Source organism: Oncorhynchus mykiss, chromosome 15 (genome assembly GCF_013265735.2).
Source record: "Oncorhynchus mykiss isolate Arlee chromosome 15, USDA_OmykA_1.1, whole genome shotgun sequence".
NCBI lineage: Eukaryota > Metazoa > Chordata > Actinopteri > Salmoniformes > Salmonidae > Oncorhynchus > Oncorhynchus mykiss.
In genome coordinates, this window is record NC_048579.1 from 56,990,994 (window position 1) to 57,112,889 (window position 121,896).

The window sequence follows — 121,896 nt, forward strand, 5'->3', positions numbered from 1 at the left end:
ATTTTCATCATAGGTACACTTCAACTATGACAGACAAGAAAATCCCATTGTATGATTTTTTATAAATTTATTTGCAAATTATGGTGGAAAATAAGTATTTGGTCACCTACAAACAAGCAAGATTTCTGGCTCTCACAGACCTGTAACTTCTTCTTTAAGAGGCTCCTCTGTCCTCCACTCGTTACCTGTATTAATGGCACATGTTTGAACTTGTTATCAGTATAAAAGACACCTGTCCACAACCTCAAACAGTCACACTCCAAACTCCACTATGGCCAAGACCAAAGAGCTGTCAAAGGACACCAGAAACAAAATTGTAGACCTGCACCAGGCTGGGAAGACTGAATCTGCAATAGGTAAGCAGCCTGGTTTGAAGAAATCAAAATAAACTGTGGGAGCAATTATTAGGAAATGGAAGACATACAAGACCACTGATAATCTCCCTTGATCTGGGGCTCCATGCAAGACCTCACCCCGTTGGGTCAAAATGATCACAAGAACGGTGAGCAAAAATCCCAGAACCACACGGGGGGACCTAGTGAATGACCTGAAGAGAGCTGGGACCAAAGTAACAAAGCCTACCATCAGTAACACACTACGCCGCCAGGGACTCAAATCCTGCAGTGCCAGACGTGTCCCCCTGCTTAAGCCAGTACATGTCCAGGCCCGTCTGAAGTTTGCTAGAGAGCATTTGGATGATCCAGAAGAAGATTGGGAGAATGTCATATGGTCAGATGAAACCAAAATATAACTCGTCGTGTTTGGAGGACAAAGAATGCTGAGTTGTATCCAAAGAACACCATACCTACTGTGAAGCATGGGGGTGGAACCATCATGCTTTGGGGCTGTTTTTCTGCAAAGGGACAAGGATGACTGATCCGTGTAGAGGAAAGAATGAATGGGGCCATGTATCGTGAGATTTTGAGTGAAAACCTCCTTCCATCAGCAAGGGCATTGAAGATGAAACGTGGCTGGGTCTTTTAGCATGACAATGATCCCAAACACACCGCCCGGGCAGCGAAGGAGTGGCTTCGTAAGAAGCATTTCAAGGTCCTGGAGTGGCCTAGCCAGTCTCCAGATCTCAACCCCATAGAAAATCTTTGGAGGGAGTTGAATGTCCGTGTTGCCCAGCAACAGCCCCAAAACATCACTGCTCTAGAGGAGATCTGCATGGAGGAATGGGCCAAAATACCAGCAACAGTGTGTGAAAACCTTGTGAAGACTTACAGAAAACTTTGACCTCTGTTATTGCCAACAAAGGGTATATAACAAAGTATTGCGATAAACTTTTGTTATTGACCAAATACTTATTTTCCACCATAATTTGCAAATAAATTCATTAAAAATCCTACAATGTGATTTTCTGGATTTTTTTTCTCATTTTGTCTGTCAGTTGAAGTGTACCTATGATGCAAATTACAGGCCTCTCTCATCTTTTAAGTGGAAGAACTTGCACAATTGGTGGCTGACTAAATACTTTTTTGCCCCACTGTACACTATGACCGACGTGAGAAAGGCAAAGGGAAAACTCCCCTTCTCATTATGGTTTATCAGACACAATAACTTGAGGGCAGGTTGGTTTACCCCTCAAGCAGTGACACGTCAAGCGTCAAGCTTTTGTTGAATTGATTAGAGATTGATCGCTTGTGTGTCGGTGGCAAGGTGGGGAAAGGCTGGGTTAAACTCCCAAAGCAGGTCAGAACATGCTTCAGACCTGGTAGGGCAGAAGCAAAACTGGACTGGTAGGGACACAGTGTGAAATGTGTGATAATCTTGAAATTGTAATTACAGATTAAATTGTTGAAAGGTTGGGACACTTTTTAAATTGGAAATGGAATTACAGATGAAGCTAATCAGCGCTCTATAAGCTAAGGAGGAATTTGGCTACAACACGGAGACCGGGAGAAATTCCTTTTGTGGATCTAGTTGCTCTCGTTCAGACTCATCACAATCCAAAGCCGTCAGTGATTGTCCAGAGGTTCAAATTGAACTGCCATTTTCGGGAAAACAGGTCAGTCTGTTGCTTACTGTGTTGCTAAATTACTTGAGCTCTCTGAACATTGTGAGTTTGGGGCTATGTTAGAGGACATGCTCCGTGACAGATTAGTGTGTGGCATTAATGAGGACAGCATACAGCGGCATTTGCTGGGAGAAGCCACACTGACTTTCAAGAGAGCATTGGAACTATCTGGCTCACCAAAATACAACTGAACTGGGGTGAGATAAAACACACACGAGTGACTGAGGATGCCATTGAAAAGTACCCTGAGATATTCAAAGATGAACTGGGCACACTGCATGGCACTGCAGTTACGCTGTTCGTGGATCCTCAGGCCAACTGCAGGGCACTGCAGTTACGCTGTTTGTGGATCCTGAGGCCGAGCCTCGCTTTTTCAAGCCCAGGACAGTGCCATATGCCATGAAAACTAAAGTTGAGGATGAGTTGGAGCAGCTGCAGGAAACAAACATCATTACTCCCATTCAGTTCTCCCGCTGGACAGCTCCAATCGTTCCCGTTCTGAAAAGTGATGGCACGGTGCATATACCTGTATGTGGGGACTACAAGCTCACCATCAACAGGGCCTCTAAGCTGGATGCTTACCCGCTGCCACGGGTGTAGGACCTGTTTGCGACTCTTGCTGGAGGCAAGACGTCCTCAAAGCTTGATATGAGACACCTACCAACAGCTCCTCCTGGACGAGGACTCGAAAAAGTATGTCACAGTCAACACACACAAAGGCTTGTTCAGGTACAACCGCTTGGTATGTGACATACCTAGGTCACAAGATCACAGCACAGGGTCTGTGTCCTGTGAAGGTCGTTCCTGGCCATGGTGAACTACTATGGTAAGTTCCTCCCGGACCTGTCAACAGTGTTGGCTCCACTTTATCAGCTGCTCCACAAAGACTGTGAATGGAAGTGGAGGCCAGCTCATGAGAAACCTTTCAAGGAAGTGAAAGCACTACTACAATCAACACAAAAACAGACGCGTTCAGCCGTCTCCTGCTACCAGAGATACCCGCCACAACTGTGGTGCCTCGCGAGACAATTTTCCTAATGGAGAGATTGTCAAACTCACCTGTGAATGCCAAACAGATCAAACAATAGACAGACCGGAATCCTATCCTGGCCTTGGTGAAAAGATTCCTCATGCAGGGCTGGCCTCCTGTAATAAAGGATGATGACTGAGATCTTATGCCAAGTGCAAAATTGAGCTGAGTGTGCAGGATGCTGCATACTCTGGTGATCCAGAGTGGTTCTTCCACACCCTGGAAATTCACAAGTCATGGATGAGGTCCATGAGGCTCACCCGGGTGCCTCCCGAATTAAACGTTTAGCCAGATCTTTCATCTGATGGCCTAAAAGATAGGGAAATAGAAAACAAAGTGAAATCATGTTCTGAGTGCCAGATCAACCAGAAGATGGTGCCACCCATGCCACTACATCTGTGGGAGTGGCCTGATTGCCCATGGTCCAGGCTGCACATAGACTTTGCAGGCCCTTTCGTAGGCCACATGTTCCTTATCATGGTGGACGCGCACTCCAAGTGGCTGGAGGCTCACATCATGAACAACATCACAGTGACCACAACCATCGAAAAGTTTCATCAGGTGTTTGAACCCATGGCCTGCATGACTCTCGTGTCTGACAATGCAACAACTTTACCTGTGATTTGTTCCAAGAATTCATGCGGAAGATATCATGCAGTAGATATCAAATACCACCAGTTACAGTAGATATCAAATACCACCAGTTACAGTAGATATCAAATACCACCAGTTACAGTAGATATCAAATACCACCAGTTACAGTAGATATCAAATACCACCAGTTACAGTAGATATCACCAGTTACAGTAGATATCAAATACCCCCAGTTACAGTAGATATCACCAGTCACAGTAGATATCAAATATCACCAGTTACAGTAGATATCAAATACCACACGTTACAGTAGATATCAAATACCACCAGTTACAGTAGATATCACCAGTTACAGTAGATATCAAATACCACCAGTTACAGTAGATATCACCAGTCACAGTAGATATCAAATATCACCAGTTACAGTAGATATCAAATACCACCAGTTACAGTAGATATCAAATACCACCAGTTACAGTAGATATCAAATACCACCAGTTACAGTAAATATCAAATACCACCAGTTACAGTAGATATCACCAGTTACAGTAGATATCACCAGTTACAGTAGATATCACCAGTTACAGTAGATATCAAATACCACCAGTTACAGTAGATATCACCAGTTACAGTAGATATCACCAGTTACAGTAGATATCAAACACCACCAGTTACAGTAGATATCAAATACCACCAGTTACAGTAGATATCAAATACCACCAGTTACAGTAGATATCACCAGTTACAGTAGATATCAAATACCACCAGTTACAGTAGATATTCAAATACCCCCAGTTACAGTAGATATCAAATACCACCAGTTACAGTAGATATCAAATACCACCAGTTACAGTAGATATCACCAGTTACAGTAGATATCACCAGTTACAGTAGATATTCAAATACCCCCAGTTACAGTAGATATCAAATACCACCAGTTACAGTAGATATCAAATACCACCAGTTACAGTAGATATCACCAGTTACAGTAGATATCACCAGTTACAGTAGATATTCAAATACCCCCAGTTACAGTAGATATCAAATACCACCAGTTACAGTAGATATCAAATACCACCAGTTACAGTAGATATCACCAGTTACAGTAGATATCAAATACCACCAGTTACAGTAGATATCAAATACCACCAGTTACAGTATATATCACCAGTTACAGTAGATATCACCAGTTACAGTAGATATCAAATACCACCAGTTACAGTAGATATCAAATACCACCAGTTACAGTAGATATCAAATACCCCCAGTTACAGTAGATATCACCAGTTACAGTAGATATCACCAGTTACAGTAGATATCAAATACCACCAGTTACAGTAGATATCAAATACCACCAGTTACAGTAGATATCAAATACCCCCAGTTACAGTAGATATCACCAGTTACAGTAGATATCACCAGTTACAGTAGATATCACCAGTTACAGTAGATATCACCAGTTACAGTAAATATCACCAGTTACAGTAGACATCAAATACCACCAGTTACAGTAGATATCACCAGTTACAGTAGATATCAAATACCCCCAGTTACAGTAGATATCACCAGTTACAGTAGATATCACCAGTTACAGTAGATATCACCAGTTACAGTAGATATCAAATACCACCAGTTACAGTATATATCACCAGTTACAGTAGATATCAAATACCCCCAGTTACAGTAGATATCACCAGTTACAGTAGATATCACCAGTTACAGTAGATATCAAATACCACCAGTTACAGTAGATATCACCAGTTACAGTAGATATCAAATACCCCCAGTTACAGTAGATATCACCAGTTACAGTAGATATCAAATACCACCAGTTACAGTAGATATCAAACACCACCAGTTACAGTAGATATCACCAGTTACAGTAGATATCACCAGTTACAGTAGATATCAAATACCACCAGTTACAGTAGATATCACCAGTCACAGTAGATATCACCAGTTACAGTAGATATCACCAGTTACAGTAGATATGACCAGTCACAGTAGATATCACCAGTCACAGTAGATATCACCAGTTACAGTAGATATCACCAGTTACAGTAGATATCACCAGTCACAGTAGATATCACCAGTTACAGTAGATATCACCAGTTACAGTAGATATCAAATACCCCCAGTTACAGTAGATATCACCAGTTACAGTAGATATCAAATACCACCAGTTACAGTAGATATCACCAGTTACAGTAGATATCAAATACCCCCAGTTACAGTAGATATCAAATACCACCAGTTACAGTAGATATCAAATACCACCAGTTACAGTAGATATCAAATACCCCCAGTTACAGTAGATATCAAATACCCCCAGTTACAGTAGATATCAAATACCACCAGTTACAGTAAATATCAAATACCCCCAGTTACAGTAGATATCAAATACCACCAGTTACAGTAGATATCAAATACCACCAGTTACAGTAGATATCACCAGTTACAGTAGATATCACCAGTTACAGTAGATATCAAATACCCCCAGTTACAGTAGATATCAAATACCACCAGTTACAGTAGATATCAAATACCACCAGTTACAGTAGATATCACCAGTTACAGTAGACATCAAATACCACCAGTTTTAATAGGTATCAAATATCACCAGTTACAGTAGATATCAAATACCACCAGTTACAGTAGATATCAAATACCACCAGTTACAGTAGATATCAAATACCACCAGTTACAGTAAATATCAAATACCACCAGTTACAGTAGATATCAAACACCACCAGTTACAGTAGATATCACCAGTTACAGTAGATATCAAATACCACCAGTTACAGTAGATATCAAACACCACCAGTTACAGTAGATATCAAATACCACCAGTTACAGTAGATATCAAATACCACCAGTTACAGTAGATATCAAATACCACCAGTTACAGTAGATATCAAATACCACCAGTTACAGTAAATATCAAATACCACCAGTTACAGTAAATATCAAATACCACCAGTTACAGTAAATATCAAATACCACCAGTTACAGTAAATATCAAATACCACCAGTTACAGTAAATATCAAATACCACCAGTTACAGTAGATATCAAATACCACCAGTTACAGTAAATATCAAATACCACCAGTTTTAGTAGGTATCAAATATCACCAGTTACAGTAGATATCAAATACCCCCAGTTACAGTAGATATCACCAGTTACAGTAGATATCACCAGTTACAGTAGATATCACATATCACCAGTTACAGTAGACATCAAATACCACCAGTTTTAGTAGGTATCAAATATCACCAGTTACAGTAGATATCACCAATCACAGTAGGTATCAAATACCCCCAGTTACAGTAGATATCAAATCAAAATAATAGATATCAAATACCCCCAGTTACAGTAGATATCAAATCAAAATAATAGATATCAAATACCCCCAGTTACAGTAGATATCAAAGACCTCCAGTTATGATCAAGATGTCAGACACACAGGCATTCTCTGTCTTTGTTGACAGTACTCCACCATTAGGTATGTACAATCACAAAAAAAAATCCCTTGCGGCGGGACAATTTCTGGACAACCTTCAACAGTGGCTCAGGATGCAGAGAAAGGGAGAGAGATTGAGCGAGAGAGGGAGCAAGAAATGACAAGGACATGGCCACCTCATCAGATGATAAGATAAAGACCCCTAAAGGCGTGAGGTTTGGTATCAACACACAGAGAGAGAGAACAAACAGTGGCCTTCCTGTGGTGAGTTCATACCCTGTCTGAGTATCACTTGGTTCACGCTGAAACAATGCTGAACTGTCTAATCTGTCCTTTCGGCTGTCCTTAAACGGTTTGTTTTGTGTTACCGAAAAAAACAGCTCCTGACGGTTGCTATTGATATTCATGCCTGATGGACATTGAAGACAAGGTGACGCATCACATTCCAGAATGGTTCCTTTATTGTTCCAGGGACATTTACAGAACCTTTTGTGCCTGAAAACCGGTTTGTATACATAGATGTGACTGTTAGTGAGCTCGTGTTTCGTCCTCAATGCATCTTTTGTCCGGCTGGGAATGCCAAGTTACTCATACATGACTTTCTTGTTATGTTGTTGTTGTGTGAGTGTTAAGGGTTGCAGTATGGCCAACCAGCACACTGAATGAGGCTACAGAAAGAGGATGGGAGAATCAAAATGAGGCCACACGCAAACATGACAAACTGTGTAGTGTTAACCCATGTCAACATAACGCTGAAGATTGACTAGGCCCACTACTTGGAAATGATATATGACGGGATTTTGGCTCATAAAAAGTAGTATATCGCTTCTGATGCTCCCCTTATTCGCCAGTGCTGAACATCTCACTCAGTGTTTCTCCCGGGCCCTAAGCCCTAAGCCTCCAGCTGCAGCCATGGGCCCTAGCAACACCTGGTGGATGCATTACTCTCCCTTTCTCAGACAAAACAAGGCCCTCTCACAGCGAGCTGCGCAGGAAGCCCTGATTAAAGCACTTCCTGTCTGACTGCTTGCCAGGAGCGAGGTGGCGGTGGCAATATTATTTTACTCCCTGCTGCACCGAGCGAGTTCGCCTGATTACCCCTTGATGAAGTTTATTACCGAAATATGAGAAGCCGCTGTCGACGGCAGAGCTCTGTTAATCAAGGAATACAGGGAAGGTTGTGTACAAGGAGGGACAGGGGGACGAGGGAAGGAGTGCAGGGAAACGGGTGGGAGGTGGAACTGGTTCTCTATGTTACTTAACTCCCTACAGCTGAGGGTTTTTGGGTGTACATTGAGATAAACTGGACCCATATAGAAAAATCTGACTTTTACTTGACTTGGATATCGTGCTTTATTCATCTCTTGTTTAACTTGATATGAGGGTGAGGTCTTCGTATGTTAGTTGGTGAATGCACTTTATCATTTGAATACAATTGTCTAATGTTCGTCCCCTTCTCTTTTCCACATTAGTCACAATTAGGTTTTAATGGGACGGTCGTGTCTCCAGTTAGCTCATTAGTTATAGCAGCTTATGGAACTGTTGTGTAACAGCTGTGTCAATCTTTATTGAACTGCTGTTTTCATTCAAGTATGCGGAGGGGTGGTAGGATGATGTTGAGACTGTTTGTCACTGTCTGGGTGACTGGCGGGGATAGGATGAGACTGCAAAAGCCTGGGTTTGTATTCCTCTGGCTCTCTCTCTCTCTAAACACTGTGATTCATCGGAGGGGGACATCAGTATACTCCCTCTGAGAGTCTACTAAACAGGAAGCTGTGTCTCTATCTGTGTCTATCAGCAGCCTGTGCTGCGTATCAGTTTCTGTGTGATCCTATCATCCTATATAATAATAGGTATCATGAGGTAAGTAATACTCCCCAGATGTGATACTCCATGCATACATCATACACATTGTGGATTTGGTTTAGCTACACTGATGGTGAAAAATACTGATGGGGCCATATATTGCTGTAATGCATTAGTTAGATTCAAATTTTGGGGAAAATTGTATTTTGTCATTGGTTTATCACATAATATATGTAAATTTTTCATTTTCTAGTCAAAATTCATTCAGCCAGTTTATTTTATTGAGTATTTGACTTGTTTCCATCCTTGCCTTTTAATCTATGTGGAGGAGGGTCACTGTGAGTGATTAGTATATGTAGTAGTTAGTCTGGGTAGTAGTTAGTCTGGGTAGTAGTTAGTATGTGTAGTAGTTAGTCTGGGTAGTAGTTAGTATGTGTAGTAGTTAGTCTGGGTAGTAGTTAGTATGTGTAGTAGTTAGTATGTATAGTAGTTAGTCTGGGTATAAATGTACTTTCACTCATTAAGTCTGAGTCATATGAGAGGGTCACCAGAACTCCCTTTTCTCACCAGTACTCCCTCTGCTGAGGAGGTCTGCTGTCTACAGACCAGGGAGCTCTGTCTGTGTCTCTGTGTCCACCAACCTCTGTCAGCCTTGCTCAAGGGGCGTGTGTGTGTGTGTGTGTGTGTGTGTGTGCGTGTCTGTGTGCGTGTGTGAGCCGTGGCAACACAAGGGAAAGCATTGGTCCCCTAGAGTGATGCGCTGTACTCTACACCACCTTGTCTCACTCTCTCTCTATGACTTATCCCATAATTAGCCTCTATAGCAGCAGGGAGGAATGGTGAGGCGGGTGACAGAGAAAACACAGCCAACCTAAATATTGACTTTATTTTAGGTTGTGTCTGTTTCATCAGAAAGAACAACACCGCCTGTGTGTCCAAGAGCCCACAGCTTTTCATACATGATTATTATTAGTAATATTTACTGATGGTAGTGCTCCATCTGTGGTTAGACAATGGATTCTCCCCAAGAGCACTGCTGCGTACTGTTCTAACCTCATAGTCAGATTGGCTCAGCAGGTTGCCAGATTGGCCGTCTGTTTAGCACGTTGACGTTTATTGTCCTCGAGGCAGAACTGAGCGATTTCCACTAGATGGGCCAGCAGCAAAGTAAAAATATTCTATATCGTAAAAATTCATGAAAACAAAAATGTGCTTTTTGGTCTTAAGGTTAGGGTTAGGCATTATGGTTAGCGGTGTGGTTTAAAATTCATATTTTATGACTTTGTGGCTGTGCCAGCTAGTGACCATTCTGCAGATCTGCCTCAGGGAAAGATTGATAATAAATGCCAACCTGCATCTGTTTATGCCATTTCAATATGCCCTGCGGAGAGAGAGACAGAGAGAGAGAGAGAGAGAGAGAGAGAGAGAGCCCAGTGATGTATTGAACACTGCTGGAGCAGATATTAAAGTATATATTGATATTTTTATTCCTCTGTTACGGAGTGAAGCTTTTGATACTGTACCTTGTGTGACTATTTGTAGTCGAGCCCAGCAGCTCTTTTCAGTTTTTGTATTACGGGTGCCCTGAAACAAAAGTTACAGCATTATTCTGGAATCATTCCCTCAGCTCAGCGTGACACGGGATGAATCCAAAATATGTCTCTTCAAAATAGAGCATATGCCTCATAAACCTGTTTTAGCGATGTCAGCAAGGGGGGGCACATTGACAAAAGTAGATATATCACAATGAAAAGTACTTCCATTCTATCTTCAGAACCCCTCCAATTATATTAGAATTGTGTTTCGAGTCCCAAAGGAGAGTCCAAAATAGCATTCTAGTGCACTACCTTTGACCAGAGGCCTATGGCACCCTATTCTCTATATAGTGCACTACTTTTGACCAGAGCCGTATGGGCCCTGGTCAAAAGTAGTGTACTTTATAGACTAGAATAGGATGCCATTTCAGACACAAACAGCCCTAACATGACATCAGTGTTGACTCTGTCTGTCGACTCGTATCGTTTCCTCTCATCTCTCTGCTGTCTGGCAGACTACAATTAACCCTCTTCTGTTTGTGTACTTCTAAACATACCATACTGACATGGTTGAAACTGTCACTGCCTTCCCTCCCTCATAGCTTTGACTTTCAGCCTCCAGGCAGTGGTAGATTATGAAAAATAGTCCCAGTCTGAGTGGAGATAATGAAGAACTGTTGTTTGTCACCTGCAATAAGCTTGACCTCAGACCCACTGAGAAAGGCTCCTTTGATGCAGCGCTGTGCAGTTGACTGTAATCTGATTTCTGCTGCATTGGCTTTCTGCCAATAGTAGTTCAAATACAATCTCGGCTGGTGGCATCACTCTTACAAAAAAAACAAAATTACATTTGCAGTTTCACGTTTTTACATGTTGAGCTAAAATGTCACATATTCGAGTTAGAGTTCACATGTTAACGCCACTTTTTCTCATGTGAGGAGAAAACCATGTTTTCACCTCCCATGTGAATTGCAAATTCACATGTAAAAAATAATCATGTGAGAACCACATTAAATTCATCTCCCAGTGTCTGGTGGAAAGCAGACTGAACCAGGTTTTCCTCTAAGATTTTGCTGGTTCTTAGCTCCATTCCGTTTATTTTTTACCCTGAAAAACTCTTCAGTCCTAACGATTACAAGCATACCCATAACATGATGCAGCCTACACTATGCTTGAAAATATGGAGAGTGGTTTTTAGTAATGTGTTGTGTTGGATTTGCCCCAAACATAACACTTTGTATTCAGGACAAAAAGTGAATTGCTTTGTCACATGTTTTGCAGTATTACTTTAGAGGCTTGTTGAAAACAGGATGCATGTTTTGTAATATTTGTATTCTCTACAGGCTTTCTATATTTTCACTCTGTCAATTAGGTTAGTATTGTGGAGAAACTACAATGTTGTTGATCCATCCTCAGTGTTCTCCTATCACAGCCATTCAACTGTAACTGTTACAAAGTCACAATTGGCCTCAGCGGTTTCCTTTCTCTCTGGCAACTGAGTTAGGAAGGACGCCTGTATCTTTGTAGTGACTGGGTGTAATGATACACCATCCAACGTGTAATTAATAACTTCACCATGCTTAAAGGGACATTCAATGTCTGATTTTTTTTTACCCATCTGCCAATAGGTGCCCTCCTTTGCAAGGTATGGAAACCCCCCTGGTCTTTGTGGTTGAATCTGTGAATCTGACTCTCTCTGTCTTTCCCATATACAGTATAAAGGACTGCAAAAAGCATCCTCACCTGTACATCAACACACTCTACCAACCAATGCATTTACATGATTGAAATCTGTGTCATGCAAAGATATTCTGCTTCCACCTCTCAAATGACTTTTGTGACAAACACAAAAGTCATTTATGTGTGTGTGTATGAACGATATACACATGTCTCTGTGTCACGTGTTGTAGAGAGAAGGGACACAAAGGGACATGCAAACACTGGCTTCTGTTGGCGGGAGTAACCCTATATCCCTCCACCGCTGCCAACAGTCTCTCTCACAGTCCTCTGTCAGTCTTTGAGGGTAGCTAATATGCTAATTTAACCCCAGTTCTTCTGTGTGGTGTGTTTATAATGTGTGTAGCTAACATGCTAACTTAACCCCAGTGCTTCTGTGTGGTGTGTTTATAATGTGTGTAGCTAACATGCTAACTTAACCCCAGTGCTTCCGTGCAGTGTGTTCATCATGTGTGTAGCTTGTGTGTTCAAGAATCCTGGTGACATTGTGAGAACGGTGTGTTGGCTATGGTTGCAGTGTGTAACCCAACCACATGGTGGTAGCTGTATGCATGATGTCATTAATGTATGTGGTATATTCACGTCTCCTCATCTCCATTAGAGGTCTGTGTCTGTGTTTTAACATTAACTGTCCTGTTTTAGCTCTAGGTAAAATATTTGAATGTAGCTGGGCCAATGGTTGGTGGTAGGGAGTCAGTAGCTACCTGGTAATGCGTGGGTTTTCCCTGTTTCTCTCTCTCATGGGAAAACTGATACCAAGACACACAATCACACACACACACTGAGCTATGGCTTCAATCACCAAGGTCACACACACACAGTCACACATACCGGACCGCTTAATTCCAATTTGCCGCAGTCACAGAGAGGGGGATGATGTCTTTCACCTGTGGTTGCTAGGTTGACAACAAAGAACCCTTTTGTGCTTCTGAAAACACACACACATTTTTTTATTTTCTCTGGCTCAAGTGAGGGACAGAGAGAGAGAGCACACATGGTTTCCCATAGCTAAGCGAACCAGGGCATTTATCATTCATTATCTGTCCCATTCGTCATCAACCATTGATCCCATGTGAACCTGTGTGAATCGCTGAAGAAAGAAGAACCGTGTTTTATGTCAAGAAGTCTCCTCTCACTTAGTACAGGTAGCTAACTGGAAGAAGAATGAGGCCTTTGGAATGCTATTTTCTGAATACATTTTTTGATAGCATGTTTCTTTGCCATATTGAATATTGGACTAGTCACCAGTGTCTTGAACCTGCAATGAACTCATGGACCAAAGCCAGAAGTTGTTCTATTAAGTTATTTTTACAGTGTTATTGAATGATATCTTTACAACTACAACACAATAAAATTAAAACACAAAAAAATCTGTATAATATTCCACCAATAAAAAAACGCTGAGCATCCAAAGTAACATATTACATTCCCATAATGTGTCAGTGGTCATTAACTTTAATCTGGAGGGTTGACGTCAGGCCTGCCTGTTAGCTTTTAGCATTGGGGCCCTGCACTGGTCCGTTGAGAGCTGAGGTCCAGAGTTGAGGCAGGGTGGGTGTTTGAGGAGACTGTACTGCCTGATGGTGCAATACGTCTGCCTACAGTGACTCCTCACAAGCCAAGCGTCCCAGAGCTCAGCTATGCTCTCATGTAAACTCCAAATCTGCCACATGCTGTACATTACACATGGGCGGGGGACTGGAGACAGGAGAGGCGGAGTAACAGGCTAGTGGACTAATGCCAACGCTGATAGTCCCAGAGCTCATCTTACCTTTTTTTAGAGAGGTATGATCTGTGTGAATTAAAGCTTTCCCATGAAGGAGAAGGCTAGAGTTTTATAGTGTGACAGTAGTGTTTTGACCAAAGTACGGTCTGTCTGTCACAGAAAGTTTAATGGCCCTTTTTTACACCTTGATGATACCCTGCTGATGTCACTACACTATCCTTGGATATGAGCTCATTCATTGGTTGTTGTTTCTTTTTTGTTGGGCTGTGCATAAATGTTTTCAACTGGTACAGAGGGACCGTCAGACGAGTCTTGTGAGGCCTGTGGGCGTTCCTAGACTTTTCACGGTGGCTGATTTTTAGAAGTTAAGATTCAAGAGATTAGGTTTTTATGTTTTAGATATCTCTCTTACTCTTGTTTTTTTTTAAATAAGGTTGATGTCCACGCCCCCTTGTAAATAAGCTTAAACTGACCCATTTCTTTTGTATTATGCAAATTTTATTTACAAGGGGGCGTGGCCTCACAAGACTCGTCTGACGGTCCCTCTGTACCAGTTGAAAACATTTATGGAAGTACAGTTTATATGGAGACTGTTAAGTGACAAAAATAAGGGGTTAAATACATGTTACATTTTGGGACTATCTGTTGTTCGATGTAGTAAATATGTTACTCAATGCATTTGTATGGGCTAATAGCACTAAGGCCAAATAGAAATGATCATCAAATATTTGTTTTTCATTTTTATACTTCAAGTGGTCTTAAAATCCAAAATCAAACAGCAAATGGATACTTAGTATGACCTTAAAACAACTCCACATAGCTTAGAAGAACCCCCCCCCCAACCCACTTCCCCGGCTTAGACAGGGCTTAGACTCTTATGGGTTAAACCGGAGTGGGAAAGGTGAGGTCAAGAAGAACAGAGTCAACAGCCATTTCTACCTGAAAGTGGATTACAAGTGGTTGTGTGAACATTGCTCTCTTCCTGTGACTCTGATAAAGACCAAAGCATTTTTTGAAACATGAAGTTGCCCTGGTGAAGAATGAGGAAATGGTTAATTCTCTTAGGCAAACTGACTGTGTCCTCGAGAAACTCAGTTCTAGTCTTATCTCATTGGGTTAAAGGGTAATTGGTCTGACAGAGCAGGAGAGTCAACAGAGAGAGGCGATTCTAATTCTCCCTGAGGAAGAAAACACATAGGCTGCCAATGGAGGTTTGATGGATGTGTGCTTCAGGACAACACCTTGGCCCTCTGATGTTGTGATGTAACATTATGGTTTCGACCCTCGTGGGGTAGCTGGAATTGTCAGAAGCGATAACCAACTCTCTAGCAGACAGCTAAAGAATACAGCTGAGACTGACAGAATTGATTGGCTTAATGAAGGGTGTCCTACTGCTGTGAAGTGAGATGGCGGGTGGAATGATAAAATGTTTGAGTGACGACAATTGAGTGACGATCACCCCACTGAATGTCAGTGTAGTGCTGCAATGAGGCCTTAGGCTTCACAGTACCACAAATAAGTATAGCTGCACTGCTTAGTTTGGGAACCTGGATTTAAAAGGAGGCCAAATGATGTCATAATTGCATTAGTCGTGTGATATGTGTGATAAATAGGGTGATAGATCGTATTCTAAGTCTGGCACCACAGAACTATCTGCCTTTGTGGTTCTGTGTGAATATGTACGTGTGGACTTTACTGGCCAACTGGGTTGTAGGTGAGGTTTCTAAATACACTAGCCAGCCACTGCAGTGATAAACCTAGACTGTCAGAGTTTGTTTTCAGACATGGGGTCCATCGCAGCCAGCTATTGATAGAGGTGGAGACACTTTAGAAAAGAACAGTCCAGTTGAAGCCTCCGTGTGAAGCTGCATTCCTGCCTAATCCAGAGGAGATCGACACAGCTAGGACCCCCATTACCTCAGCGTGAAGGGGAGAAAGGACAGAGAGAGAGGACTGGGAGAGAGAGAACGTGACAGAGAGTGGGATAGAGAGAGAGAGGGAGAAAGAGAGGACTGGGAGAGAAAGTGACAGAGTAGGATAGAGAGAGAGGGAGAAAGAGAGGACTGGGAGAGAGAGAGTATGCGACAGAGAGTGGGATAGAGAGAGGGAGAGAGAGAAAGGTAGAGTGGGAGGCAGAGAAGGGTAGAAGGAAAGGCATGAGTGAAAGAGTCATTCATTAACCTTGTTTTCCTTTGCAGTACAGTAGCAGAAATATATAAATTATTATGAATTAATATGATTATTTTGTACAACACATGTACAGCAGTTTGAGGTGCAGTCAGTGTATAGAATATCATACAATGCATGCATTGTATTTTGAGAGTTGGTGAAAAGCATTAAAGCATAGTCACATGCTGGCATACAAGCACCTTTAAAATCAAGGGCCAACCCCTCTGCCAGTTCTCTATGTGATAAGCCCGACCAGTAAGTTATGTGTACTGTTACTAACACATAATCACTCGTACGCAAACGCATTTAGGTCAAGATTCAAGAAAAAACTCCTTTGCCAATTCTATGTGATGAGCTGTAAGTCAGGCTTTGTGAAACAACTCCTGGCCACGCAGTTGTCTGTAATGAGGAGCTCCAGTAAGGTCTGTGATCCGTGAAGCTCTTAATCACCAGACTGACTGTCTTTCTCTTTAAACTGATGGCCGTGATACAGGATCCCTTCTTTTATCACACTCACTCACTCTTTCCATGTCCACTCTCCTCTTAAATGATCCTCCAGCCTCCCTGCTCCTGTTGTTTACCCAGCAAAGCCTGCCTTTGATTCCCCAGTCAAAACGGGTCAAAAGGCAAGATGAAGGGAGAGCGGGAGGGTTAGGAGGGGTTGCACAGTTTTGGTAGAAAACAAACTCCGGGGAATACTGAGTACACGTTTTGGTTCCTGGTAGAACCTTTTTGTTTCCAGCTAGAACTCTTTAGGGTTCTGTGTAGAACCCTCTGTGGGAAGAAGGGTTGTTTCCTATGGGGAAAGCCAAATAACCCTTTTCGGTTCCATATAGCACCTTTTTTTATTATAAGAGAGTAACATAGGGTAAGGAAGGTGGGAGTGATGGAGAGAAGGGAAGAGAGGAGTAGCTAGCTAAAAGCTTGATGCTGAAATCTAATACTCACCAAACAACAGACCTGCGTGCCACAGAGCTCTTAACCCGGGCCAGAAGTTCTCTTCTGAAACTCATCAAACCCGGGTTGTTGTGAAGGCCGTTCAAACACCCGTGTGAGCCAGTCAAACATAGATAGAGCCACCCAGGCAGGCAGCAATCAGATCTGTAAGCCCTGGTTATAGACCTGCTCCAGAGGTCATTCTTTATCCGCCTGCAAACACACATCAGAGAGATATAAACAGAGGGGAGAAGAGAGATGGGCTCTTTAAAGCTTTTAATACGGTGTCTTCTAAAAGGCCCACAGCAAACACGGCGGATTTTAAACACACGCCTTCAGGTTAACAAATGTCCTCAATTAGTGAGAATGGGAATACAAGGGGTTGTATTTTTTCAGTTGTATACCTCTGGTGTACCTCTGTTTGCAGAGGAAAAGAGAGCTGCACGTGCGTCACATTTGAAATGACCAGCACGATGGTGTGAATGGATTTTACAGATCCTGTCTTGAAAGGATTGCTGCTGTATCGTTCACTAAAATAACACTAACTCAAGGGAACTTTGTGTTGCTTTTGCAGTCTTTGGCAACATTATAAAAGCGTTGCAGTGTATCATTAAAATCCAATGGCTTGTCTTGTACCTCACCTTATCCTTATGCAGTAATTAGAGACCTCGGATACTGCTGGCCCGGTGGTATAACAGCTTACACAAGTGAAATAAATTATTATCTTGCTGAATTTGGATTTAGTTCAACCAAGGGATTTAGGAAAATCTCTCCCTCAGCATTTTTCCATCGCTTAGACTTTGTAAAACCTCCCAGGCTCCGTCCCCACCCCGAACCTCGAAAGCTGCTGTACAACCTTTCAACTCAGTACCACCGGCCACTGCTTTGACAACGTGCACGCTCTGCTGACACATAGAACCAGGAAGCCTTTGAAAAGACACTTTGAAACAGTGAGGGACCTCTACTTTTGAAACTCATCTACCATGAACTCAATTAGCACCTCATCTTGGCTAGTTGACCAGGTCCCCCCCCCCCTCTCCTCTGATGTTTCCTGAGGAAATGCTGAAGTGAGAAGAGTGTGCAGACCAATGGTTTGGGTCTTTCCTCTCCTTTCCTGTCTGGTACACTGTCGACCCAGATCTGGCCAGCAGAGCTTGAGGACCTTCTCAGGTTCCCCAGCTCCAGACAGTGGATACTGCTACTGGCCAAACTGCTGTACTTCTCTCCTTTTCTAAATTTTTCTCTCTCTCTAATTGCTCTGGCTCTCCTCTCCTCCAAAGACTGTATTTGGCTGACTCAGGAGTTTAGCCTTTGTCTCTCCCTGCAGCCAAAGAGCTCATGTGTTTATCTGAGACTGAGGCTACAGACTGTACAGTATTCACGTGGCAGAAATTACCCCACTACTCACATCTTTCTCAGCCTCTAACTTCCCCTCTCTGTATCTGTCTGTCCCCTCTATCTATATATCTCTCTGTGTGGTTATTGCTCTGTTTCTCCACAGTCTGATGTTTCTCCAGGCGCCAGAACATCTAACGTTAACACATTGTAGGAACAAGTTGCTGACACACACTCAACACACACACACATACATACAGACATATTTACACACTTTGAGATACCCTCACAGCGCTCCTTTGTTCTTCTGGCAGTGCTCTGCGGTGCTTCCTGGGTTGTACCCTGTCCACTACACTGATGTTCTCCAGACCCTCTCTCTCTCTCTTCTCCTCTCCCACTTTGATCACTCTTTTTTTTTGTCTTATTCATCTCACGCTCATATTTCATCACTTTGTTTTGATCTCCAGATCTGCCTCGCTCTATATTTGATGTGTGTGTGTTCTAACCTGTAGACTGGTGACAGTAAGGTGGCGTGCGTTATCAGACAGAGTGGCGATGGGGACTATAAAGGGACTGTCTGGGATGTGCTCATCATTAAACTTAATGGACACCTCGTGTCACTCAAACCCCCATGCGTGTTTTTCCTTTACTCTACCCAACAGGGTCACAACCTCTCGTGTGTCCATTGTTCTCTCATCAGGGGTCATGACCACTCGTTGTGTGTACTTCAGGCTCCCGTGTCATCCAATGAGCTTCCAGGGGTGTATGTGACAGGTCGTTGGCCCAGATTCAGGTCTCCTGGCACCCTGATTCACCTCTCGGTGACTGGGTGATGAAGTGTGAGATAGTCTAATAACGGCCAATTAGGTTAGATTTACCGCTAGCATGCAACCCTGCTGCTGAGCTGCCCCTTCACCGTGCCCTAATCATACCTGCTAAACAGGACTGCAAAACAGGCAGTAGCTGGGCAGAGTTGAGGTAGAAGTACTGTAGCACGCTGGCTGGGCTACTATCTGTTGAGTAATAGTGCAATTATTATCTGTCATTTGATACCAGGGGATCTCTCTGTCTAACTCTGCCTGTCTTCTCTGGTGGATTAGAGTAAGTAAACAAGGTGTGTCTGAGGTGAAAAAGTCACAACCTAGCAAGAATGTTGACCTCATTGAACTATAAATTAGTAATTCCATTTCTATGGCCGACCTTGACTTGACGTAGGGCATTTTGGATGTTTAAATATAGCTATTACTACAGATATGTTCTCTCTTCTGTTCTCACCGAAAGAATGCAAAAGTTCTGTAAGACGTGCGTGCCTGCATGTGGTGTGTCTGCCAGCCTGTTGTATAAGGGCTTGGCCTGCTCAAGGTGTAGGCTAGATGACTTACCAGATAAGATAGAGCTTCATTTCCCCATAGTCTCTCCTATTCTCTCTCTCTCTCCTTCTCATCGTGGGCAGTAAACCAAGCAATCAACTGAACTTTAAATCCTCTCTTTGTGTATATGAACCAGGGCAGCCAAAGGTACAATTTGTCTGTCCTCCGTTGGAGAGATAGGAACCTGCCAAAAATACCTCTGTGCTTCTCTGCAACAATGGCCTCCTTCAGATTGGGACTGAACTGGAGGAAAAAGTCTAGATTAAACATGGTGGCTCAGTTACAGGGGTATGTACTGTATGAGAGGTGCAGGCCAGGTGGATTGGAGAAAGAAACCCCATGTACTTGCTCTATAGTATCCCAGAGTTCCTAGTTCCTACTGCGGGGATGGCTGAGTGGGTTTCATTCCTGCTGCTCTGGCAGCTTCATTGCTGCAGCTTGAGGTCAACGTGTGTCGTGAATGCGAACAACCTCACAAATGACCTCGCTGGCCTGGAATTTATGGTCTCCCCTGTCCACGGGCTTGTCTAACAGTAGTCGTTAATAACAGCAGAGGAGATTGGAGTCTGGGTGTTTAAGTGTGTTGGAGTGTGTGTGGAGTGGATGCAGAGCGTGCCATTCAAACAAGAAGACGCCAACCATCATCACATTAATAATTTGTACCTTTTGGATATTTTACCCCCTTTTCGTGGTATCCAATTGTTAGTAGTTACGATATTGTCTCATCGCTACAACTCCCGTACGGGCTCGGGAGAGACGAAGGTCGAAAGCCATGCGTCCTCCGATACACAACCCAACCAAGCCGCACTGCTTCTTAATTAACACAGCGCGCATCCAACCCGGAAGCCAGCAGCACCAATGTGTCAGAGGAAACACCGTGCACTTGGCGACCTGGTTAGCGTGTACTGCGCCCAGCCCGCCACAGGAGTAGCTAGTGCGCGATGAGACAAGGATATCCTTACCGGTCAAACCCTCCCTAACCCGGACGACGCTAGGCCAATTGTGCGTCGCCCCACGGACCTCCCGGTCGCGGCCGGCTGCGACAGAGCCTGGGCGCGAACACAGAGTCTCTGGTGGCACAGCTAGCACTGCGATGCAGTGCCCTAGACCACTGCACCACCCAGGAGGCCTGGATAGACAATTTTTATCTCTTTTCTGTCTTTTCTTTCTGCGTAACCCTCTCTCATTACTTACCTTCATCTTTTTTTGCCTCTCTCGCTCTCGCTCTCAAAAAACCCCACACCCATTTTCATACCTTTTTCATTATCTTTCCTGTTTATCAGCGCATCTTGTTAAACCCTGCTCTTAGGATCTTCATTCATTTGTTGCTGAGAATTTTCCTGCAGATGACCTTCGTGATTTACGTAAATTCACTGAAAACACACACAAACACAAATGTATATTAAAAGGATACTTCAGGATTTTGGCAATGAAGCCATTTCTATTCTTCTCCAGAGTCAGATGAACTTGTGGATACCATTTGTATCTCTCTGCGTGCAGTTTGAAGGAAGTTCCTAGATGGGTCATTCCTACGGTCCGGTGCTTTCTGGACCTCATAACAAAACAACAACAACAACAAAAAGGACATCTTTGACTTTCAGAACAACATATTGGTCAAGCTCAGGCACCTAAAAAAGCGCTACAATTCACCACTGTTAGCTGCATAATCCTAACAGGGTGGAACCTGTTAGCTCTGTGGGTGATTGAGAATGAGCTAGCATAATTGTGACACTTGAAGAGGATTTTAACTTCTATATCAAACATATTTTGACATTTTGAAATGCAATTTATTTTCTCTATAATTTAGCCTAACAGGGTGGATACAAACAGACTAACAGCGTGAAACATGGAAAAATAGATACAACCGAGTGTTTATATTTACTCAGTTTTGCACACGCTCGGCCAATTGTGCGTCGGAATGACCCAACTAGCGTTAATGCACTTGCTAATTTGAGTTAATGCAATGACTGGAAGTCTATAGTATCTGCTAGCATGCTAGTAGATACTACAGATGTCCAGTCATTGCGCTAATGCTAGCTAGAATTGGCTCACAAAACTACCTCTTGCTTCCATCATACTGGATGCAGAGACATAAAAATGGTATCCATGAATTCATCTAACTCTGGGGAAGTAGATAAAGGGCTTCACTGCCAAAATCCTAAAGTATCCCTTTAACAGTATTGCACTTTTCATGTAGCCTACTTGTGGCCAGCTCATAGCCTAACCACCGATCCACCAACATTATGGACTAACCGTTAAAATCCTGTTGCTGCAGGATAATTTTTCTGTTACAATATACAGTACCAGTCAAAAGTTTGGACACACCTACTCATTCAAGGGTTTTTCTTTATTTTTTACTATTTTCTACATTGTAGAAAAATTGTGAAGACATCAAAACTATCAAATAACACATATGGAATCATGTAGTAACCAAAAAAGGGTTAAACAAATCAAAATATATTTTATATTCGACATTCTTCAAAGTAGCCACCCTTTGCCTTGATGACAACTTTGCACACTCTTGGCATTCTCTCAACCAGCTTCATGAGGAAGGCTTTTCTAACAGTCTTGAAGGAGTTCCCACATATGATGACCACTTGTTGGCTGCTTTTCCTTCACTCTGTGGTCCAACTCATCCCAAACTATCTCAATTGGGTTGAGGTCGGGTGATTGTGGAGGCCAGGTCATGTTGCAGCACTCCATCCCTATCCCTTAACCAGCCTGGATATGTGTTTTCTCATTGTCCTGTTGAAGAACAAATGATAGTCCCACTAAACACAAACCAGATGGGATGGCGTATGGTTGCAGAATGGCCATGCTGGTTAAGTGTCCCTTGAATTCTAAATAAATCACTGACAGTGTCACCAGCATAGTACCCCCACACCACCTCCTCCAAGCTTCATGGTGGGAACCACACATGCAGAGATCATCCGTTCACCTACTCTACATCTCACAAAGACACGGCAGTTGGAACCAAAAATCTCAAATTTGGACTCATCAGACCAAAGGACAGATTTCCACCGGTCTAATGTCCATTGCTCGTGTTTCTTGGCCCAAGCAAGTCTCATTACTATTGGAGACCTTTAGTAGTGGTTTCTTTACAGCAATTTGACCATGAAGGCCTGATTCACACAGTCTCCTCTGAACAGTTGATGTTGAGATGTGTGTGAAGCGTATATTTGGGCTGCAATCTGAGGTGCAGTTAACGCTAAGGAACTTATCCTCTGCAGCAGAGATAACTCTGGGTCTTTCTTTCCTGTGGCGGGCGTCATGAGAGCCAGTTTCATCATAGCACTTGATGTTTTTTTGCGACTGCACTTAAAGAAGCTTTCAAAGTTTCAAAATGTTCCGAATTGACTGACCGTCATGTCTTAAAGTAATGATGGACTGTCGTTTCTCTTTGCTTATTTGAGCTCTTCTTGCCATAATATGGACTCAGTCTTTTACCAAATAGAGCTATATTCTGTATACCCCCACTACCTTGTCACAACACAACTGATTGGGTCAAACGCATTAAGAGGGAAAGAAATTCCACAAATTAACAAGGCACACCTGTTAATTGAAATGCATTCCAGGTGACTACCTCATGAAGCTGGTTGAGAGAATGCCAAGTGTGTGCAAAGCTGTTGTCGAAGGCAAAGGGTGGGTACTTTGAAGAATCTCAAATATAAAACACTTTTTTGGTTACTACATGATTCCATATGTGTTATTTCATAGTTTTGATGTCTTCAATATTATTCTACAATTTAGAAAATAGTACAAATGAACAAAAACCCTTGAATTAGTAGGTGTGTCCAAACTTTTGACTGATACTGTTGGTCAAATTAAGTTCCTATAGCTGTAGGAGGCTGGGAGTTTCCCTAAATGATTGACTCTGTCATGTCTTTGTGTGGGTGTGTGTGTCTGTGCTGCTGATCAGTGCACTTTTTTCACAGAGCTGACTGTTTTTATTTCTCTCCAGTGCTCCCTGTACAAACACCATTTTTCTAATAAGGCAGACACTGCCCAGTTTAATTGGGCCTCATTTCCTAAAGCGTACTCACATGCACGTATGCTGGTACACACACACAAACAAATGCCTTCTAATAGCAGGTCTAGGAGGAGAGGGGTGGGGTGGCACAGTTATCTGGCCCAGTTCCAAATGCATACAGCAGACATGTTAAAAGGCTCTGGATGTTCCACATGGTAAAGGAGTTATGGCAGACATTAAAAGGTTTTCTGGGGGCTCAGCTTCCCTCCCTCCAAACACTGCATTAGTACAGCTAATGGGCCCAGGGTTCTGGCAGTTCAAACACACCAGCCAGCTCACTCCCTGCCATCCTAGTTGGTGATGACTTTCCTTTCCCTTTCTTCCTCCCCATACCTTTCTGCCCTCTTTCTCTCCCCTCCTCCCTTCTTCCTCCCCCTGTCCTTTCTGCCCTCTTTCTCTCCCCTCCTCCCTTCTTCCTCCCCCTGTCCTTTCTGCCCTCGTTCTCTCCCCTCCTCCCTTCTTCCTCCCCCTGTCCTTTCTGCCCTCGTTCTCTCCCCTCCTCCCTTCTTCCTCCCCCGGTCCTTTCTGCCCTCTTTCTCTCCCTTCCTCCCTTCTTCCTCCCCATACCTTTCTGCCCTCTTTCTCTCCCCTCCTCCCTTCTTCCTCCCCATACCTTTCTGCCCTCTTTCTCTCCCCTCCTCCCTTCTTCCTCCCCTGTCCTTTCTGCCCTCGTTCTCTCCCCTCCTCCTCCCCCGGTCCTTTATGCCATTTTTCTCTCCCATCCTCCCTTCTTCCTCCCCTGTCCTTTCCGCCCTCGTTCTCTCCCCTCCTCCCTTATTCCTCCCCCGGTCCTTTATGCCATTTTTCTCTCCCCTCCTCCCTTTCTTTATCTTCCATCCTTTTCTCTCACCAATTACATTTCTCTCCCTTCGGTTTGGTGGTATGCTCTTAGAAAAAAGGTGCTATCTAGAACCTTAAGGGGTTATTCGGCTGTCCCCATAGGAGAACCATTTGCGGTTGCAGGTAGAACCCTTTTAGTTCCAGGTACTGGGGTCTACATGGAACTAAAAAAAGTTTATCCTACAGGGACAGCCAAATACCCTTTTGGGACCCTTTTTTCTAAGAGTGTACTTAATGTACATTCTCTCTCCATCCTTCCTCTGCCCCCCCCCCCCCCCCCCCCCCCTAACCGCTTTCCCCTCCCTAAATCTCTTACCCTTTCCCAGAAGCATTTAGCCCAGGACGTCTGACCCCAGTCTGTCTGTCCCTTTGAGCCCCACAGATGTTCTGGCCCGCTGGGTCTCACGTGCCCCAGCAACAAGGTGTGTCCACTCCATGAAATCAGTTAAACCATGCAGGGTATTTTCCTCACGCGATGCCAATCTGTAATGAAAATGTGTTTTACTCAACTGGAACGCTCATTTCGCACTTGATTTGTTTGACGGTGTACTTACCCAATCTATTTCTCATAAGAATATCTAATAAGAGAAGTCATTGTTTTGGATCCAAAAGTCCTAATAAAAGTGAATGTTTGTCTTTATGGCCATTGTAGAAGTACAACAGAATAGTAGCAGTCAGTACTTGTGATCAGCACAGGTGATGAATCGACGGTCTTGTCACTGGTGAGTCATGGACGGTCACAACTTCTCCAGATCCATTCCTTCAGCAGCAACCTGAACCAGCAGGAACTAAGGAAGGGCTCTCATTCGTTCCTCTGAGAGGGTTTACTGTCATCCTGCTCTGGTGTTCATTTACTTCCTAAGCAGGTGTCAGGTTCCCTTTCAAAGCCAATGTAGTCTAAAGTAGGTGACTCACCTCTTAGAGGGCAGCAACAGCACAGCTGTTTGAGTGAATGAGGACTAGTCCCAATATAATAAGAAATGTCTCATGTAAAAAAATTAAAATACATTTTGATCGTGGATTATGTGTTTCATCTTCTGTCCAGATCTTGTGCTCCAAATTGCATGTGTGCATTTTCCCCTGTTTTCAATAGTCTCCCCATACACCATACACATTAACAAGCAATAAAGTAGAGATGACCTTGCTGGTATTGGGAAGGACTGGAGAGGCTGACGTTTTGTATGAAAAGGCTCTTTGTCTGGTAGTGCCAGGACCCTGTTGAGCATACGGTTCTAATAGCTTTGTCTGTATGTGTGTCCGGAGTGCCTGAGTGTAAGAGTATGACGTAACAGGTGAAATTACACGTCTAGCCAGCAAAGCAGATGTGAGACACAGGTTGGAGGGGGCAGGGAGAGGGAGAGGATGGAGGTGGACGGCTGCCTGGAAGAAGTAAAGGACTGGGAACGTACAATGTCAATGTATGATAGGTGTTGGGAGGCCTGAGAAAGAGTTGGTCCAGGCGTCAGATCAAAAGCTCCAGGAGAACAGTAGTGGGTATGTGTGTGTTGGTGTCACTGTTTCCATCAAGACGGTAAGGTCTATTAAACTAGCAGCAGGTGTAGCCACAGACAAGGGAGTCTTGCAAAGGAGGCCTGGATTGGAAAGACCCATTAGTTGGGCAGATGTTTTCCATTTAAATCCTAAGGATAGGGTGATGAAAAGAGAAAGAGAGAAAGTTACATATGGGTAGACTAATCCCCTACATCTCTATTGTATAACCCTTTTCCAGACACTTAGACAAAGCAATCAGTAAAATAAGACCTTGGAGTGTGTCAGAGGAGGCTGGTGAGAGGAGCTAGGAGGACTGGCTCATTGTAATGGCTGGAATGGAATATATTGAACGGAGTCTGACATGTGGTTTCCATGTGTTTGATCCTGTTCCATTTATTCCATTACATCCATTACAATGAGCCAGTCCTCCTAGCTCCTCCCACCACACACTCTCTCACTCTCCAAGGTCTTGTCTTACTGAAACCATTGGAGAGTTGCTTCATCTGATTGCCTGGAAAGGGGTTATATAACCACAGTAACAAAAGAGATGTTGGAGGGAAAAAGCAAAGTATGTCATTCCAAGATCTGGCATAAACTGATAGCAGCACTTCTAAAAAAACATTATGGACTAACTACAGAGAAAGGGAGCTCTTACTGTGGATCTTATCTGTGGTCGTTTCATATGTAAACCAGTCCAATAACAGCCAGAGGTTTTTCCATCGTTTATCTCAAATTCACAGTGTCAAAAAAGTATATGTTATGTAAAGATAGTTGGAAAGCTCAAGAAATATTGTTGAGAACCAAAAAGCACTTTCAATCAGCACTATATTTTCAGACCCATTACTTTCTGAGGGAGTTTTAAGCAGGTAGTGTTGAACAATCCATGTTATTGATAGTCTTGTTTTAAGTCCTTTGACACAAACCACTCGACTTGCATGATCTATGAAAATGTACCATGTTTGTAGCTCTTGGACAAGCTGTTGAAACTAACTGCTACTGACCTTTTTAAGAATTTAACTTTTGACCTTTTGTTCGTTGGGTTCAAAGCCTGAAGACCCACACCTGCCCTTCTAAGAGCCCTGGCCCCTACACCTCAACATGGCACACACATACATGCTCCAGAACATCTCTCAACAGTTTGAGTGTGTGTTTGTGTGTGTGTCTGTCTGTGTGAATTGGTGAATGTGTGCATGGCCGTCTGTGTGTATGCATGTGTCCGGCATCAAACTCACTCTGCTATGACCATTGTGATCTGTCTAAAGTATTTTAACAGTCTTGTAAAATATTCATTGTGGGTTTTCCTCCCGAAAACTGAGACTGAGCAATATAATCACAATAACATTTAGGACTGCCAGCTGGCCGTGCTGAAAAGTTAAAATGATCACACACACAAACACACTTACAGCAGAGTCTCTTATTTCACTTGCTTGGTGTTGGAGCTTTCAGACACCCGCAGTAGACATTAGGCAAGTTGCCTTTAACGGAAAACTGTGGACGGTTAAGTTATTATTATTTAATATTTTTGGTGGTTGGGATGCCAATATCTCTCATTTCCAAGACTATTGCCTTACCAGACTGAGACAACCTATACTACATGGTTGCATTTTTTCTAGTCAACCACCATGTAAGGAATCCAGACATTACCCAATACCTTGTATGGTTCCTGGGGACTACATGTTGTAGATTAGCAGACATGCTGATACTCTGTGTGAGTCCGACAGGTCTACACTCGGAGACAAAAAGGTTCCAAAAGGGTTCTTCAGCTGTCTCCGTAGGATAACCCTTTGATGTTCTAGATAGCACCTCTTTTTCTTAGAGTGAAGGTCATAGGGGTTTTAAAACCTCCAGGGGAGGTGTGGAGGAGTGCTTATCGATCCTATACGTGTGATGTAGCAGACCAGACTTTAGTCAATATTTATGTGAGGAAGGTAACAGTTTCGCTCTGATCAAATCAAACTTGATTTGTCACATGCGCCGAATACAACAAGTGTAGACTTTACCGTGAAGTGCTTAGTTACAAGCCCTTAACCAACAGTGTAGACTTTACCGTGAAGTGCTTAGTTACAAGCCCTTAACCAACAGTGCATTTCAAGAAGAGAAAATATTTACCAAATAAACTAAAGTAAAAAATAATAAAAAGTAACACAATAACATAACAATAACGAGGCTATATACAGGAGGTACCAGTACAGATTCAGTGTGCGGGTTAAAAGTCATTTGTACATGTAGGTAGGGGTGAAGTGACTATGCATAGATAATAAAAAGCGAGTAGAATACAAAACAAATGTAACAGTCAGGTGGCCATTTGATTAATTGTTCAGCAGTCTTATGGCTTGGGGGTAGAAGCTGTTAAGGAGCCTTTTGGTCCTAGACTTGGCGCTCTGGTACCACTTTCTGTGCGGTAGAAGAGAAAACCGTCTATGACTTGGGTGACTGGAGTCTCTGATAATTTTATGGGCTTTTCTCTGACACCGCCTATTATATAGGTCTTGGATGATCCATGACCACCAAAACACTTCATGGCTAGTGACGTGAGTGCTACGGGGCGGTAATAATTTAGGCAGGTTACCTTCGCTTCCTTGGGCACAGGGACTATGGTGGTCTGCTTGAAACATGTAGGTATTACAGACTCGGTCAGGGAGAGGTTGAAAATGTCAGTGAAGGCACTTGCCAGTTGGTCCGCGCATACTTTGAGTACACGTCCTGGTAATCCGTCTGGCCCAGCGGCTTTGTGAATGTTGACCTGTTTAAAGGTCTTGCTCACATCGGCTACCGAGAGCGTTATCACATAGTCATCCAGAACAGCTGGTGCTCTCGTGCATTCTTCAGTGTTGCTTGCCTCAAAGCGAGCATAAAAGGCATTTAGCTCGTCTGGTAGGCTCCCATCACTGTGCAGCGCGTGTCTGGGTTTCCCTTTGTAGCCCGTAATAGTTTTCAAACCTTGTCACATCCGACGAGCATCAGAGCGGGTGTAGTAGGATTCAATCTTAATCCTGTATTGACACTTTGCTTGTTTGATACATGTGTGTGTGGGGTTGTGGTATACAGGTGATGTTGGCTTCTCATGGTCCGAGGTTGCCTGTAGTGTGTAGGAATGAAGAAACACAAACTAGGGCTGGGAATTGCTAGAGACCTCATGATACGACATTATCACAATACCAATACGATATTTATTGAGATTCTCACAATGTATTGCAGTTCGTGTGTGTGTGTATATATACACTGCTCAAAAAATGTAAGGGAACACTTAAACAATACAATGCAACTCCAAGTCAATCACACTTCTGTGAAATCAAACTGTCCACTTAGGAAGCAACACTGATTGACAATACATTCCACATGCTGTTTTGCAAATGGAATAGAAAACAGGTGGAAATTATAGGCAATTGGCAAGACACCCCCAATAAAGGAGTGGTTCTGCAGGTGAAAACCACAGACCACCTCTCAGTTCCTATGCTTCCTGGCTGATGTTTTGGTCACTTTTGAATGCTGGCGGTGCTTTCACTCTAGTGGTAGCATGAGACGGAGTCTACAACCCACACAAGTGGCTCAGGTAGTGCAGCTCATCCAGGATGGCACATCAATGCGAGCTGTGGCAAGAAGGTTTGCTGTGTCTGTCAGCGTAGTGTCCAGAGCATGGAGGCGCTACTAGGAGACAGGCCAGTAGGAGGGCAAAAACCCAGGAGCAGGACCGCTAACACCGCCTTTGTGCAAGGAGGAGCAGGAGGAGCACTGCCAGAGCCCTGCAAAATGACCTCCAGCAGGCCACAAATGTGCATGTGTCTGCTCAAACGGTCAGAAACAGACTCCATGAGGGTGGTATGAGGGCCCGACATCCACAGGTGGGGGTTGTGCTTACAGCCCAACACCGTGCAGGACATTTGGCATTTGCCAGAGAACACCAAGATTGGCAAATTCGCCACTGGCACCCTGTGCTCTTCACAGATGAAAGCAGGTTCACGCTGAGCACATGTGACAGACTTGACAGTCTGGAGACGCCGTGGAGAACGTTCTGCTGCCTGAAACATCCTCCAGCATGACCGGTTTGGCGGTGGGTCAGTCATGGTGTGGGGTGGCATTTCTTTGGGGGGCCCGCACAGCCCTCCATGTGCTCGCCAGAGGTAGCCTGACTGCCATTAGGTACCAAGATGAGATCCTCAGACCCCTTGTGAGACCATATGCTGGTGCGGTTGGCCCTGGGTTCCTCCTAATGCAAGACAATGCTAGACCTCATGTGGCTGGAGTGTGTCAGCAGTTCCTGCAAGAGAAAGGCATTGATGCTATGGACTGGCCCGCCCGTTCCCCAGACCTGAATCCAATTGAGCACATCTGGGACATCATGTCTCGCTCCATCCACCAACACCACGTTGCACCACAGACTGTCCAGGAGTTGGCGGATGCTTTAGTCAAGGTCTGGGAGGAGATCCCTCAGGAGACCATCCGCCACCTTATCAGGAGCATGCCCAGGCGTTGTAGGGAGGTCATACAGGCACGTGGAGGCCACACACACTACTGAGCCTCATTTTGACTTGTTTTAAGGACATTACATCAAAGTTGGATCAGCCTGTAGTGTGGTTTTCCACTTTAATTTTGAATTTTTGTGTGATTTTGTTGTCAGCACATTCAACTATGTAAAGAAAAAAGTATTTAATAATAATATTTCATTAATTTAGATCTAGGATGTGTTATTTTAGTGTTCCCTTTATTTTTTTTTAGCAGTGTATATACACAGTAGTATAAAAAGTACTCAATTGTAAAAGTAAAGATGCCTTTATAGAAAATAACTCAAGTAAAAGTGAAAGTCACCCAGTAAAACACTACTTGAGCAAAAGTCGAAAAGTATTTGGTTTAAAATATACTTATGAATCAAGAGTAAAAGTATAAATAATTTCAAATTCTTTTAAGCAAACCAGATGGCACCATTTTCTTGTATTTATAGCCACGGGCATACTCTAACACTCAGACATCATTTACAAATGAAGCATGTGTGTTTAGTGGGTCCACCTGATCAGAGGCAGTAGGGATGACCAGGGAGGTTCTCTTGATAAGTGTGTGAATTTTTACCATTTGCCTGTCCTGCTAAGCATTCAAAATGTATCAAGTACTTTTGAGGTCCAGGAAAATGTAAGTGTAAAAAGTACATTATTTTCTTCAGGAATGATGTGAAGTAAAAGTTGTCCAAAATATAAATAGTTAAGTAAAGTACAGATACCCCAAAAAACTATTCAAGTAGTATATCGAAATGTGAGGCATGCGGCAGATGTCCCATAGGGTCATCCTGGACTCAACTGATCAGAGCAGCTGGGTGACCCTCTCACTCAGGCCGCCTCACACGACAGGCAACCCGTACTCACCCCTCACCTCTGGCTCCTAGGACACAGCTCTTCTGGAGGTCATAAAGGGGGGTCACTGTGGCAGAAATGGGGTTACGGTCTGGGGAGGTAGAGTCAGTTCCAGGAATCAGCCCCTCACCTATTCTCATCAGAACCACCTTTTCAGAGAGACGTTATGAGGTAAACTTTCCAAATGGAAAATCAGAAAATGGGGCATCTTCAACTGATTTGTTCAAATGTCTCTAGTACGGTAACAAGTGTGAGTCAGACAGAAATGGGGCGGAGACACACAGATGGAGTAGAGATTAGGTAATGGTTGTCCTGTCTTGGGGGTCATGGTTGAGCAGTACCAGGGTAGAGGATATGAGCTGGTCTCTGTGGTCTCCAGATCAAAGGTCAAGGCTCTGAGGACATAGCACAAGACCCACGCCATAAAACTCAGTTAGGAGGATGTATGGTGCAGTTAGCCCATGGGAGGCATCATGTTAAATCAGACAGACCCACATTTAGCAAGGACACACAAACAAAGCCATTTCCCTCCTATCACTCTTGAAATAAGCCACATGCCACTGAATTAGCTAGGGAAGGTGAGCTGAGAGGAGAGATACGTGCCTGAAGAACGTCAGGAATTCCAATGCCTGAATATCTGAGCACTAACCAACACAATCACCTCAAAATAAACAGACCAGACCCTGAATGAAGTGGTGGCAGCACCAGTCACGGCACTAAGCCCAAAATAGAAGAACTATGTGATACCACTAAACTGAGACACAAACTCAGTCACAGGTGTAAATATTTCCCCTCAGCACTTTTCAGGTGCCACACTGTTATTTAGTGGCTAATCTTATCTCCATAATAACAAGCCTTAAAAAGCAACAGCCGTGAATTAAGGCTACTGAAAAATGCTGTGTTGAATCAAACCTTGAATTCTTCTTTACTGTCGTCGCCACGCAATGGACCAAAACACTCACACACTGGTATGAAAACAAACTAGACACCGAAGCACTAAGGCATGATCGTGTTATAATCTACCTATTCGCACAACAAACTGGTTGTAAATCACAGAGTGGGAAAGATTCAAACTTGATTATTACCCTCCTACCTCTGTTGTTATTCACTAGCTTGGCTCATTGATACATACTACTGTGGAAATGATAGGATCATGTCATTGTACTGTCCTTGATCACTAAGGTCTTTAGTTAGGTCAGTGAAGAAGGACAGGGTAATATAGTACCTGTTCTGTTTGAGCAAGAGATTTTCCCCAAAAACTATTTATCATCTGCATTAAATCAGCAGGTAATAAGCAAGACCTTACAAGATAACATAACGGTCTACACAATGTCTGACTGTGCAGTCTCTTCTACAGCCAAAAAGACACATCTCCCTCCTCCTCGTCCTCCCGTTCCCCCCACTAACATACTTATTACACCTGTACCGAGAACAACCTGTCTAGTTGACACTGCTTTCCTAGTCGAAATAAGGTCAAACTGCCAGAGAGGAACACGCAGTAAGTGTTACATAACGTAAAAAGTAGTAGTAAATCCAGGTTGGGTAGCCTGTCACACCATGTCATTATTGTGGGCGATAAAATGCCAAATTGATGGTTGTGAGAAAGAGAACAGGCCTATTAGCAACAGGGAAACAACCTGGAGTACATTCTGTTCTGGATCACATTGTTTCTCTGGCCAGCTCCACCAACCATCGCAGGAAACAGTAGCTTCAGGACCTTATTCTACAGCCATACAACCAGACCCATCATTTCCTTATAAATGCTGATGTAAAAAGGCCTTTATAAATACATTTGATTGATTGATAGATACAGGGATATGTGGGTTACATACAGTGGCTTGGGAAAGTATTCCCCCCCCCCTTGGCATTTTTTTCTATTTTGTTGCCTTACAACCTGGAATTAAAATTGATTTTTTTTTGTGTGGGGGGGGGGGGGGGGTGTATCATTTGATTTACACAACATGCCTACCACTTTGAAGATGCCAAATCTTTTTTGTGAAACAAACAAGAAATAAGACCAAAAAAACAGAATAATTGAGCGTACATAACTATTCACCCCCGTAAATTCAATACTTTGTAGAGCCACCTTTGGCAGCAATTACAGCTGCAAGTCTCTTGGGGTATGTATCTATAAGCTTGGCACATCTAGCCACTGGGATTTTTGCATTCTTCAAGGCAAAACTGCTCCAGCTCCTTCAAGTTGGATGGGTTCCGCTGGTGTAGAGCAATCTTCAAGTCATACCAAAGATTCTCAATTGGATTGAGGTCTGGGCTTTGACTAGGCCATTCCAAGACATTTAAATGTTTCCTCTTAAACCACTTGAGTGTTGCTTTAGCAGTATGCTTAGGGTTATTGCCCTGCTGGAAGGTGAACCTCCATCCCAGTCTCAAATCTCTGGAAGACTGAAACAGGTTTCCCTCAAGAATTTCCCTGTATTTAGCAACATCCATCATTCCTTCAATTCTGACCAGTTTCCCAGACCCTGCTGATGAAAAACATTGGATGGTGTTCTCGGGGTGATGAGTAGTGTTGGGTTTGAGCGAGACATAGCGTTTGTCTTGATGGCCAAAGAGCTCAATTTTTGTCTCATCTGACCAGAGTACCTTATCCATATGTTTGGGGAGTCTTCCACATGCCTTTTGGCGAACACCAAACGTGTTCGCTTATTTTTTTCTTCAAGCAATGGCTTTTGTTCTGTACACATTTCCATAAAGCCCACCTCTGTGGAGTGTACGGCTTAAAGTGGTCCTATGGACAGATACTCAGATCGCCGCTGTGGAGCTTTGCAGCTTCTTCAGGGTTATCTTTGGTCTCTTTAATGCCCTCCTTGCCTGGTCCGTGAGTTTTGGTGGGCGGCCCTCTCTTGGCAGGTTTGTTGTGGTGCCATATTCTTAGCATTTTTTAATAATGGATTTAATAGCGATCCGTGGGATGTTCAAAGTTTTGGATATTTTTTTATAACCCAACCCTGATCTGTACTTCTCCGCAATTTTGTCCCTGACCTAGTTGGAGAACTCCTTGGTCTTCATGGTGCCCCTTGCTTAGTGGTGTTGCAGACTCTGGGGCCTTTCAGAACAGGTGTATATATACTGAGATCATGTGACAGATCATGTGACAGATCATGCGAAACTTAAATAAAGTCCACCTGTGTGCAATCTAACTAATTGTGACTTTTGAAGGTTATTGGTTGCACCAGATCTTATTTAGGTGCTTCATAGCAAAGGGGTGAATACACATGCATGCACCACTTTTCAATTTTTAATGTTTTATAATAAGTTAATTTTTCATTTCACATCACCAATTTGGAATATTTTGTGTATGTCCATTACATTAAATCCAAATAATAATCCATTTAAATTACAGGTTGTAATGCAACAAAATAGGAAAAACACCAAGGGGGATGAATACTTTTGCAAGGCACTGAACAAAGTGTTAGCATTTTTATCCTTCACCCAAATACAGTGCCTTGCGAAAGTATTCGGCCCCCTTGAACTTTGCGACCTTTTGCCACATTTCAGGCTTCAAACATAAAGATATAAAACTGTATTTTTTTGTGAAGAATCAACAACAAGTGGGACACAATCATGAAGTGGAACGACATTTATTGGATATTTCAAACTTTTTTAACAAATCAAAAACTGAAAAATTGGGCGTGCAAAATTATTCAGCCCCCTTAAGTTAATACTTTGTAGCGCCACCTTTTGCTGCGATTACAGCTGTAAGTCGCTTGGGGTATGTCTCTATCAGTTTTGCACATCGAGAGACTGAAATTGTTTCCCATTCCTCCTTGCAAAACAGCTCGAGCTTAGTGAGGTTGGATGGAGAGCATTTGTGAACAGCAGTTTTCAGTTCTTTCCACAGATTCTCGATTGGATTCAGGTCTGGACTTTGACTTGGCCATTCTAACACCTGGATATGTTTATTTTTGAACCATTCCATTGTAGATTTTGCTTTATGTTTTGGATCATTGTCTTGTTGGAAGACGAATCTCCGTCCCAGTCTCAGGTCTTTTGCAGACTCCATCAGGTTTTCTTCCAGAATGGTCCTGTATTTGGCTCCATCCATCTTCCCATCAATTTTAACCATCTTCCCTGTCCCTGCTGAAGAAAAGCAGGTCCAAACCATGATGCTGCCACCACCATGTTTGACAGTGGGGATGGTGTGTTCAGCTGTGTTGCTTTTACGCCAAACATTACATCTTGCATTGTTGCCAAAAAGTTACATTTTGGTTTCATCTGACCAGAGCACCTTCTTCCACATGTTTGGTGTGTCTCCCAGGTGGCTTGTGGCAAACTTTAAACGACACTTTTTATGGATATCTTTAAGAAATGGCTTTCTTCTTGCCACTCTTCCATAAAGGCCAGATTTGTGCAATATACTATAAGACTGATTGTTGTCCTATGGACAGAGTCTCCCACCTCAGCTGTAGATCTCTGCAGTTCATCCAGAGTGATCATGGGCCTCTTGGCTGCATCTCTGATCAGTCTTCTCCTTGTATGAGCTGAAAGTTTAGAGGGACGGCCAGGTCTTGGTAGATTTGCAGTGGTCTGATACTCCTTCCATTTCAATATTATCGCTTGCACAGTGCTCCTTGGGATGTTTAAAGCTTGGGAAATCTTTTTGTATCCAAATCCGGCTTTAAACTTCTTCACAACAGTATCTCGGACCTGCCTGGTGTGCTCCTTGTTCTTCATGATGCTCTCTGCGCTTTCAACGGACCTCTGAGACTATCACAGTGCAGGTGCATTTATACGGAGACTTGACTACACACAGGTGGATTGTATTTATCATCATTAGTCATTTAGGTCAACATTGGATCATTCAGAGATCCTCACTGAACTTCTGGAGAGAGTTTGCTGCACTGAAAGTAAAGGGGCAGAATAATTTTGCACGCCCAATTTTTCAGTTTTTGATTTGTTAAAAAAGTTTGAAATATCCAATAAATGTCGTTCCACTTCATGATTGTGTCCCACTTGTTGATTCTTCACAAAAAAATACAGTTTTATATCTTTATGTTTGAAGCCTGAAATGTGGCAAAAGGTCGCAAAGTTCAAGGGGGCCGAATACTTTCGCAAGGCACTGTATGTTTGACTGCTCACAAAGAACATTGTTCCTTTTCTTGTGGTGCGCAAAGTTTAAATACTCGACTTCTGAGAATGTGTGGATATTTAATGTGATTTTGTGAGAAGGGGGTAGTTGTGTGTCTGTGTGTGTTCATATATGTCAGGTGCGCATGTGAATTTTGCAACTAAGGTGTCAAATACCCATTGACAAAAGGCACCATGTGAAAGCAAATGCAGATGCAGATGAAGGCCTCTGAGGGAAATAACCGGTTCCAAATGTGCTGCTTTGTCTTCTTGAAAAAGCCAACAGTTCTTTCTTAAATGTCTGTTGTACTGTGGTTGCCAAAGGCCCCCGAGGTCTCAAACCAATCCAATCAGCATTTAGCTTTTCTTCGTTATACTTCAATAGAGTGCAGGCTTGAAGCACGAGAAGCTGAGACTTGCTTACAAAGAACATTTGGATATTGGAGAGATGGGGAGAGAGTGTGCGTAAGAATATGACAGACTCATACACAATCAGTCTGCCAAAGTGTTTGTGAGAAAAGTGGTGTGTGCATACATGTGTGCTTTTTTGCCTGCATTTCTAGTCATAGTGCCAGTCTGGGCTCCCTGGGCTAGCCCAGGACAGTCTGTCTGTCTGGGCCCTCCTATGCTCCCCGGGCTAGCCCAGGACAGTCTGTCCGTCTGAGCCCTCCTGTGCTCCCCGGGCTAGCCCAGGACAGTCTGTCTGTCCGAGGTGTGGGCCAGTTGACTACTGTTGACCAGACGTATGTGTCATTGGTGAGAGAAAGAGAGAGACTTTGTCTGGGAAGAAGAAACTGCTGACTTCACCCCCACTGACTGAACTGGAGTAGTGCTGTGTAAGACTAGGAAGCAGGGTGGGGTAGAACTGGCCTGGGGACTCCCTTTAGGAAATATAAAATGTTGGTTGGGTCATCTGGCCGCTCGCTGTGCTTCTGGGACGTCCACGTGTGTGTGTGTGTGGGTGTGTGGCTGACTAGACAGATGTGCATATGTTCTCAGACTGGAGGAGACCAGGCTGTTTTACAGTAAGTCTGAATGACGACGCCCAGCCAGAGGCCTTTTGGATAAATCCTCTGGAATACTGACTTAGTGACTTTTAATTTATTACGTGTTAGGTGGACTAGCTAGGTGGACTTGCTTGATGGTGCTAAAAAGGTATTAAAGCTAAACAGTTGATCATTCTAACCATGTTTTGAGTACCAATCTGTTGTAGCTACACTGCAGTGAACCGCTGAAGAGGTCCCACGTGATTTCAGACCAAGGCCACAAACAGGTGTGCCTATGTGTTTGATGATGTTTCCAGTCAAACACACGTCCATTCAGTCATACAGATTAGGATCACTTCAAAGAAGAGCTGCTTTCAAGCCAGTATTCTCCTCCCATTCACCATGCTTTATTTACCAGTGCAGTGGAATAACTCAATCCCACCAGTCACCCTTAACTGCCTCTTACTCTAACAAGCAGACAGAGGCTGTGTGTGCTGTGTGTTGTAGTGCCTGACCAGTTCTGAGTTATGGTGTGGTGGAGATTGTCCTTAATATGAACTTCTAACCCATTGCTATAATTATATGGGAGTGGAGAAGCTATAATTACACCAAGCTTTTAATAACTGGTCCGGGGCCAATTTTGTTGTTAGTCCCATTATGGTTAAGGTGAAGACTGAGTGCAGGACAGGCTGGTCCTAAATCAGTTGCTCATAGTTGAAAGTAACTATCAGAGTCCCAGCTTGGCACAAACACTTCCTCACATCTGATCCTCGTTGAGTGGGGGAAGGATTCCTAACTGGAGTTGAAGAGCTCGCCCAGTGAAGCCTAGCAGACCATCACAGCATCAAGTCTATCTCTCCTCTAAAAGACACTGAGCCTCTCAGATTCCTGCCTGATCTATCTACATCTATCCTTAATTCCCCTCCCCGAGGAAGTTTCTACAAAGAGGTGAAGAGTTGTTTCTTATAGCTAACAAAGATGTGAGGATAATACACATTGGCATATATCTACTGAGAGGTTGAAGTTCAAAGGTTGAAAGCTAACGAGTAACTCCATTCCACGTGTAAACCTTGGCATATCTCTGAGATAGTACAAACAGATGTAATCTAGGAAAGCACATCAACGTGACCGGTTGTTTTTGCGTTAGGAGAGCAACAGAGGAAGCACAGGGGAATACCGTAGTCCCATCCATTTCAATCTAACTAACCCCTTAGCCTTTTATTCTGTAATCTAAGAGGGTGGGTGAGTGACAGTATTCTCGCCTCCCTCAAGAATGAGCACGTTTTAAGCCTTTTATTTAGTTGTCTCAAATGCTAGTCTATAGATCAATTTCTTCAAATGGACAGTTCAAGGTTCACTATATCGCCATATCAGCTCAGACAACTCAGGAAAATAGATGTACTCAGAGCCTCTTGTCTACTAGTGCTGGAGCAGTGCAGCTGCTTTGCTTTGACGAGTGAGCGAGATTGATTGTTGTTAAACAAATTCCTAATCTATGGCACATTCTAATGGACACTGGACATAATCATGGCTGGAGATCCATCTTGTTGCTCATTTCAATTTCTGTTCATCATGATATCGGCCTACTCTAACAGTTGACCCAATTTAGATGAATGAATCGAGCCTATCATAATAAAATCCAAAAGGCAGCGAGCATGTCAACAATGCCGTTCATTAACACACAATGCCAGTCTTACAGTATACAGAGCAACATACATTTCTGTGGAGGACATATTATTTACAATAGTATTTGACTGACAGATTTAAACAGTTACACAAACATGTATCATAATAAATAGGTATTTGTAGCATTCTTAGTACCCGATACTGATTCATGAATATACTGTATCAAGTGTGCAAGCAGCATGCTAGATCAGTCTACTTTGATGTTATATTGCTTGATTGATCAAATAACTTCTGTTAGCTGCACAGCACCAAATACCTGATGTTTGAAATCCCTGTGCAGATACCTTTGACTGGTATTGCCTTATCTGAACAGCCAGAGAAAGTGCCTTTGAAACAGGTGTATCATTCCTTTTAATAAAGGCTGATCCAAAATCCCCAAATTGCACCTTTTTTTGTTGTTCAAATATGTTTTATAACTGGACATTCTTCTCATGCCTGTTCTCGTCTCCTCAATCTGAATGTTAAGACTGAGAAAAATGCTATTTAAACCATCATCTACATGGTCAGCCTATTTTAAGACTGAGCAGTAGCAGATCCCTTCTGAACCGGGGTCAGTTATTTTAACAAGCTATTTTAAAGAGGGCATTTATCCTTGTTCCCTCATGTGAACAGGGAGGGCTCCAGCTATTTCTGCTCCTGAGCTTATTTCTGGATGTGTTCTGAACGGTTAAGACGGTAATGGACGAGGCCGCGTTGTATCCACAGAAAACAGTTCCAAATAGGTTCCTGTCCTGGTAAAAAGCAATTGAATGCCGCAAGCGATGATCTAACAACCTTCACACTTGACACAGACATGTCATTTACTCAATAGTCCAGCAGACATGCCGTCTCAGCACAGATTTGGAAGAGGCTAAATGAGGGGGGAGAAAGCTGCTTGAGCTTATTGATGATACAGACTTAAATTGCTTTTTGAGGGCATATTTTGCTTTTCGAGTGCATTCAAAAACTTGACCGTTCCCAAAACGGGTTAAACAGATGGATTATCTGAGAGGATTGTCACTTGCGCTGTACTTGGTACTATAAACGTTGTTTCAACAATTTGTCAACATATTGTGACGTGGAATCTATATGGAAAATACATTTGTTTTCGGTTAGATGGAGTCGTGAATCCAACATAGCAATTATTAATTTGTAGACGATATTGGAATTAAAGCCAGACTGAGCCAGTGGCACAGATGGACCTATCCAAGCAGAAGATAAATCTCCTTAAAATGTTGATATTTGGTTGTGTTGTCAACAAAACACAATATTACTTTGCAATACAGTAAATAGCCTTAACTTTAGACTATCTTAAAAAACTAAAGTAACATTCAAACTTAAAAAGAGTAACACATTCATGACCACATTTTGAGGTTACTGTAATCATATAAAGGGTGCATGTGCAAGATAGCGTGCATAGACCACAGGTCTGTGGAGATCACCACAACTGCTGTAATAATCTGCACAGAATCTCAAAACGGCATTGATTCCTTGCACCCATGTACTTTTAATGTAATCTCAACTGCAATCCAGGTCATTTGTTTCTGCTATTAGATTAAGCACAGGGATTTATCAATAACTGACATTGTATTCCCACTTGAGCTTAGCTGTGCTTTAAAATGGTTGAAAGTGCAGTGATAAACATTTTGGGTGACAACTAAACCAAAAATCAACATTGTTTTCTATTGGAATTTAATTTGAGTGGGTTAATATAGGTTGTAATCTCATTAACGTCTCAACAAAATATTACCCAATTATCCACACTGAAATGAGGTAGTGTGGCCAGTGGGGAGAGATTAAATAGGTCATAATCTTTTAGAAACACATTTTTTGATTAATGCACATTGCCTTACATAGACATGTTGATAATAGACATATTCCTCTGTTCTCATTATTAAGATGGGTTATGTCAAATAACAGTACCAATACAGTGACCAGAGAGACAACTCCGAGGAATCCATACACCCTCATCAAACAGACACCGTATTCAGGCCTGGGCCGTCTCAGCTATAGCGGACGCAACAGATCAGAGAAGCTAACAGTAAAAGCAGGATTGTTTTCCATGGTGTTTCTCTGTTGCCTGGATTCCACGTCCGCCTCAAACACATCCAGTTGTCAGGTGTGGTTTCTGTTCCGATGTCAGGGAGGAATCTGGGATACACAGTGACATCTGGAGCGTGTCAACGGGAACGCCGCTCATCCTCCTGCTGCAACACCGTTTCTCCTTCCTGAGGATGTACCGGAGATCTGGGATGTGTTGCTGCCGCGTTGTCATGGCGACTAAAATGCTGGTGTAGTGTCCACAGACGGTATTGCAGAGTGGACAGGATCAGCTGCCAAAATCACTTCCTCTCCTCCATTTCTTTTCTCCTCTCCCCCTCATTTTCCCTGAGGGCCTCCATTTGTCTTTCATGTAGGTTTACAAGATATGGGAGTTCTAAGAATAAACTGTATGCAAAAAGTCCCCATTAAAACCTCCTATGCTTCTGTTCTTTAAATATGTATCTAATGTGTTAATATGGCACACATTCTGAAGACAAAGAAAAAAGTGCTCTGCTTAAAAATACTGTTTGGAAACCTGTGCTTTGCTGTATGCATATTATGTTTATGCATCTAATCTAGTGGTATCTAAGGTACAGACTGTAGCATTTTGATAATTGTGATGTTTTATAGAAAGGTTTCAATGTCTGAGCTTCCTTCCTTCTCCTTAGTAAGATAATGGTGTCAGTGGTAACAGAGGAAGCTAATGATTTGCTTTGGTATGTCCAGTTGAACTACGACCTCCAGAGCTCTGATACCCAGCATCGTCCTTAGGGTCACTCTGCTCAGCTGCTGCAGACTCAATGGAGTACCTACAGGTAGACAACCGCAAAGGTTTATGGGAGATGTAGTCTCTAGCCACAATATATAGAACACAGGAACAGAGTACTCAAGTGTCAATACACAGTCAGAGATATGGGTCCTAATTTTGTATTTTTAAAGAATGGAGCTTTTGAGCAGGGATATTATGTTGTCGTTTGCTTGCATAACCCAACAATAGGACTCAATGAGTTGAGCAAATGTTTAAAACAGTATGTCACAATGTCCTTGCACTTCATGAAATAAAGTTAATATTTTTCCTTACAAGAGGTCTGTGTCTGATGCCTAGGATACTGTTGCTGTGTGGCTTCTCACACAGACCTGGTCTCACATTCCACGAGTGGCTCTGAGGCAGAGGAATCTGTCTGGGTTTGGGTCTCATCGTCAGTTACTGACAGGTAGCTAAGCTGAATGTTATAGACTGGTACTAATTTAAAATCAGCCTCCTGGAACATGAGTAGGATAGACATTAACTTGAGGGACAGGACAGATGGACTGGAGCCTAAGTTCAAAATATCTTTCTGACGTAAGACTGCGTATTGGCAGGGGTTAAAGTAAGATAGTACGGTCCGGTATTGCGTCCTAAAAAAATAAATAGACGGGATACGCCGTAGAGGTAAATCATGAGCCTATCACAACAATTAAAACAAAATGACAAAAAATGACCACGTCAGCCACATGAAAAATGGACTTGAAAGTAGGTGGCATATTATAGACGCTTCAAAATGCGGTGTGGTTCGAGGAGAACACTGACATTTTTCCAAGGCAGAGATGACTGGCCAAGACTGACGCGCACGGACATCAATTCAGGCTACAAGTTGACGCATCAATTCAGGCTACAAGTGTAGGAGGAATGACAACCGCAGAATGTCCTTACACTTTTTGGTGTTTTAACAGATGTTTCTTTCCATTCATCAAATGGTTGGGGCACAGAGCACTGTTTGGCTGTTGGAATTAATTTGTGAGTGGACAAATGTGCACGTGTAGCCTACATGAGCCTTTTATGGTTTGACATCATGATGAAAACATCATGACTGGTTGTGTTTATGCCACATTGAAAGGTAATACATTTTATTTAAGTTACAAATCTTCACTACTAGAACCACAGAGATCCTTTTCAATTAAGCTAAGGACCCTGGAACTAAACACCTCCTTCTGCAACTGGATCGTGGACTTTCTGAAGGGCCGACCCCAGGTGGTAAGGGTAGGCAACAACACGGCTGCCACGCTGATCCTCAACACTGGGGTCCCTCAGGGGTGCATGCTTAGTCCCCTCCTGTATTCCCTGTTCACCCACGATTGCGTGGCCAAACACGACAGTGGTAGGCCAGATCACCAACAACGATGAGACAACCTATAGGGAGGAGGTCAGAGAACTGGCAGTGTGGTGCCAGGACAACAACCTCTCCCTCAATGTGAGAAAGACAAAGGAGCTGATCATGGACTACAGGAAAAGGTGGGCCGAACATGCCCCCATTAACATCAATGGGAGCGGGTCGAGAGTTTCAAGTTCCTTTGTGTCCACATCACCAACAAACTGTCATGGTCCAAACACACCAAGACCGCCTGGTACGGCAAATGATTCTGACTGTAAGGCACTACACAGGGTAGTGTGTATGGCAAAGGATCTATATAATAGGTGGTGTCAGAGGAAAGCCCATAAAATTATCAGAGACTCCAGTCACCTAAGTCATAGATGGTTTTCTCTTCTAACGCACAGCAAGCAGTACCAGAGTGCCAAGTCTAGGACCAAAAGGCTCCTTAACAGCTTCTACCCCCAATCATAAGACTACTGAACAATTAATCAAATGGCCACCTGACAATTACATTGACGACCCCCCCCCCCCCCCCCGCTCCATTTATTTTGTACACTGCTGCTACTCGCTGTTTATATGCGTAGTCACTTCACTCCCACCTGCATGTACAAATTACCTCAACTAACCTGTACCCCCGCACACTGACTCGGTACCCCCTGTATATAGCCTTGTTATTGTTATGTTATTGTGTTACTTTTTATTTGGTAAATATTTTCTTAACTCTTGTTGAACTGCACTGATGGTTAAGGGCTTCTAAGTAAGCATTTCACGGTAAGGTCTACACTTGTTGTACCAGGCGCATTTAGCAAATAAAGTTTAATTCGATGTGAAATTAATATGGATGCTACTTTATATGTCATTCTATAATTAGGCCCATAAAAAAAAAAGGAGGCCCCGTACCAGGAAGAAATTAAATCTACCTCGACCCGAGTATTGTGTACCAATTAAGAAGTATTCAAACAGCTGTTTTTGATGGGTTCAACATTATCAAGTTATTTTTAAAATTACTTTTCCACTACCTGTAACTTTTTGATCCTGAAAAATTAGCAATGGGCACCACCTACTGGTGGCAATGTGACATTGCTTAGAAATCCACAAAAAACATATGGGTACAGTACAGTCTATTGCTTATAACTGGTAACTGTGGTATAAAAACCTCTCACACCGACTTACTTTCATAAAACTCTAAGCAGAGTGCAGCGGGAGAACCGGGATCGATGTAGTCAATGGGCTTCTTATCGTTTTTGTCTTTGGCGTAGATGTTCGCCCCAAACTCCACCAGCATGTCGATCATGTCTACACTCTTCACTTTAGCAGCATGGTGCAGGGCCGTCTTGTGCAGCCGAGCATAATTCACTTTGGCACCTGAGGAAGCAAATGACACAGAGGTTGTTAATAAAGATTCACCTCAGAGTTGAGAACTCAAATCCAGGGTTTTATTCTCTATTCAGGACTTTCTTCAAAATCAAATCATTTGTTGTTAGTGCTCTTCTCTAATGCTAACCTGCGTTGAGTAGTGCCTTGACACAGTCCGTGTGGTCGTTGGCACACGCCACATGCAGTGGGGTCCCATAGTACAAGTCATATGCCTCCAGACTGGCACCTTTAGCGATCATGATCTTCACAACGTCAGCATTACCTGGGACACAAGAACAGACCGTCACAAGTTCTCAAACCATCGTGATGCACGCTCATCCTACACCTGCCACACACTTACCCCCCATGCAGGCTTCGTGTAGGGGTGAGGTGGTCCGGGAAGAGAGGGTGGGGTTCACCTTGGCCCCATGCTCTAGCAGCATCCGCACACAGTCAAAGCTCCCGACCGAGCAGGCCTCACACAGAGGGGTGCTACCGTCCGTGTTACGGGCATCCACCTACAGGACAACACAGCCATTATGTATGTATGTATATATCCCGATTAACTATAAATAACTTAACTTTCTCTTCTGTTGATCTTTAACCTGTGTTGAATCTGGGACACACTTTTCTCCTGTGATATGACTAGAGTGTTTGTTGACAATCCTGTATTCTTCTATGGCTAACCTACCTCATTTATTGAAGTTATTTCTCTTATCTCTCTCAACCTAGTGACAGTCTCACCTGTGCTCCAGCATCCAGTAGCAGCCTGACACACTGGGTCTGCCCCCTTTCACATGCCTCATGGAGGGGGGTGATAGAGTCCACAGCCACTATGTTGACGGAGGCTCCGCTCTGGATGAGTTGCTGCAGCTGGGCAGCATGTCCCTCGGAGGCCGCTTTGTGCACCTCGGTCCTCTCCGACCAGCAGCCTGGGGCAAGCCACACAGTCACCAGCCAGAGAGCAAATAGCAAGAGAATACCTATTGCTACATAATCAGCCGGCGCTAGGTGAGTGCATGCTAGATCATCTCTGGTGTTGACATCACATTTTGCCATCGTAAACCTTTACTTGACAATCGATATGGACTAAAACACAACATGGCACATATGTAGCTGATTTACGTTGCTGTTATAGCATGAACACATGCTTGCTAGCTATGACATGCAGTAACCAAATGAATGCTAGCTAGCTGGCATACAATTTCAAGGAGCCGAAATGTTTTTATACGCACCTATGTCTCCAAAGAAGTATGGCCTGGCAGTTTCAACCTCCATCATTTGGTCAAATCCCGTTTTATGTTGAAAAACTGTAAATTACGTCCCGCGAGAAGTAAACAAACACATGAGCTGCGGCACTGACACATCACGTGACTGGTTTTGACATGTCCTTTGCTGGATTTAAGGGCATGCTGGGAGTTGTAGTACAAATGTTTTGTCAAAATGTTCATATTACTGCAAGAGTAGAGAACTTGTAGTTGTTTGGCTTTATTTTCCCTAACCATGCTAAAACAAGCTTTCATCTCCAACAAATATTATAACATCATTGTTGCAGGCCTTCTTGAAATGTATTTTACAATGTATTGTTACTGCTTATAGTAAGTAATACATCACATCATATTGTATGTGTGTCCCACAGTAAACAAAACATATACAGAAGAAGATGAGGTGTCCAAACATAGTATTCAAGCTTTTTCCTGTTCCTGATATTCCTTTGGGAATCCATCCATGAGTCAGTTCATAAGGCAGCATCAGCACCCCTCATGTCTCAGAAAATGTAGCTGATGGTACGTTGAGATATGTCCAGTTGACCTACGATCTCCAGATCTAGTACCCAGCAACAACCTCCAGAGCTCTGGCACCCAGCAATGTCCTCAGAGCCACTCTGCTAAGTTGCTGCAGACTCAGAGGAGATAGAAATAACCAGACAGCCACAATGACAAAAGTCACATTAGGGATGGAGAATCACAAATGGAAAATATTATTGCCTCTAGACTTACTTTATAATACTGTAAGCATTGTTCAGTGGGAGCCAGGCTTGGTGTAGTCTATGGGCTTTTTGTTGTCGTTGTCTGTGACATACACGTTGCCGCCAAAGTCCACCAGTAACTCAATCATGTCCACCATCTCTACTCTGGCAGAATTGTGGAGAGCCGTCTCATGGAACTTATCTGCATTCACCTTGGCATCTGAACAGAAAACACATTCTGTTCACAGTCGATACTTACATTTTCTCAGGAAAATGTGGCTTTGTGGCAGATTTGTGAATGAATTTCCAGTGTCCGCCCAGCATAACAAATACTTGTATGTAAAATGTATACATAAACACTGTATGATACAGAGCCATTGATATGATTACAGCAGTCGCCTGAGACAATGTTTTCCTCTTTGTCCCCATCCTCACCTGCTTTGAGCAGCACCCTGGCACAGTCCACATGCTCCTGGCACAGGCAGCATGTAGAGGGGTACCGAACTGGAGGTCAAAGGCCTCTAGCAAGACTCCATGCGCTATCATTAGCCTCACTATATCTGCATTACCTACAGTATATAGATGGATACTAAACAGTTTCATTAGATATGAAGTTCTCACACATATCTATACACATACGGTGCATCCTCCTCACACCCACCCCTTCTCTTGCACTCCTACTTCACTCACCCTAGTGCTGCCCCTTATCTCCTTACCTCTTCCTCCAGTCCTCTTACCTTTCCTTCTACTTAACATCTATTCCACCAGTCTCTTCCCTCCTATCCTGGTCAGTCTTCCCTCTCCTGCCCTGTTTTCTCCCTCCTCCAATCCACCTGACCCTGCCTTATCACTATTTCCCCAGTCTTACCCTTTATGCAGGCCTCGAGCAGGGGAGGCAGTGAGTGCTGTGAGGGAGGGGTTGACTTTGGTTCCATGTTCCAGCAGCATCTTTGCACACTCCAGGCTTCCCGCAGCACAGGCGTTACAGAGAGGAGCGCTACCATGGATGGTCCTCACGTCCACCTGGGGGAGAGGGGGTAAAGACGAAGGGATGAAGAGAGGGGGACCACTACTGCTACACATGCTCCAGGTGTATTGGTGTCTCTTGCCACAGCTCTATATATTTAGCCCTACTGTAGCTGCCTCACCTGAGCCCATGCATCGAGTAGCAGTCGGGCAAAGTTTGGATGTCCCTGGATGCATGCGTCATGGAGAGGAGTGATGTTGTCTACTGTCACCATGTTTACAGATGCTCCACCTTCAATCAGCTGTTTCACCTGAAGGGCCCTGCCTCATGAAAAGCAGTTCGGTCTGCCCAAAACCCTAGTAGGAAGGGGAGAGGCTCTGGCACAAACGCGACCTCCTGCGTATTAACACTTTGGTTGGGTAATTATGAGTTCATCCAATAAACATTGTTGGGCAGTGAATAAAAGCAAACATATTTACATTCACCACCTTTCCGTCAATAATTGGAATTTATGTAGTTCAGATTTAAAAATGGATAGTCTGTTTGCCCAAATCGAAGACTCAACAATATTTCCAAAGCTAGAACGCCGTGGCACTGTCATTTCCATTATTGCAGGATTTTCCATTGAGAAATGTTAGCGTGACAGAAACAAAATCAACATGAGTGGACTGGGTTTATTTATCAGAACAGAGTGACGATTGGGACAGGAAAGCCGCAGAGGCTTCTGGGAGTTGTAGTTCTAAGCTTGAGATTTACTTGGGGCTTTGAAGTACCAAACATGTAACAGCTTTTTGATTCTGTGGACATGCCATGTTAAATGCGTTTAACCATTACACATTAAAACGGTTACAAATAGGCTGCCATATTAATACCAACCAGCCAATACAGAATTTCACCAAATCCAGAGTAATCTTTGCACTTCATTAAAGGATGGTCTTTGTCATAAGAATCAGACTGTTCGTGTCTGTTTTTAGTCCTGCATCAATAAATAACTCAAAGATCCTTTTCAGTGCAAAGTTTATAGATGCTTCAGCAGACAGTTTAGGTTGATGATATCATAAAATAGTAGAGGAAATGTCAAAGGCAAAGCTTCCAATACTCAAATGACCACACAAAAGCCCAGACAGCAATACTCACAGACTCACAACTGAATAAGGACAAATACTTTTGTTTTTTCACAAGTTCATTTTTACTTTGCAGTACAGAAATCATTTGAGCACCGTCTTTTTGTAATCTTTTTTTTATACATTGATGACATTTAAACAGGGCCCTTGTCATATCAATACTGCCATAGTAGACATTTGGTCCTTTTAAAGCAATTAGTCAACATCACCACAAATCCCCAACCTGCTTCAGTCTGCTTGGGTCTGTTCATTTTTAATAGTAAAGGAAAGAATAGTATTCTATTACATTATGGTTACTCAAGCTGCTGCAAACAGGTCCAGGTAGTTGACGACACTTGCTCGTTCAGTGGCTTGGCCTAGGTACAGTAAGATGCCTTGCCCAGGGCTGTCTGCTAGAGGCTGGAGATGAGCCACCAGGACAAGGGAGCTGATAAATGAAAACAAAAAACAAGGTCCCCCCCCCCCAAATCACAATCGATGGGAGCATTTATATTAGCTGGTAACAGGAAACAATTAAAAGCTTCCTCTCTCAATCACAAGGTTTTGGTGGTCAAATGAAGCTTTGCTGGCCAAACCCTTTTTTGGTTACGGCCTGTTAGGAATATTGCTTCATTGTAACTGGAACAAGCCAAGCCACTCACTTACCTCCCTCACAACAACGAAAACACCTGACAAGAAAAATACAACTGATCTGATCACATTTCATGATTCACTTCCCCAAAACACTTATGCTTTTACATGGTTGCATTATTTATTATTAGTATTTGAACAAAATGGATTTGACCCTCCCACACCGTGGTACGGTTTTCTTTTGATTGATCAATTGATTTTACATATTTGGACTAAACGCCCTCATCCAGGAGAGAAAATGATCAGTTACATTATGAAAACGAATGTAGGGCGTATGTATACCAATGTTCAGTGCAACAACTGTCTGAATGTAATTATAAAATGCATAACTCCCACCTGGCCCCCTTTTCCAGTGATGCTATATTGTAACTTCATATATAGGGTGAACTTCCATAACGGACAAAACATGTACTTGGATCGTCAGCCAGCCCATTTATCTATATTTTTGGATAGTTTTCCTTATTTTTTTAAAGATTTCAGTTGTCGGTGGCAAATATTTGATATTCACGAGTGTTGCAGACTCGCTCGTTTCTCTACTGGTCAGCTGCGTCGCCGAAGATGTCGTTCTTCTTGCGCTCCATCTCGGCAAAGTCAAATTCGGTTCCCGTCATCCGCTTGTAGATGTCCTTAATGTCGTCGCAGGTGGTCTCGAAGTGGGTGGTAGCGTCGTAGGTACGGGACATGAAGATCTACGCCAACAATAAGAAAACAATAGATGGTTAAACACAGGCAAACAAGACCAGCAGTAATTGTATTTTTGTTAACACAAGGTCACTGGATTTGACTGGGGTAAGCAGAAACAAACAGAAGTAATGGACCCACCTGGCTTTCAGCACCCATGTCAGTTGGTGCGTACTGGTCACTGATGCTCACAAACCTGCAGAGAGAAATGACAACGTCAACATGACCGTAGCAAAGACTAGTGGGAGAACGCCAACAGTTTAGTGATGAGGCTCGTACTTCTGCTCGACAGGCTCCAGCAGGTCCATGGCTGGTTTGACCTCCATCTCAGGGTTGTCCGTCTCCACTGTGGTGCTGACGATGGCCACATACTTCCCCTGTGCTGCCACATTATGGGTATAGGAGATCATGCACACGTAGATATCTGGGAAGAAAAAAAAAGATTAGTAAATTCAATATTTCGCTCCTTGTCCGAGTTGGGTGTGATTTGGGGCAGTGATATGGTTAAGTCCATGCCATCCTTCAAAGATTCATTTGATTCACCATCATCTCACCCTCAGCGGGGTCAGGGAAGACAGTTTTCAGGGATACAGTGTCTTCAAACTAGCTTCCCTTAAACCCGGATGCGGGGACCCACCTCAGGCATTTATTTTACACCTGTTAGTCTTAAGTAGAGTACTCAATACTTTTGGGTAATTGAGCGTGAAGATGGTCTCTCATGTTTGATTTATAAATCTCATGCGTTGTTTCCATAGGGGCCTTGCGTGGTGACATCACTTCCTGCAGTGTGGCTCACCGTGCTTCCTGTTGACCTGGTTCTGGGGGATGATGATCTGGCAGGAGTTAGCGTCGCTGGTGTTCTTGATGGGGTGGCTCATGATGCAGATGACCCGGATCACCTGACCGACCTTGGTTGTGCGGTCCATTAGATAGCTGGGATCGCAGATCAGCTGCTTACAGCGGGCGATCTGAGGTGGGGGGGTTAAGTATTAGCGCCAAGATTACACATGCCTTCCTCTAGTCCTCAGAGTATGGCCTCTATATAAGCCGGGAAGAAATAAGATTTTTACCTCTCCCTCAGACTTGACTCCCACTACTTTTCCATCCTCCATGACAATCTCCTCAATGGGCTTGTTCAGCATGTAGGTTCCTCCGTAGATAGCACTTAATCTACAGGAAGGAGACAGGGAACGAGAGGGAGAGATTCTGTAAGGCATGTTCAATTCTCTGACAATGTCAATTTTAACTAGAAGCACACGGTTCAGAATACTATTGTACACTTTCAAGAAATAGCACACTTTGAAAAGACCCATCTAAATTCGAACAGTCCAACAGCAAAATAAGAAGAAATCATTGGACATACTGCTGAACTTTGTATTTGGATTCAAATGAGTCAAACTTTTATTTGCATAGTGAAATTCAACAAGCCAAAACACGGATGAAACAAAAAGGCAGCTAGACGGAAAATGATAGAGGTTAGAAGTCAGAGTTGAGCCTTACCTGGCGAACCCTTGGGGCAGCTCCCCCAGGCCGTAGAGCGGGTAGAGGTACGGACTCTTGCCATATCTGGCCAGAGACTCACTGTACAGCTTGATCCTGTTTAGCGAGTCCATGCAAGGCAGGTCCAGGTACCTGAGAGAGGAGAGAGACAATGAATGAATACAGTGCTTTCTTTGAATATATAACCATATAAAAAAATATATAATGTCTACCTTTGACACCCTGTGCTTGTGAGGCTACCATGTCATCTAAATGGTATATCATAATGGTGACATTCCAGGTCACCTTTATCACAGTCTCAGAATATTGCTATATCCTGAAATCTGATAATCAACGTAGTGCAACTGCAAACAAGACTACCTGTAATTCTTCTTGCTTTTTAGTTAACCCCAAAACAGCCGAACACCTTCCATCTCTGGCTCAGCCAATAAGAAGATGCAGGTGACTCACTCGTCTGTCCGGTAGAGGGCGAGGGAGTGTCCTGTGAAGTCGATGACGTCCTGGCCCAGGTCAAACTTCTTGAACACGTCCCTCATCGTCGTCTTGTTGGGGTCCACGCCCTCCATGGTCTTGGGGTCGTTTTCATCAAAGTTAGCCACGAAAACCAGGAACTTCCTGAAGCGCCGTTTCTCAAACAGCCCCATCAGACCTGTAGGGGAGAGAGTTGTGCTATTCAGGGGTAGCTAATTATCTACATGATTGAGAGCTGAAAAGCAAGACAATACAGAACCAGGAAGAGGTTATTTTGTGAGGAGCTGTGGTGACAGTAAGACATTTTGACCTATGACATGTCAACAATTCACCGTTTTAGACTGCTATTAGACTTGATTAAACGTTTACTGTATGCAGAGTTAACCTGAGCTTATCAGACATATAAACTACAAAACCCAACCTCTAATCCATTTCCCATAGTCCCCCTGTACCACTCACTGGATGCCAGGGCCTCGGTCTCGGTGGAGGGCACTTTGTAGATGCTGCCCTTTTTGTAGACGAAGCTGCCTTCGATCACCTTGAAGTCCAGGTAGCGCGTCACCTGTGTGATCAGCAGCATGCGAACCAACTGACCTGCACAGGTGAGACAGACAAATCAGTGTTACCTTTCCCAGACAGGTTAGGAGAATACAGTTCAATCCAATTCAAAATCACTTTTACATATACAGCTTCATTAGTCTTCAAATTGAAAGTTCTCTCTGTTGCCTCATCCTGTCAACCACATCCAATCATTGCTAGGCAACAAGATCAGTCGCACTATCAAATATGGCCACGACCCAACTACTGCATATTCCAGAATCACATTTGGTATTCATCCCTTCTTTTCCCCTGAGACCAAGGATGAAGTGTTATATCTAAGGCCCAGAGTTTTTCCTTGTCTGGTGACATGGTCAGGAAAACTCCTGGCCCTAGTTAATATAACACATAATAAAAAGTGGTGATTAGTGTTTACCGTTGGCCATGAGGAACTTTGGGATGAGGTCCACATTCCAGTCCCGGCCTTTTCCCATGGACTCTGGTGGGGCGCCTGGGAGACTGAAGCGTTTATACAGCTAAAAGAGAGAATCATTTGCCATTTTGTTGAAGCAGCAATTTAGCCAAGAGGAATACAACAGAGTGCATATATAAGCAGCAACTGACTATAACGATCATGTGCTGTCACCCATTTTTAAGGATATTCAGATTAGTATGACTAGTTCCTTGTTCTCTTTCTCATGCCTCCTCATTCAGATTCATACGGTTACAAACATTTCTGGGAAATGGTTGAGTAGGCATCCTGACTGTTATCTTGTGTAAGAGAATGGTGCAGTCTTAGTTTGTGTCTTGTGTGGCCTGTTGAGGTTGGTCTTATGGGTCAGCGCCTCAGAGGACAGAGGTCGACTTACATCCTCCAGGGGAGTGATGGAGGCACTCTCTGCCCCGTAGTAGGAGTTCCGGTCCATGTGCAAGACCTTCTTCCCCTTCACCGACATGATTCCTGACAGGATGCATTCCTATTGGACGAAAGACAGGAAGGAGAGGGGTTTGAGCATCACGCAAATCACTTAAACCTGGATAGTTGCCAATATCACACAGGTCAAACATTTGGAATGATAATTGAATCCTAGATATTGATTTTCATGTTTGAGATTGTATTGTGTATGAATATTGCTGGTATCAGTTCTCTTCTTCTCCAGATAGGATTGTGTTTCATAATGGCAAATGCACAGACAGTCACGGTCTCGTTACGCCAGAAAATGCACTAAAAGCCTCACATTTCACACAGCCCAGATTCAACTAGACAAGGAAACATTTGAGGCTTTGTCGCAGATGTAGTCAAAGTAATGAATGTGGTCCCTGTCTGGTTTCCCCCTGTCTTTTCATGCTCCAATCTGATAACTGACTGTGTGGCTGGCAACAGTGGACCAGTCCAGCTGGCAGGGTCTCTATAATGATAGCTTATGCTAGTGGTCTACCCATGCTTCCCCTCTGCTTGCCGTGTGTGTACTTAAGATGGATTAACACTGATTATATAGTGTAAGCAATCATTTAGCCTAATAAGCAGGTATTTCATAAAAATAGGATTGATATGACACAACAGACAAACATTAAATCTACTGTTGAATCTTCTGGGAGAGTAGACTTATGTAGAGCAACTACCATGACCCGCTAAGGCTTTGACTGAAGATGGCCTCAGTTCTGGTGTGTGTGTTCGCCACTTTTGATAAGAGGGCAGTGGAGGAGAGGGGGGGGGGGGGGCGTGGGGGGGACCAGAGTCACAGAATTAATTCAGTATGAGCTCCAGTTTGGTTAACAGTAGAGAAGGAGATTCCAGAATCTACAACACAGAACTCTATTCAACATTCTCTGTCATTCTAGAGTAGAGGCAGTCTGTAGTGACAGTGTCGCCACAAAATAAAGGGTTTTAGCAATGGCCGCTGAAGAGGGGAGCTATGCAGAGAGGGGAGTAGGTTTGAGCGTCCAATTCAACTCACGCTCCATTTAAAAGACGGAATTTAGGCTAGATAGTACAACCAAGCTGCCGATCAGCAGCTTTCTGTTTCTCTCTTAGCAGTGCTAGGCTGCGATTCGAGTTCCTCTGTCAAGGCAAAAGTTAGTCAAGAATCACAGGCTGCCTGGTACAGTACGGCCGGCCGGCCAGCCAGCCAGAGGAAAACGTGCACGCGTGTGACTGACTCTCGAATTCCCACCGTCTTTCAAAAGGCCTTAAGATTACGGCAGCTGGTTTGTAGAAGAAGCAAAACACTCTGCATCATTTGATTCCGTGGACTTTATTCAGAAAAAAAGTTCAACTGAAATGCGGCCCGATTCAGAACACTGTGCTGACAGAGGGTTACCTCATCCAGTAGCTTCTGCCTGCATATTGAATCCGCAATATTTGATCTTACTGTAACAAATCATCCTAGATAAGGCCGTGGAATGACTCAGATTTAATATAATGGGGGGGAGAAGAGGTGACAGGTTGTGTTTGTGGGAGAGGTATATTTTATAGTCTACACTGTGTTGACAATGACTAATAATACAACAAACAGGACACCACAGCATCATGATTCCAGACTCCTGGTGTACACTGCTGCCAGGTCTTACACAATGCATTATGTCACAGGAAGTGACTCTGGTGTGGCTATTGTTTTAGTTTCCATCTCCCTAGAGTCAGCAGCATTCAGATCAGGGCAACTTAGGACAGGGCTCCGGTGTACAAAAACAGCACCCCACCTCTGCTGTTCCCATCATCGTGGGGATACAGGGTCCCTGACCCACTTGCCTGCCCCGTGCTATAGCCCTAGCCAACCCCTCTGTCTGGAGCTGGGCAAGTTTAAAGTAAGGATAGTATCATTTCCTCACCACTGCATTTTCAGACCATGGGCCTTAACGTTAGACAAACAAGGACTTTTACTGAGCTAAATAAAAAAAACACTGACCGGTCAGGTCTCTCAGGGGGGGAAAAAAATCAATGTCCACTCTCAGAGAGAAGCATTGATGTCACTCAACGTGAGATTAAAGAGATGCAGGACTGCCTGTGCTGCAGATCCGCAGTGGAAGCATGTGCTCATCTCACTGACTGGTAGTCTACCACAAGCACATGAGGAATGTCTTTTTCATAAAAGGCATCTTAGAAAAAGGTGCAGGTAATGCCTTTGATGTTCCATCCATAATGACCAAATTACCATTTTAGTACCAACTATTACAGATGCATTTCTTTCGTGGGAAAAGGGCACCATAAAAGGTGCAACTGAAAGTCCAAACGTGTCTTGGGGATTTCAGGTTAGAGAAAAATACCTCAGCAAACGTCTAAACTCCACCATGTGGTAAGTCAAGCTGTTCATATTTCCCTATTCATTTAGGAAGACAATCAGAGAAAGGCTGGAGATCTATGCTCAATTTGGTTGTGTGGCGTAAAATTGTCCTTGTTTCTCATCACGGTTTTGTAAATCCATTAAATATACATGGAGGGTGGCAGGTAGCCAAGTGGTTAGAGTGTTGGGCCAGTAAGGAAAAAAGGTTGCTGGTTTGATTACCCGAGCCGTCAAGGTGAAAAACCTGTCGACGTGTCAAGGCAGTTAAGCCCAATTTGCTCCAGGGGCACCGTTCTACTATGGTTGACCTTGTTAAACAACACATTTTACTATCTGGTGTTTGACAAAATATATATATATATTTTTTTTGGTGCTGTAACTTCCAGAATATATGGCAGTAAATGGATGCCTTCCAGACACAATTTTGAGTGGCATGTGACTGAGGCAGCCCTGCTGTCTGTAGGCTCTGATATTCTGCTGGGGGTAGCCTAGGCATCACAACCTCGGGCTGAGAGATGGGAAGAAACCAATCCTCAATGCAAGAAGAGTCAAACAACCAATAAAACACATTGAAGTCACAGTTAAATCTTTAACACAGCAGCCCTATAAAAAGCAGGTGGATTTTTATGACGAGTGATTGACTGAGGCCCACTCTGAAGATGGTAAAGTGTTGGGCGGCTCTCTGAAGTTCAAAAGGCCACAGTGTGAGTCACGCTAAGAACAAGAGTGACTGTGTGCTAGTGCCACCCTGGCTGACATTTCCCCACAACTCCTTCATGTGTGGCTCCAAAAGGTTGGGATCCAATATCTGGACTGCATCTGTAATGTCATTGCACACTCTCAGGATCCACACACAGTACAAGAACCATCACATCTTCTTCCCTTGCTCTAATAGAATGACACAAAGTTATTACATAAATCTAGCCTCCATGTTTCATCCGCTACTGCAGGAAAAAGGTGATTAATCTGATTTCATTCTGGCCAATGGCATCACATGACAACCAACAGTATCAAGTGGTGGTGTGAAAGAGGGGCTTATAATATTGATGACCATGCCCTCCTGGGCCTCTTTTTTTATTTAACCTTTATTTAAATAAGCAAGTCAGTTAAGAACAAATTCTTATTTACAATGGCGGACTAGGAACAGTGGGTTAACTGCCTTGTTCAAGGGCAGAACGACAGATTTTTACCTCGTCAGCTCGGGGATTCGATCTAGCAACCTTTTGGTTATTGGCCCAACTCTCTAACCACTAGGCTACCTGCCACCCCCATCCATTAAGTATGGGGACAGACAGACAAGGACACCACAATCCACCCCAGCCAAGTCCCAGATGCTGGGGAGACTAGAGGTAGATGTTTGCTAGGCCCCAGCTGCAGAGGGAGGAGGATACATACAATAAAGGCATATCCCAGAACAGCCAGTTCTCCTTTCCCCACCATGTCTTTCTCAACCACATGTACCACAATCAGTGTGGAGTGTGTGTCGGGCAGGGAGATGCTTGAATAAATGCCAAACAGAACTGGATACTTGCTAGGGTTGACCTGCATCAGTTGGAACTAAGCCGATCTCTCGTTTCGTACCACTGTATCATAGTATATGGCGCCAGTTAGGTCTACGTGATGCCTCAGAGCTCTGACAACATTCTGTCTGGCTTTTGTAGAACTTAAAAACTTGCCCTGTACTCTCAGTTCCTCTGCGACTGAACCACACCCATCTGCAGTCTAAAACAACACAGGAGTCACCAACCCAAAAGCCAACACTCTCAACCAGGCTGCCTACCCCTACGCTGACAAGCCAAAATGCCTTCCTGACTGCCACATCCTGTTGGCGTGGACTACACAAAACGTGGCTGCACAGGATTCTGAACGATTTCACACAATTCCTGGATGGAATATGGAATTCCTAAGTTATGTAATCATGGAATGTGACAGTCAGTGTGACTGACAGCAAAGGAACTAGCTGGACCTATATCAGTGAAAGTATTGGTTTCTAACCTTGGCAATGGATTGTTTCCCAATGTAACAGTATGATTGTCTTCTTGTGTGTGTTCTATTGCTGAACTGTTATTTTTAACAACACACGCCCCCACCTGAGTCAGACATGCGAGACAGACAGGAAACTGTAAATAGATCATCTGAGTGAGGCCTCAGAGTACAGTAAATTCTATCAAGTTTTTCCTGTCATGCCTCAACCGAGTGTTTCACAGCTGAGTAAAGGAGTGGGAACAACATACTATCGGTCATTTTGATTCTCTCAATGATTCCATGTATGTTCTTGTGAGCTAGCTACAAAATGTACGAGAACTAATATCCGTGACAGAATATCCTTTGATAAAAATATAATTTGCTGGCTGGCTAGTGGATACAAAGTAATTAACTAGTACTGCTGAATCAACTTGAGAAACTAGCTAGCGAAATCAGGGTTTCCAAAACTCGGTCCTTGGGCTCCCCCTGGGTGCACATTTTGGTTTTTGCTTTGATTACTTGAGTAAGCCGTGCAGTGCAGGACAGAGTTTGGGAAACCCTGAGATGGCAGTGGGGTTATGGTAAGCTATAGACAATGAACACAATTTAATTTTATTGGATGGCAACTTGAGTGCACAGCGATACAGTGACAAGATCCTGAGGCCCATTTTAGTTCCATTCATCCACCGCCATCACCTCATGTTTAAGCATAATGCACACATTTCGCAGGGATCTGTACACAATTTCTGGAAGCTGAACATGTCCCAGTTCTACCATCGCCTGCATACTCACCAGACATCTCACCCATTGAGCATGTTTGGGATGCTCTGGATCGACGTGTAGGACAACATGTTCCAGTTCCCGCCAATATCCCAAAACTTTGCGCAGCCATTAAAGAGGAGTGGGACAACATTCCACTGGCCACAATCAACTCCATGTGAAGGCGATGTGTCACGTTGCAAATGGTGGTCAAAGACCAACAGATACAATCTGTACTCTGGGTCATGTGAAATCCATAGATTAGGGTCTAATTTATTTCAATTGACTGATTTCCTATACGAACTGTAACTCCAGTAAAATCTTTGAAAATGTAATGTTGCGTTTATATTTCTGTTCGGTGTACTATAGGTACACCAGTTAGATTAGCTAACTAGTTACAATTGAACTACAGTAGCTAAACTAATACTCGCGGGGAGAATCTCCTCCCCAAAACAAACCAAAACTACCGCCTGTTGAAAAATCCAAGCACTCATGAATAAAGCTTCATCGCATGGTGATGGTGACGTTACATAAATTAGTATCCAACTCGAAAATTACACTACCTTTGTATCACACTCAACATGAGAGCATATACACACTTTTCCAAACTAAAAAAGGACAATACACTGTCAAACTGGGACACGTTAGCCTAAACAAAGCTGGCATTAGCTACAATAGCTATCATGCTAACCAATTAGCTACCAATGCCAGCTAGATTTTCACACTTGATTGATAAACAGCATGCATGAATATGAGACCGAGGCACCACCTTAAAATGACGTTAAACGTATTAGTAGTTACCTAGCTAACTACCGAAAGTTAAGTTCATTGAGAAAAATATTTGTGAATGCAAACATTGACAGACGTGACCACTGACAGTCGTTAGTTAGCTAGCTTATTAGGCCCAGCCGATAGTTGAACTACGCTAGCTAGCGCCGTAGCGGGTTAGCAAAGCTCGACAAAGTGGCAATTGAAGGAACATATTCCCTCAGAGCATCGCTTAGATTATTCAAAGAACGAACTGGCATGGTAGAATTGTGCTCACCGTCAGTCCGGTACCCAGCACGATAACGTCGTATTCTTCATTCATTTTCCCAGGTGTTTTCTCCTCTTTTCCTGAATAGTGGCCCGAAGAAAATGGAGATCTGCAAAGCTGGAAACGAAAGGGGCTGCGGTTCAACGTCAAGCGATTCTGCTTCACTGTAGGGGAGGAGCCTATAGTCTGTCAATAACGGTAACATTTCTCAAATTTCTGGGTACTGATAATGAATCGATTATATACTTATCAATGGACATTTCCCTACATATATTTTTCATAAGAATCGTGCTTTTATTCGTCTTGTAATTTGTAAAAGTCTACTGTAGCTACCGTACTCCACCACCTGCCTATGCTGAGTATTTATTTTGTCAGAGGTGTGTCCTCTTTGACATTGTCCTTAGCCCCATTATACGGTGTGTGTATGTTTTCTCCCATGTGTGTGTGTATATGTGTGTGCGTTTGCTATGCATAGATCACCTTGGTTCACTTAGCAAGTCTTTCCCGGATGGACAGGATCCAGTCCACATTGCATCCTCAGTTTGCTTTGGTGAGTCAGTAGGTCAGGTGACAAACTCACACAATCATAACAACATAAGAACTCCCCTAATCCTTTCTTTAATCCTTCATATTCCAGACTGCCACATGCAGTGCCTTCAAAAAGTATTCACACCCCTTTACTTTTCCAACGTTTTGTTGTGTTACAGCATGAATTTAAAGGGGATTAAATGTAGATTTTTTTTGTCACTTGCCTACACACTACCAAACATTTTACTAATGAATAAAAAATGAAAAATTCAAATGTCTTGAGTCAATAAGTATTCAACCCCTTTGTTATGGCAAGCCTAAATAATTTCAGGAGTTAAAATGTGCTTAACAAGTCACATAATAAGTTGCAAGGACTCACTCTGTGTGCAATAATATTGTTTAACAATATTTTTTGAATGACTACTTAATCTCTGTCCCTCAGTCAATCAGTGAATTTCAAACACAGATTCAACCACAAAGACCAGGGATGTTTTCCAATGCCTTGCAAAGAAGGACACCTATTGGTAGGAGAGAGAAAAAATAAAACAGTCATTGAATTTCCCTTTGAGCATATTAATTAAACTGTGGATGGTGTATCAATACACCCAGTCATTACAAAGAGCCAGCAGCATACAACCCTGCATTCTGCTGCTGGCTTGCCTCTGAAGTTAACCAAGCTTAGTTCTGGTCAGTCCCTGGATGGGAGACCAGATGCTGCAAGAAGTGTTGTTGGAGGTGCGGGCAAGAGGCACTAAAGTGAATGTGCAAAACATTTGGCAAAGTGTGATGGAACATTTTATGTTTGTGCTTTTCTAATAACCAAGTTCTGTGTTCTATTCATGTGCTTTTCTAATGACCAAGTTCTGTGTTCATGCAAGTGATTGAATGAATCCTCACTGTTAGTATCTGCAATTTGGCAGTACGCCCAGACCCTTGTTTTGAACAAGGGATATCTCAGTTTCAAGGTCTCAGCATCGAGAGAAGAAGCCTCGTGAGGTATTAGTCTGTCACATGCATGACCCAGTATTGGTTAGTCACGTGAATGAAGCAAACGTTAATGATGAATAAATTATGAATGATGAATAAGCTAAATCATGCAAATATATCTTGTATGTATATAAGATAACTACCGGGACTGCCCCAGGTAGAGCTCCTGATCGGCATGTGTACTTGGTGAATTGAGTTGGTTGGAACCTCTTCAGAATGCTGATAATAAAGAATGATTAATTTAAGAATGAATTTGAGTGTCCCTGTAAAGAATTTCAACAACAAAAGCAATTCACTTTTTGTCCTGAATAAAAAGTGTTATGTTTGGGGCAAATCCAACACAACACATCACTTACTACCACTCTTCATATTTTCAACCATGGTGGTGGTTGCATCATGTTATGGGTATGCTAGTTTTTCTAGGATAAAAAGAAACGGAATAGAGCTAAGCACAGGAAAAATCCTAGAGGAAAACCTGGTTCAGTCTGCTTTCCAACAGACACTTGGAGACAAATTCAACTTTCAGCAGGATAATAACCTAAAATACAAGGCCAAATATACACTGGAGTTGCTTACCAAGACAACATTTAATGTTCCTGAGTGGCCTGGTTACAGTTTTGAATTAAATCGGCTTGGAAATCTATGGCAAGACTTGAAAATGGCTGTCCAGCAATGATCAACAATCAACTTGACAGAGAATTTAAAAAATAATAATGTGCAAATATTGTACAATCCAGGTGTGCAAAGCTCTTAGAAACGTACCCAGAATGACTCACAGCTGTAATTGGTGACAAATGTGATTCTAACATGTATTGACTCAGGGAGTTGATTACTTATCTACTCAAGATATATCCATAGTTTTTTATTTGTATTAATCCCACGTTTTAACACGACAAAATGTGGAAAAAGTAAAATAGTGTGAATACTTTCTGAAGGCACTGTATTGTTTAATCCCCATCAACAAAATCCACACAAAGAAATTATATGAAGTTATTATTCTGCCATCCAGAATACCATTAATGTCCATAATTTATTGATTCTCCATTCAGACAGAAGTTTATGTCAAATCACATTCAAACACTCTGAGCACATCGTTTTTTTTGGCAAGCTGTTGAGCAGTGGAGCCCGAGGCATCCACCACGTCTACTAGCCCCTGCTGTAGGAGTGTCCTGACCGCTTCTGCATGCTGCCCTATACACGCCATATGAAGAGCTGGGGGAAGCACAGAGAGACACAGGCAGTAGATTAATTCATCAATGTCAGATACTTGCTGGCGCAGAGATCTGCACATTGCACACACAGGATAGAGGTCTTCACGGGTCCAACAGACCCAAAATTCAGAGACCCAACTCAGGACCCAAATTTTTGTCTCAGGGACAAGTTTTAATATTGTAGTGGACAAAGATGAGAAGTGAGTTGGCTTGGCCAAATGGACTGAGTGCAACTCGCTATTCAGGTTTTTTATTTATTTTCCTATTTATTATTATTATTGTATATCATTATTTTTGTAGCCTGTTGTCAAATAAATTGCTTTAGCCTATTGCTGTCATTTGATGGGTAGTTGCTACATATATAGATAGGCCTAGTCTGCTCAAAACGTTTGTAAAGGTTTAAACCAGTTCTTTAAATATGACACAAGTGTTTTTTTTGCCAAATTAAGTTCCACCTGACGAGTATAAAGAAATGCATGTCAGTGTTTGGAACATGGCGACAGCATACCTCTATCTTTCTCTCTTGGGCTAGGCCCAAGCTTTTCTTCCTTTATATATATTTTTTATAATATCATATAGTGGACGTCTAGGCCTGTATGCATGCAATGCCCTGATGCATTTAGCACTCAAATCTCCAACAGTTAAATGGTGAGTTGGACAGTTAATGTTTGAGGACAGTAAAAACCAATGAAACAATAGGCTATGAAGTTTTGAATATGCTACCCTTCGAAACACAAAACATATTTTTTTGTAATTTGTTATAGGCAGTTTTTAAGGACACGAGGGCCTAAATGTGGATCATTTTGCCAATATCACTTGTTTATTGATGGAGCTGGCAGCGCCCAGTCTGAGGTTTCTTTCTCTCTTTCTACTCTCTGATCTGAACAGGTTTTTTGAAAATTACTTTATGCATATCAGGTCGGGTGGGAAAGCCCCAGATCCATTTTGGAACGGGTCCAACTTTTTGGACCTGTGATGACCCCTAACACAGGGTGCCCGAGGACAGGATTCAATGACCTGCATTCAAGATCAACTGTACTTGAGGCGGCAGGTACTATATGAGGCGGCAGGTAGCCTAGTGGTTGGAGCGTTTGACCAATAACCGAAAGGTTGCAAGAGCAAATCCCCAAGCTGATAAGGTAAAAATCTGTCGTTCTACTCCTGTACAAGGCAGTTAATCCACTGTTCCTAGGCCGTCATTGAAATAAGAATTTGTTCTTAACTGACTTGCTTATTTAAATAAAGGTAAAACATTTTTTTTAAATAGAGTGGTTTGAGAATTGGGTCTAATGCCAGAACTACTTACATACGCTAGACAGAAGTTATGTCATTAGAACGCATCCTGTTCCCTGTATTAAGTAAACTTACATTTCCAGTTTTTCTTGTTGCACAAATTCAGATTTGGCCTCCAAGCAGTTGTTTTGATGAAAGTGTATTGCTACAAGCAAAGTGCAATTATCATAATGTAGAATTATACAGCATTTAGCCTCTACACAGGGGTTCCCAAACTTTTTCACTCTTCCAGCATTGGGAAACATCCCGCGCCACCCCTGCACAAGCACTGTTCATGATACAAACTGTTCACACCCCTCTTGTTGGTGGAGAGAATTTTGCAGGTTTAAAGCTTATTTCGTGCAATTCTACACATTTTGTCATGGGGTGCATAGGAACTTTACAGTCTTAAAGCAAATTGTCTTGCAATTCTGTACATTTTCCCATGTTTAATGTGTATTCATGTGACAAATACATTTAAAAAACGTTAGCTGACGTGCTAGTTGATTTGGACATTTTGACAAGTTACAAATAGCTCCCTAAGGTATGCGAAGACTAACATGACAAGAGGAACTGATGATGCACTACCCAATTTTGAAATTGCATCTTGTGCATTCTACTATTAAAAGTTTCAGTTTAAAGCCAGATTGAGTTCCTTTAAATAAAAAAAAAGTAAAAATATCCTTTTTGGGGGGGGGGGGGGGGTACCCGTGCCGACCCCTCGCCCCACAGTTTGGGAACCATTTCTCTACAGTACCTGTTCTTCCCTTTTTGTCCCTGACGTGAAGATCTGCTCCTAATGTGAGGAGTGTTTTGATTGTGCCTGTGTGGCCCTCCTGAAAATATAAAATATCAGGCATGATATATTATTATGCACACAATTTGCCTTTATCTACAGGATAGGCCTGATAATAGATGTTTACAGAATAGAGCTAACCTTGGCAGCGTAGTGCAGGGAAGTGAGCTGCATGTCAGTGGCTGTCTGGTTCACGTCCACTCCGAGGTCCCTCACTAGGAACTCTAGCGCCTCCTCCTGGGCTGTGACTGCAACCTGGTGCACCGGCTGGGCCCCGAGGATGTCTGCTGCAGTCGGAGAGGCCTGTGTGACACACGAGAATGCAAGTATATACAGGTCAGTATCTTATTCAATGTCCAGGGGTACTGGAGTGGTTGAGGTGGATTCATTTTCCCAAGGGGACTATGGTGGAATTTAAGTGAGATACAGGCAAGTTGATATTTTGGTGCAAATTTCAGTCATCTCAGATATGTTTTGATAGATGGAAATGTTATTTTCCTCCAGTCTCCAGTGTACCTGGTGCTTCTCCAGCAGTAGCTTGGCCACAGATATGTGTCCGTTCCTCACTGCGTCCATAAAGGGAGTGACCCCACAGCTGTCCCTGCCATCCGGAACATAACCACAACTGCAAACAGAGAAGTGAGGGTCAGTTAGCACTACACCCACACACACTTACACATGATCACATTAACACAGAGTAACAACACTGACACTCTAACATGCCTTCTCACAAGTATGCAAATCCTCTGAGAGACTATCCTAATTCATACCTCCTCTCACACACAGACAAACATAGACAAACACACCTCTGTACCAAGATGCTGACCACTTCTTCACAGCCGTGCATTGCTGTAGGAACAGAGAATAGATAGAGAAGGGGTAATGAACCAGAAAAAAAATATTTTATGCATATTGTTGAAAACACCTGTGAATATGTCCAGACCTGTGACATGTCTGATTTGTTAGCACAGTGATTACCTGCAGTGTGCAGAGGAGTCCTCAGCGTCTTGCTCTCTGTACTCCAGACTTCTGGGTTGGCCAGTAGGAGGTGCTGTATGACTGCTGGGTCTCCCTCCCTGCAGGCGATGTGGAAGGAGTTCCAGCCGTCCTTGTTCTTCAGCGTGGGATCGGCCTTGTGGGACAGCAGTTCCTGGATCACACCCAGGTTCCTCCGGGTGCAGGCCATCATCAGAGGGGTCCTGAAAGTAAAGGTGGGTCACGATGTTGGACCAGAGTTGCACATATCTTGCATTTTGTGAGGTCATTTTTCAGTGAACAAATGGGTTTATTGGGTCACAAAGGCAATTACAATGAATATTTATTTTAACTCACCCTCCCACCCCAATTTTGTGTAGTATTTAATGATTTGTTATGTTCATAGTAGTGTGTTGATAATGGTATGCAATGCAGGCACGGTGATATTACATGGACCTATTAAAATATTTCCTTCGAGCCGGATTTGAACCAGCGACCTAAGGATTTCAGCATTTAGCCTCTACAGTCCTCCGCTCTACCAACTGAGCTATCGAAGGGAGATGTACATATTCAGAAAAAGCAGGATCGTATTCGTTAGTGCACAAGGTAGCAAAACGTTTAGCAACTGAAAAAAAACAAGCCTCTCCAAATTCTGGTAGTCCTTCCCCGTTTCGTCCAGTTGCTTCCATTTGGTCTCTAATGAATTTGACTCTGGTCATTCAATTAATCAGTACCTATATAATCAATTGAAACCAGAACTTTAATTGAATCTTAGAACAACTTATTTGTTATTTGGTATACATGACACACAGGCACACAAGGTCACCACTGCTGTTACTAGTTATTATTACTCTATTTAAACTGCTATACCAAGTTACATCTCACGTTACTACTTATATAACAGTCATCATAATTGGACATATATTATTTTATAAATCATTCTATTGTATACATCTCACAAGTGGTTTTATTACTTTGTATTGTTATTTTTGGACTTGGCATTTGATTCTTAATTGATATTGTAATGCATTGTTGAGGAGAGTTAGCATTTATGCAGATAACGAAAAAAATTCGAATTGATATGACATGGGCCGACGAAAATATTCTCCTTCGAGCCGGATTTGAACCAGCGACCTAAGGATTTCAGCATTTAGCCTCTACAGTCCTCCGCTCTACCAACTGAGCTATCGAAGGGAGATGTACGTATTCAGAAAAAGCAGGATCGTATTCGTTAGTGCACAAGGTAGCAAAACGTTTAGCAACTGAAAAATACAAGCCTCTCCAAATTCTGGTAGTCCTTCCCCGTTTCGTCCAGTTGCTTCCATTTGGTCTCTAATGAATTTGACTCTGGTCATTCAATTAATCAGTACCTATATAATCAATTGAAACCAGAACTTTAATTGAATCTTAGAACAACTTATTTGTTATTTGGTATACATGACACACAGGCACACAAGGTCACCACTGCTGTTACTAGTTATTATTACTCTATTTAAACTGCTATACCAAGTTACATCTCACGTTACTACTTATATAACAGTCATCATAATTGGACATATATTATTTTATAAATCATACTATTTATTCTATTGTATACATCTCACAAGGAGTTGCATTACTTTGTATTGTTATTTTTGGACTTGGCATTTGATTCTTGATTGATATTGTAATGCATTGTTGAGGAGAGTTAGCGAGTAGCATTTATGCAGATAACGAAAAAACTTCGAATTGATATGACATGGGCCGACGAAAACATTTTCCTTCGAGCCGGATTTGAACCAGCGACCTAAGGATTTCAGCATTTAGCCTCTACAGTCCTCCGCTCTACCAACTGAGCTATCGAAGGGGATAAAATGCTTCGAAATAAATGTGTTTTTCAATACATCTTTTTCTAAAAAGAGACATATATAGTATAACGTTGTCTTAATGTTTACACATGGCTTGCGTGTTAATGTATGTCTCACCAATCAGCCTTTTTTAAGCAGTCTACTTTGGCTCCTTCAGTGAGCAGATAGCTCAAACACTCCCGCTGTCCCATGGATGCAGCTTCATGCAGAGCTCTTTTGTAGTCGGTATTGTAAAGCTCTATGTCCATCCCAATCTCTTTTACTAAAAATTGCACAATGTCCAAGTGGCCATGACGGGCGGCATAATGCAACAATGTATCACCCGATTTCCCGAAATGTTTTTTGTTGACATAATGTGCAACAATATTGCCTCCAAGTTCTTTTTTAAGTGTGCACAATTCGCCATTCTGCGTAAGCTTGATTAAATATTTCAATGCGTTCTCAGCATCCATTGAACATATACATGTAATAAAATTAACTATTTGACACCGTTTAAACTGCTAAATTAGCTTGATGCTGTTTCTGATCAGAAGCTTGGGTGACAAGTACCTTAAATGGTGAAAAGTAGGTTAAGTTGTTGGTCAACCAAAAACCTACACATTTCAGTTGAGTTCTACTCTACTCTTTACCTTAAAAACGCAAAAGACAGGAAATGTGATCTTAATACCTGACAATAATACGTTAAAGCAATGGACAACACTGTTCTACCATAGGCTATGGGCTAAAATAGCTTGCAGCATGTTCCTGCAAGAAATTCGGTAATACATTCTGATCGTCCAGTAGGCTGTAGCAGAATTGTGCACTGGGGGTTGTAGTTTTTGATATTCATTACTCTCAAAATAACTTATATTGAATGATAATGCATAGGTTGAGTTGTATTACATTTAACTGATTTAGACTTTGTAAATAATAACTTCTGCTTGCAATGGTAGTTGCCACAAATTATGTAGGCCTATATAGTAAAGTTATTAAATTGTAGGCCAAAAATCAACTTTTCTTTTTACGATAGGCTAAAACATGTAAAGGTAAGTTATAAAAAAAAACATGCATCCTATGACAAATAATTTAGGAAGCACAGTTGCTATTGTAGAGTGTAACGCAATCTCAATAATTATCTACAAGAAGGCATGTGGCACCCGCGGAGCTTTCCATGGGTGAACAAGATTAGAGACATCTGGAAAGAACTTCCTGAAGAAGAAAAAAATATGTAAAGTTGAGTGGGTGAAGTAGCTTCTCTTTGTAGCATTTATTCAAGACCATGTGCAGAGACCGGTGGATAGTTAAGCGTTGTGAATAATTGTGGCACCTTTCCCCGGTAAGTTAATTTATTTTATGACACATTGTTGAATTTAGAGTTTTGCTTTGATTGTGTGCGTTGTTGTGCATGGCTTGCATTGCTCTAAAGCTAGAAAAGTAGACACACCCCTTTTTAAGAAGGTAATATTCATATATTTGTTTTTAGCATTATCATAATCTACTTGTGATGCATTGAGTAGATTGCTATAGGTTCATCTGATATTTTTTAAATTTAATTTGTGCAATTGTTACATAAACTAATGTAAGGCTACTGTATTTCCTAGGTTGGATATCCGCTAAGTAGTTGCCCATAATGAAAAAAACAACATATGCTTTCCATGAAAAAGGTGTGCCACATGGCAGCAACTAGGCTACTTAGGAGCCTACTTGGTGTTCCATTATCATAGTTCAGGTAGCCTGTGTGGTTATGAAGCCAGACTATGGTTTTCTTCATGTGGCGGTAGCAGAGGCCGAGTGCGAAATAAGAGTTGGCACTGACTTCTTTGACACCTTGAATTACTGTTCACTTTTGTGAAGAAACTTTGCATTTCATTTACCTGAACAGATAGTAAAATATTTGTTTAATGAGGATTCCCTAGTTCTTCTACATGTTTTAAATTTCACATACAGTAGGCTATTAAAAACAACTTCATCTTGTAAACTCCTGATTAAGCCATATTTATGACTATCCATCTCTGTACATTATTATTATTATTATTGAGACTGGTTTGGATTAATTTAGAGAAAGTTGACCCAAAGAGCATGTGTGTAGAGAACACTGAAAAGAGTCTGGAACCCCTAAAAAACAAATGAACACAATCCCAACTCTGTCACCATTTTTATGATAATGTTGTATAAGGGGTGCAAAACACTTCACCTAATAGATATTTTATAACCACTAAAAAACATTACCAAGTCGTTTATACTGGCTCAGTCTTGGATAGTAATGCTTTCTATGGAGGAGAACTTGCCCAGAGAATCTGTCTGCAGCATGTGTGAAAAGTCTGAACTAATACAGATATTATTATTTCTATCTGACATCAATGGAGTGGAAGTATTTTCTCTGAAAATGGGCAGAAGAGTACAGAATGATGATCTCACAGCTGAACTAGTTTTTGTTAGTTTATCCAGCACCAAAAACAACACAGCTTGTCATGTCACTTTTATTGATTGTTTATAGAGTAGTTTACACCTCTCTACTGTTTACTTACACATTACATCCAAAAGAGACAGTGGGTGAGAGAGACGGAGAGACATCAATGTCGAGAGAGTTAGAATTTAAGCATAACAAATAGAGGGATAGAGAGAGTGTCTCTCTCTAGAGGCTGACTAAAGCTTACTGAAAAATGCCACTAGGAAGGAAGCACCAAGAGTCTCTTGAAAACCAGATCCACATGCGTGCTGATTCACCAGGCCCTTAGTGTGCCATGTATATCACACAGAGAAACAGTGCAATATGTACTGCATACTACATTAGATATAACTGTATTAGCCAAAACCTTGGGCTACAGTATACATTTACCATGCTGATAAAGTAATATAGAGAGTGACCAGGTACAAAAGTCATGACATGCAATTCTCATGTCTGTTCAGTTCTGCAGTTGCGGTGTGTGGACAATCACACCGTGTAGTGTATGTGATCCTCATAGCATAAACATGATAATGTTGCAGGATCTTTATTTCCATCAGCAAATGTTTCAGTGGAAACAGACTAGGGTGCAGGTAGCCTAGCGATTAGGAGCGTTGAGCCAGTAAACGAAAGGTTGCTTGTTCTAATCTCTGAGCCGACAAGGTGAAAAATTGGCCCATGTGCTGTTGAGCAAGGCACTTAACCCTAATTGTTCCAGGGGCGGTGGACAATAGTGACCCCACTCTTTAAGGGTGTCTCAGGGGGAGTTGGGATATGCAAAAAAACTCTAAACTCTAATCTCCAATACACACATGCGTATAATAAACACTTTTACATATGTGAAATAGGACAATATAAGCACCCACTAAATGATGTAATATTATAAACCAGTTGGTCTCAACATTTGTTTTTGTTAACTGTACCTCCAATCACATTTCACTCTGTCTTTTGCCACCTCATCTGCAGCCAATCATTAGGCCTATATTCTTATATTCATGACTCTTCCTAAGGGCCTCCTGTGGATAGGCGAGGTACCCTGATGGGTACTGGTTTGTTTACCAGTACCCATTAGGGTACCTCGCCTACTCAGGCTCATGTGAAGCCCAATATTAAACTATTAGTGTTGATTTGGAGGTATGTTTGTCAGGGGGGTTTTCCTGTGTTTAACAGCTGTGGTGAGGACTGTGACTATCTTAGAGGACTGCCAGATCTAGTTCTGGAGCACCTCTGGGAAGGATTTATGTCTGTGAAGACACCCTTCTGGATCCTCAACTGTGCACCAATGCCAAGGAATATTGCAGTCCCTCCCTCGCTTACTCTTAGTCTATTTGTCTTTGTGTCTGTCTGCCTTTGAATCTCACTGCTCTCTGGGGTTCTCTCTGTCTTTTCAGATGTGGCTGGAAGAAACATGAACAATGGCTCTTTTGAGGAAAAGTGAGTGACCACAGGATTGCCCCTGTAATTAAGTTTTGACATCATTACTTTTTCATATTAAATGAGTAATAAAACATTGTTGCATGTAAATACTCTTGTAAACATGGTGGCTGTGGTGGAGATGGTAAAGCACAACCCTCCCCAGATTCCTCTGGAGTATACTTTGCCTCAGCTGAGTTGTACGCTTCCAACACCTCCATAAATTATGTTTGAGTCTCTCTCTCTCTCTCTCCCATTTCATCATCTCAGTCATCTGTTCTTCACATTCAATACATGATGCAACCATTAAAGGATTTTTTATTAGTTTCCACAATAGTTGTGCCTTGTTCTACACCCTTATTTTATACAGTCTATTCTTTACTTTAACAGACGCCTTTACTCAAACAACACAAACAGTTGATTTTTGGCACAGAGTACAGCGGGTAGCCTGGTTTTTAAACATTGCCAGAAGTGAAGCAATATTTTAATGACTATTTATTTGTTATTGTTGAGGCAGACAGTTTAGGTCATCCAGGGGTGAACGTGTCAGCACAAGATTGATGCCACTCAGGTTGACTACAGCTGACACATGGTTGAGGTGGGTGGATAGGAAGAGAAAGGCAGGTATAACTATTTTACTAGGTAGAATTAGTCATGCCACCTGGAGGATGAGTCGTAAAAGACAATGAGAGCCATGTTTGAGTATCTCAGCAATATGTGATCTGCCATGATTGGATACGAGGTGACAGCATTAGTGGAAACTGTGCTTCAGTTGAACTGATCCAGTTTGGAAGGACTTCTGCTTCAGTTCCCTTGCATCTGACTTGATTGAATGGTCCCTTTCTCTCCCTCTCTCTCTGCTGTGTGACAGTAAACCATATCCTGCTCATGATGCTGGTTCTCATAGTGTGTCTACTCCTGCACAGTAAGCTGTTCAGAGGCCCGTCTCGGCTCGAGAAGGGAACTAGGACTTGGCAGCACTAGAACCTGCCAAGAACAGCAGTTGGCATGAGGCTATGAATGCTTGTTGATTTAAAAAAATAAGCATTTCCTTTGCCCCTTATGGGCTAGCTTTTAGGGGGCAAATTACTTAGCAATTTAAATAATTGTAATAGCTTTTAAAAATAGATAGAAAAATAGACTACTTTTGGTATTTTATTAGGATCCCCATTAGCTGTTACAAAAGCAGCAGCTACAGTACTGTTCCTGGGGTCCACACAAAACATAATACAGAATGACATAATGCAGAATATCAATAGACAACAGCTCAAGGACAGAACTACATAATATATATATATATTTTTTTTAAAGGCACACATGTCAATGCATACACACAAACTATCTAGGTCAAACTTGACCAAGCCCAAACTGGTTGTACTTCCCTCACAGAAACCAGGAAGGACCCAGAGCGTGCGCCAAAAGTTCCTGTGGAGAAGGCTGCGGAGGGAGAGGATGACATCCCAGTGGTCATCTGTGCTGCGGAGGAACGAAATGGGCGGTGCCATGGCAACCATCAACAGCATCTATAGCAACACAGATGCCAGTGTGTTTTTCTACATTGTCACTCTTCGTGATTCCATCAAGCTGACAAGGTGTTTCACTCTAATCTCTCCCCCTTCCATTGTCACTGTGAGATTTGTAGCAATTTCAGTTCCTAGTACCAACCCAGGATGTTTTAATGAATTGATTATCTGAATTGTTTCAATAAAGGCCTCAAAGGACAACTGAGAAATTACTTTAAAATGGAGTGAGTTGAACTGTCATTATATTCATGTGTGTTTTCATAGACAGTACATAGAGAAGACCACGCTGAAGGGCATCAAGTATAAGCTTCTGGAGTTCAACCCCATGCTTCTGAAAGGGAAGGTGAAACCAGACTCCTCCCGACCAGATATGCTGCACCCAGTGAGTACACACATACTCACACAAGCACCCACATAGGAACTAATTGTAACCTAACCACAGTCACTGTCCCTAAAGTCCTTGTTTTGATTGTTTTGCAGCTGAACTTTGTACGCTTTTACTTGCCGCTCCTTGATATCAGCCACAAGAGGGTGATCTACTTAGACGATGTCATTGTGCAAGGTACAGATATGTGTCCTTATCTTTGTGCTATTCAGTCCAGTTTTGTCTTGAGCTGTAGTTGAGATAAATGGGTGTCTGCATTTTCAGTACTTGCATTCAGTAACGACAAGTGACATCAAGGACTTGTACCATACCAAGCTGGAGAAAGGCCGTGCTGCTGCCTTCGCCACAGACTGTGACCTGCCCTCCACCCACGAGATGGTGCGCAGCATGGGCATGCAGGGTAATGTCTTTTTGCATTTTTTGCCAAAATAAGATCGGCGGTACCTCTATTACAATCAATCTTGGTAAAGGACAATATATTGAACTTGAGTTTATCCTACACCTAGCCTAGAAGATACTCTCTAATTATCTTCTGAAATAACAACCCGACAAGCAGTCTCATAGATCTCAATGCTGAATAAACATGATCAGTTTGTCTCCGAATCTGAATCTAAATCAAATCCCTTCCCTAATGACCCTGTCTCCCAGACAACGTACATGGGCTTCCTGGACTACAGGAAGTGAGAGACCTGGGGATCAACCCCAGCGACTGCTCCTTTAACCCTGGGGTGTTTGTGGCCGACATTGGAGAGTGGAAGAAACAGAAGATCACCAAACAGCTGGAGAAATAGTTGCAGGAGAACTTAAAGTAAGTAGAGAAGTATGTTTGACTTGTGATCATATCTTTCCACATAACCACCAAACTGACCTAAGACCAGGTGAATCCATAAGTAATTAACCCTGCTGTCTATAATAAACAGATATTCCTATGAAAACGTATTACTTCTGTTTCATTTGTATATCATAAGGAAAATGAAATATAAAATGTTCTACTTTGATGCCCTCCTCCCCTAGAGAAAACATATACAGCAGTGCCATGGCAGGGGGCGTGGCGACTCCTCCTATGCTGACCGTGTTCCATGACAAATACGCAATCATCGATCCTCTGTGGCACGTCCGACACCTGGGTGAGATCACCTCACCTTGATGACACCACCACACCTCATACATAGCACAGCAGAGGCATGTACAGAGATATGGGTCTGGTACACAGGCTTGGGTGTCATAATGTAGGATAGAGCTACCTCGAGAGGATTTACTGTGTATTTTGTTCTCTTTTCCTTTAGGCTGGAGCCCAGACGCCCGCAACTCTGAGACCTTCCTCCAGGGGGCACACCTGTTGCATTGGAACAGCCGCTTCAAGCCCTGGGACTACCCTTGTGTCCACCTGGACCGGTGGGAGAAGTGGTTCATCCCAGACCCCACCAGGAAATTCTTGTTGGTACGGCTTGAGGGTAAAATCTGAGGGATGTTGAACAGAGGTTGTGTAGGGTCATTTCAGACTGATTAATAAATATTGTGGATGCCTCTGTCTGATAATAAGTCCTATTGCTGTTTTAACATCTTTTGAGATAGTATTTCTTTGAGGGTTCCTATCAAACCGTCTTCAAGAACTCCAAGCTAGACATGTACAGAATCAAAAAGGTATATGGTCGTTGTGAGATGAGTGAGCATAATTGTATTGGTTGTTTTGACTTGAAACTCAACAATGTGATCTCTTAAAGCCTTTTCCTAAATAAAAAGCTGGAGATTTGACTGTGGAAATTCTGAATTGGCTGACTATTGGCTAAAAAAGAACAGAAATGACAGGTAAAAAGAAGACCCCACAGGAGATTACCTTTTCGGAAACATTTAATGGTTCTCGTGACAGGAAGTCAACACTCCATAACCGCCTCAGTTAAATAGTAACACATTTACAGTCATGTAGGAATGTAGAAAATAATAATCAACAGAAGCTACTAAAATCCAAACACCCACCTGATCCTTTTCAGCAGAGAAGATGGACCTAGTTCCAGTCAAAGCTCTGCCCCCCAGTTCGCTCCCTCACCCTTCCCTCCCACCCCCTCGCTCAGGCCATCTCACAGTTCATCCCTTCCTGTGGCTCCCTGGAAAGAGCAAAGTGAAAAACACATCCGTACATGAAGCAAAAAGGACCATCACTATCCATTGTCTTATATATATTGCTTTGCTTTAACCTCCTCCTCTGGCTCCTCCTCTGGCTCCTCCTCTGGCTGTGACAGGTAAGGAAGTTAAGATAAGCGAAGATATACCTTATCATCATCTCTTCGTGCCCATTCCCCAAATCAGTTCTTGTATACAGAATCCAGCCATAATGTACTGCATTATAACACACTTTGCATAGTCAGTGTTTATTATATTGGTAAAGTAGCAGTTAGTATTCAGATCCTGTTTGCACGTGGGTAATAGCCTGGGTACCAGTCTGATAAGCTAACATTTTACTCCTTGTACCCCTGTCATATGCCAATGTTTAGCATGACAGGAGTGGCAAGGAGTGGAATGATGGCTAAACAGACTGGTATCCATACTTAACCCTGCCGGTGCACTTTGGATTAGTTTATGCATCTACTAAGGAATAATACTTACCACTCCTTTCAAAGTTCAGGTACTTAGGCATCATGTCATGGAAGTCATCAGGGATGTAAACTCTACGCAAAAAAAGCTGAGAGAGATGGAAGATTTCTACTGACAGAGAACTATTACGACACATCAATACTGCACTGAGAACCGCTTGTATGCCAATCCATAGTTGCTTTGTAACCTAATCATTGCTGTGGCACCTTAATTAAGTCGTTCTTCTTAGAACCGTACTCGAAGAGTCCCCGGGGAGCTGCGGCAGGCACAAAGAGGATGGACTTGAAGGTGACCTCCCCCTCTGCTGTAAGTGGGAGATGGGCTTGTCTGTGTCCTGCAAGAACAGAATAGAGTGGGAGGTTATTTACATAGACAACCTCTATCTGTCATTAAACTGAAGTTGTCTTGTCAGGTTCAGTCAGATGAGTCATATCTGACCTAAGATCACCCATTGAGACCAGTGACTGCTAAATCTAAATGGGAATACAGACTTCTGTGTAACCACTAAATGGATTAGTGTCTGCTAGGAGAGCGAGTCTGAATAAACTGTAGACAGACACCCACCCTGGAGAAGGTCTTGTACTCATCATCCTCCTCCACCTCCTTGGCAGGCCTCTGCCAGATGGGCTTGATGTCATTCATCAGCTCCCACTCCCACACTGTCTTTGCCACATGAGGGGGAAAAAAAAGGAGAATGGACAGTCATTAAAATTGAAAAATACACTTCCATTGAGATTCACTTCCATTGAGATTCGCTTCAATGGGATCTATTGCTGCTACAGACAGTAGTTGGTCTTTGAAACAATGTTTTACCTTCTTTAGTTTGTCCTCTTCCTCCACCTCAACCTCATCGTGGTCTTCATCCTTATCTGCTTCTGTCTCATCCTCATCAATAGGCTCCTCTACAGTCTCAGTCTTGCTACTCCATACGTAGATGGGGAAGTTGATGAACTGGGAGTATTTCCTCACAAGGTTCTTGATGGTCTCCAGCTCCAAGTAGTCTGTTGCCTCCTCCTTCATCACCAAACTAGGGGAGACAAACAATGCACTGCAGTGAAGAGCTTCATGTTAGTCATTACAGTTGTGAACCTTTCCGAACATAACTAGATTCCTCTGGCTGCACCGCCTGAGCAAGACTACAGACTTCTTGACCTTTAAAAAAAAAGGCACAGTAATGAAACAAATTTCCATTACAGTGAAATCCAAATTTGGAGCATTTATTAGTTCAGCTTTGGTTTGACATTTGGGTCTCTGTCTAATTTAGACAGCCTTTTGATTGAATGTTCCACAGCCAGTAATGTCAATAACTACATCATAACATGTGTTATTGTTATGAGGGTTTACATTGCTAAACAACAACTAACCATATTCTACTTCATCATAGACTGTTAACAGAGCTGTCCATATCCAGCCTAAAATTGCCATAGTAAGTACAAATCATCTACCTACACTAATGCTAGATTGACTGAATGGTTGCTACTTGCTGACAGTTGCTTTGCTAACTCATGTGATGGTGGTGCCCCTGCCGGGACGAGGGTGTCCCCGACTGAGATGTATATTTAGAGATGTTATCCTAACTACTCTCTCGGTCTCAGGTTTCACTCCAGATAGCTCAGTGAAGGGTTGCTAATTAGCCTACAGTCGGAGGACTGAAAGGTTGCGTCACACAGAAAGCTAACGCTGAGGTAACTCAACATACCTTGATTTTCACTGTCAGCTCCTCCTTACCAGTGAGTGCCTCGTCATTGGTCAGGGACAGCAACCGGATCTTATCCAGGGCATCGGAAGCATTGGAGATCAGTTCCCTCAGGAAGATCTGGACACAGACAAAAATAAACCTCACCAAATGATTATTTCGAAAATTGTGTATCTTTTTATTTGATTAAAACTACAATACAAAGACAATACTATTGGCCGCTCCCATCAGTGGGTGCACTAGTCAGTTAGTGCGCTCGCCCCCACCTACCCAGAGGTGCCGGCAGGGCGAAGCACCACCCCCAAATGACATTCCTAACTGTCTCAATCCTTATTCAATGACCTTAAGTTACCTCGCTGAACCTCTCAGGTTTATGCTATGATAGATAGCCAGATGGACTCGTTGTGATCTAATTTCTAATTAAACAAATGACTGTAAATATTGCTTCATGAGGGTTAAGGAAACTAATATTTATTGTATTGCCCTATTATTTCTATAAGTGTAAATGTTCAAAACGCCATTGTCTACATAGATCAGGGCAGACACTAACCTCTTTGTTCTTGTACAGGGAGTTGATGATGAGCTTCATCATTTTGTTCACCTCAGCCTTGAAGACATGCTTTTCTGATTTTTTTCCCCCCAGATTTCCTTTATCTACGCTGCGTTCAGGCCATCAAGCTGGATAGCCTCCTCTTCCCTCTAAGAACAGAAGTGTAATCAGAGATCAGCACAAACAAGGTACATAGACTCAAGATTTTCCCAAAAATAATATTTATAGAGGCCTCATCTGTGTGACTGGGAATAGGGAAAACCCTTCTAAAATGTTGTGTGTTGCTCTCTAATGAACTGAAGAATGATCAGGTGTTCTTCTACGGTCTAAATAGGAACGGGTGTCAAGCCAAAAATGAAATGGTACATCAACAAATCTCCACTCAGCCTTTGTGCAAATAAAACCCATGTACCATCCTCTTATCTTTTACTGAAAATAGCAAGCCGAAAGGAGAAGGCAAGTGGTTTCCATGGTTCATGTGAGGTCAGTATAAAGGGTTGTGTTTTGGAAAAGAGGGAGGAAGTAGAGAAGTCTAATGGGGCGCTCTTGTCACCAGTTAGTCTCGAGACTTACTGCATGACAGGACACTCTTCTTTGCTGAAATATTTAAACACACTTACCTCTGGACGACCTCGTCATCTGTCCGGGAGCCGTCTCTACTTTTGCCCAAGTCCTCCTCCACTGTCCCATCAATGTCTGTCACGTTCTGTCCTTAGTTCTTTTGTTATGTCTTTGTTTTAGTATGGTCAGGGTGTGAGTTGTCTATGTTAGTTTTTCTATGATTTGCTATTTCTGTGTTTGGTCTGGTATGGTTCTCAGAGGCAGCTGTCAATTGTTGTCCCTAATTGAGAACCATATTTAGGGAGCCTGTTTTCTATTGTGTTTCGTGGGTGATTGTTTTCTTTTGCGTGTCTGCACCAGCCAGAACTGTTTTCGATCGTTTCTCTTTGTTATTTCCGTGTTCATTCTAATAAATATGGACACATACCACGCTGCACCTTGGTCTTCCACCAACAACGGCCGTTACAATGTCAGCCTCATCCTCCGCTCTGACAGAACCTGTAGATAAAATAAAATTAAACATTATAGATCTGAGGGTTTAAACAATAAAAACTTATACCCAGTAAAAATACAACTAATTTGTATTACCTTAAATTGACCCATGTCATGTGACAGAGCAACCAACCATAAATTCACTACTGAGGGTCTAAATTCATCTGGTAGCCAGTCTTTCCCCCTATCTGGAAGCATAACAGTCACACTACTACATCTCATTGACTCCTTCCATACAGGGCATGGCACTTTTCCTTCTCAGAACGGACCGATACTGTACTAATAAACTGATAAGCTCCGGGAATAAGTTCACTTTCACTGCTGATAAAGATTTGATACCTTTGCAGTTTCCATCTTTATACCCACATAGCAAACTGATTGCACTGTGCAAAGCAAACAGACTATTATATGGGTAGTTAGCAGTGGTGTAAAGTACTTAAGTAAAAATACTTGAAAGTACTACTTAAGTAATTTTTGGGGGGTATCTGTACTTTACTATTTATATTTTTGACAACTTTATACTTTTACTTCACTAGAGGAAAATGGTCTAATTCACATTTTTATCACGAGAACATCCCTGGTAATTCCTACTGCCTCTGATCTGGCAGACTCATTAAACTCTGTTTATAAATTCTGGGTTGGAGCGTACCCCTGGCTCTCCGTAAATTAAAAAAAGAAATGGTGCTGTCTGGGAATTTGAAATTATTTATATTTTTAGGTTTGATATTTAGGTATATTTAAAACCAAATACTTTTAGACTTTTACTCAAGTATGACAATTGGGTACTTTTTCCACCACTGGTAATTCGTTGTTGATAACTGGTACAAATAGAGTATAACTGTGTGGGATCAGGGTGTTTTAGAATCCTGCTTTTGTTTCGTCGGTGTGGTTGTGGAAGCAGAGGTCTTAGGTATGACATTGCAGTGTCAATATGTACAAAATGTTCAGTAAAACTCTGAATAACGTGCCTATAAAGCAAACAACAATAACGTCCTGATATGATGAATGAAAAAAGAGAAGCATTAGGCATATCAATGTTAGTCTGGCTCCACAGAAATCAAATGAAGAGAAAGTACCAGAAACCTGCAATTCAGTCCTAGGTCTTCTACGATGTTACCCCATTTAACACATTCATCGGTCAACAAAACATTGCACTGCAATCAAAATATAGCATTTTAGCACATTTCCTGCTGCTTATCTTGCAACCAAGAAAATATCATGACTTGTCAAGTAGCAGCAAAGAAGTTGAAATTCTATTCTATTATGCAATTTATAACTCATACTTACTGAAAGCGAGAAGAGCACAAAGGAGGCATACAATCCACCATAGTCCTAGTCCCGTATTTTACTATATTGTACTTTATTCCTACACCCCGACATAGGCTTGAAACTACGTCCAGGGTTGTAGACTACTTTATCTGATCCCCCTTTAGAGGCGGTGGATTGATGAAGTGCATTTATACCTGCTCCCCACGCGCAACAATAACCAATGGCAGAAGCTTTCGCCGCTTCAATCTTCCAATCGTAGTATTACATGGCCGATTGTACATGTTCAAAGCGTGGCTAGTTTCCATTGGCCGAATAACACGTTTAACAAAGATTTTGTTATCATAAAAAGCGATAAGATCATGTCTGATACATTGCAACACGTCATTAGAAATATATACATTCATCAGCACATTTACAGTGTAACAATTTATGATAGGCTCATCCGGAAGCCCATACGTTCACCTTGACTACCACTGTTGCTATGGCTTGTCATGCACAACTTCTCAGCGAAGTACCAGGCATGCATTGACATCGACGCTGTACTAAAACGATCAAGCACCTCAGACTACCTACATACATGCTTTTAGTTTGCCAAATGCATATATTTCGCAAGGAAAAACATATACTCTACAGATAGCTTTCAGATTTATTTGTAACGTGAGCCATTTTAATCGGGATCACACAGACAGCCTTGTGATCTGGCAACCATCTCTGGAACGAACTATTGGCCCGCTCGTACAGGTATCAAAACTTTTATGGAATTTTGTTTGTCAACTATTGTCCATTCACACGTGGCTTAGTCTGTGTGTGTGTCCAGGTGCGTGCGTGTGCATCTTTGATTTATGAAATTAGTCTATTTGGAATAGCTACTCATCTATTTCAAATGCCAGCATTCACTTGCTTGTGCAATTGTCACAGGCTGTAGATCTCAAAACAACATATTTGGTATGGAATAGACCCTCCCCTTTCTTTTTCATGTGATCAGAGTTTTTCTCCTTCCTCGTTTTGAAACCATGCCAGCGACTCAGTTGCAGACACTACCAACCCACCTCTCAACTGCTTACAATATTCAGCTGCTCGTCTACATTCAATTGAACTCATTCTCCCTCATCTTCAGTCTCACAACGATTGACAGTTTCAACTCCTCCACCTATAACTCTTCCAATTTCAACTGCACCTCTGGAATCCCTGATTCCACCGACTGGCACCATGATGACTGGAGTGGTCCTGGCTCTCTGCTATCTTCTGGGCATAACATAGCTGTGATCAGCTGTTGGCATCTGTACTAATACAAATTGAGTATGAAACTGTTCTTGAGCCTGGCGTGTCAGATATGCTCAGCCTGCTAATATGCGTGCCGCTATTGGTCTATGCAATACTCTTCAGCTGGGACTTGGGCTACAGTCTCTGCAAGCTCTTTGTCTTCGTTGCCTACTGCTGTACATTCTCCAGCCTGCTGACTATCCTGTTGATGAGTGTCCAGCGCTACTACCAAGTTCTGCACCCCAGTGCTGGGTCAGGTGGCGTGAGGGGAGTTTGGGGAGGTGGTTGTTTCCCATGCTGTGAGTTGTTGTGGTTGTAATATCTTCACCGTTCCTGACAGTCAACATGGTGGAGGGGGGGCCTCCCGGGTGGCGCAGTGGTTAAGGTGCCATCAGAGTCCCTGGGTTCGCGCCCAGGCTCTGTCGTAACCGGCCGCGACCGGGAGGTCCGTGGGGCGACGCACAATTGGCCTAGCGTCGCCCGGGTTAGGAAGGGCTTGGTCGGTAGGGATGTCCTTGTCTCATCGCGCACCAGCGACTCCTGTGGCGGGCCGGGCGCAGTGCGCGCTAACCAAGGTTGCCAGGTGCACGGTGTATCCTCCGACACATTGGTGCGGCTGGCTTCCGGGTTGGAGGCGCGCTTGTGTAAAGAAGCAGTGCGGCTGGTTGGGTTGTGTATCGGAGGACGCATGACTTTCAACCTTCGTCTCTCCCGAACAATTGGATACCACGAAATTGGGGAGAAAAAGGGGTGAAAATTTTAAAAATTTAAAAAAACATGGTGGAGGGGGAGGACAATCTCTATTGTGTTAACATCTCTTATAATAAACAGGGAGGTTTGGATGATTTCGATACTTGGATTAGTATTACCTGTCTCCCTCTGACTAACATCCTACATCCGCCTCCATAAGAGAGTGAAACATTCAGCTTTCTTCCGAAAGTCCAGGATGACCAGTAATATCATCAGCCATGTGTAGTTAACTAGTGATTATGTGAAGATTTATCTTATTAAAAAAAACAATCATTTTAATGCTAGCTAGCAACTTACCTTGGCTCCTTGCTGCTCTCGCATAACAGGTGGTCAGCCTGCCATGCAGTTTAATCGTGAAATGCAATGTAATCGGCCATAATCGGAATCCAAAAATGACGATTACTGATTGTTATGAAAACTTGAAATCGGCCCTAATTAATCGGTCAACCGATAATATTTACACCAATAATACCATGTACTTGCCAAACACTGTGGCTAGATATCTAGTTGATGATTATTCCCGATATGCTTGTTTTTCATTATTTTGTTCAGACGGGCACAGCAGGTCACAGCTACAACGGCCTGAGATGGACCCACAGGAGGGAGGCCGGGGAGGGTCGTACTCCACCGCCCCTCCTGTTACTGCTCCTCTCCAGCCCGTGCTGTGCTCCGTACCTGGAGATCTGTCTCAGGAGTGGCACTACCTGAGAACACAGGTGTTCCCCCACCTGGATGCCCTCTGCCAGGCCAGAGGCACCTGCTTCAGACCATTGGACACCCAGTGGGTTGACCGGGAGAGCCATCGTCCCTCTGACCTCCCTGACAATAGTACCTCCCTCTCCTCCCAGCAGTTGAAGATCAGCCTAGACCTTATCACCCGCTCCTCCTCCTTCCTCTGCCTCCTGGGCCACCGATACGGCCCCTTCAGGCTGCAGCAGGACCCCACACCTCTCCCAGCTGCTGGTCCAGAACGAGAAGCCCTCTCTGTGGTGGAGAGGAACCTGCATGTTGCAGCAGATGGAGGCTACCCCTGGGTCCTCACAGGGAGGAACCAGAAGTGCTCCCTGACAGAGCTGCAGATCACCCAGGCAGCCCTGATGGGTGACACCAGACACTGCTTCTTCTACTTCAGGGACTACTCTTTCCATGGGGAAGAGGAGGATGAAGACAGGTACACAGATAAAGGTCAGAGGTCGTTGCCGAGCGTGTTCTCCAAACTGACAGCGGAGGAGAGACACAGAGCCAGGGAACTGAAGAACAGGGTAGTGGACAGCCTGCAACCTGTAAGGTTCTTCAGAACGCTGCAGGATCTGGGGGACCTAGTGAAGAGGGACTGGAAGTGGCTCATGGAACAGCTCTATGGATCCCTGGACCTGCAGCCAACCTGTTCAGGTAAGTGAACCAGTGCAGCTCAGTTCTGTTAGTTGAGCTAGTTCTGTTTACATCTACTTTGTTTAATTCCATTTAGTTCAACCAGCTTTGAAAAGACGGCGAAGATGACTAACGTAGCTCAGTCTGGTTCATATTTGTGTTTTTCAGTGGTCTGCCTGATCTTGCAAGCCCTAAAGCAGTGCTTTCTCCCCTGCGCTTTAGGCCTCCTGGACTCCCTTGATAGATGTTATCACGAAGGTGCTGTCCAGGCTCTGTGTCGCTGGTTTGCCCCCTCCACCCAGACCACTGCTGTCACGGAGGCACTCAACACATTTACTGCCTCTCTCACTCATTCTGACACGTCTCAGAGTCTAGCAACCTCAAGGAATTCAACCATTAAGTTAACAGGGTAAGAATTTTGGTGTCCACATTAAGCTGGAATCAGTGATGAATTACTGTGAGATTTGCCATACTTAAAAGTAGATGGAGTCATGCATTCATAGTGTTCAGATATTTTTTTTATCAATGGAAAACATATTTTGACTGTCCTTCCTATTTCCTTTTGCCCTCAGCGACTATGAAAAACATGATTCCGAGGGGTCTATTTTTCTGCTCTGTGGTGAAAGGGGTTGTGGGAAGTCTTCACTGGCCGCCCGGTGGCTTCAGGAGTTCCGGAAGAAGAATCCTAGAATTCCGGCCATCCCTCACTTCTGCGGAATCAGCAGCTCCAGTGTGGACATCAGATCTGTACTGAGACGCATCACCACTGAGCTACGCCTGGCCCATTATGGTAAACACTCCGGAGTGTTATTGCCTATGTCTGTGAGGGATAGAAACGACTACAATGACTTCAACTGATTCACTTCTTTGTCATCTAACCCATCAATTCCAAATGTAACCCGTTATAGCACTGTTGTATACTTACATTCCCAATTTGACATTTTATTCAGAAATTTGTTTACACTCAATTACTTTTCCGGTGAATATAACCTTTACTGCTAGATAAGATGTACTTCAATACTGACTTTAAAAAAAAAAAGATGTCTTTACTTTGTGAGAAACCAAACACTGACCTTGATCTTAAGAAAGAAACAAGGTCAACAGTGTCATACCACTTGTCTGGTCTAGACCAGTGAGACAAACCGATGGTTCCCTCTCATCTCACTCTTCTAAGTAACTAGTGTGGTATTTCTATTTTTGATATATACATTTGATTTATTCAGGGGAACCTAATTGAAACCAGGGTCTCATTCTCAATGGTGTCCTGAGAACAAACAATAAACAAATCAACATGGTAATACAATAAAACAGCAAAAAAGAAACTAGAAGATATAACAACCATGTCATACATGTAGATGCATTGTGGTTCAGTGACACACATGGCCATGGCATAAACAGACGGCCATAGACAAAGAGGCCATGGCAGATGGCCATAGACAGAGGCTATTAGTGCTTTTAGTATTTCTTTTTTAGTGCAGCCCAGGAGGAAAACTGTTCAAATATATTTTTTACAAAAAAAAACAATATTTTGGTATTTATTTAATTAGTGCACGAATCAAACTGTGACACATATTTTGAAAGTTATAAATCTTAAAAACTTGATTGATGACGTGCAAAACCTTTTGGGACTGTATCAACAGTGTGCTAATGAAACCAATACCAAAATATCGTTTTTGAGTGGTATTTCTCTTCAACTCGTTGTTAAGGCTACACATTTACTGTTATTCTGTCTCTGTACTAGGGCCCCAGGCTGAGTGGAGTGAGGGGTTGTTATTCTGTCTCTGTACTAGGGCCCCAGGCTAAGTGGAGTGAGGGGTTGTTATTGTGTCTCTGTACTAGGGCCCCAGGCTGAGTGGAGTGAGGGGTTGTTATTCTGTCTCTGTACTAGGGCCCCAGGCTGAGTGGAGTGAGGGGTTGTTATTCTGTCTCTGTATTAGGGCCCCAGGCTGAGTGGAGTTAGGGGTTGTTATTCTGTCTCTGTACTAGGGCCCCAGGCTGAGTGGAGTGAGGGGTTGTTATTGTGTCTCTGTACTAGGGCCCCAGGCTGAGTGGAGTGAGGGGTTGTTATTCTGTCTCTGTATTAGGGCCCCAGGCTGAGTGGAGTGAGGGGTTGTTATTGTGTCTCTGTACTAGGGCCCCAGGCTGAGTGGAGTTAGGGGTTGTTATTCTGTCTCTGTATTAGGGCCCCAGGCTGAGTGGAGTGAGGGGTTGTTATTGTGTCTCTGTACTAGGGCCCCAGGCTGAGTGGAGTGAGGGGTTGTTATTCTGTCTCTGTATTAGGGCCCCAGGCTGAGTGGAGTGAGGGGTTGTTATTGTGTCTCTGTACTAGGGCCCCAGGCTGAGTGGAGTGAGGGGTTGTTATTGTATCTCTGTACTAGGGCCCCAGGCTGAGTGGAGTGAGGGGTTGTTATTCTGTCTCTGTATTAGGGCCCCAGGCTGAGTGGAGTGAGGGGTTGTTATTCTGTCTCTGTACTAGGGCCCCAGGCTAAGTGGAGTGAGGGGTTGTTATTGTGTGTCTGTACTAGGGCCCCAGGCTGAGTGGAGTGAGGGGTTGTTATTCTGTCTCTGTATTAGGGCCCCAGGCTGAGTGGAGTGAGGGGTTGTTATTCTGTCTCTGTATTAGGGCCCCAGGCTGAGTGGAGTGAGGGGTTGTTATTGTGTCTCTGTACTAGGGCCCCAGGCTGAGTGGAGTTAGGGGTTGTTATTGTGTCTCTGTACTAGGGCCCCAGGCTGAGTGGAGTTAGGGGTTGTTATTGTGTCTCTGTACTAGGGCCCCAGGCTGAGTGGAGTTAGGGGTTGTTATTGTGTCTCTGTACTAGGGCCCCAGGCTGACTGGAGTGAGGGGTTGTTATTGTGTCTCTGTACTAGGGCCCCAGGCTGACTGGAGTGAGGGGTTGTTATTGTGTCTCTGTACTAGGGCCCCAGGCTGAGTGGAGTGAGGGGTTGCAGCACCATGTAAAGCCAGATCATGTTGTGGTTCAGGCCTTCTCTGCTGCGGCTGCTCTGGGACCCTGTGTTCTAGTTCTGGACGGACTAGACAGACTTACCGGGACCCTCGGGCTCTCAATGCAGGAGGTAATGCCTTACTTTGCCCAGACCACTACCAGTGGTGGTTCTTGTACAGTGTATTTTATATTGATAGCATTCAAATAAATAAAGACTAAAAACAAAGCATATTATTTCATATAGTGAACATGAATTCATAACGTTTATTCATTCATTGACAGGTGAAGGACCTATGCTGGCTCCCTGACCCTCTGCCTCCCCAGTGTAAGATCCTCATCACAGCGACCTCCACAGACGTCACCTACCAGAGGCTGACCCTCCGCCCAGACGTTCACACCCTCCCTTGGCCCGGCCTGTCAGACCCCTGGGTCCGCCGCAGCGTCCTGCTCCAACACCTTACCCTGCCCTGCCAGGAGCCGCACAGGACCCTACTGCAATTCATCTTGGGAACCACTACCAGGCCGGGAATGGGCCGCCTGCCGCTGTTCCTGGCGGTGGTGGCTAGTGAGCTGCAGACGTGCCGCATCCTGAGGGGAAAGGAGGAGGAGGAGGAGTTGATAGAGGAGTATGTGGAAGTGGATTCTATGGCGGAGCTGTGGGCCAGGGTGATTCAGCGCTGGATCAATGACTATGGTGGGGTCAGTGAGGGTACGGCCAGTCAAGCCAAAGGAACGGGAGGGCCTAGTTCTCAGGTGTCCAAGATAGGTGGGATCATCTTTACCCTCTCTAGTTATTCAGTTGTGATTTTTTTTTTTAAGTGCCGTACAGCAAAAATAACCACTAATGTTTTCTCAATAAAGGTGAAGAATTAACATTGTTAGCTGTGGCACTCTATGATGAATTGTTGTATCTAACCTTACTGCTTCCTTCTCTCCAGATCTCAGAGGCTGGGTATGGGACACTCTATGCCTGGTTCACCTCTCCCATGCTGGGCTGACTGAGGAGCAGGTCCTGGTCCTGCTGGAGGTTCTTGGTTATCCTGGGTCCATACGGGTTCTACCTCTGGAGTGGGCCCGGTTCCGCACTGCTGCTGGGCCCTGGGTACAGGAGAGACCCAATGGAACACTGAGCCTCACCCATCAATCAATGGGCCAAGCCATGGACCTCCTCCTGCTGAGTGAGTGGCAGATGGGAGTGGAAGTTACAAACATAGAAATAGAAAGCATAGAATGGACATTTTACAATGGCCTTCATTTGTTGGTCCTTCCAACATGGTGGTGCTTTTTACTTGGTTGATCATCTTTGTCTAACAATGAAAGTGAAGTATCTGCATGTAAGTGGAACTATTCTGCACTAAGGAGTCCAACTGACCAATCATTTCATTTCCACTTCTCCTTAGACTTCTACTTTTTGATCTGTAGGGGTCCGTCCCGGTAAAGGTTCAGGGGGCTTGAGGAGGACCAGACGGGGCTACCATCTCAGCCTGGCCCAGTTCTTCCAGAGGGAGGGCAGGGAGCTCTGTAGCTGGCCTCAGATCCTGGAGGAGCTCCCCTGGCACCTGGAGCAGAGTGAGGCCTGGAGGGAGCTACACACCTTCTTCATAGATCCACAGTAAGAGCATGGACATATACTTCACACATAAGGACACTAGGGGCACACACAGTTACTGTTGGGTAAAATAGTTTAGCCACAGATTAACTGTCATCATATATTTAACTTAACACTTTAAAACTGGGTGAGCCTTTTTTATCAGATTACAGATTCACATGTTTATCCATCATTTATTTACATAACGGTATCCACATACTATCTGACCCTAGGACTGTAGAGCACCTCTCTACAACTTGGAGCCAGTCTCCTCAGCTGAGAATGGATGTTGTCAGGTACTGGACTGTCCTGATCCTCAGAGGTTATGACCCCAACACCTCGTACCAGAGCCTGCTGGGTAAGGGAAGCCAACCTCCTACTTTTATCCAATCAGGGCGATGGGCATTCCCTCCTGCTACACATACAGGTAAAATCATCATGGTTACATATTTCAACAACCATTCAATGGCGATCAGTTATAACGTCATAAAACTGTAGATATACCATCCGTAAGTAATGTAGCTATTGTCTCCATTCAATCCAGAGCAGAGAGAGGTACACAACAACATGGCCTTCATGACTGAGTCCCAAAGTAACGGCAAAGGTAATTATTCATCACTGATAACAAATTGATTATCGAGGATGTCTTAGTGATGTGTTACCAGTCATCATCAGTGATCCTATGTGACCAGTGATGATTATGACTGTTTTTGTTGTTTGTTCCCCACCTGTAGAAGATGGTTGTCAGTGGGATCCAGGTGTGAAAGGGAGAGTGGAGTTGTTGGTCTCTGAGTTGCTGCTCTGTCTGAACAGGAAGGGGGAAGCAGAGCGGATCCTACTGCAGGCTGAGAACACCCTCACACAGGTTAGTTAGACCCACCACTCACTCTTAAAGGGAAACTTTATTTTCTTTAGTTTATTTTCTTTAGTTTTCATTAGTCCACTGTCGATACCGGCTACATCATCATGATGATGCAAAATAAAACTTAACTGCTGACATGCAAAACATTTCGGGACTATATCAACAGTGGACTAATTTAAAAAATACAAGAAGATAGTTTTGAGTGGATTGTCCCTTTAAATCCTAGCCACGATGCTAAGACTTTGCTTTAACACTGTAATTGCTCTAGTAATACCATTTTATGTTCTTAGTGTATAGACTCACACTTAATTATGAAAGGCTTTCATACAGCCTGCTGAAATGATCGCTCTGCTTCCCAATTTGCTGTCATTTCAGGCTGGTGAGCAGGACAGAGACGGGGAGAGTGTGATGTTACTGCTGACAGTGCGGCAGACTTTGGCTGAGCTCTATGTGGAGACGGACCAGCACAGAGAGGCAGAGACATACTGTAGATCAGCTCTGGTGACCGCCCAGACTCTCACCGCTACCTGCCTTGAGAGACATGAGAGGATCACTGTTGGAAAGGGTATCTGTCCAGAGAGTTGGTGCACTATGGGTCTCATGTTTTTAAATAATCAACCTGATGATGTATTGTTTCATTCACAAAGTAAGTCAATTATTTTAGTGTGCTGAAATGATATGTATTTCATGTTTCAACCCTATCAGGTCAGTTGCTTTGTGTGCTCTGCCAGCTGCTGTTTGCAGACGTCCAAACCATCGAGGCCTCTCAGATACTCAGTGACATCATCAATATGGGACACCACAAACTCCACCTGTGTGCTCAGGCCACTGTATCACTGCTCTGTGGGATACACAGGTGTGTATTAAATAGCATAAATAGGTATAGTCTCATGCGTGACGCTTCTATACTTCATAGGTTCATCTACAGGGGTTTCTACGTCTTTTGCTGTTGTTAGACCTAAACACATGTGAATTACTTTTGGTACTGTATGTCTCAATTTAGGCAAGCTTAGATTAATGTCATGATTTTAAAAAAATGTATATGTGACAGACTCAGCCTGCAAGACCCACATGGTGCTGAGAAGCACCTCCAGGTTGCCTTGGAGACCAGAAGGCGCTGGTATGGTAAAGAGCACCCTCTAGTGGTGGAGGTGGAGGAATGCCTGGCAGACATCTTGGCCGACACCTGCGCTGACACAGCAGGGTGAGACTACTCTTCTAGTGTTCTTCTGGTTTTTCTTCTCCTCTTTTTCGTCATTAATTGTGTCCTCCATTGCCTCCTCAGTAGTTTCTTCTCTGTCATTGTTCTCCCTCTTCTTTCTCTTCCTCCTCCCATCCGATCCTCAGTAGTTTACTCAGTCAGTCACAATATATGAATGTCACAGTGTGGTGAAGATGTGACATGTTCAGGTTGAGGCAGAGGCTAGCAGTGGAGCTGTATCGACACACGGTGCACGTCAAAGACCAGGACATGAAGCTTTGTTCCCCCGCATCGCCGTGTCTTCAGGCAAAGGGATGCAGCCTCGCAGGCACCTTGGTCAAACTTGGTAATTGTTTCATTTTTCAAACAGAAGCACCACAACTCTCAATCATTCTTACACTTTTTTTTCTCGACTGTTAGCAACTGCACAGAGTGTGATATGTTGAGCTTGTGTGTGTCATGGCAGGCAGGCAGATATTTCATGGCTCCGGTAAGACAGAGAGTAGAGAGGCTGTTGAACTGCTGCAGAGAGCTCTGGACCTGTATATCTACTTCCTGGGGTCTGATCACACACTGACCAGGGACTTACAACAGTAAGCCGTCTTCAGCTCCTACACAAAATAAAATGCTAACATTTTCTTCTTGCATATTCATAGGATCTAAGAGAAAGTTACAGGTCATTGGACCTAACATAGTTTAACTTTGTCCTTTTAGGGTTTTAAACACAGAATCCAGGAGACCTCTGACCCCTCAGGTCCCCAGGTCCAGACCCCTCTCCCACCTCTCCACTAGGAGACTAAGCAGTGGGACCAGACCCAATACAGCTGCACCCCTCCACTCCCACCTGGCCTGGTACAGGGGCACCACACACACCCCTCTGGACCCTTCCGTAAACAGATCCCTGTCAGCCCCATCCAACAAGTCCCGCAATACACAGCCAGAATTGAAACCAGAACCAGTGGAGTACCAGAACCACAACAACAGACAGAACCGACGGTCTTCTTCTCCCAGGACCTGGTCTGCCTTCCAGACCACAGTGTTCGGGCCACAGAGTGACATCAGAAATCTGATCTCAGAACTCAAACCCAGTTCTGCTTCAGAACCGGGCTTTCCTTCCATAGACAGGACCCGGGTGCTGCATAGGGCAGGCTGGTGCCACCTACCAGGCAGGTACGTTCTAGAGGAACGGACAGTAACAGCGTTGAACAGAGAGATTGGATACCCTTTGCACACACAGAGATGCACACCTCTGGTCAGACAGACAGGCCAGGGACAGGGAGGAGAACAGAGCTGGAGAGACAGAGTGTCTTATTCTGCCAGGAAGCAATAGAGAGAAGAGAAAGATCTAAAGAAGACTGCTCTCATGGTGACCACTGAACTGTTTGTGTTTAATCTTTTACCACTTTTGATACCAATCAGCTATTTTCTTTTCAATATTGAAATTTGTCAAAATTACATTTTTTCCATATGAATTAAAATATAATTTTTGCATGTTTAAATGGAGTGAAATGGCTCCTATTTTGTATAGAAAATAAATGATTTGACTTCACTTCATGTTGTCAAATGAATCAATCCTTTTTAGTTTTCTGTAGGGTTGCATCTAAATATTGATCAAATGTTTTGTAAGATGGTTTAGCTTCTCATCCTGTTGTGCAACAACGTTGACCTTTTCTCTCAGAAGGCAATACTTATAGTATTTCTAGGACCCAAAAGTGGGTGATGTAATCAACCATTGTAAGCACTAGTAAACGATGTGAGTGAAAGCATTAATTGAGCAACATGTTACAGATGCTGTGAAGTAGGACAACGCCGGTTTGGACCTTTCCATGTAATGTAGAGTTTGGGTCATGAGTTCAAAGGTGTGTGTTTGTGTAGAATTGAGTGTGTGTGTGTCACCTTTAATAGGGGAGGGCGGGCTCGTGGTAGTGGCTGAAGCGGAATTAGTGGAGTGGTCTCAAATACATCAATACGATCGGAATGCTGCGGGCAGGCAGCGGGGTAACTGACCAATAGGAACCCTACAGGTGTTGTGCTGAAAATCTCCCCCCCCTTCGGGTGAATGCGTACAAACTCAATTCTTCATTGCTGCGACTTGCTTCCTAGTTGAGATTTCACTAGTTATCCAGTTTTCAGTTTGCCTATTTGTTTCAAGTGAATTAGTCAAGAAATAAATCTCTGCCAAAATTCATCTCTCCCATGTCTTATTCGACTAGTAGTTGTTCTGAAATGTTTATTGCTTGCCTACATTTTACTCCCTCCTCTGTTTAATATAACACACATACATTAATTATTCATTTCAGTTGCCTATCCTGACGTGAAGTTGGTTCTATAGAAAGTATTTGACTCTGATGTGTGCACCAGAAAGTATTTGACTCTAGTGACAATTCTGGAAATTAGAAGGGAGTTGGGGGGTTCGACAAGGCCATTTTCTTGCCTGACGAAATTCTCCCCCCCCCCCTTCTATCTTGGGACTGCAAGGCCTGGCACACTTCATAATCATTTTGGTAGCTCATGTTGACCAGTAGTGTGTGCCACAGAAAGTACAATTAGAGTATAAAGAAGCAAACATTTTATTTTAGAAGCATTTTGTAATGTTTAAGCAAATAAAGATAATACACAAATATTATCATACAATAACACATGTAAATACAAGCGTATCATTACAATCTTTATAATCCACAACTGAGATGCAGATAATATACAGTATGTTTTTCATAGAGGTGTGGCTACCTCACCTGTTCAATGCTAGAGTAAAGCACAACAAACACTGTTTTTATTATAAACATAGAGCAACTGTCACGCCCTGACCATAGAGAGCCTTTTTATTCTCTATTTTGGTTAGGAAGGGGTGTGACTAGGGTGGGTAATCTAGGTTGTTTTATTTCTATGTTGGCCTGGTATGGTTCCCAATCAGAGGCAGCTGTTTATCATTGTCTCTGATTGGGAATCATATTTAGGCAGCTATTTCCCCCACTGTGATTTGTGGGATCTTGTTTTGAGTTAGTGCATCTGGCACCTCTGGCACGCCCAATTTTTCAGTTTTTGATTTGTTAAAAAAGTTTGAAATATCCAATAAATGTCCTTCCACTTCATGATTGTGTCCCACTTGTTGTTGATTCTTCACAAAAAAATACAGTTTTATATCTTTATGTTTGAAGCCTGAAATGTGGCAAAAGGTCGCAAAGTTCAAGGGGGCCGAATACTTTCGCAAGGCACTGTAGGATTGGGAAGTTCGACGTAAATGGGGTATTGCCCTATCCCACCACAGTGTCTCGACTCTCTCTCTCTCTCTCTCTGTGTGTGTGTGTGTGTGTGTGTGTCTCAATTAAATTAAATTCAAGGGGATTTATTGGCATGGGAAACACATGTTAACATTGCCAAAGCAAGTAAAGTAGATAATATACAAACGTGAAATAAACAATAAAGATTGACACTAAACATTACACTCATAAACATAAATATGGGTTGTATTTACAATGGTGTATGTTCTTCACTGGTTGCACTTTTCTTGTGGCAACAGGTCACAAATCTTGCTGCTGTGATGGCACACTGTTGTATTTCACCCAGTAGATATGGGAGTTTATCAAAATCGGGTTTGTTTTCTATTTTTTTGTGTGGATCTATGTGATCTGAGAGAAATTTGTGTCTAATATGGTCATACATTTGACAGAAGGCTAGGAGGTGCAGCTCAGTTTCCACCTCATTTTGTGGGCAGTGTGCACATAGCCTGTCTTCTCTTGAGAGCCAGGTCTGCCTACTGTTTTCTCATGATTTGGTTGGGTCTAATTGTGTTGCTGTCCTGGGGCTCTGTGGGGTCTGTTTGTTTGTGAACAGAGTCTCAGGACCAGCTTGCTTCTCCAGGTTCATCTCTCTGTAGGTGGTGGCTTTGTTATGGAAGGTTTGGGAATCGCTTCCTTTTAGGCGGTTGTAGAATTTAACGGCTCTTTTCTGGATTTTGATAATTAGCGGGTATGGCCAAATTATGCTCTGCATCCATTCTTTGGTCTCTCTCTCTCTCGCTTGTACACAAACACGCACACGGACATTAAACTCCTATAGGATTCCAATACAAGGATCCAATTAGAATCCAATAGGATTATGCGTGTACTATTGGATTGTATATACAATAATCTAATAGAAAAATCACAGCAGTGTGGTGGATTCTGGTGTAGCTGTCTAAACTCCTGGCTCCGGAACAGATATGCCCCCTCGGTGACCTCTGTTTGAGCCAAAGCTCAGCCAATTGTCTGTGCCATTAATTAACCATTTTCTGTATCCGTCTCTATATCTATATGTCCTGCTGGAAAAACAAACTATAACATAACTCTGATTCCCATTAAAAAAACAAACATTTTACCCTAGTAAAAAAAAACTAACTTCGGACACTAGCGGTTGGAGGATTAAATCAATTCGAGCTCAACGTTTAAATGACCTAGAAAATAACGGTAAGCCTTGCGAATAAATACACCCTTCTAGCTAGCTGACCACCGATTTTCATTGCAATTTCTGTAAATTAGGTTTTGAGAGTTTTCAGTAATATATTTTATATATACACACATTTTGTGGGACACGCTGTATATTGTAAAATTCGACTGCGCGACAGACCGCACCATTTAATATCAAACTTTTTACCTAAATTATTCATACTCATATGTTAGTATTAAACTGTTATCTACTTTTATCTACATAAGATTCATCTGTAAAACAAATAATGAGACATTGTTTGTTTACAACACTGAAGAAGATGTTGGTGAAGAACCGTTTTTAGAGTCTACAGAAAGGCGCACCGGGCTACACAATGAAAAGTTGACGGGCAAGACATTTCTTTTTTTTACTGGAAGGCTAGCCAGATATCTAGTAAACATTTCGGATACGAGGTTGGTGTCTCTTTTTTGAACAAAATTAAACTGATGTATCTTGTAATTGAACAAAATAGTAAGGTGGCCAATAACTGCGGACCGTATGCCGATAATACGGGACCTATTTTTTTTTTGTTAAAACGCTTATCAAAAGCTGATCGTAGACCTAGTAGTATTTTCACTGAAATGTCAAACATTATAATTGCTAACCCGTTGGCAACATTTTTGACGACACCAATAATTCAAAAACATTGATGGATTGATCACAAGATAACACTGTTGAAGGTAATATATTTCTTAAACGCTGTTGAATATGCCGATTATACGGGGTACTACCCTATAGGATTCCAATAAAAAATCCTGAATCCAAAAGAAAATCCGATCAGATTTTGGAACCAGTCCTATTGGACTCCTAAAAGATACAATCTGATCTGATAGATCTTTCTTCTGGATTCTAATAGAATCGTTTTATTGGAATACTATATATATATATATATATATATATATATATATATATATATATATATATATATATATATATATATATATATATATATATATATATATATATATATATATATATATTTTTTTTTTTTTTTTTTTTTTTTTTTTTTTTTTTTTTACTGTGGATAGCCGTCTCAGTCTCCAGATCTCAACCCAATTAAACACTTATGGGAGATTCTGGAGCGTTTTCCTCCAGAATTGATGGTGGAGAAAGCGTTTTCCTCCACCATCAACAAAACACCAAATTGTGGAAGAATGGTGTAGCATCCCTCCAATATAGTTCCAGACGCTTGTGGAATGTATGCCAATGTGCATTGAAGCTGTTGGGTCATCGGCAGCCCAATTCTGATCTTTATTTCACAAATTTTGACCAATCAGATCAGGTTTGAAAAACATATTTTGTGATTATGTTACTTGGAAAAATATCAGAACTGGGCTGTCTAAACGTAGCCATCCATGGTGGTCTAACGATCTATTAAGACGATGTATGTTGATGTTTCCTTTATTTTGGCAGTTACCTGTACCTGGTGCAGAAGGGAGTCGCCCATACAGTCATTTTATCCCGCACAATCTACGGAAGCGCGGTGTCACTTTATCGCTGAGCAACCTCTTGATACCAGCCGCTAACGACACGCATAATCGTTTATTTATTATTGCACACCAGGTAGGCTACTTTGTTTTGAATGAAGATTTGTTTTGACATGAAAAGTTTACAACTTTAGAATAGCTTATTATGTTCTCCATTTCTCTTGATTGCCTTCCTCATTGAAAGTCAGAAACAACAATGAAATGTCGTTGTGGATTTTTGTTTTTGTTAAAACAAAGTTAAGATGTTCCATCCAGTAGGATGTTGAATAAATGTTACAATTTAAATTGTAAACAGTTGTTTTCTACATTAGAAAATATTTCTTAATTGAATTCCTTATCTTCTCAAATGTTAATTTATGAGATGTTGGGTAGTCATGAGGCACTCCCTCAAGTAGTACCTTATCTCGTGATTAATGACTCCCTTGCACAATAATCGTGAGAGGTTTCTTGGGCAGTTTATAAACTGTAAGAGAAGCCTTAGGCATGATATAGGGCCAGTTTCCTGGACAAAGATTAAGCTTAGTCCTGGACTAAGAAGGGTCTTCAATGGAGATTCTCAATTTGAAAGTGTTTTTCAGTCCAGGACCAGGTTTAATCTGTGTCCATTAGTTTTCTGAAAAGTGTAAAGGGAAAGTAGGTTAACCAACGGAGGATATAACTAGTATCTGTTAATTAAACCAGGGCAAAATAATGTTTTATCAGCTGACATGAGAACATCCTCCATGCAGAAGGTGGTTTTATTGTAGGGGGGACAAAATATTGCCTGATGACTCATACGGAATTTAATATGACTGCTCTATTGGTCATAATGGAGAAGAAATGTTAGTGGGTGAGGCATTTGGCCGGAGTGATGCGGATTGGTAGCCAGGCAAGAAAAATAATGTTGGCAGCTGGAACAATGGCCAGTGTTTTGCATGGCAGCGTGCCCCGGTTGGGTGGAGATTTCACTTAAGGACCAATGGAATGGTCTAAAATGTTTAAACTCCGCCCACCCGGGGCACCAGGCCATGCAAAATGAACTCACTCACCCCTCTTTGTTTTTGGGATGGGACTAGCCTAGTGTATCATGTGTGGGGGAGGATAATGGAGAAAGCCCTTGGGCAAGATGAGACTAATGCTACTGATTGGCTAGAGATATGAGAGCACTCCCTCATCTCTTTCTCTGCTCAGACAAGTTATTTGTATCAACATTAGAGAACATCTCTGGTTTAACTGCTGTGTCTCTCCACAGACCTTATTTGAACTCTTAACTGGCACATGATCCCTAACTATCAGTTCGGAGTGGAATGTTATCACAAAACAGGTCTGGATTCCAGGCTATCCTAGGGACAGGTATCAAAGTTGAATGGGAAGTTTTTCCTGCCCCATATAGCATGGCGTACCATCCTGAGTTTAAGAGGGCCGGGAAGAAGCCTGGGCTCCAGGTGTGGAGAGTTGAGAGTCTGGACCTGGTGGCTGTGCCAGAGAGTCTGTATGGCGGGTTCTACTCAGGGGACGCATACCTTGTTCTTAATACCATCAAGCAACGTTCTGGGCATCTACAGTATGACCTTCACTTCTGGCAAGGTAAAACTTGATCTGGTGGAAATGACTGTATTTCTTGAAATGCTGTATAGTGTTTGTACATTTTCAGTCCACTGATGTGTGCTTATGCACTTTTACAATTGAAATCCATTCCATTATTTGTGAAAATAATGTTTGAAATGTGACCATTCGCTATTTCTCTGGTCCTGCAGGAGATGACTGTACACAAGATGAGAGTGGAGCAGCAGCCATTTTTACCATCCAAATAGATGACTACCTGGGTGGCAAACCTATTCAGTACCGTGAGGTGCAGGGTTACGAGTCAAGAACATTTTCAGGCTACTTCAAAACTGGACTGAAGTACATGGTAATGTTCAAAAGCGTGTAAAGAGAAACAAAGGAAGTCGCACAGTCTACGTGTGCTACTAACAATTGAATGTGTAAACCAACGTTTTGGCACAGTCTCTTCTACAGTGTTCACAGTACCTTCTACCCAAGAAGGAACTGTGTGCTGGGTAGAAGGTACTGTGGGCCAAAATGTTGGTTTACCTGTTAAATTGTTGGAAGCATATGGTGTATATATAGAGTATGCAATAATGTATTTATTTTTAGAAAGTTTACTATTCCGTTAGTTAGCACCTCCACCATCGTTTTGGGGTGCGTGTCAGCTCGTGCTTTTTACTGGCAATGTTGAAAGACATTCAATAAGTTTGTTAAATGTATTTACTTATCTCAAGAACTCATCCACTTACCTTACTGATTATCTTCCCAATCTTTACCTTAGAAAGGGGGTGTGGCTTCAGGGTTCAAGCATGTGGTGTCCAATGAGGTTAAGGTGCAGCGTATGCTCCAGGTCAGGGGTCGGCGTGTGGTTCGAGCCACAGAGGTAGCAGTCAGTTGGGACAGCTTCAACCAGGGAGACATCTTTATCCTCGACCTGGGCAACGTGAGTTCACTGAAATCTATAAGAGTTTCTACAGCAAACTATCTACATTATGTACAAATCAAGGAAACATATACTGATTTAATTTAGTGAAGTTATTTGCAGATTTTAGTGGAAATGTATTTGTACACTGTAGGCTAAGACTGTATAGTCATTGCCCATGTTAGTAAGCTGTTATTGTAAGTAATCCACTTTGAAATCAATACAGTTTTGGTCATGAATAATGTAAAATATAATTTGTACATGTTGCGGTATGCTTTAACATAGTCAACAGGCAGAGGAGCTACACTATTACACTTGGTCCACTGTACTGATCATCTTCACTCGTCTCTATTACAGGAGGTCTATCAATGGTGTGGTTCCAAGGCCAATAACTTTGAGAAGCTGAAGGCCACTCAGGTGTCAAAGGATATCCGTGACAATGAACGATGTGGGCGGGCTGAGTTGTACATATGTGACGAGGGGGCAGAATGTGAGAAGATGCTGGAGGTGAGTCTTTCAATAAGGAGAAAGGGACGGAAAAAATTAGTTCATTTCTATACACTTCAAATCATGCAACTGTTTATATGCTTCCAATAAACATCTATAGTTAGTTACTTTTTAACATAATTGTGCTAATTTGCTGTGAGATGCCTGACTCTCGTAGTCTTATTCCAGATTCTTGGACCCAAACCCGATTTGCCTGAGGCAAAAGCAGATGACACAAATACAGACGTGTCCAATAGGAAGCTGGCGAAATTATACAAGGTCAGATCCATTTTCGAATTAAACAATTTAATCGTTAATTATTATGTAATAAGCAGTTTTTGAGCAGACCTTCAAATACCAATATTACATTGAAATGTTTTTTTCAAAAGGTGTCTAATGCCAGTGGGGATATGGGCATTGATATGGTAGCATCGGAGAACCCGTTTTCACAGAATGCCCTGGAGTCAAGTGACTGCTTTATCTTGGACAATGGCCCCAATGGCATGATCTTTGTCTGGAAAGGTATTGGTTTCTTCTCAGCAGCTGGTCTCTATGACTTCTTTTGACTGTAAAACCCCAAGCTTTAATGTTCCCTTAGATTAGAAACTACTTTTGAATACTGTTGTGCCTGGAAATCACTTAGTTCTTCTGCCTTTGCAGTTTAATCATGAGTTTATTTGGAATAAAAACAGGTAAGGACGCTAACAAAGAGGAGAGAAGTGCGGCGATGAGTGCTGCCGAACAGTTTATCACAAAGATGGGCTACCCGAAACACACCCAGATCCAGATCCTACCTGAGAATGGGGAGACCCCTCTGTTCAAGCAGTTCTTCAAAATCTGGCGTGACGCGGACCATACAGTGGGGTTGGGAACCGCCTACGTGTCCAACAAAATCGCCAAGATCAAGAAGGTGCCCTTCGATGCCTCCACTCTCCATCACTCGGATGCCATGGCGGCTCAGCATGGGATGGTGGACGAGGGGAATGGAGAGAAGCAGGTAAGGATTTTTTTTTTTTCCCGGGGACACTGGGGTTTCCTGAGTAAACACCATATAGTACGATGGTAGTTAACCTTAAATATTGTGTTTCAAGGTTTAGGATAGTTGTGTCCTCAGAAAAGGGATACTTACAGCCCCTAAGGGTTATGACTATGGGGCTGCACACCTACCAAAAAGGTGTCACAATCTCACAAACAAGCCTTGAGAAAAGAACTGCAAGGGGTGTTACCTTTTTTCCATTCATGGACGACTACTAGTAAGAGCTGTGTTTACCTGTTAACATCCATAGATCTGGCGTATTGAGGGAGCTGACAAGGTGCCTGTGGAGCCCTCCACTTACGGACGATTCTATGGGGGAGACAGCTACATCATCCTCTACAACTACCAGCATGGAGGGCGTAACGGACAGGTCATCTACATATGGTAAAGACAATGGAGATTATCCTTCTGGAAGCTTTGTGTTATTACATAGTCTTACAGCAAAAACTGCTATTGTCCTTCTATCGTTACTGTATCTTAATCATTTATGTGCACCAGGGCTTTTGTTACATACTGTATCAGACACATCTAAACCAACTATATACTGTATGATATAACCTAAGCATAAATGTATGTGAATAGCACTTGAAAATTACTCCTTTTTCACAGGCAAGGAGTGGATTCTAGCCAGGATGAAATTGGTGCCTCGGCCATCTTGGCTGCTCAGCTGGATGACGAGTTGGGAGGAGGGGCAGTACAGGTGACTGGATCGTTTGATTTGTCGCTGTCTGGCCCCGATAATACGGTCCAGATCATTTTTAATCAAGATGCACTGGATTACAGAATTTAACAATATTAGTCAGTTGTTTTGTCTGCAGACGCTGGATCTATAGGAATACGTTTCCATGGTCACGGATTGTTATAATGTTTTTTTCACCTTTTATTTAACCAGGTAGGCCAGTTGAGAACAAGTTCTCATTTACAACTGCGACCTGGCCAAGATCAAGCAAAGCAGTGCGACAAAAACAACAACACAGAGTTACACATGGGATTAACAAACGTACAGTCAAAAACACAAAAGAAAAATCTATGTATAGAGTGTGCAAATGTAGTAAGGCAATAAATAGGCCAATGTGGCAAAAATAATTACAATTAAGCATTAACACTGAAGTGATAGATGTGCAGATGATGATGTGCAAGTAGAGATACTGGGGTGCAAAATAGTAAAAATAAATAAATAACAAAATGGGGATGAGGTGCTATTTACAGATGGGCTGTGTACAGGTACAGTGATCGGTAAGCTGCTCTGACAGCTGATGCTTAAAGTTAGTGAGGGAGATATAAGTCTCCAGCTTCAGAGATTTTTGCAATTCGTTCCAGTCATTGGCAGCAGAGAACTGGAAGGAAAGGCGGCCAAAGGAGGTGTTGGCTTTGGGGATGACCAGTGAAATATACCTGCTGGAGCACGTGCGATGGGTGGGTATTGCTATGGTGACCAGTGAGCTGAGATAAGGCGGGGCTTTACGTAGCAAAGACTTAGATGACCTGGAGCCAGTGGGTTTGGCGACGAATATGTAGCGAAGGCCAGCCAACGAGAGCATACAGGTCGCAGTGGTGGGTAGTATATGGGGCTTCGGTGACAAAATGGATGGCACTGTGATAGACTACATCCAATTTGCTGAGTAGAGTATTGGAGGCTATTTTGTAAATGACATCGCTGAAGTCAAGGATCGGTAGGATGGTCAGTTGTACGAGGGTATGTTTGGCAGCATGAGTGAAGGAGGCCTTGTTGTGAAATAGGAAGCTGACTCTAAATTTAATTTTGGATTGGAGATGCTTAATGTGAGTCTGGAAGGAGAGTTTACAGTCTAACCAGACACCTAGGTATTTGTAGTTGTCCACATATTCTAAGTCAGAACCGTCCAGAGTAGTGATGCTAGGCGGGTGGGCAGGTGCGGGCAGCAATCGGTTGAAGAGCATGCATTTAGTTTTACTTGCATTATGCTAGCTTATTGGGCCTCCCGGGTGGCGCAGTGGTTAAGGGCGCTGTTCTGCAGCGCTAGCTGTGCCACCAGAGACTCTGGGTTCACGCCCAGGCTCTGTCGTAACCGGCCCGTGGGGCGACGCACAATTGGCATAGTGTCGTCCGGGTTAGGGAGGGTTTGGCCGGTAGGGATATCCTTGTCTCATCGCGCTAACCAAAGAGATCCTGGTTGAAGACAGCAGAGGTGTATTTTGAGGGCAAGTTGGTCAGGATGATATCTATGAGGGTGCCCATGTTTACGGATTTAGGGTTGTACCTGGTAGGCTCATTGATAATTTTTGTGAGATTGAGGGCATCTAGCTTAGATTGTAGGACGGCCGGGGTGCTAAACATATCTCATTTTAGGTCACCTAACAGTACAAACTCTGCCACCCATCTATCTTCAATCAATTCAATAATGGTGTCCAATGCACAGCTGGGGGCTGAGGGGGGGTCTATAACAAACGGCAACAGTGAGAGAATTATTTCAGGAAAGGTGGAATTTTAAAAGTAGCAGCTCGAACTGTTTGGGCACAGACCTGGACAGTATGACAGAACTCTGCAGGTTATCTTTGCAATAGATTGCAACTCTGCCCCCTTTGGCGGTTATATCTTGATGGAAAATGTTGTAGCTGGGGATGGAAATTTCAGAATTTTTGGTGGCCTGCCTAAGCCAGGATTTAGACACGGATATCAACAGGGTCAGAGCATTGGTCTGTAAAATGAAATGAGGGAAGGTTAGGTTTAAAGCCAGGTATCTGACTCACTCTATGATTTTCTGTCTGTTTCTACCGTGATGAAGGTGCGGGTGATCCAGGGTAAGGAGCCTGCCCACCTCATGAGTCTTTTCGGGGGGCAGCCGATGGTAGTGCACCAGGGTGGTACCTCCAGAGAGGGTGGCCAGGCCCAGGCTGCAGACACACAGCTGTTCCAGGTGCGGTCCAACCCTGCTGGCTGCACACGTGCCATAGAGGTGAGTAACAGGAGATAGAAGGTGAGGTGGGAAGAGCTCAATAAAGGATGTTTCGTAGGTTCACCTATTTGGTTACTCTTGGGGTGTATTCACTAGGATCCAAACGGAAGCAAACAAGCCGAAACTACACTAATACACCCCAGTAGATAGTTGAGTAGCCAGCTATTGTGATGTATGGTTGGTTTCTTGGTGAAGATGACTACAGTCCGTTTGCCATGGCAGAACTGTAGTTAGTACCTCCAGTGTACAGTATTTTCACTGCCTCCTCTCTTCCTCTCTCCACTCAAGGTTGATGCTGCTGCCTCAAATCTGAACTCCAACGATGTGTTTGTGCTGGTGACGCCGGCATCCTCCTTCATATGGGTGGGAAAGGGGACAAGTGACAGTGAGAAACATGGAGCTCAAAAGCTAAGTGACCGTCTAGGGGTCTCAGCCTCAGAGCTGGCCGAGGGTGAAGAAGCAGGTACGTTCCCTGTCAGCAGTCGAATTCACATGGAGATGGTGTTTAGCCAATAGCCACAGAATGTTACTGATCATGAGGATATAAGACAAAGCTTATCCATGAGCTCCATCTTCTTCCAGATCCACAATTGTATGTATGTGTTTGTGTCAAGATGACTTTTGGGATGCTCTAGGAGGTAAAGCAGACTACCGTACCTCAGCCAGACTGAAAAACAAAATGGACGTTCATCCACCACGCCTGTTTGCCTGCTCCAACAAAACTGGCCAGTTCGTTGTGAGTCTGCCCTGTTATAACTGTAGTATAGCACTTTGCTCCATTCCTGTTTAATTTTTTTTTACATGATTTGAATATCCATTTAGACAAATTCAGTTTCCTCTGCGAATGAAATAGCCTTTGATCCACATTTTATACATAATTGTGGGCAACCATTTCTTGTCCTCCTGAATGTGCACTGACCTGGCCCGTTATCAAAATGCCACAATACTATTTCCACAGATTGAAGAGGTGCCTGGGGAGATGACACAAGAAGACCTGGCCCCAGATGATGTCATGCTCTTGGACACCTGGGAACAGGTGACTAGTAGAGGGATTGTCAAGGTGCAACCAGGGCCACGTTCAGTAGCCGAACATTGTAGAAATGCCATGAACCAAAGCGATTCCTTATTCCACATGTGAGGGGCTTGTTTGTTCTACATAGCATATTTAGATCTGAACGTTCAGAAACGTTGCATCCTGCTGAACGCGCCCAACTCTTGTTTTGCTAATAATGCACCCCTGTTGATTCGCTATTTTCCATGTACCCATCAGATCTTTGTTTGGATCGGAGGTGAAGCTCATGAGGAGGAGAAGACGGAGGGTATAGCCTCAGGTAAGCAATGGTGGGTTTAAAACAAGATTATATAATTACCTGATAAAAGTGCAGACGGGAACTTAAATGTGCCGATTCATTAAATTAACTGTTCTCTCTTTCCTCACTCCTCCTGCCTATTTCCTGTTCTGTGGTCAGCTGTTCGTTACATAGAGACAGACCCTACCAAGCGGGATAGCAGTACACCCATAGTGAAGTTAAAGCAAGGTCATGAGCCTCCCACATTCACTGGCTGGTTCTTGGGCTGGGACCATGGGTACTGGAGCAGCGATCCCCTTGAAAGGGCCATGGCTGGTCTGCGTGTCTGAACCACTCCAGGGTCAGGTTTCCCCTAGTGGCAACTTCACCCAAAGCCTTCACTTGACTCATTTGTGCAACTAGCTGGATATCCCCATTCCTTTCAACTGTTCGACTGCCAATGGATAATATGTCTTCACGCTATTGCTGTTTCTTGAAGAGGGAATCTTAATGTAATTTCCTTTTCTTACACACTTAATACTGTTAGCCCATGTTTCTTTAGCAGCACATTACTACATGTGTAATACATGGGACATGGGTTTCTTTGCTTGTTCCATGCCCTATTGAGCAGAGTTCAGATATTCCTGTTTGAGAATCTTGTGCAGACTGGGTTTCCATTACGACCCCAAGGGTATGTCATGTCTATCAAACATGCTGACAGTGGACAGAAAAGCTTCAACAAAGCACAATTGGAAGCAGTCAAATACATTCACATAACTAAATAAAATGTATGATGCTCAACACCAGTTGTCAGCTCTGTTAATTGTAGTCAATCGCTAAGAGGCTTTGGTTTAGTGATTTTCATAAACATGCTCGCAAAGGATGAAGACCGGCCAATCAAGACAGAGCAACAAGAAGCCAGGAGACATTTATTCTCAAAAAAAAAGGGACTATAAAAATGTCCCCTCAGTCAGATTTTGCAAACACACAATACAAAACAATTACACAGCTGGTCACCGGAGTATTCACCATATCCCCCCCACAAAATGCATTACATCAAAGTAATCGTTATGGGGTGATGACATGTCTTACAGAAAACCAAACTAACATTTAATTACAAGTAAGTTGATCGTCATTAACCACAATGAAAGAACGGGCACACAGCTACCCCCACAGGGAACTTAAGCAAGGTCCATGTGCTTTGTTTTTAACTGTTCTGAACCTCACTGTAGTAGTCGCTGTCCTCATTATCAAAGATCTCAGAGAGGAGAAAGAGCTCTTGAGGATCGTTTCTGGACACCATCTTTCCTGAGTTTATCAGAACTTGGAGGCGCTCTTCAAAATTGGGGAGAACTCTACTGTTGAGGAAGTCGATGATCTCTGAAAAGAAAATTAAATATGTAAATGGTTGCAGCAAACCATGTGCGTGCCAAACGGCACTCTAGTCCCTATATAGTGTGCCATTTTTGACCAGGGCCCATGGTCAAAAGGAGTGCACTTTATAGGGAATAAGTGTGACTTGGGACTATATCAAAGCTCTCTTCCCCAAAGTATCATTATATTTAAATAGTACAGTCAAGGGGGACATAGCAACATTTCCTCTCCCTTTATTTCTGGAGTGGCAGGTAGCCTAGTGGTTAGAGCGTTGTGCCAGTAACCGAAAGGTTGTAAGATCGAATCCCCAAACTGACAAGGTAAAAATCTGTCGTTCTGCCCCTGAACAAGGCAGTTAACCCACTGTTCCTAGGCCATCATTGAAAATAATTTGTTAACTGACTTGCCTAGTTAAATAAAGGTAAAATACATTAAAAATACTAAACAACTGATCATAGTGATTCACACTTAACAATTCTAACAAAATGTTAACCTAGCGATAGAGAGGTGGTCTAAGCCGCTGCCTCGGGCTCCCAGGTACTGTGTACTACTGCTGTAAGCCTGGGTTCGAACCTGACCCACTCTTTCTGTCCTCTCCCCTGCCCTGTAAAATAAGAGGATAGTGTTTATGACAGTAGCTTACACCTACCACAGAAGGACATGCTCTGCCACATCGGAACGTTGGCTACCTTTAACCTGTAGTAGTGTGTCTGAATGTAGCGCGGCGTGACATCCCTTTAATTAAATACATACAAATGTTAGCCCATAGCACTGCATTACAACACACGTACATCACACTGACATGCACTGTTGCATTCCACACTCCTAGAAGATGGAAAACATTTGTAAAGGGTTTGTCATGCAGTGTTGTACTCAGAGACTTAGACAATCCTAAAAGTGAATGCTAACCCAATACAAATCTCCCCTGGTGAAAATCTCACCTTTATAAACACAAGGTCATCCATGACACATTGTCTAAAACAACAATCTGTGTTTAATAACAACCTCTTACCCAATTGTGTAAGCAATTTCTTCCCAGTCGATATCTGCAGCATCTTCTATCTGCATTGCATTCAACCTTGAAGGTCAAAAATGACATGGATAAAAATTCACCATGCAACAGTTTCACATGCAGATATCAGGACCAAATGTCTACCTTTTGTCCTGTGTATCAGAACAGTTCAGAAAGGTGGAAGTCAACGGCACTAGACTGGGCTAATAAAGCGCATAGACTGAATGGAAATGAACACACTTACGCTTTGATCAAATCCACCTTGCCCTGTAAGGATTGTGTGCCGCCACTGAATACTGGTTGTCCACATGCCATTTTGTGCTTCAAAACAGCAAACCTGGAAAAACAGGACCAAAGACACAGTCTAAACAGTCAGACAAAAGTTCTGAATCTAAACATTTGTGTAAACAATTCAATGGGAATTGTTTATTTTGTAACATGACTCCTCAAACCCCCTGCCCACCATTTTATTCGACACTGGGACCAGTGGCGCGTTTCAACCACCTGGCACACATCTGTCCAGGGGATGTTGTTGTACAGCTGGTCTTTCCTGACGGTGGCCGGTCCACTGCCAGGCTCTGCCTGTCCCACCAGGTGCTTCCGCACAGCTTCCATTAGTCTTTTCAGTTCTTCCTCAGTCCACGCGCCTTTGTTTGCGGCTGAGAAATACACACCAAACAAGGCGGGAGCATTGCCCCAGGTCATACAAAGCTAACAACCATTTCCCCCAAAAGATAAGTGGAGCAGGATGTCCGGCAAGGATGTCAGAGTCAATACATTAAAGCTGTAATGTGTACTTGGTGGAACTGCCACTGTTTGGGATATTACAACAACAACAACAAAGAAGATACTTGAAACACACCACAGTTTATCTCCTTGGGCCATCATTGCATGCATGATAGAACTGCAGAATATGGACTGTGATAAAGAAAATGTGCCACGATGCTGGATATTCCTCTCTTCCGCTTCATCAACAATAACAATAACTAGGGCGGTGGGGGCGGGGGGAACAGTTCCCAACGACTTACACATTTGAGCGAAACGTTTCTCTAGGGACGATTCGCTTCGGCCAGTCAACGCCGAGATCTTCGCCCACTTGTTGCCGTGCAACGTCTGTAGTTTTTTCAAAGAGTGAAGCTCTTCTTTGGTGAACCTTCGGTAAGGAAATCAAGGAAATAAGGATTCAAAGTGCCTCAATGTGTCTGCAAATGTTAGCAAACCATGAAGTGGTTCATATTAAAACAAGAGCACAGTTGTGAACACTAAAGAAAATGTCAATTCAATATTACAATACTCTCGTACACTGTATTTAGAGGCAACATAACGTGAGCCGTCATAGCTGTTAGTGACCGTGAGGGTAATTTCCTTATAGTAACTAGCCCTGTCTTACCTGCCCTTGTAGTTGCTGCCATCAAACATTTTCCTCCCACGAATATAGACTTGATGCCAAGACCTGGGTATTCCTTCACCTGGAACAACAGGTTAGGACGAGGTGAGTTCAGTTTTCTGGGAAATTCCTAAGCATATTTTCTTGACCACTGTAGACAATGCTGAAGAACAGGGATGTAATGTGAATAAAAACCGGCTGTGTCAGAAAGCTCTCTAATCTAATTAACCTGGCTACAAGACAACACACCTATTCTTTCATGGAATCTGTGATGCCTCTTCAATTTCTTGATATTTGCTTCTTCCTCTTTGAAGCGCTGTGGATGGAAGAGCTGAGAGCCACTCTGAATCCCAGTGAGAGACAGGAAGTCGTAGACGTTACTCCTCAGTCGTTCGTTCTCCTGCCCATTGAATCTCCCACTTCTCAGGGAAAGGCCTGGGAACAACAGAAGATTCCACATGGGCTCAACTGGTTAGATCTAAAATGATAAAACATATGATAATACTTTCAGTCTCATCTCTAAACACAGTAACATCTTACATATCATTGCTACAATGTTACATAACGGCGTGATAAACACTCAAAATTATTGAACCATGAGCGACTGAAGAATAAGCTTACCTTGTCTTCGGAATTCCTTGAATCGATCAAGATCATACTTTATCATCTTCTGGATCTCGTCAACCGACTTTGACTCAATGTTGGGAATGAACTCTTTGAGATCCTTCAGAGCCTGCCAGTCGTCCACACTGTAGCATAGTGAGGGGAGAAAATTCAAAATTATATTCTGGTACACTGCATTCACAAAATGTCTGGTTTTCACCAGCAAATGCATCTGGGCGACTCCACAGTAACAAAGTGATGCGGGGACTCTGATTTCACTTTAAAAATGTCAAACAAAAACCAATGATTGCAAAGTTAAAGTTCTACAGAAAATTGTACAGGGTTCGTGCAGCTGGTGCACTCATTCTGTAACCAATCTTTGCCTCTGCACTGTTCAACAAGTAGCTTAAATAAGTGTTTCGTAAAAGGTTCAGTGGAAATGGTTAAACGTCATCATTGTGCCAAGATTTGTATGGTTCGTTTAACTTTGCATACATTGTTTTTTGTTGAGCATACATTAAAATGAAAAATCTGAGTCTCAGCATCACTCTTATTGTGGAATTGCCCTACTGTCAATGGTTGTGTTCACTTAGGAAATCACTCTTTCAAAATACGCTAGATTCACACTTCAATACAAGTGAACCAGGTTTCCATCTACTCACCCTAGAGTTTCTTCCTTTAGGCAGGGTTTGTTGTGTTGTTGGGTCCCCGTCTCAACAATGACTGAATGGGCGCCCTCCTCTGTCTCACCGTTTGCTCCAGCATCATGAGTCCTGTTGTCATTTGGAACAGCTAAATCCAAAACATCTGCTGCAGAGTGGACACTGGCCATTCCCTTGTCTGACACTCTGCGGTGTTTTTTCTTTCTCCCGCTGCCCTCCACAGCGGCAGACCCTCCATCTGTTTTTGGCCTCTTTGACTTCAATTTTCTTTCAGTTTGTTCTTTTATACCTGGACGGTCTGCTTTATCTGGACAATCATTCAGTTCACTCTCTCTGTGTTTTTTCTTATTTTGTTTCCTCTTCTCTTTTACGTTCTCCTCTGCCTCAGTTACCATACGTTCACCACTCTTGACTGTTTCAGTGTGCAGTTCTATGATTTCTGGATCCTGCTGTTCAATGCTGATCCATGCTGTTCTTGAAACTGTCCGACAGCTTTCCGCTCCCTCTTCAAGTTCTGTTTGTCTGTTCTTGTGCTTCTTCTTACTCTTTCTGGCCTCATCTGGCGCAGTTACAGCTGAAACGTCTACTGCAGCCTTTGAGAGGCCACGGTCTATCACCCGTTCTGGCTCAATGTCATCATGTTTTCTCTTATTCTTCCGGCTATTCATATTCTTCTCATCAGCAGTCACTCCCTCTGCTCCCACCTGTTGTGTTTGAAGATTCTTGGACTTTTTCTTTGTTTTCCCACCAGTTTGTTCCTCAGGATCTGGTACCTCCATTTCACCGTGAACAACATTTAGCTGCTTCTCTTGCTTTCCTTTTTTGAGTTTCTTCCTCTCCTTCTCCACCACGGTCACTGTTTGCTCTTTATGTTTAGGTTCTTCACCCCTTTTCTCTACTGTCGACTGGTGACCTTCCTTTTGATTATGCTCAATTGCCGGTTCTTCTGATCCCTGTTCAGATAGTGCTTTAGTCTTCTTTTTGTTTTTGTTTTTTTTGCATCCCTCGACTGTATCAGGTGCCACTGATGAGATTAATTCAGGAGTGTCTTCAAATAGAAGAGGGGATATTCGAGACATCTCAAACAACATGGAATTCTCACTTGTCCCTTGATTGGTGGATGTTGGAGTCCCTAGCATGGTGGCTGCAGCATATCCTATTTTCTCTCTCTGTAAGAGAAAGACAATATTAATGTTTTCCATTCTTTCCTAAATGTGACAGCATGGATAGTCATGACCGCTAGCAGCTATGTAACGTTAACTAGTTACCATAATTCGATTAGCAAAATACGTGCATATAAAAACACAAGTTGACTTTTTCGTACATACGCGCACAAGTGTGATCAATGTTGGGATAAATAGCTAGCTACTATAGCTAGCTACTATGGCTAGCGGCTACATAACATGTGATATATCATCCAAATAGTCGAGCTAGCTAGTAGGCTACGTAAATCAAATATGATAAAACTCGCAAAGAAAAACAAATGCACCTGGTTGAACACGTGTGGAAAGTGGAACTTTGGCGACCAAAGCGACATAGCCGGAAATCCGGAAATGTACATATCTTCTTCGGCATTGGCAAGTTAACAATTTGTGTGTGTGTGACTGTGACAAAAGCTAGCTACTGCCACTCTGTGGTGGTGGATGTACTATTGAAATATAACATTTTGAACGAATTTGGAACCTCTAACCCTGGCAATTTGACTGGTAAACTCCACTCGCAGTGGCTGCCTGCCTGGTATTCTGATCAGGAGTCTCCCATCTGCATTCCCAACGATTATAATTTGTAGGTCTAGATTAGTATTCCCGCTATGCAGTGGTGGAAAAAGTACCCAATTGTCACACTTGAGTAAAAGTATAGATACCTTAATATTAAGTCACTCAAGTAAAAGTGAAAGTAAAAGTCTGAAAGTATTTGGTTTTAAATACACTTAAGTATCAAAAGTAAATGTCATTTCTAAAATATACTTAAGTATCAAAAGTAAAAGTAAAATGATAAATAATTTAGAATTCCTTATGCAAATCAGATGGCACAATTTCCTTTTTTTAAATGTACGATTAGCCAGGGGCACACTCCAACATTCAGACATTATTTACTAAATATAGATGTGTGTTAGCGTGTCATTCAGACCAGAGGTAGTAGGGATGAGCACGTGTTCTTTTGTTAAACTTCAGCATGTGACAATTTTCCTGTCCTGCTAAGCATTAAACATGTACAGAGTACTTTTGGTTGTCAGGGAAAGTGTATGGAGTAAAATATTTTCTTTAGGAATGTAGTGAAGTAAAAGTTGTCAAAAATAGAAATATTAAAGTAAAGTACAGATACCAACAAAAAAAAACGACTTATGTAGTACAGCTAAATAGATTTTGGTATGCTATTTCTATATGCCTAACTCAGGTCTAACTCATTATAATAACCTATATTTTTGTTCTAAAGTAAATGTAGATATGCTTTACAGTATTAGTCTACACAGCCGGAGATTGGTTTTGAATGATTTGATAATAATAATCCATACCACAGCGCAAGGTGCTCGGTCTGAATACTAGAGGTCTGAATACTAGAGAACATGTAGCCTACCATCTGGAGAGTTAATTAAAGATTCCTAAGTGAAGAGAAGTTGTCCTGATATTTCTTATACCTATCCACCATGATTTACACAGTCAAATCATTGGCAGCCTTTCAACATTAGGATACAATATTTTCTCTAGCCTAGATAGGCTATCAATCTACCTCTCGCAAACACAACATGGGCGGTTTAAATTGGTCAACAATAATATTTATTAAAGATGATCACAAAGAATGTGTCGGTAGCTCTGCATTATAGTACAACATATTTATTTTGAACTAAAGCCACAAAACCAGTGTATGAGTGAGTCACTCAGCTTTATGCTGACAAATATCACACTTTACTCAAGTCATTAATAGCTCAGGTCTTGAAAATAGGAGCCAAGAGCAGCACCGACCCTTTGCCCTTCAGTATCCAATGTATATAAATGACCATGTGAGCACCGCCCGAAGTAAATTTTTTGGGGTCATTTCGCTCACAGGGGAGGCTCATATAGACGATTTCCCTGTCGGTTTTTCCTCCCTGTACTTTCTTTCATTCAGTTTATTCTTCATAAAGGCAAAGAACAACCTCATGTTTCAGAAACTCATGTTACAAAGCCTACTATCCCTCCTTTCTGCTGCATCCTCCTCCTATCCCAAAACAAGTGAGAAGGGTGCAATTGCAGCCCGCATTTCGGATGATTGCTGCATGTGGGCATTCCTGCACCTGCAGGAAACCCTCTTTATACTTCTATGGTCAATTTTTAAGTTAGGACTGGCGGGAGGTGTGGGTGCTTCAGTACAGAAGGTGCTGTTAACTTAGGGCTAGACCACTTTTTTCTCAATTTCCGCCTGAATGATTTGCCCAAAGTAAACTGACTGTTGCTCAGGTCCTGAAGCCAGGATATGCATATAATTGGTACTATTGGGAAAAAAACGATTTGATGTTTGTAGAAATGTTAAAATAATGTAGGAGATATAACACAATAGATATGGTAGGAGAAAATCCAAAGAAAAACCAACCAGAACTTTGTTTTTGAGAGACCATCTTCTTAGAATGGCAAGTATAAGGTCATACTGAAAATTAGCTCCCTGGATGCAATTCCTATGGCTTCCACAGGGTGTCAACAGTCTATGTTCAAGGTTGCAGGCTTGTAACTTCAAAAACAAATAAGAAACATCAGTTTTAGTACAGGGACAGTCTTGGAAATTCGTGTTTACATGCGTCATGAAGACAGGACACACTTGCTAAAATCGGTTTCCTATTGAACATACTTCTTTCCATAAGAAATATTATATTTTGATTACATTTCAGGGTACTGAGGAGTAAATATTTTGACTTGTTGAAATAAAGTTTAGGGGTAGACTTTCAGATTCCTTTCTCTGCATGTTGAACGAGTGAATTACTCAAATCAATGTCGCCAACTAAACTGACCTTTTGGGATATAAAGAAGGATTTTATCTAACAAAACGGCACTACATGTTATAGCTGGGACCACTTGGATGACAAATCAGAGAAAGATTTTCAAAAAGAAATTGAATATTTTATCGCTATTTATGAATTTATGAAACCTGTGCCGGTGAAACATTTTTTTTTATGTGGGGCACCGTCCTCAAACAATCGCATGGCATGTTTTCACTGTAATAGCTACTCTAAATCGGAAAGTGCAGTTAGATTAACAAGAATTTAAGCTTTCAACCGATGTAAGACACATATGTACCTAAATGTTTAATATCCATAATTTTTATGATTATTTATTTGAATTGCACACCCTCCAGTTTCACAGGAAGTTGTCCCGCTAGTGGCACACCTAGCCCTAAAATTAATGCACAATAATGTTGGATGCCAACAGCCTATAAACCCCACAGAAGAATTGGCAGGCGCAACAATGATAGCAAGCTACCTGTACACCGTGAGACAGTGTCCTTCGCACTGTTTTCCCGCAGTTCTGTTAACAACGGTGAAAGCAGGTGTTCGGCAGGCGGGTAGCGAAGGACACTGTGTGGTAACTTTGCCCTTACAAAAAAGATTGCAGTCATAGTGCAGTATAACTGCAGTACACTGCAGTATAACTGCAGTATGCTGCAAATACTGCGTCCAAAATAATACCGTTTTTTTTTACTGCAGTAATTATACTGCATCCAAAATACCACAGTCGACTGCAGTTACTGCACTTTTATTGCTGTTTCAAAACTGCAATATTTTATTGTAAGGGAGCCAGCTAGTCCTAAAGGGGACTCCGTTACACAGCAAATGGGAGGCGACACTGGGTGATAGCTAACTTTCAAGCAAGCACACGGTGTCGCTAACTATCAAGCTAGCTAGTGCACGCTGACGCCCCAGCCTCCCACCTGCTGTGCTAGCGGGAGGCGGGGACGACTGGTAGATGGGCGAAAAAACATTTTATTTATTTACTTTTGACCCACATTCAAAAGTGTTGCACAATCATTCATACAGCATTCAAACTCTTCAAATATAATTTTGAAACTAGTCCGTATTTCATATTTTCACACAGACCCAAGGTCCATGGCCACCGAGCAGGATCTGACCTGGGATCCAAGGGTCAACTAAGAATTTCGGACCAACCGATCAGGATCCGAGGGTCAACTAAGAAAACTTGTCTTGCAAAACATTTGGGTACTGTATCAACAGTGGACTAATGACAAAAATTCAAAAATATCGTATTTGAGTGTATTTTTCCTTTAAGTTAAAATATGACACCAGTTTCCAATGACCCCATACTGACATGTAATGACAACTTCAATGTGGACGAGCCTTTGTGCTTTAAAATATTGGAAACTTCTATGCGGCCGACACTGTACGTCTAAATTGACACCACCCACACATTACAGTCAATCATCTTTCTGTCCTGCAGGAATCTGAGGCAACTATGATCTAGTCTCATAAGTTACCTGACTAGTAAAGAGGAATGCTTTTTTAAAACGTTCTTCGAACAGAAGTGAACATTTCGTCAGTTCTGGGAACTTAATTTTTAGGTTGCAGGGAGGTTCTTAGAACGTTTTACTGTGGTTCCGTGATTGTTTTCCTGGTGAGGTTATATTAATGTTCAGAGAATGTAAATTATAGGTTATTTGAAGATCATTAATTAACGTTCTGAGAACATGTTTCAATAAGACTTTGAATAACAATGCCAGCTTATGTTAACGGTGTCAGCACCAATCTTCAATGGGGCTGACCAATCAGATCCTTGGGGGAATCCAGGAAGCCATTTCCTGAAGTACATACACATACATACAAACCCACAACAACACAGAAACTGGGGAACGTAACATCCACACATTACAGTCAATCATCTTTCTGTCCCGCAGGAATCTGAGGCAACTATGATCTAGTCTAGTAAGTTACCTCCCTGCTACCTAGGGGATGTTACAGTAGTTAGTGAACATGGCCCAGAGGATGTTACAGTAGTTAGTGAACATGGCCCAGAGGATGTTACAGTAGTTAGTGAACATGGCCCAGAGGATGTTACAGTAGTTAGTGAACATGGCCCAGAGGATGTTACAGTAGTTAGTGAACATGGCCCAGAGGATGTTACAGTAGTTAGCGAACATGGCCCAGAGGATGTTACAGTAGTTAGTGAACATGGCCCAGGGGATGTAACAGTAGTTAGTGAACATGGCCCAGAGGATGTTACAGTAGTTAGTGAACATGGCCCAGAGGATGGTACAGTAGTTAGTGAACATGGCCCAGAGGATGTTACAGTAGTTAGTGAACATGGCCCAGAGGGTGTTACAGTAGTTAGTGAACATGGCCCAGAGGATGTTACAGTAGGTAGTGAACATGGCCCAGAGGATGTTACAGTAGTTAGTGAACATTGCCCAGAGGGTGTTACAGTAGTTAGTGAACATGGCCCAGGGGATGTAACAGTAGTTAGTGAACATGGCCCAGAGGATGTTACAGTAGTTAGTGAACATGGCCCAGAGGATGTTACAGTAAGTAGTGAACATGGCCCAGAGGATGTTACAGTAGTTAGTGAACATGGCCTAGAGGATGTTACAGTAGTTAGTGAACATGGCCCAGAGGATGTTACAGTAGTTAGTGAACATGGCCCAGAGGATGTTACAATAGTTAGTGAACATGGTCCAAAGGGTTTTACAGTAGTTAGTGAACATGGTCCAAAGGGTTTTACAGTAGTTAGTGAACATGGCCCAGAGGGTGTTACAGTAGTTAGTGAACATGGCCCAGAGGGTGTTACAGTAGGTAGTGAACATGGCCCAGAGGATGTTACAGTAGTTAGTGAACATGGCCTAGAGGATGTTACAGTAGTTAGTGAACATGGTCCAAAGGGTTTTACAGTAGTTAGTGAACATGGCCCAGAGGATGTTACAGTAGTTAGTGAACATGGCCCAGAGGATGTTACAGTAAGTAGTGAACATGGCCCAGAGGATGTTACAGTAGTTAGTGAACATGGCCTAGAGGATGTTACAGTAGTTAGTGAACATGGCCCAGAGGATGTTACAGTAGTTAGTGAACATGGCCCAGAGGATGTTACAGTAGTTAGTGAACATGGTCCAAAGGGTTTTACAGTAGTTAGTGAACATGGTCCAAAGGGTTTTACAGTAGTTAGTAAACATGGCCCAGAGGGTGTTACAGTAGTTAGTGAACATGGCCCAGAGGGTGTTACAGTAGGTAGTGAACATGGCCCAGAGGATGTTACAGTAGTTAGTGAACATGGCCTAGAGGATGTTACAGTAGTTAGTGAACATGGTCCAAAGGGTTTTACAGTAGTTAGTGAACATGGCCCAGAGGATGTTACAGTAGTTAGTGAACATTGCCCAGAGGATGTTACAGTAGGTAGTGAACATGGCCCAGAGGATGTTACAGTAGTTAGCGAACATGGCCCAAAGGGTTTTACAGTAGTTAGTGAACATGGCCCAGAGGATGTTACAGTAAGTAGTGAACATGGCCCAGAGGATGTTACAGTAGTTAGTGAACATGGCCCAGAGGATGTTACAGTAGTTAGTGAACATGGCCCAGAGGATGTTACAGTAGTTAGTGAACATGGTCCAAAGGGTTTTACAGTAGTTAGTGAACATGGTCCAAAGGGTTTTACAGTAGTTAGTGAACATGGTCCAAAGGGTTTTACAGTAGTTAGTGAACATGGCCCAGAGGATGTTACAGTAAGTAGTGAACATGGCCCAGAGGATGTTACAGTAGTTAGTGAATATGGTCCAAAGGGTTTTACAGTAGTTAGTGAACATGGCCTATAGGATGTTACAGTAGTTAGTGAACATTGCCCAGAGGGTGTTACAGTAGTTAGTGAACATGGCCCAGAGGATGGTACAGTAGTTAGTAAACATGGCCCAGAGGGTGTTACAGTAGTTAGTGAACATGGCCTAGAGGATGTTACAGTAGTTAGTGAACATGGCCCAGAGGATGTTACAGTAGTTAGTGAACATGGCCCAGAGTGTGTTACAGTACTTACCCAGCTAGCACTAGTTCTGTCAAACTGGTTGTTGATCATTGCTAGACAACCATTTTCAGGTCTTGCCGTAGAAATTCAAGTACATTTAAGTCAAAACTGTAACTCGACGACTTAGGAACATTCACTGTCCTCTTGGTAAGCAACTCCAGTGTAGATATGGCCTTGTGTTTTCGGTTATTGTCCTGCTGAAAGGTGAATTCATCTCCCGGTGTCTGGTGGAAAGCAGACTTAACCAGGTTTTCCTCTAGGATTTTGCTTGTGCTTAACTCCATTCCGTTTCTTTTTTATCCTGAAAAACACCCCAGGCCTTAACGATTACAAGTATACCCATAACATGATGCGGCCATCACTATGCTTGAAAATATGAAGTGGTACTCAGTAATATGTTGTATTGGATTTGCCCCAAACATAACACTTTGTATACAGGACAAAAAAATGAATTGCTTTGCCACATTCTTTGCAGTATTACTTCAGAGTCTTGTTGCAAACAGGATGCATGTTTTGGAATATTTTTTATTCTGTACAGGCTTCCTTCTTTTCACTCTGTTAGGTTAGCATCAATACAATGTTGAAACTGTTTTAAAGTAACCATTGGTCTCATGGTGAAATCCCTGAGCGGTTTCCTTCCTCTCCGGCAACTGAGTTAGGAAAGACACCTGTATCGTGTAGTTACTGGGTGTATTGCCACACCATCCAATGTGTAATTAATAACTTCATCATGCTCAATGGGATAACAAGGGGGTTGAATAGTTGTTGACTCAAGACATTCAATGTCTGCTTTTTTTTCTTCCCATCTACCAATAGGTTCCCTTCTTTGCGAGGCATTGGTAAACCCTCCTGGTCTTTGTGGTTGAATGTGTGTTAGAAATTCACTGCTCGACTGAGGGACCGTACAGATAATTGCATCTGTGGGGTACAGAGCTAAGTTTTTACTCATTAACTTATTTAGATTTGCCATAACAAAGGGGTTGAATACTTATTGACTGAAGACATTTCAGCTTTTCATTTTTTATGAATTTGTCCAAAATTTTAAAAATAGAATTCCACTTTGACATTATGGGGTATTGTGTGTGGGAAGGTTGTATGCAAAATAACCATAGGACAACCATACTCTCACCAAGCTGTAAAAAGCAAATGGTTCTCAGAACATTATGTGCTAGCTGGGTAGTGAACATGGCCAGACACACGAGGTATGTGGCATCATGGAACTGTAGCTTTCATACATTCAGAGAGAGATGCAAGTGTGTTTCCCGATCACATGAGACCTAATATCAAAGGCTTTGAGCCTCTAGGTCTCCCACATTTGTTTCCTCACAACAGTCCAGGGATTTAAGTGTGATTACATGAGTTAAATGATGTTTTACTAAAGTCTTAAAGCAGGCCATATCCATCTCCCACCCATGATTGCTTGTTATAGTAGTCATAGCCTGCTTCCCGTCAGTAAGATGTGAAACCCATGTGAATGACATATGCTATTACTCAACCTAGACAATCTTAAATGAACATGGTGACTTCTGTGTTCGACATAGCCTGCAAGACCCACATGGTGCTGCACCTCCAGGTTGCCTTGAAGACCAGGAGGAGCTGGTATGGTAAAGAGCACCCTCTAGTGGTGGAGGTGGAGGAATGCCTGGCAGACGTCTGGGCTGACACAGCAGGGTGAGACGGATGTCCTGTCCTCCTACCTCTCCTCTGCTTCTGGTTCTGGTTCTTCTAACTTCTTCTTTACCATAACCCCACTAATAGGAATCCATTCAAATTGAGGACGTAATTTTGTCCTGTTATTTACAGTCTATGCATTGTCTTCCTCCCTCCATCTCTCCTCAAAAGTATATACAGCACAGGTGGCTGGTGGCACCTTACTTAGGGAGGACAGGCTCATAGTAATGGCTGGAACAGAAGAAATTTGAATGGTAGCGAACAGAGCAAACACATGGTTTTCATGTGTTTGATACCATTCCATTCACTCCATTCCAGCCATTATTATGAGCCGTCCTCCCCTCAGCAGCCTCCTGTGATATACAGGTAACTTCCAAAATAACGGCCTCCCGATTGGCGCAGCGGTCTAAGGCTTTGCAGTGCTTGAGGCATCACTACAGATGTCCTTGTCCCTTCATGCTCTAGCGACTCCTGTGGCGGCCTGGGCGCATGCACGCTGACACGGTTGCCAGGTGTACGCTGTTACTTAAGACACATTGGTGCGGCTGGCTTTCGGGTTAAGCGAGCAGTGTGTCAAGTAGCAGTGCGGCTTGGCAGGGTTGTGTTTCAGAGGACGCATGGCTCTCAACCTTCGCCTCTCCCGAGTCCATATGGGAGTTGCAGCGATGGGACAAGACTGTAACTACCAATTGGGGAGAAAAAAGGGTAAAAAGCACAAGAAACTAAACATAAAAACTGTTTAGTTTCTTGTGCTTTCAGCTTCTAATTAGGAGTGCTACCACCTCCTTTCACACTTTAATTCTAAATGTTATTTGTCCCTCAGCATTAATCCACAGGATAAAATCAGTACTAGGTTGTTTGTCCATCTGTGTCTTTCTTTGCTGTGTGTTTTTGGATCCATGCGATTGTGTGTTTTTTGCTCTGGCTGCGGACTTGCGATTGTGTCTATTTAAATATCCCAATGGAGGCAGGCTTCTGTGTCAGGACCCCAGTAATACAAAGAGTAGAGAGGCTGTTGAACTGCTGCAGAGAGCTCTGGACCTGTAAATATGCTTCCTGGGGTCTGATCACACACTGACCAGAGACTTACAACAGGAAGACCCAGTGCAGGATTGAAAGTTCAGCCACACCTCAAACAGCAACTGGGTTGGTAAGGGAATATCTGACCGATGCAATCGCTTGCCAAATGATAAACACTGTACTCATTGAACATAAACTACAGCAAACTGCAAAACATGGGGTCTAGACTGGATTTGCTTGTTGTGTCCCAGGACCTCAAGAAAATAATCTTAAACTAATAGTTGAGCTTTGTCCTTTTAGGGTTTTAAACACAGAATCCAGGTGACCTTTGATCCCTTGTGTCTTCAGGTCTAGACCCCTCTCCTACTTCTCCACTAGGAGACTAAGCAGTGGGACCAGACCCAACACGGCCGCACCCCTCCACTCCCACCTGGCCTGGTACAGGGGCACCCCACACACCCCCCTGGACCCCTCCGTAAACAGATCCCTGTCAGCCCCATCCAACCAGACCCTCCACACACAGCCAGAACCAGATTCAGATCAGGATCCAGCCAAGAACCAGAACGAAAACCACTGACAGAACCATCTGTCTTCTTCAAGGCCCTGGCCTGTCTTCCAGACCACAGTGTTCGGGCCACAGACTGACATCAGAGACTTGATCTTAGAACTCAAACCTAGACCTGCTTCAGCACCAGGCTTTCATTCCATAGACAGGACCCGAGTGCTGCATAGGGCAGGCTGGTGCCACCGACCAGGCAGGTACGTTCTAGAGGAACGGACAGTCATAACATTGAAAAGAGAGATTGGATTCCCTCTGCACACACAGAGAAGCACACCACTGGTTAGACAGACAGGCCAGGGACAGGGAGGAGAGACAGTATTATTCCGCCAGTTGGCGCTAGAGACCATACTCTCACCGTGACCACTGTTTTTCATGTAGTCTTTGAACTGCTATTGTTTAACCACTTTGGATAACAACCCTATTTTTGTTTGAGATCTATTAAAATATTTATGTTTTGCAATACGTTCTTCTGATAAATGTCCCTATACGGACAATTGATTAATTCAAGATATCGAATCAAACCTTTATTTTCTGTATAGTTGGATCAAAACGTTGGTATAATGTACGGTACCAGTCAAAAGTTTAGACACACCTACTCATTCCAGGGATATTCTTTATTTTAGTAGAATTTTTGTAGAATAATAGTGAAGACATCAAAACTAGAGTTGCCTCTGCTGCAGAGGATTTGTTCATTAGAGTTACCAGCCTCAGAAATTGCACCACAAATAAATGCTTCACAGAGTTCAAGTAACAGGCACATCTCAACATCAACTGTTCAGAGGAGACTGCGTGAATCAGGCCTTCATGGTCAAATGCTGCAAAGAAACCACTACTAAAGGGAACCAGTAAGATGAAGAGACTCGCTTGGGCCAAGAAACACGAGCAATGGACATTAGACCTGTGGATATTTTTCCTTTGGTCTGATGAGTCCAAATTTGACATTTTTGGTTCCAAACGCTGTCTTTGTGAGACGCAGAGTAGGTGAACGGATGATCTCCACATGTGTGGTTCCCACCGTGAAGCATGGAGGAGGAGGTATGGGGGTGCTTTGCTGGTGACACTGTCAGTGATATATTTAGAATTCAAGGCACACTTAACCAGCTTGGCTACCACAGCATTCTGCAGCGAAGACGCCATCCCGTCTGATGTGTGCTTAGTGGGACTATCATTTGTTTTTCAACAGGACAATGACCCAACACACCTTCAGGTTATGTATTTGACCAAGAAGGAGAGTGATGGAGTGTTGCATCAGATGACCTGGCCTCTACAATCACCCGACCTCAACCCAATTGAGATGGTTTGGGGTGAGTTGGACCTCAGAGTGAAGGAAAAGTAGCCAACAAGTGCTCAGCATATGTTGG

General features: G+C 42.9%; 7 protein-coding genes, 3 non-coding genes and 2 pseudogenes across 16 annotated transcripts; 3 read left to right on the top strand and 9 right to left on the bottom strand.

The window, feature by feature from the left end:
* Window positions 1–39,150: 39,150 nt before the first annotated feature.
* On the bottom strand, window positions 39,151–46,062 carry LOC110490376 (ankyrin repeat and SOCS box protein 13). 2 transcript variants are annotated; one of them, XM_021563739.2, is made up of 6 exons: window positions 45,929–46,062; window positions 45,438–45,625; window positions 45,055–45,211; window positions 44,842–44,976; window positions 44,511–44,702; window positions 39,151–42,014 (listed from the first exon to the last, which is right to left on the bottom strand). In XM_021563739.2, the coding sequence occupies exons 1-6, from the start codon at window positions 45,972–45,974 to the stop codon at window positions 41,887–41,889; spliced, it is 846 nt and encodes a 281-aa protein (XP_021419414.1). In that variant the 5' UTR covers window positions 45,975–46,062; the 3' UTR covers window positions 39,151–41,886. The 2 variants fall into 2 exon arrangements, with proteins under 2 accessions (XP_021419414.1, XP_021419411.1); XM_021563736.2 differs by having other exon boundaries at window positions 45,438–46,056.
* Window positions 46,063–46,520: 458 nt separating this feature from the next.
* On the bottom strand, window positions 46,521–49,004 carry LOC110490760 (annotated as a pseudogene).
* LOC110490378 (rab GDP dissociation inhibitor beta) lies at window positions 48,795–59,778 on the bottom strand. Its single transcript, XM_021563740.2, has 11 exons — window positions 59,623–59,778; window positions 53,442–53,549; window positions 53,009–53,108; window positions 52,495–52,629; window positions 52,015–52,213; window positions 51,565–51,696; window positions 51,135–51,234; window positions 50,861–51,032; window positions 50,344–50,488; window positions 50,206–50,260; window positions 48,795–50,072 (listed from the first exon to the last, which is right to left on the bottom strand). The coding sequence occupies exons 1-11, from the start codon at window positions 59,665–59,667 to the stop codon at window positions 49,917–49,919; spliced, it is 1,347 nt and encodes a 448-aa protein (XP_021419415.1). The 5' UTR covers window positions 59,668–59,778; the 3' UTR covers window positions 48,795–49,916.
* A 2,199-nt stretch (window positions 59,779–61,977) lies between these two features.
* LOC110490379 (ankyrin repeat domain-containing protein 16) lies at window positions 61,978–67,830 on the bottom strand. Its single transcript, XM_021563741.2, is given in 8 exon segments — window positions 61,978–62,340; window positions 64,369–64,447; window positions 64,549–64,710; window positions 64,924–65,032; window positions 65,214–65,256; window positions 65,386–65,606; window positions 67,347–67,575; window positions 67,578–67,830. Coding segments are annotated over 8 exon segments (1,056 nt in total). The 5' UTR covers window positions 67,636–67,830; the 3' UTR covers window positions 61,978–62,185.
* trnay-gua lies at window positions 65,852–65,939 on the bottom strand. The gene is given in 2 exon segments: window positions 65,852–65,887; window positions 65,903–65,939. It is a non-coding gene; the product is annotated as a tRNA-Tyr (tRNA).
* On the bottom strand, window positions 66,489–66,576 carry trnay-gua. Its single transcript is given in 2 exon segments — window positions 66,489–66,524; window positions 66,540–66,576. It is a non-coding gene; the product is annotated as a tRNA-Tyr (tRNA).
* Window positions 67,141–67,228, bottom strand: trnay-gua. Its single transcript is given in 2 exon segments — window positions 67,141–67,176; window positions 67,192–67,228. It is a non-coding gene; the product is annotated as a tRNA-Tyr (tRNA).
* Window positions 67,831–68,289: 459 nt separating the features above from the next.
* LOC110490381 lies at window positions 68,290–75,041 on the top strand (annotated as a pseudogene).
* A 708-nt stretch (window positions 75,042–75,749) lies between these two features.
* Window positions 75,750–77,089, bottom strand: LOC110490380 (endoplasmin). Its single transcript, XM_036944737.1, has 4 exons — window positions 77,075–77,089; window positions 76,381–76,594; window positions 76,132–76,230; window positions 75,750–75,901 (listed from the first exon to the last, which is right to left on the bottom strand). Exons 2-4 carry the CDS (start codon window positions 76,585–76,587, stop codon window positions 75,779–75,781), a joined length of 429 nt encoding a protein of 142 aa, XP_036800632.1. The 5' UTR covers window positions 76,588–76,594; window positions 77,075–77,089; the 3' UTR covers window positions 75,750–75,778.
* Window positions 76,590–93,003, top strand: LOC110490382 (tetratricopeptide repeat protein 41). Its single transcript, XM_036944736.1, has 17 exons — window positions 76,590–78,001; window positions 82,701–83,540; window positions 83,742–83,928; window positions 84,092–84,309; window positions 86,437–86,594; window positions 86,747–87,230; window positions 87,403–87,642; window positions 87,887–88,076; window positions 88,286–88,479; window positions 88,597–88,656; window positions 88,787–88,917; window positions 89,290–89,479; window positions 89,620–89,770; window positions 89,966–90,118; window positions 90,325–90,461; window positions 90,582–90,708; window positions 90,830–93,003. Exons 2-17 carry the CDS (start codon window positions 82,736–82,738, stop codon window positions 91,443–91,445), a joined length of 4,041 nt encoding a protein of 1,346 aa, XP_036800631.1. The 5' UTR covers window positions 76,590–78,001; window positions 82,701–82,735; the 3' UTR covers window positions 91,446–93,003.
* A 2,622-nt stretch (window positions 93,004–95,625) lies between these two features.
* LOC110490384 (gelsolin) lies at window positions 95,626–105,077 on the top strand. Of its 4 annotated transcripts, none has more exons than XM_021563752.2 (16): window positions 95,626–96,142; window positions 97,298–97,632; window positions 97,803–97,957; window positions 98,375–98,536; window positions 98,873–99,022; window positions 99,191–99,280; window positions 99,391–99,523; window positions 99,694–99,998; window positions 100,288–100,421; window positions 100,647–100,737; window positions 102,803–102,973; window positions 103,262–103,436; window positions 103,588–103,709; window positions 103,932–104,009; window positions 104,244–104,314; window positions 104,443–105,077. In XM_021563752.2, exons 2-16 carry the CDS (start codon window positions 97,353–97,355, stop codon window positions 104,480–104,482), a joined length of 2,157 nt encoding a protein of 718 aa, XP_021419427.2. In that variant the 5' UTR covers window positions 95,626–96,142; window positions 97,298–97,352; the 3' UTR covers window positions 104,483–105,077. The 4 variants fall into 4 exon arrangements, with proteins under 4 accessions (XP_021419427.2, XP_021419424.2, XP_021419426.2 ...); XM_021563749.2 differs by having other exon boundaries at window positions 95,629–96,142; window positions 104,244–104,304; window positions 104,443–105,076; XM_021563751.2 differs by having other exon boundaries at window positions 95,629–96,142; window positions 97,420–97,632; window positions 104,244–104,304; window positions 104,443–105,076.
* A 94-nt stretch (window positions 105,078–105,171) lies between these two features.
* Window positions 105,172–110,951, bottom strand: LOC110490383 (transcription termination factor 1). 3 transcript variants are annotated; one of them, XM_021563747.2, is made up of 11 exons: window positions 110,790–110,951; window positions 109,301–110,469; window positions 108,657–108,784; window positions 108,285–108,470; window positions 108,039–108,117; window positions 107,677–107,801; window positions 107,112–107,307; window positions 106,893–106,985; window positions 106,649–106,714; window positions 106,286–106,371; window positions 105,172–105,642 (listed from the first exon to the last, which is right to left on the bottom strand). In XM_021563747.2, exons 1-11 carry the CDS (start codon window positions 110,859–110,861, stop codon window positions 105,470–105,472), a joined length of 2,373 nt encoding a protein of 790 aa, XP_021419422.2. In that variant the 5' UTR covers window positions 110,862–110,951; the 3' UTR covers window positions 105,172–105,469. The 3 variants fall into 3 exon arrangements, with proteins under 3 accessions (XP_021419422.2, XP_021419423.2, XP_036800633.1); XM_021563748.2 differs by having other exon boundaries at window positions 110,629–110,848; XM_036944738.1 differs by lacking the exon at window positions 110,790–110,951 and adding an exon at window positions 110,569–110,588.
* Between the last annotated feature and the right edge of the window lie 10,945 nt (window positions 110,952–121,896).

What these genes read in the sequence shown, in the direction of transcription:
- LOC110490376 (XM_021563736.2), bottom strand. Translation starts at nt 45,752, where the DNA reads ATGGCAAAATGTGATGTCAACACCAGAGATGATCTAGCATGCACTCAC. An exon ending in ACACGAAGCCTGCATGGGGG is followed by an intron (nt 44,977 to 45,054) that starts GTAAGTGTGTGG and finishes CTTGTGTCCCAG; the next exon opens with GTAATGCTGACGTTGTGAAG. An exon ending in CTGCTTAGAGTTTTATGAAA is followed by an intron (nt 42,015 to 44,510) that starts GTAAGTCGGTGT and finishes GTCTACCTGTAG; the next exon opens with GTACTCCATTGAGTCTGCAG.
- LOC110490378 (XM_021563740.2), bottom strand. Translation starts at nt 59,667, where the DNA reads ATGAATGAAGAATACGACGTTATCGTGCTGGGTACCGGACTGACG. An exon ending in GACCGAGGCCCTGGCATCCA is followed by an intron (nt 52,214 to 52,494) that starts GTGAGTGGTACA and finishes TCTCCCCTACAG; the next exon opens with GTCTGATGGGGCTGTTTGAG. An exon ending in ACATGGGTGCTGAAAGCCAG is followed by an intron (nt 50,073 to 50,205) that starts GTGGGTCCATTA and finishes TTGTTGGCGTAG; the next exon opens with ATCTTCATGTCCCGTACCTA.
- LOC110490380 (XM_036944737.1), bottom strand. Translation starts at nt 76,587, where the DNA reads ATGAAGGAGGAGGCAACAGACTACTTGGAGCTGGAGACCATCAAGAAC. An exon ending in AAGAGGACAAACTAAAGAAG is followed by an intron (nt 76,231 to 76,380) that starts GTAAAACATTGT and finishes CATGTGGCAAAG; the next exon opens with ACAGTGTGGGAGTGGGAGCT. An exon ending in AGTACAAGACCTTCTCCAGG is followed by an intron (nt 75,902 to 76,131) that starts GTGGGTGTCTGT and finishes CTGTTCTTGCAG; the next exon opens with GACACAGACAAGCCCATCTC.
- LOC110490382 (XM_036944736.1), top strand. Translation starts at nt 82,736, where the DNA reads ATGGACCCACAGGAGGGAGGCCGGGGAGGGTCGTACTCCACCGCCCCT. An exon ending in TCAACCATTAAGTTAACAGG is followed by an intron (nt 83,929 to 84,091) that starts GTAAGAATTTTG and finishes TTTTGCCCTCAG; the next exon opens with CGACTATGAAAAACATGATT. An exon ending in CTGAGAACACCCTCACACAG is followed by an intron (nt 88,918 to 89,289) that starts GTTAGTTAGACC and finishes CTGTCATTTCAG; the next exon opens with GCTGGTGAGCAGGACAGAGA.
- LOC110490384 (XM_021563749.2), top strand. Translation starts at nt 97,353, where the DNA reads ATGTTATCACAAAACAGGTCTGGATTCCAGGCTATCCTAGGGACAGGT. An exon ending in AAACTGGACTGAAGTACATG is followed by an intron (nt 97,958 to 98,374) that starts GTAATGTTCAAA and finishes TCTTTACCTTAG; the next exon opens with AAAGGGGGTGTGGCTTCAGG. An exon ending in CATGATCTTTGTCTGGAAAG is followed by an intron (nt 99,524 to 99,693) that starts GTATTGGTTTCT and finishes GAATAAAAACAG; the next exon opens with GTAAGGACGCTAACAAAGAG.
- LOC110490383 (XM_021563747.2), bottom strand. Translation starts at nt 110,861, where the DNA reads ATGTACATTTCCGGATTTCCGGCTATGTCGCTTTGGTCGCCAAAGTTC. An exon ending in TTCCACACGTGTTCAACCAG is followed by an intron (nt 110,470 to 110,789) that starts GTGCATTTGTTT and finishes TTTCTCTTACAG; the next exon opens with AGAGAGAAAATAGGATATGC. An exon ending in GAAACGTTTCGCTCAAATGT is followed by an intron (nt 107,308 to 107,676) that starts GTAAGTCGTTGG and finishes TGTATTTCTCAG; the next exon opens with CCGCAAACAAAGGCGCGTGG.